This window comes from Saccopteryx leptura, chromosome 2, assembly GCF_036850995.1.
Source record: "Saccopteryx leptura isolate mSacLep1 chromosome 2, mSacLep1_pri_phased_curated, whole genome shotgun sequence".
In the NCBI taxonomy this organism is placed as follows: domain Eukaryota; kingdom Metazoa; phylum Chordata; class Mammalia; order Chiroptera; family Emballonuridae; genus Saccopteryx; species Saccopteryx leptura.
The window spans coordinates 199,967,614-200,111,792 of NC_089504.1; positions in this window are offsets into that span (position 1 = coordinate 199,967,614).

Below are 144,179 nucleotides of genomic sequence, written 5' to 3' on the forward strand. Positions count from 1 at the left end.
TTGGAGAGGCTGTGGAGAAAAAGGAACCCTCATCCACTGTTGGTGGGAATGTAAAGTAGTACAACCATTATGGAAGAATGTATGGTGGTTCCTCAAAAAACTGGAAATAGAACTACCTTATGACCCAGCAATCCCTCTATTGGGTATATACCCCCAAAACTCAGAAACATTGATATGTAAAGACACATGCAGCCCCATGTTTATTGCAGCATTGTTCACAGTGGCCAGGACATGGAAACAACCAAAAAGCCCATCAATAGATGACTGGATAAAGAAGATGTGGCACATATACACTATGGAATACTACTCAGTCATAAGAAATGATGACATCGGAACATTTACAGCAAAATGGTGGGATCTTGATAACATGATACGAAGCGAAATTAGTAAATCAGAAAAAACCAGTAACTGCATTATTCCATACGTAGGTGGGACATAAAAATGAATCTAAGAGACATTGATAGGAGTGTGGTGGTTACACGGGGGAGGAGGGAAAGGGAGAGGGAAAGGGGGAGGGGGAGGGGCACAAAGAAAACTAGATAGAAGGTGACAGAGGACAATCTGACTTTGGGTGATGGGTATGCAACATAATTGAATGGCAAGATAACCTGGACTTGTTATCTTTGAATATATGTATCCTGATTTATTGATGTCACCCCATTAAAAAAATAAAATTATTAAAAAAATAATAATACAGTAATTAATAAATTAAAAAAAGAAAATATTTGTAAATAATATATCTGATAATGTTCTAGTAGCTAGAATATATGGGGGAAAACTTACAGCTCAACAACAAAAAGACAAAGAGAAAAATTTGAAGATGATCCAAGAATTTCAAAAGGCTATTCTCCAAAGAAGATATACACATGTCCCATAGGCACATGAAGAGATGCCCAACATCAACAGTCATTAGGAAGATGCAAATCCAAACCACAATGAGATATCACTTTACACCCTTTAGGGTGGCTATAATTTTTTAAAAAGTGAAAATAAATATTTATGCAAGTGTGAAGAATGAACCATCATTATTGCTGGGGATATAAAATGATACAGCTATTGTAGACAATAGTTTAGCAGTTTTTCAAAATGTTTTATATAAAATTAAGCCTAAAAAAATTCTACTCCTATGTATATATCCAAGAAAACTGAAAACATATATTCAAAAATAAACAATGTATGTAGATATTCATAAAAGTGCTATATATAATATATAATAATTGGAAACAACACAAATGCTCATTAAGTGATGCATAGATAAACTGTGATCTGTCTATACAATGAAATATTTAACTATATAAGGAAATAAAATAAGAAAAAAAAACTAAGAGTCTAACAAAATGTAATGAATAAACAAGATATCAATAGGTATTCATACCAGAGAATAAATTTTAAAAATGGTACAACATGAATAAACTTTGAAAACATTGTACAAGTTCAATAAATCAAACATGAAAAGCTAAATGTTGTACAATTCCATTTATGTGAAATGTTCAGAATAGGCAAATCTATAGAGACAGAAAGATCAGTGGTTGTCAGGGGTAAGGTAAGGGAACTGGGAGTGGTTCATGAAATTATTTGTAGGTGACGAAATTATATTGGGGATTTAGATAGTGGCAATGGTTGTACAACAATGCTACTGAATTGCATACTTTTTGCTAAAAAAATAAGTAAATAAAGAATTCGGGTAATTTAATTAAGCTTTCAGTGATTCCCTCCTCTATAAAATGGGCAACAGTATCATCTAAAGGAGTAAAAGTTATGTTAGAGATTAACACTTAGCCAAAATAAGGACTTAATTAACAAACAGGAATCCCTTCCTGCTCCCTTCTCCTACACTAACTACAGGGCCCTTCTAGTTCTTCCTATTTCTTTCATCTTCATCCTAAGTCAACAGTCACCCCAAAATCACACAGCCTTTCAAGGAAGCCGTGTTCTTAGGATTTCTCTACAAAACTATATTCCTGAGAAAAGCCATCAGCCACGGAACAGTTAAGGGAAAGGGCACAGACTCTCCATTTACTGGAAGAACATTGCAGCATGGCAGGGAGCCACATTTTTTATTTACTCTGTGTTGTCTTATTTGTGGCCAATTTTGGATTTCTTTTTAAGGGAAGTCCCACTTACAACATCCAGACTGAAAGGGATTTTCATGACATTTAAGAAACAAGTGCATTTAAAATGTTTGAGGCTTTGCTGACCTGTGGTGGCGCAGTGGATAAAGCGTCGACTTGGAAATGCTGAGGTCGCCGGTTCAAAACCCTGGGCTTGCCTGGTCAAGGCACATATGGGAGTTGATGCTTCCAGCTCCTCCCCCCTTCTCTCTCTCCCTCTCTCCTCTCTCTCTCTCTCTCTCTCTCTCTGTCTCTCCCTCTCCTCTCTAAAATGAATAAATAAAAAAAAAAATATATAATAAATTTAAAATGTTTGAGGCTTTTACAATAGCCCATTTTTGCTTATATTTAAGAAATTCCATTGTATTAGAAAGTCTATTAGTGCTCCATGAGACTATAGCATACTCATTATTAATAATAAGAGAAGTTGGTATTTATGTAATCCAACCACTAGAATATCATGTTTTAAAATATCAGCCTTACTGTACATTTTTACTCAGTGCCATAGATGTGCCCATCTAAGAATATAAATATTATCAAAGCAATTATCATATCTAAGAACATAAATCATTACAGGTACAAAAGAATATTAGCTAATCATATAGGGAAAAAAAGTGCTAACAATCTAGTGAGGACTGGCTGGACTATTCAAAATCACCATGAGCTCTTCTTGTTCCTTGCTCCATATATTTCTGGGGAGAAGGGTGTGTGTGTGTGTGTGTGTGTGTGTGTGTGTGTGTGTGTGTGTGTGTGTGTGTGAAATTTACTCAGTATAGAATTTAAAACTTAAATTTTTATTGTTGGTCTTATTATATTTTTAAAAGTTTAGGCAATTCTACTCACCCAAAACAACTTAAGCCCCTGATTTCTATAAAATTGTGAAAAATACTGAGTTTAAAACATTTAACTCAGATAAAAGTAAATTATTTATTATAAATCATATCAATAATTAAGCTAATTATTTAATTATATAATCTTGAGATAGTTGTTTCTTATTCCACATACCATCTTGCTCTTGGAGGCCGTGGAACCTGGCAGGCTAGGAATGGTGCTCATCAGGAAGGAAGGGAAGAGATGCTGGAGGGAAAGAGCCCAAGGCATTTCTCCTCTGAGAGGAAGGTTAAATCAGAAAAATATTTAAGATATCTAGTTTGGTAAACTAGAGGCATGAACCATTCCAGCAACACCCCTTCATAGTTGTGGGAATCTTTGTGCCGCCTCCTACTAACTTCTCCAGGAAAAAAGTACAACTCCTCCTGCTTTGGTAATAGGCATCTCTTTGGTAAGAAGAACCAATGGCCATTTGCTTGATGATGCATGATTCATTGGTGAACTTTACAGAAATAATCTGAAAGGAAAAAGGTTGCTGACTGGCCTTTCAGTAAGTCAACAACCAATAAATCGGTTGCCGTAGAAATCATTCAGAGATTTTGTCACTTTTGGGTTCAACTTGGTTTCGAGTCAGATGGGAGTGGAGATCTCAGCAGTGTGGAAATGGGAAATGACATGGACACAAGGGTTTAAAGGATTTCTCTAGCATCTCTTTTCTCTTCTATTTAAATTGCTAATTTAATCCCCTATAAGGGGACCCAATACAGTGTCCTTGCCCACTGAGACAAGATACTTTCTGAGCAATGAAAGGAGATTCTATATAGAATTAATTAGAGTTATATATCGGACTTCACGGTCCTCACCCAGAGACTATACTTACAGAAACAGTGTTAAGCAACTTTCTGAAGAAACATTAACCAAACTGACCAAAGAGGAGGATTCTGTCTGAGAGTACTATAATTCAGCTATCACAGCATCATCTTGGTGTTGTAAGGGATTTCAGGGTAGCACGGGAGTATGCTGAACTACATACAATTGCATAGTTTTTCCTTTCTTACCAAAGATGGGAGGGATTTAGTGATCTGTATTCAGCTTGCTTCTGAATTGATAAAATGGAGATAATAACAGCATTCTTTCTAGGCTGCTATGAGAATTAAGAATAATGTACATAAAATTTATATCAAAATGCTAGCACATAGAGTTACGATAAACTGTAGCTATTACATTGGTGGTCACAGATGTCCCAACAAAAGTCATTCAGAGATTTCAGCCATTTTTCTTCTCTCTTACCTTTCCTGCTAAATGCATAGGCTCTATGCTAATATTTGGGTTTCTGTTATTGCCTTGTACTTAACTTTTATCTTTCTGACCATCTGAAGAATAATTGGGCTCCATTGATTGTTTTCTTATTCCAGTTTCACTTCTCAATGCTATAAATTATATCTCTCCTGATTCCATGATCTGTATCCAGTGGCCAAGTTCCACCCAATTTCTACATCCAGTTCAGAAGTGGGCAGTCAGGAAATATAGGTGAAGAGTTTATGGATGAACTAGGGTATGGGCTATGCATTAAAGACAGGCACGATTGAAATTAAGAAGAACTGTGTGTTTACCTTTCAGTATTCCATAGAGACCATCAATTTTGTTTTGCATTTGCTGTTATAATGCCATTCTACCTTAATTTAATATTGTGGCACAGCATTTCAGTGTTCCAAGAACAGATGATATCATTGTCAGGGACAAAAGAAGTTGGCTTAATTTTTATTGATAACTAGTTTTTCTTGATGATATGGTAGCACCTTGATTTTATTATTAGATTCAGAGAATCCTGTGCTGGTAAGATCTTATGCAAAGTTGCTTTCAAATTGTGATTTGTGAAGCCCTGAGTTCCAAGGAGATATCCCAGACCTCCCCTGGAGAATTTGGGAGGTGAGGCCATATTTGGATGCATGCTGCTTGGCTCCAACCCAGGCATTCCCGTTCTATTACTTCATACTCAGTCCTAGATAAGATTTCATTTACGAAATAAAAAAAATTATTACAATTTGCAAAAAAGCCTTGGAGATAATTTCACCTGTGAGGACACATAATCTAGTCAATTAGAATGCTCAACAATATGCATTTATAGCTTTAAACCATGTGAGTATTTAACTCAGTGTGTGGTAAGGTGCTCAGGCTTGACAATAATACAAGGAGACAGCTCCTGCCCTTAAAGAGAAGACAATACAGGCTAGCAGTGATTGTGGCTGTCTACTCAATATCCCTCCTTTCTTTTTTTCTAGCAGAAGAACAGGATAAAGGCAAGGGTCAATGTACCTAGTTAAAAGATAACATTTCTCAGTCATACCTGTAGTCAGGTGTAGCCAATAAAAAGTAAGCTGTTGGTGAAATGTTAGAAGAGAAATAGACAGAAAACAAATGCTCTATCTATTGCTTTCTCTTCCTTCTTGCTGTCTGATATGCACATGTGATGGCTGGAGTTCTCCTGGATATGTGGCAATCTTAAGATAGAACCATGTTTGAACTACATCATTTCAGAAAAACAGAAGGGTCCTAGGAACCGGCTGATCTTGAAATGACCACGCCAGCCCAGAACTGTGCACCTCTGGATTCCTTTACATATGGTAAAAAGCCTCCAACTTTTTAAATTCACTGTTATCATTATTATTTTAAATTTTTTTCCATTGATTTGAGAAGGAGAGAGGCATCAACTTATTATTCTAATTAGTTGTTCCATTTAGTTCTATTCTCATTGATTGCTTATCATACATATCTTCTCTGACCAGGGATCAAACCTGTGACTTCAGTGTGCAGGTTGATACTTTATCCACTGACCCACCCAGCCAGGGCTATTACTATTTTTTAAATATTAGACCAAAGCTAATCCTAATGGATACAGACAGGTAAAGAAGCAAATTCAGGAGGATGAAAATTAAAGTGATGCTAGAATTTTGAGAAAGGTATGAGCCTCAAAGTAAGGCACTAAGGTTGGGAAAGTTTTCTCAAGAGTGATGTCTAAACTGGATCTTACACTATGAATTGGAATTGGCCAAGCAGAGAGTATGGGAATGAGTATCAGAGATGTGGAGTAGTGTGTGCAGAAACCAAGGTAGGGGTGGGGTGCAGGGAGATGGCCCAGTGCATTCTGAGAATTTAAAGTATTTCAATGAAGTTAGAGCAGAGAGTGCATGGACAGGGGGAGTGGTAAGGCATGAGAAGGTGTCATAAAGTGCCTTGTTTGACTGGAAAGGGAGACCACTAAAGGATTTTAGGCAGAAAAGTAACAGAATACTATTTGAATTTAGACATATCATTCTAAATTGATGTGATGGAAACCCAGTTAGGAGGCTATTAAAATATTACTCAAAAAAAGTTGAGAAAAAAAATTAGGGAAAAATGTTATTGGCCCAATTGGATGGATAAAATGGGTCTGTGAGAAAGAGAGAATAATCAAGGTTGATAACTGAGTCCCAGGGTGGACAATTTCGTTTGCTGGTATAAGGATTCCAGGAAGAGGAGCAGGCTTGCTGCCTTCAAAGGTTACCAAAAGTTGACATAGATGCCAATCATCAAAGGTAAGCCTTCTGAGCCTGCTAGCTCATTCTTCCCATGATTTAGCTTATTTCTTCTTATTTCATCCTAATTTGCATTGTCTATCCACTCGTCTATTATGAAAATCATAATGGATGATTTTCTAAATCTGAATATGTTCCATCCTTTAACATAAAACATATGTTCAAATTTGTCTAATATAAAAAGCATATGATACAACTGAACAAAACATGTTTCAATAATAATCTCTTCCCTGTCACGAACTTTTTTCTTTTTCTTCTAGTTGGAGATCAGAAAATGCAAAGACTTGTTATAACAGGGACATATTTGTCTAATTGTCCAAACCTCATACCAGATCTTGTGCTCAACTATTTGCACACTTGCTCTGAAACATATATTTATATTTAAAAGTGCATGTTAGAAGACTTGGTTTAACTCTAGTCATTGTAATGAGATTGGATTGAAGGAGAAAGTTCTAGTGGAGTCTGTATTGCTACGGTGGAATGATACAAGATTACTTTGGATGGATGCAGAATGAGTAATAAAGATGGTCACTAACTAACAGTAGTGACAACCAAATAACTTGCATATCTACAGTTTGGAACCTAAGGAAAGCAGATAATGAAGCAGTAAATACAGAGTAATCATCATATACATATTTTGGGGGTTTTAAAATTAATTTCTTCTTTTTTAAAATAAATTTTTATTAATGTTAATGGGATGACATTAATAAATCAGGGTACATATATTCAAAGAAAACATGTCCAGGTTATCTTGTCATTAAATTATGTTGCATACCCCTCGCCCAGAGACAGATTGTCCTCTGTCACCCTCTATCTAGTTTTCTCTGTGCCCCTCCCCCTCCCACTAACTCTCTCTCTCTCTCCCTCCTGCATCCTCCCTCCCCCCACCCCTGGTAACCACCACACTCTTGTCCATGTCTCTTAGTCTCGTTTTTATGTTCCACCAATGTATGCAATCATGTAGTTCTTGTTTTTTTCTGATTTACTTATTTTACTCCGTATAATGTTATCAAGATACCACCATTTTGCTGTAAATGATATGATGTCATCATTTCTTATGGCTGAGTAGTATTCCATAGTGTATATGTGCCACATCTTCTTTATCCAGTCTTCTATTGAAGGGCTTTTTGGTTGTTTCCATGTCTTGGCCACTGTGAACAGTGCTACAATGAACATGAGGCTACATGTGTCTTTACGTATCAATGTTTCTGAGGTTTTGGGGTATATACCCAGTAGAGGGATTGCTGGGTCATAAGGTAGTTCTATTTGCAGTTTTTTGAGGAACCACCATATTTTCTTACATAATGGTTGTACTACTTTACAGTTCCACCAACAGTGGATGAGAGTTCCCTTTTCTCCGCAGCTTCTCCAACATTTGCTATTACCCGTCTTGTTGATAATAGCTAATCTAACAGGGGTGAGGTGGTATCTCATTGTAGTTTTGATTTACATTTCTCTAATAACTAATGAAGCTGAGCATCTTTTCATATATCTGTTGGTCATTTGTATTTCTTCCTGGGAGAAATGTCTGTTCATGTCCTCTTCCCATTTTTTTATTGGATTGTTTGTTTGTTTGTTGTTGAGTTTTATGAGTTCTTTGTAAATTTTGGATATTAGGCCCTTATCTGAGCTGTTGTTTGAAAATATCATTTCCCATTTAGTTGGCTGTCTGTTTATTTTGATATCAGTTTCTCTTGCTGAGCAAAAACTTTTTATTCTGATGTAGTCCCATTCATTTATCTTTGCCTTCACTTCTCTTGCCATTGGAGTCAGGTTCATAAAATGTTCTTTAAAATCCAGGTCCATGAGTTTAGTACCTATGTCTTCTTCTATGTACTTTATTGTTTCAGGTCATATATTTAGGTCTTTGATCCATTTTGAATTAATTTTAGTACAAGGGGACAGGCTGTAGTCGAGTTTCATTCTTTTGCATGTGGCTTTCCAGTTTTCCCAACACCATTTGTTGAAGAGGCTTTCTTTTCTCCATTGTGTGTTGTTGGCCCCTTTATCAAAAATTATTTGACCATATATATGTGGTTTTATTTCTGGGCTTTCTATTCTGTTCCATTGATCTGAGTGTCTATTTTTCTGCCAATACCATGCTGTTTTGATTATTGTGGCCCTATAATATAGTTTAATGTCAGGTATTGTAATGCCCCCAGCTTCATTCTTTTTCTTTAGGATTGCTTTGGCTATTCGGGGTTTTTTATAGTTCCATATAAATCTGATGATTTTTTGTTCCATTTCTTTAAAAAATGTCATAGGAATTTTTATGGGAATTGCATTAAATTTATATATTGCTTTGGGTAATATGACCATTTTAATTATATTTACTCTTCCTATCCAAGAACAAGGAATATTTTTCCATCTCATTGTGTCTTTTTCTATTTCTCTTAATAATGCCTTGTAGTTTTTGTTATATAGGTCCTTTACATTCTTTGTTATGTTTATTCCTAGGTATTTTATTTTTTTTGTTGCAATCGTGAAGGGGATTATTTTTTTGAGTTCGTTTTCTAATATTTCATTGTTGGCATATAGAAAGGCTATAGACTTTTGTATGTTAATTTTGTATCCTGTGACCTTACTGTATTGGTTTATTGTTTCTAGTAATCTTTTTGTGGAGTCCTTCGGGTTTTCGATGTATAGGATCATATCATCAGCAAAAAGTGATAGCTTTACTTCTTCCTTTCCCATATGGATGCATTTTATTTCTTTGTCTTGTCTGATTGCTCTGGCCAGAACTTCTAGCACCACGTTAAATAAGAGTGGAGGGAGTGTACAACCCTGTCTTGTTCCTGATTTAAGGTGGAAAGTTTTCAGTTTTATGCCATTTAATATGATGTTGGTTGATGGTTTATCATATATGGCCTTTATCATGTTGAGATATTTTCCTTCTATACCCATTTTGTTGAGAGTCTTAAACATAAAATTGAGTTGTATTTTATCAAAAGCCTTTTCTGCGTCTATTGATAAGATCATGTGGTTTTTGTTTTTTGTTTTGTTGATATGGTGTATTATATTAACCGTTTTGCGTATGTTGAACCATCCTTGAGATTCTGGGATGAATCCCACTTGATCATGATGTATTATTTTTTTAATATGTTGTTGTATTCGATTTGCCAGTATTTTGTTTAGTATTTTAGCATCAGTATTCATTAGAGATATTGGTCTGTAGTTTTCTTTCTTTGTGCCATCCTTGCCAGGTTTTGGTAGGAGGGTTATGTTGGCGTCATAAAATGTGTTTGGAAGTATTGCTTCTTCTTCAATTTTTTGAAGACTTTGAGTAGAATAGGAACCAAATCTTCTTTGAATGTTTGATAGAATTCACTAGTATAACCATCTGGGCCTCGACTTTTATTTTTGGGGAGGTTTTTAATAGTTTTTTCTATTTCCTCCCTGATGATTGGTCTGTTTAGGCTTTCTGCTTCTTCATGACTCAGTTTAGGAAGGTTCTATTGTTCTAGGAATTTATCCATGTCTTCTAGATTGTTGTATTTGGTGGCATATAGTTTTTCATAGTATTCTACAATAATTCTTTGTATATCTATGGTGTCCGTGGTGATCTCTCCTCTTTCATTTTGGATTTTATTTATTTGAGTCCTGTGCCTTTTTTCCTTGGTGAGTCTTGCCAAGGGTTTGTCAATTCTGTTGATCTTTTCAAAGAACCAGCTCCTTGTTTTATTGATTTTTTGTATAGTTTTTTTGTTCTCTATTTTGTTTATTTCTGCTCTGATTTTTATTATCTCTTTTCTTCGGCTGGTTTTGGGTTGTCTTTGTTCTTCTTTTTCTAGTTCCTTAAGGTGTGAAGTTAAGTGCTTTACTCTTGTTTGGGCTCTCTTTTGTTTGTTCAAATAGGCCTGAAGTGATATGAACTTCCCTCTTATTACTGCTTTTGCTGCATCCCAAGATTCTGGTATGGCGTATTGGCATTTTCATTTGTCTGTATATATCTTTTGATCTCTGCACTTATTTCTTCTTTGACCCATTCATTTTTTAGAAGTATGTTGTTTAGTTTCCACAATTTTGTGGGTTTTCCCCCTCTTTTTACAGTTGAATTCTAGTTTCAAGGCTTTATGATCAGAAAATATGCTTGGTACAATTTCAATTTTTCTAAATTTGCTGATATTGTCTTTGTGGCCCAACATATGGTCAATTCTTGAGAATGATCCATGTACACTAGAGAAAAATGTATACCCTGTCACTTTGGGATGAAGTGTCCTGTAGATGTCTATCATATCCAGGTGTTCTAGTATTTCGTTTAAGGCCACTATATCTTTATTGATTCTCTGTTTGGATGACCGATCTAGAGTCGTCAGCAGTGTATTGAGGTCTCCAAGTATGATTGTATTTTTGTCAGTTTTTGTTTTAAGGTCAATAAGTAGCTGTCTTATATATTTTGGTGGTCCTTGGTTTGGTGCATATATATTAAGGATTGTTATGTCTTCTTGATTCAGTGTCCCCTTAATCATTATGAAATGACCATTTTTGTCTCTAAGTACATTTTCTGTCTTGTAGTCAGCATCATTAGATATGAATATTGCTACACCTGCTTTTTTTTTGGGTGTTGTTTGCTTGGAGTATTGTTTTCCAGCCTTTCACTTTGAATTTGTTTTTATCCTTGTTGCTTAGATGTGTTTCTTGTAGGCAGCATATAGTTGGATTTTCTTTTTTAATCCATTCTGCTACTCTGTGTCTTTTTATTGGTAAGTTTAATCCATTTACATTTAGTGTAATTATTGACACTTGTGGGTTCCCTATTGCCATTTTATAAATTGTTTTCTGTTAGTTTTGTATCTTGTTTGATTCTTCTCTTTTGTTTTTCCTTCATTTGTTTTTGTTTGTTTGTATTCCATACTTCTTTCCTCTGCTGCTACCTTTTTTAAGTCAAGTGTTTTTGTGGTAGTTTTTTCAAGGGTGGTTACCATTAAGTAATGAAAAGGTTACCTACCATATTCATTGTAGTACCCTATCTTATGAGTATTTCTGTGCTTCATCGTCCTTTCCTACTGTTAATCTTCATTCTTTCCTCCCTTTTTTTCTTTTGTTGTCACAGTTTAAATTTGGTTTTATTGTTTTCTTGGTGGAGCTGTTACTTGTGGTGTTGTTTTCTTTTGTTCTTTGAATCTGGTTGGAAAATCCCCTATAGTATTTCCTGTTGTGGGGGCTTTCTGATGATAAATTCTCTCATCTTTTCTGTATTTGTGAATGTTTTTATATCTCCTTCGTACTTGAAGGATAGCTTTGATGGGTATCGTATTCTTGGCTGAAAGTTCCTCTCTTTCAGGGCTTTAAATATTGGGGTCCACTCTCTTCTAGCTTGTAGAGTTTCTGCTGAGAAATCTGATGATAATGTAATAGGCTTTCCTTTATATGTTGTACTCTTCTTTTCCCTGGCTGCCTTGAGAATTTTTTCTTTGTCATTGGTTTGTGTCATCTTCATTATGATGTGCCTTGAAGTGGTTTTTTTGGGGTTAAGAAAACTCGGTGTTCTGTTTGCTTCTTGAATTTGAGGCTTTAGTTCTTTCCACAGGCTTGGGAAGTTCTCATCTATTATTTTTTTGAGTATGTTCTTCATTTCATTTTCTTGCTCTTCTCCCTCTGATATACCTATTATTCTTATGTTATTCTTTCTGATGGAGTCAGACAATTCCTGTAGGGCTTTCTCATTTTTTATTATTTTTGAGTCTCTTTCTTCTTCTCTCTGTTGTGCCTCAAGTTGCTTGTCTTCTATTTCACTAATCCTACCTTCTATCTGGCCTGTTCTATTAGCTAAGCTTGTTACCTCGTTTTCCAGCTTGTGAATTCAGTTTTTCAATTCGGTTTGATTTGTTTTTATAGTTTCAATTTCCTTGGTAATATATTCTTTGTGATCGTTGAGTTGTTTTCTGATCTCCCTAAATTGCCTTTCTGTGTTTTCTTGTATATCTCTGAGTATTTTTAAGATTTTTATTTTAAATTCTCTGTCATTTGGCTCCAAGGCTTCCAATATGTTAAATCGTTTCTCCATAGATTTTTCCACATCTATTTGAGTTACCTCTCTGTCTTTTGTATCCATAATATTTGATTTCCTTTTTCTCATTGGCTTCTGAGGGTGGTCTTGTTGATAGTATTAATTAGAATTAATAAAGAATAAAAAGGAAAAAAAAAAAAGGAAAACATCCCACCAAAAAAATACAGTAATAATTTATTTTTTTCCCCTTTTTTCTTTCTTCTCTTCCCTCCCTCTCCCCTCCTTAGGGAAATATCGTGATGACCTGTGAATTATATTATGCTAAATGGAACAAAAACTGTCTATAGCAGAGGGCCTGATTTGGCATGAAGAGTTCAAGGGGCAGAAAAGTGAGTAGGGAAAGAAGAAAAAAATAAAAATAATAAGTAAAAATCTGTTGTATTAAGTGGAGCGAAGACTAACTACAACGGAGACCTTGGGTTGGGAGGAATGCTGGTGAGTTAAAAAGCAATGTAAAAAGTACCCAAAATGCCACAAAAACAAACAAAGGAAAAACAAAAACAAAAGCAAAAAAAAAAAAAAGAAAACCAAAAAAAACCTTGAGTCCCAAATTAAATAATTTGTTCATGATTGAGGATTGAATGGGAGGAAAAGTAAAAGGAGAAAAGAAGAAATGAATAGAAAGGAAAAAATAAGAAAAAGAGAGAAACGAAGGAAGAAAAAAAGGAAGAGAAAAAAAGACAAAAGGGGAGAGAGTGAGAGTTAAGGGTTTTGGGGTGTAACCCTAAAGGAGAGTAAGGATGAAGAAAAGAAATAAAATGTAACACTCATGGGTAGTGTAGTTCAAGAAAAGGGAAGCATAAGATGGGCAGAGAATAAAAGGACCGAAGTGAGGAAATAGAAATAATAATAAAGGCAATATGATAGAAGAAAGAAACAACAACAACAAAGAATTAGTGGAACAAGTTATAAAGTCTGTGGATTTTTCTTGATTTTGAGAGGTTAACTTCTTCCTTTTTCTTTTCTCTCCCTCTTCCTGGTCGGCGACTCTGTACCCCAGGCTCTGCCCCTGTGTCATGCTTAGGTAGGGATTTGCAGTTGATGGGATTCTATGGCAATGTCATATAATTGGCTTTAGTCTTGCTGGTAGTCAAGTCTTGTTGGCGTTTGCAGGGTCTAACAATGAGAGAGTTTGTTTTCCTGGAGTCTCTCTCCTAGTCTCCCCTTCCTGAATTAGCAGCCTGGTGATCCAGCTATGAGGCTGCCACTGCTTCTGTCTGGGGAGTAAGAGGCTCAAAGAGCTGGGAAATCCCCACTCTATCCCCATTCAGCGCAAGGCTCTGGGTAAGGCTCTGGCAGTCAGAGCCTCCAGCATAATCAGGTGGGGCTGGGAGTCAATTGTTGTAAAGGTGACTGTTCAGCACCTAGCATTCAGTTGGACCACTCAACCCAGGCTTTCCACACTTTGTAACCTATTTTGGCTGGGAAGAAGAGGCACTAGCCGCTGCTTGTTATATAGATCTTAATATCTGCCAAGTCCCTCTTGTTAGCGTATATCCCTGAATATGGAGGCTCTGTCAATCAGAAGTTGCCCCCGCCCCTTTAGCGAGAGGCACTGAAAAATATCACGCCTCTTGTCTTGGATCATTGAACTGAGAGAGATCCTATCAATTAGAGCCCCGTGGGTGCACAGAGTTCGTGGGTTAAGCTGATTTCAATGATTGGATCCACAGCTGTGCTCCAGAAAGTATTTCAGGCTGCCAGCGCGCCCCTCCCCCAACGCTTGATTGTTAGCTTGAATTGCTGGGTGAGGTGCCCCGCCCACAGAGAGAATTTCAGGAATGGGGAAGACAGCCTTGGAGCCCCTCCCGTACCATGGCACGGGGCACGCATGCGGTATCTCAGGGCACGCCGGTGGCTGGGGACTCTCCGGACCATGGCACGGGGCGCGCGCATGGTTTCTCAGGGCACGCCGTTGGCTGAGGACTCTCTGGACCGTGGCATGGGGTGCGCGTGTGGTTTCTCAGGGCACACCGGTGGCTGGGTACTCCCCGGACCTTGGCACGGGGCGCACATGCGGTTTCTCAGGGCACACCGGCGGCTGCCAGCGCCCAGGCTGCCGCTCTGAGTGTGGGCAAGCGTGGGCTGACTCACCACAGGCGTACTCCCTCCTCGGCTTGAATGAACGACCGTGCGGTAGTTAGCTTCCTTCACACTGTCAGTTCTGATCCGTCTCTTAGATTCAAGTGATAACAGTCCTTTCACTTTCAGTGTGTGTGGAACTCCGGAATGCTCTGAGGATAAATTTTTCTGTTTCTAGTTGATAAACTTGTTGAGATTTTGGGGAGATCTGTCGGACGCGCTGCTCACGGCACCATTTCCGTGACATCACTCCCTAGTTTCTTCAACAATTTTGTGTTAAGCACCTATTGTATTATCAGGAAGCTGAGAATCTAGCAACTTAGACATGCACATGAATAAATATGAAATTACAAATTAAAGCAAGTATTCTGAAAGAAATGTCAAGTGTAATAAAAGACTTTAAGAGGGGAGCATGATTTAGGTTGAGGAGGGGCCACCACATAAGCTCTGGGGTTTAGCTGCATGTAGCAGAATTTACATTAGTCAGAAAGGTATTCACTGCAGAGTATTAAATGGCTTTCTGAATGAGTGGTAAAGCCATGGACCCTAGAATAAGCTGCCGTGAACAATTCCCCATGCTACACCGTAGAAATGGACCACCAAAGGAGTTACTCTGGCCAGAGTCAGAGAGCTGCTGTTCTTGCTGAGGACCCTGGGGTCTCATACCCTCTGTTCAGATCTGCACCTTTGAAAGGAGACCTCCCACCCTGCTTTTCTCTCCAGTCAACTCAGTTCTCAAGACTTTTCATGAGAGCTATTATTTGGTAAACAAAAATAATCACATTCAGAACATGAGAAGCAAGGGATTGTAGGTAGGTAATGCAATTTTGAGCTTTTCAGTTCCTCAGGTCAGGAGGCCACACCAGAGGCTGAAAGTGGCAAGGAGCAAGAGAACCACACTATCTGCCACCGATGTAAGGGAAGGCCTTCCGAGGGAACAGGTGAGACTTGAGGGAAGAGTATTTGGCCAGGTGAAGAGAGGAAAAAAAGAAGGAAATTGCAGATAGAGAGAGCAGCATACATGTAGGCCATGAGGTAGGAAGTACTTGACCCATCTAGACCTTAAAAGAAGCCAGTGAGTCTAGAGGTCAGTGAGGGATGAGGTGTCAAGAGAAAACCATGGAAGCTGACCAAGAGCAGGTCATGCAGGACCTCATCGACCATGTTAACTATTTTAATAATTTAAAATATAAATTTAACAATTTAAGTTTTCTCCAAAGTAACATTAAAAGCCATTTCCAGGTTATAAAATGAAGTTTACTGTGATTACATTATATATATATATATATATATATATACTGTATATATATATTTTCATGTTTTTAAATACAAGTTTGTTTTTTTATTGAGGTAACATTGGTTAATAAATTATTATATTATGTTTTTTAAGCTAACTCTGGCTACCGTGTGTTAAGTGAATTTTAGGGAGGTCGAGGTTAAAAATGGAAAAGGCTGTAAAGAGGCTTCTGCTGCAGTTCCCACAAATGGAAATGGGATGAAGTGAATCACCTAAAGGGAGAGAAGCAGCAGGACTTAGAGTAAATAGGGAGAAAGCAGACAATGTACTAGGATTAACTATAGATAAAAATGAAGAGTTACTACTGTACAATACAATACAAAAGCTTCCCCCTCCTCCCCAAATGGTAATTCTTGCATCAGCATTGCTAAAAAAGGATGGAAGTATATATAAACATAGCTCATTTATTCATTACTTGGCTAGATTCCCAGTGCATGCCATTTGTTTAACAGGTGCTATCAACCCTGTGGTCTTGTTTCTTCAGTTCACCTTGCGTTGTACTTTTTTTGATATGTGTCTTTACTACAAACAACTAAATTACTGTATTCTATGCAATATCCTTTACACTCAGAAGAACTACTCTAGGCCTCCTGTCTTATTATGTTACGTAGGTGAAAGAAGAAAGAAAGAAAGAAAGAAAGAAAGAAAGAAAGAAAGAAAGAAAGAAAGAAAGAAAGAAAGGGAGAAAGGAAGGAAGGAAGGAAGGAAGGAAGGAAGGAAAGAAGGAAGGAAGGAAGGAAGGAAGGAAGGAAGGAAGGAAGGAAAGAAGGAAGGAAAGAAAGAAGAATGAAAAGGAAAGAACAAAAACAGTGGGGTAAAGTGTTAAAGATGAATGAAAGACTGCAGGTCATAGAGAAAACAGCAAACTGGAAGATCAACAGGAAACAGATAGAAAATATAAAGCTTTAAAAAGGTAAGGCTCAGCTTCAACAAGGGAAGCAAAGTAAAATTTAATTGAGTATATTTCACGCACCAGTGAAACGTATTTCTATTCAAGACCTGTGTGTTCGTATTTTTAACCATCATAAGAAGCATTTCCTATGACTGAACACTACTTTATGAGGAGTGGTATAGGTCATTTAGTGCAATGTGAACAAGAAAATAAGGAATCAGATGTCATACCACAAAGTGCCATCGCTAAGGTGAGGAAGGAGAGGAGACTAATATTAAAATATAGAAAATGCAGGCAAGAAATAAGAAAACTGAAGCAAAGTGAAGGAGCTAGTGGAATAACAGGAAAGTAAAAATAGTCTCACCGTTTCCAAATTCATTTTCTCTACCACTTCTTTAATTATATTTTACTTAAAATCCTACACTCTGGCTTCTCTCCACTTTTCTGAAACTGTTTTAGACTCTGGTGACCTTGTACGTCCTTAATATAAAAGTCTTTTTCATAATTATTTTCCATCTATTCCTCTTAAAATGAAGTTACATAGATGTATCTCTTTTTCTCTAAGTTTAAATACTTCACTATTTTAAGTGTTACAAAGTAATAAATAGTATTTGTAAAAAAAATCAGATAATATAAAGGAGAAATAATAATAAGTCCCAATTCCACAGTTCAGGACACAAAACCTGAAAACTATTAAATAAATGTGTTTCCCGACATTTTTCCTTTTGTGGACATAGACGCACACATAGAGCAGTACAGGTATATGCAATTTTGTGTAAACACTGTTCTTTCTGTTTTTCTAACCCACTTCTTTTTACTCAACTATATCAGTAAAGATGTGCATCATTGACTTTATGATAGTGTAGCTTTTATTTGTTTCTTTTGATAAACATTTTGTTTATCTCTTCTTTTTTACTAGAATGTTTCAGAACATAAAGAAAAGAGGATATCTGAATTTTCTAAGATATCAGAAAACTGATCTCAAAGTCCACAGAGCACATCAGTCAAATCACACACCCTTCTCATTTATAAGTGTGGATGTACTTGTAGAATTATTTTCTTGGTTTTATCCATAGTAGTTGGATCAATATACTAAAATGATTTGTTTTACATTTTGATAAATATTTTAATGCTGTTAGAAAAGTTGCTCAAATGAATATTTCAACTAAGAGATTTCCTTGTTTCCCAAAACCTTATAAATACTGTTTTGTCTTGTGTTTCACTCTTCACAGTACTCATTGCTATTTTCATTTCTTTGAAGACTGATTATATCCTTTCAAATGTTCACTGGTCATTTATACATTTTTTATTTGAAATGCTTTTCAATTCCGTTGCCCTTTTTCCTATCATGCTTTGTCTATTTTAAATTTTTACTCTATTAAAATTAGTGAAATTAACTCTCCATCTGTTATATATTTTGTAAAAGTTATTCCTAGTTCTTTTTTTTTTTCTTTTTACAGAGACAAAGAGAGTCAGAGAGAGGAATAGATAGGGGCAGACAGACAGGAACAGAGAGAGATGAGAAGCATCAATCATCAGTTTTTTGTTGCGACACCTTAGTTGTTTATTGATTGCTTTCTCATATGTGCCTTGACCGTGGGGCTACAGCAGACCGAGTGACCCCTTGCTCGAGCCAGTGACCTTGGGTGCAAGCTGGAGAGCTTTGCTCAAACCAGATGAGCCTGCGTTCAAGCTGGCGACCAGGGGTCTTGAACCTGGGTCCTCTGCATCCCAGTCCGATGATCTATGCACTGCACCATGGCCTGGTCAGGCTATTCCTAGTTCTTTAGGTTATACACAAACTCATTTGTTGTAATTATACACGGAAAAAGTTCTATGCTCTTATTTGGTCATGTTCTAGTCATCCTTTCTTTTATGTTTCCTTTTTTTCTTTTTCTATTTTGTGCAATATAGTTGAAAGTTCAGAAAAAAACTTCAACAAGGTACCACACAGTTTTTGACTTACTCATTTTTCTAATAATTTCAGGATTAAATTTTCTACAAAGAATCAATCTATAATTAGTTTTGAATATTTTCTTTTTTAATTTTTAAATTTTATTTAGAAAACTAACTTTAACAGGGTGACATTGATCCATAAGAGTACATAGGTTTCAGGTGAACGTTTCTGTAGCATTTGAACTGTTGATCACGTTGTATACCCATTACCCAAAGTCAGATCATTTTCTGTCACCTTATATTTGATCCTTCCCCCCTCCCCAACCCTCCCCCCATTCACTCAAGTCCCCTTCCATCTCCCCCACATTCCCTTCCCAATGGTAATCATTTCACTTTTATCTCTGTTCATAAGTCTCAGTTCTATATCCCACCTATGTGTGAAATCATACAGTTCTTAGCTTTTTCTGATTTACTTATTTCACTCAGTATAATGTTCTCATGGTCCATACATGTTCTCGTAAATGTCACTATGTCATTGTTTCTTATGGCTGAGTAGTATTTCATAGTATATATGTACCACATCTTTATCCAATCCTCTATCGAGGGCACTTTGGTTCTTTCCATGTCATGGCCACTGTGAATAATGCTGCAAGGAATATGAGGATGCATGTGTTTTTACTTACCAGTGTTTTTGAGTTTTGGGGGTAGATACCCAGTAGAGGATTGCTGGGTTACATGGGAATTCTATTGTATTCTTAATATTTTGAGTAACCACCATACTTTCTTCTATAATAGTAATAATTTGCATTCCCACCAGCAGTAAATGAGGGTTCCATTTTCTCCACAACCTCTGCAACACTTGTAATTACTTGTCTTGTTGATAATAAACAATCTAAATGGTAGGTGGTATTTCATTGTAGTTTTCATTTGCAATTCTCGAATAGCTAGTGAAGATGAGCATCTTTTCATATATCCGTTGACCATTTATTTGTATATGCTCTTGGAATAAGTGTCTGTTCAGGTCACTTCTTCATTTTTTAATTGGATTGTTTGCTTGTTTGTTGCTGAGTCTTGTGAGCTCTTTATATATTTTGGATATTAACCCCTTATCGGAGCTGTTGTTGGAGAATATCATCTCAGTTAGTTGGCTACCTATTTGTTTTGTTTTCAGTTTCCTTTGCTGTGCAGAGCTTTTTAGTTTGAAATAGTCCCACTCATTTATTTTTGCCTTTATTTCCCTTGACTTTGGGATCAAATTCATAATTGTTCTTTACGGCCATGGTCCATGAGTTTAGTACCTCTGTTTTCTTCTATGTAATTTATAGCTTCAGGTCTTAAATTTAGATCTTTGATCCATTTTAAATTAATTTTTGTGCAGGGAAACAAACTGCAGGCATGTGTCATTCTTCTGCATCTGGTTTTCCAATTTTCCCAGCAACATTTATTAAAGAGACATCCTTTTCTCCATTGTGTGTTTTGGCTCTTTTGTCAAAGATGATTTGTCCATATATATGTGGTTGTATTTCTGTGCTCTCAATTCTATTTTATTGGTTGATATGTCTGTTTTTCTGCCAATACCATGCTCTTTTGATTATCGTGGCTCTACAGTATAATTTGAAGTCGGGTAGTGTGTTACATCTGGCTTCATTCTTTTTCCTCAGGATTGTTTTGACTATTCGAAGTTTTCATGGTTCCATACAAACCTGATAATACTTTATTCTATTTCTTTTAAAATGATGTTGGGATTCTGATGGGGATTACATTAAATTTGTATATTGCTTTGGGTAATATGGCCATTTTAACTATGTGGATTCTTCCAATCTATGTACATGGATTATTTTTTCCATTTCATTGTATCTTTTTCAATTTCTTTCAATAATGTTTTGTAGTTTTTAGTATATAGGTCCTTAACATTCTTTGTTAAGTTTATTCCTAGGTACTCTATTTTTTTGTATTGTTGCAATTGTAAAAGGAATTTTTTTTTTAAGTTCATTTTCTGATATTTCACTATTGGCATATAGGAAAGCAGTAGGCTCTTGTATATTGATATTGTATCCTATGACTTTACTGTTTTGGTTTGTGATTTCTAATAGTTTTTTGGTAGTGTCTTTGGGGTTTTCTATATACAAGATCATGTCATCTGCAAAAAGTGAGACCTTTATTTCTTCTTTCCTGACATGGATACCTTTTATTTCTTTCTCTTGCTTGTTGCTCTGGCTAAAACTTCCAGAACTATGTTGAATACAAGTAGAGAAAATGGGCAGCCTTGTCTCGTTCTTGATTTTAGAGAAAAAGCCTTCATTTTCTTCACCATTTAGTATAATATTACCTGATGGTTTGTCATATTGCCTTTATTATGTTGAGACACTTTCCTTCTATTGCAATTTTATTGAGTGTTTTAAAGATAAAGAGGTGTTGTATTTTATCAAAAGCCTTCTCTGTATATATTAATAGGATAATATAATTTTTGTTCTTTGTTTTATTGATGTGGTGTATTACATTGATTGACTTCCATATGTTGAGTCATCCTTGTGCTCCTGAAATGAATCCCACTTGATTGTGATTTTTTAAATGTGTTATTGTATTCGATTTGCTAGTATTTTGTGTAGAATTCTTGTATCTGTATTCATGAGAGATATTGGTCTGTAGCTTTCTTTTTTGTGCGTTGTCCATGCTAGGTTTTGGTATGAGGGTTATGTTGGCCTCATAAAATGTGTTGAGGAGTATTGCTTCTTATTCTATGTTTTGGAAAACTTTGAGAAGAATAGGTTCCAAATCTTTCTTGAATGTTTGGTAGAATTCACTAATGTACCCATCTGGTCTGGACTTTTGTTTTGAGGGAGGTTTTATTTTGTTTTTATTTTTTTATTTTTCCGAAGTGAGAATCAGGAAGGCAGAAAGACAGACTCCTGCATGTGCCTGACTGAGATCCACCCAGTAAGCCCACTGGGGGGGCCCTACCCATCTGGAGAATTGCTCTGTTGTAGCCGGAGCCATTCTAGTGCCTGAGGCAGAGGCCATCCTCAGTGCCCGGGTCAACTTTGCTCCAATGGAGCCTTGGCTGCAGGCGGGGAAGAGAGACAGAGAGAAAGGAGAGGGGGAAGGGTAGAAAAGCAGATGAGCACTTCTCCTGTGTGCCCTGGCTGGGAATCAAACCCTGGAAATCTACACACCAGGCTGACACTCTACCACTGAGCCAACCGGTCAGGGCCTTGGGGAGGTTTTTGATAGTTGTTTTTATTTCCTCCCTGCTTATAGGTCTATTTAGGTTTTCCACTTCTTCATGATTCAGTCTAGGAAGATTGTATAGTTGTAGGAATTTATCCATTTCTTCTAAGTTGTTGAATTTGGTGGCATATAATCTTTCATAAGATTCTACTATGATATTTTGTATAGCTATGATGTCTATGGTAATTTTTTCTCTTTCATTTTGGATTTTGTTTATATGAGTTTTTCCTCTTTTTTCCTTAGTGAGACTAGCCAGTGGTTTGCCAATTTTATTAATCTTTTCAAAGAACCAGCTCTTTGTTACATTAATTTTTTCTGTAGTTTTATTTCTTTTGTGCTCTTTATCATTTAGTTCTGCTCTGATTTTTCCTATTTTCTTTCTTCTGCTGTCTTTGGGTAGCCTTTGTTCTTCTTTTTCTAGTTCCTTAAGGTGTGATGTTATGTTGTTTACTTGGGATTTCTCTTGTTTTTTGATATAAGCCAGTAATGATATAAACTTCCCTTTTATTACTGCTTTAGTTGCATCTCAGAAATTTTGATATGTTGTGTTGTCACTTTCATTTATCTATATATATCTTTTTATCTCTGTTTTTCTTTCTTCTTTGACCCAGTCATTTTTAAAAGTATGTTATTTACTTTTCATATTTTTGTGGGTTTCTTTACTTTCATTTTAGAGTTGAATTCTAATTTTTAAGCCTTATGATCAGAAAATATGCTTGGTATAATTTCAGTTTTCCTAAATTTATTAATGTTAGTTTTGTGGTCCAACATATGGCCTATCCTTGAGAATGTTCCATACACACTGGAGCAGAATGTATAATTTGATGTTATGGGATGTAATATCTTATAAATTTCTATTATGTCCATTAGGTTCAGAGTGTCATTTAAGGCCAATATTTCTTTATTGATTTTCTGTTTGTATGATCTATCTAAAGCCATCAATGGTGTGTTAAAATCTCCAAGTATGATTGTGTTTTTGTCTGGTTCTATTTTTAGATCAGTTAGTAGATGTCTTATATATTTTGGTGCTCCCTAAGTTAGTGTATATATAAATATATTAAGAAATATTATGTCTTCTTGATACAATGTCCTTTTCATCATTATGAAATGTCCATCTTTGTCTCTTGTTACCTTTGTTGTCTTGAAATCAGCATTGTCAGATAGGAGTATGGCTACACCTGCTTTTTTTATATATATATCATTTGCTTGGAGAATCATTTTCCAGCCTTTCACTTTGAATCTACTTCTTTCCTTGCTGCTTAAAAGTGTCTCTTGAAAGTAGCATATGGTTGGGTTTTGTTTTTTGATCCAGTCTTCTACTCTGTACCTCTTTATTGGTGAGTTCAGTCCATTTACATTTAAGGTAATTAGTGACACTTGAGGATTTCTTATAGCCATTTTATGTTTTGTTTTCTATTAGCTCTCTGTCTTGATGGTTCTCTTTTTTGTTTCTGTCAGTTTTGTTTGTTTGGTGATATTCCATACTTTTCCTCCCTGTTTCTTCTTTTTTAAGCTGGGTGTTTCAGTAGTGGTTTTTTTTTGTGGGTAGTTATCATTCGGTTAAGAAAAAAATGTTCATCTGTACAAGAGTCCTTTGTCATGAGCGCTTCTGCACTTCATCCTCCTTTGCTACTACAGATCTTTATCCTCTCCCCTTTTATGTTATTGTCATCACAGATTATTCTTGTTTTTATTGTGACCTTGTTGGCACTTATACTTGTAGTTTTGATTTGTTTTGTTCTTTGTGTCTAGTAAAAAAAAAAAAAACCCTTGAGTATTTCCTGCAGTGGGAGTTTTCTGGTGATTAATTCCTTTAGCATCTGTATGTCAGTAAAAGTTTTTACTTCTCCTTTATATTTGAAGGATAACTTTGATAAATATAGTATTCTTGGCTGGTAATTCCTCTCTTTCAGTACTTTGAATGTTAGGGTCCACTCTCTTCTGACTTGTAGAGTTCCTGCTGAGAAGTTAGATAATAACTTAATGGGCTTTCCTATATGTTATGGTCTTCTTTTTCCTAGCTGCCTTGAGGACTTTTTTTATTTTCATCAATTTTTGACAATTCTATTATGATGTGCCTTGGAGTTGGTCTATTTGGGTTGCAGTAAATCAGCATTCTGTGCTTCTTGGATTCGAGGTTCTAACTCTTTCCATAGGTTTGGGAAATTCTTAACAATTATTTGTTTGAATAGGCTCTCCATTCCCTTCTCCCTCTCTTCTTCTTCTGATATGCCCATTATGGTTATATTGTTCTTTCTGATTGAGTCAGACAATTCTTGTAGAGCTCTTTTAGTCTTTATAATTTGTAAGTCTCTCTCCTCTTCTCTCTGTAGCTTCTCCAGTTACTTATCTTCAATGTCATTGATTCTTTTCTCTATCTGGTTTGTTCTATTAACTAAAATTGCTATCTCAGTCTTCAATTTATGTATTGAGTTCTTTATCTCTGTTTTTAAAGTTTCAGTCTCCTTGGTGAGGTATTCATTTTGTTCATTAATTTGTTTTCTGAGCTCATTAAGTTGCCTATTGATATCATCTCACATCTCATTGAGTATTTTCAGAACTTCAATTTTGAATTCTGTATCATTTAACTCCAAGGCTTCCATGTAATTGAGATGTTTTTCTGGAGATTTTTATTATTTTTCTGAAATACCTCTCTGTTTTGTGTAGTCATGGTATTTCATTTCTTATTCTTTGATGGCACTTCAGAGTGATATTGTTAAAAACCCTAACAAAAACAGACAACTAAAAAATTTAAAAAATTTTAAAAATACAATAAAAATTATAAAAAATTAAAAAATTATTACAAGAAGAAAACACTACAGGAGAAAAAATCAAAAGCCAACAAAAAAGTGAAAAACAAAACACCCACAGAAATAGAAATAAAAATATAAAAAATTTTAAAAATAAAATTCAAAAATAAAAAATAGAAAAAGAAGAAGTAGAAAAAGAAAAAAAAGGGGGGGGGAATAAAAATAAATTTTGGTTTTGAATAGTTTCTTCCAGAAGGTGTCACTGTATTACAACTTTTAGCTTTGTGAAGTTCATGAGCTGTCTGCTAAGATATTGCTGTTGTCACAATGTTGTAGGTAGGGCTACAGTCATGTTGATGGGTAGGGTGTGGTGTAAGGGTTTTGTCTTACATCTCTGGCTTTACAGCTTCAGCTCTTTGAATTTATAGCTGTTACAATTGCAATCTCAGGCTTCAGGGCACTCCCTCCCACATCTCAACATTCCTGGGGTTCAGACGTGGAGCACCTTTGTTCTTTAGGGGAGAGAGCCACTCTGGAGAGCTAGCTGTGAGGTTTGTCTCTGCCACTCTCAATATCACAAGATGAGGAAGGTGGGATCTGGGAGTCTGGAAGGGGGGCACACTTTCACCTTTCTCTCTCTTTGCAAAGTGCAAGCTATAGGCAAATCATGGGAACACTGGCCATGACCCCAAGCTGTGGCTTCTTTGGTTTATCTCCCTCTCTGCTCCTTTCAGCAGAAAGAGACCCAGTCACTCCAAGTGTCCCTCTTCATATTCCTCAGACAAAATCCAGAGAATCCAAGCCTCCCTCCTCCTTGTAGTCCAGCAGAGAAAAAAACCCAGTCACTCCAGGTTTGTCTCCTCTCCTCTCCAAAGCCAACCACATTTTATCTTCTGCTCCTCTTTTCACCTCATCCCACCTTTAGTCCATTCATATGCGAATCCCTCAAGCTCATTTGCAAGCCCAGCTGGGGTTCCTTTGCTGTGTTATAGTTGTTCAATTTGTTGAAATTTCAAGGGGAGAGATCAAGAGTATCTTTCATGTTATTATTACTCTCTATTTTATTTTTCTAAATGGCTACTCAGTTATCATATCACTTTTTTTGCATAATAAATCTGCTCCTCCTGACTTCAGATCTCATAGTTTTCACACTAAATTCTCACACATATGGACTTATTTCATGATATCTCTGATCTTTTCTATTAATATCTTTCTATTTCTACAGCATACAGTTAGTTATTTTTGTAGCTGCTGTTTTATAATATATATATATAAACATGTATCTTATTACTTCTATTTTTTATTAGTTTTTTCTTGGATAATTTCCCACATTTATACTTCCAGGTAAAGTTTAGAATCTTTTTAAAAATATGATTAAGATAAAATTCAGTTTCCTTTTTAATTGGGATTTAACACATTGATAAATTGTTTTAGAAAAAAATTGACATTTAAAAATATTTAATGTTGCCTGACCAGGTGGTGGTACAGTGTATAGAGCATTGGACTGAAATGCGGAGGACCCATGTTCAAAATCCCGAGGTTACCAGCTTGAGCACAGGTTCACTAGCTTGAGCACAAGGTCACTGGCTTGAGTATGGGATTATAGACATGACCCCATGGTCACTAGCTTGAACCTAAAGGTTGCTGGTTTGAAGCCCAAAGTCACTGGTTTGAGCCCAAGGTCACTGGCTTGAGCAAGGGGTCACTTATTCTGATGTAGCCGCCTGGTCAAGGCACATATGAGAAAGTAATCAATGAACAATTAAGATAAGATGTTGGAATGAAGACATGATGCTTCTCATCTCTCTGCCTTTCTGTCTCTCTGTCCCTATCTGTCCCTCCTTGATTCTGTCAAAAAAAATTGTTAACTTTAAGACTAAGAACTATTTTTTTACTTGTCATCTATCATTTTTCTTGATAGTTTTAGAGTTTTCCTCATACTAGGCCTACAGATATTTTTAAGTTTATCATTATCTAGATATGTTAATATTTTGATTTCTTAATATTGTGAATTATATCTTATATTAATTTTTTAATTACTATTTATAAAGGAAGCTATATTTTTGTATGTTAATTTTTTATTGGCCACCTCTATAAAGTCTTATTTTACTTCATATTTTTCAATGTTTTTTTGAAAATCCACACATATAATATTACCTACAAAGATTATAATTTTACCCTTTATTTTTAATATCAAGTATTTTAGTACAGAAATTTAAAACTGATAGTGAGAGAAAGTCTTCCAATATATATTAATATATATGTTGAGAAAAAAGATATCAGATTTATTAGATTATCCATTAACTAAAATTTAAAAAGTTTGTTTTATACAGTGTCTCAGAATTGTTATTGGTTTTTGTTATTTTTCACATTTTATAAACTTTTAAGGACATTTTTAATAGAGAAATTCCAAGTTTATTTGACCATTTCCAGAGTTTACCTTCTTGGATATAGTTAAGCCCAACATAGATTTTTAGTTTTATGTAAAGAGTATATATCATGAGTGTGTGAGTGTGTGCTACAATTTTTATATAACCCCTTTTTGAATTTCTTTGTTTTTATTTTTTTAAGATTTTATTTATTCATTTTAGATAGAGAAGAGAGAGGTGGGGTGTGGGGAGTGGGAAGCATCAACTTCAAGAAAGATATATTTTCTATTCAGAGACTCATGGAGCATTTACGTAAATTATCTATGTATTAGAAATGAAAGAAAATGTCAACAAATTCTAACATACAGTGGTACCTTGAGATACAAACAGACCAACATACAAAATTTTAAAGATACGAGCTGCGACTTGGTCCATATTTTTGTATAAGATCCCAGTGAAATTCAGAGATACCAGTCGTGATTCAGGAAGCTGCTGATAGTTTGCACGTTGGCGCAAGGGTCCAGTATTAGCAGTTTGATATATGAGTTGACTGACTTACGAGCTTGGTTACAGAACAAATTAAATTCATATCTCAAGGTACCACTGTATAAAAATAGTAAAAACAAATTTCTTTAGCATTTTACAGTAAAACTAGAAGTCAATTTGAAAATTAAAATGAATACCCCAAACTTGGAAATTTCAGAAGTATTTTATATGTAATTCTTAGGTCAAAAGAATCACAAAATTACAATGTAAAAAGAAACTTGGTCTTCTTTATATTTTTACTTACTTTTTTTTAGTCAATGAAAATTTTTTATGTGTTTGAGTTCTTCCTATGGTGTATTTCTCTTTGTTTTTCATTATATTTTATGTTGTTATTTATTTTTTATTTTATATACAGGAGATTCTTGGGTTATGATACAGGTTCCATTTCTATGACAGTGACATAACCTGAATTTTGGTGTAAGCCAAAACACACCCTAGCCTAAGTCACTTAACTATCCCAACATAGTTGTAAAATCATAATGTAGAACATAAAAACACAACTAAGCTGCAGAAAAAGAATACTGCATATTTTGCCACCATGCACAACCAAACTAGTTTACCCATGTAGTCTGTAAGTACAGCACTAATGGCAAAAGCCAAAGCACTCCTGTTTCAAATTTTTAAGATTTTATGGGAGTGAGCATCATAAACTCAAAATGTCTTATGTCAAGACTGCTGTAACCCAAGGACCCCCTGTTCCTCAATTAGATTTCATCCATTCTTTTCTCTCTTAATAAATGATACTTTAAATCCAACTACTCAAACCCAAAATTAGCAGTTTCTTCATCCAATCCAACAGTAAGTTTTGTTAACTCTACCTCCACACAAATTTCAAATCTATCTACTTCCCACTTCTTCCACTAATACTATCCTAGTCCAAGCCAGTTATGTCTTGCCTGGCTACTAGTCCAAGTAGTTATGACTACTGACATCAACTGTGAACTGATCTCATTCCACTCTTGATTTTCACATAGAAGTCAGAATGAACTGCCCTGTTGCCTTGCTTAAAAATCTCCCAACAGTTTTCATTCCAACTCCACTTAAAATATACTGCTTAGAAAAATTAGAAGATATTTCAAAATGAATATGAAGCATTTAATTTTTTTTATTAAACAAGAACATCAGAAAAGCAAATGACAAGTCAAAGAAAGTTGTTTGACTATGTAAATGAGATGCAAACTCAATTATTATGATTGAGTAGTGAGTGACGTATTGGTGGGTGTGAACAGAAGCATGTCAAACTGGATGAGAGTGCCAGACATTGTTCGGTAGGGTGTATAGTCACTCAAGACTGCCAAAACACTGACAGGGGTAGAGAATGGACAGGATCAGATTGTTCAGCAGTTCTTACGGGATCCTCTGCCACTCTTGCTCCAGGGCAACTTCCAGCTCAAGACCTGTTGTGGGAGGCATTGGATGGTTTGCAAGATGCCTTCTCAGTGCATCCCAAGCCTGTTCAATGAGATTCAGGTCTGGAGAACCTGTTTGATTCCTACCTTCTGAAGCATGTTGTTGATGCAATGTGCATGATGGGGCCTTGCATTATTGTCCATGAAGAGAAAATTATTTCCAACTGCTCTAGCATAGGGTGCCACTATAGCTGCAGGACCTCATGTCAATATCTGACAGCAGTCAGTGATCCATTTCTGATTACATGGAGGTTGCTATGAGCACGAATGCTGATGCCAGCCAACACTATGATTCCACCACCACGGAAGGAGTCCCTTTTTCACATAAAACATGGATTTGCCCGTGTTCCTCATTCACACCAAATCAGGATACGATGATTGTCAGGCTGCAGACTGAACCGTGACTCATCAGAGAAGAGGATGGTTGACCACTCATCATGGGTCCAATGATGATGCTCATCAGCCCACCTTCTATGGGTTCTACAGTAATCAGGAGATAATGAAATGCATACCATTGGTCTCTGGGCATGCAGTCCAAAACAACGGAGCTGATTTCACATGGTCTGGGTGCATATCCATGATCTAGTGGCAGCAACAAACTGTCCCCGCAGCTCTGTTGCATTGCTACACCTGTTTCTTCTTGCTCATAAGGTCAAGTAGTGGTTATCTCTTGGTGTTGTGGCAGATGGATGACCCTGCTTTTGTCTTCTTCATACTGTGCCAGTCTCTTGAAAGCTATTTCACAGTCTGCTAATCACACTTTGGGATGTTCCAAGTGCTGTTGCCACTGTCATCTGGTTTAACCAGCTTCAAGACATCCTGTGGCTCTCCAGGCTTCTCATTTGGGCAAATCATGTTGCAGGGGCATTGCAAGGGCTGGGAAATTGCATGAGGTGCACTTTCAAGATCAGGGAATGTGCAGATAGATACTCCAGTACTTTCAGCCTTTTGTATAGTGCATTTTCACCAATAAAATAAAAGTTGGGTTTGCATCTTATTTGCATAATCAAACAACTTACTTTGACTTGTCATTTGCTTTTCTGAGGTTCCTGTTTAATAAAAAAAATCAAGTGTTTCTTTTTTATGGCTTTATATTCATTTTGAAATATCTCCTAATTTTTGTGAGCAGTGTAAATCCACACTTTTATATAGAGTATATAGATTGGGCTTGAGCCTGTTAGTTACCTTAGCCTTTCCTTTCCTCCAGCCACACTGATTTTCTCTCTCTTCCTCTTACAAGAGAAGCTTATTCACAGAATAGAGTGTCTGTGCTAGCTATTCCCAATTTTCCAGAATGATCTTTCTGTTTTGTTCATGGAGGTTTCCTTCTTGTTATTTAGATCTTAGCTGAAATAACAATGTCCCAGAAATCTCTGATCTGACAGACAATTATTATATCACCTTACTTCTCTTTATAGCGTTATTTGTCATTTTATTTTGGGGTTTTATTTTATTAATATCTTTCTGTATTCCATTGGAAGTTTTTTGAGAGCAGAAATATTGGCTCTTTCTTTAAACTGCCCTGTAATAAAAAAGTATTGAGTACTGGCACATGGTACTTTTCCACAAAATCAAAATTTGTGGAGGAATAAAAGAATAAATTATGTGCAAAAAAATAGCAATTATATTTTTATTGTGGATATTAATGATAATCAATAAAAATAACTTCATTTTAATGCTTTTTGCCTCAAATTCAAGTTTGTCTGATTGTAACATGAAAACATTAGCTTCTGCACAGAATAGAATAAAAGGAATAAAGATTTGTCTTTCATATGTTACAATAAGAAAGCCATATAAAATATATGAAACAATAGTTTTTAGAAATTGAACAACAGACAACACAGGACAGTAATTTGTAAGAGAAGAAGGGCAACAAGTGAATTTGACCTAGCTTAGAGAAAGTTTCTGGATAGTACCAGAAAAATGAAGCAGTGCCCAGCTGTCCTGCTGAGTTGAAGAAACAGCATTTCAAGTTCAAGAAAGCCAAGGTGAATAGAATTTTCAAAGTTGAGCCAGAGAGAAAAATATGCACAGAAAGAGTCTGGGAGATCTGCTGAGGGATCCCCTCAAGGTTTTAGCTCAGTGTTGATTTGCCCTGTGTATACAGAAACAGCACTAGATGTATTAGTGCTGTTTAGATGTATTAGGAAAGAATCACTGGAAAATAATAAGCAGAATGACCCATGGAGATCACACAGGGTCAACCTTAGCTGTGTTCTCAGCAGCTAGAGTAGAAATACCTCCTCACACACAGAGCATTCATCAGTTCTCACAAGAGCATTGTCTCAGTGGTGAGGCCAAATTATCCCTGGACTAAAAGGCTGCTCTAACAAATCTTAAAAACAAGATTTGAAAGAATAAAATTGTTTCCAAATAGCTTATTGAGTCCCAGAAAAAGAGCTGCAAAGTAATTAAAGAAAAGCAAAATGATAATAAAATCCTAAAATGATGTAAAAACTTGAGATTTAGCACAAGAAATTAAAAAATATTCCAATATTTAGCATCCAATCAAAACTTTAACAAGTATACAAAGATGCAAAAACATATGTCCCATAATCAGGAGAGGGAAAAACTAAAAACAAGACCCCCAAATGACACAAATGATAAAATTAAATAAGAGCATAAAAAAGATATTTTTAAAATTTCCCATACATTCAAGAAGGTGGAGAAAAGCATGAACATAATGAAGAGAGAAGTGAATGATGAAAATGACACAAATTAAAAATGTAAATATGGAAAACATACTGTGATTAGAGATTAGACACCGAAGAAAGCAAGTTGGGGAACTTAAAGACTCAGTATTAGAAACTACCAAAATGAAACAGAGAGAAAAGAGACTGGTCAAAAATGGATACCTCAGTGATCTGTGGGTCACAATTATACAGAATAACATATATACATATTTAGTCCTGGGGAAAAAAGAAATAAAATAAAATACTTGATAAAATAATAACAAATTTATTTTTTAATTTGATGAAAACTGCAAATCCAAGATTCAAGCAACCCAATGAGCAAGCAGAAGAAAGAAACATGACATCAGGCATATCATAAGCAAATTCTTGAATTTAGCATGATTTCTATTAGTTTTCCATTTGCTTTTTTAGGACCATTCTTTTATTTCAAACTTTCTGAAACTTATTTTTGATATCTTCTCTGTAGATGCATATAATTAAATTTAATTTTTTGAATAAAAATTACTTTGTTTTAAAAGATATTTTATTTTAAATTATTAATAAATAGGCATGTTTAGTTTCACATTCTTTATCTTATTTTAGTTACCTTTGTTTTCTGTAGTTTTCTATATAATTTTTAGAGTATTTTTTGTTATAGATTTATCATTTTTTCTTTAAGTTAAATTTATTGGGGTGACTCTGGTTAACAAAATTATATAGGTTTCAGGTGCTCAATTCTACACACATTTCTGTACCCAATATTTTGTTCATTGCACCCCCCCCCAATCAAATCTTTGTTTATCACCATTTATCTCCTCTGTACTCTCCTTCACCTTCCTGTCAACACCCACTCCTGGCAATCACCACACTGTTGATTATGTCCATAAGTTTTTTTTTCTCTTTTTATGTTCTTCTTTATTCAATTCCTCCACTCTCCTTACCCAGTCTCTCCCAAAGCTGCTCTCTATCTATGAGTCTGTCTCTATTTTGTTTGTTGGTTCATTTTGTTCATTAGATTGCACATATGAGTAAAAACATATGGTATCTGTCTATATCCGACGGCTTATTTCTCTAGCATAGTAATCTTCAGGTATATTCATGCTGTCGCAAAGGGTGATTTCCTTCTTTTTTAAGGCTGAGTAGCATTCCATTGTGTAAATAAATGTACCACTGCTTTTTCATCCACTCATCTACTTCTAGGTATTTATGCTGCTTTCAAATCTTGGTTATTGTAAATAATGCTGCAATTGACATAGGGGTATATATATTCTTTCAAATTAGTGTTTAGGGTTTCTTTGGATAAATTTCCAACAGTGGAATTGCTGGGTCATAAGGCAGTTTTATTTTTAATTTTTTGAAGTAACTCCATACTACTTTCCACAGTAGCTTTACCAGTCTTCACTCCCACCAATGGTACATACTAGTTCCCTTTCACCAATACTTGTTCATTGATATATTGATGGGTATACAGCATACTGGTTTTACAAAGTGTTCCTACTGATATTTCCAGTACCCAACTGGCACCATATGTAGTTATTACAATAATATTGACTATATTTCCTATGCTGTACTTTACATAGCCATAACTATTTTGTAACTACCAATCTATAGTTCTCAATCCTTTTATCTTTTTCACCCAGTCTCTCAACTCCCCTCCTATCTGACAACCATCAGTTTGTTCTTTGCATCTCTGCAATTTTTTTGTTTTGTTTGTTAATTTATATTGTTCTTTGGATTTCACATATAAGTGGAATTATATGGTATTTGTCTTTCTTTGACTGACTTATTTTACTTGGAATAAATTCATCTAGGTCCATCAGTGCTGTCATAAATGGTAAAATTTCTTTCTTTTTTATGGTTGAGTAATATTCCAAGTGTATATATACCATAGTTTTTTTATCTTCTCATCTATTGATGGGTACTTGGATAGTTTTCATAGCCTGACTATTGAAAATAATGCTGCAATGAATATAAGGGTGCATATATTCTTAAGCACAGGAAACAAAAGAAAAAATAAACAAATGGGACTATATCAAATTAAAAAAATTTTGCACAACAAAGGAAAGCATCAACAAAATGAAAAGACAACACACTGAACACATTCACTGATAATACATCTGATAAAGGTTTAATATCCAAAATTTATAAAGAACTTGTAAAACTCAACATTAAAAAACCCCACAAAAATCCAATTAAACAATTGACAAAAAACCTGAATAGACATATTTCTAAAGAGCACATACAGATGCCCAAAAGACATATGAAAAAATGTTCAATGTCACTAATTATTAGAGAAATAAAAATAAAAACCACATGAGATATCACCTCATACCTGTAGAAAAGGCTACCATCAACAAACAATGAGCAAGTGTTGGTGAAGATGTGAAGAGAAGGGAACCTTCGTGCACAGTTGGTGGGAATGCAGATGGTGGAGCCACTGTGGAAAATAGTATAAAGGTACCTCTACAAATTAAAAATGGAGCTGTCTTATCACCCAGCAATCCAGTTCTATTTATATGTTTGAAGAAACCCAAAACACTAATAGGAGACAGCTTTGTGATTCCCTTTAGATTTCCTCTTTGCAAACAAGATGAAATTTTAAGTGTTGCTGGCACATTCATTGTTCTGAAAACCAAAGAAAGGAAGGTGAAGAATTAGGCAGTGTGATCAAAGAGATTTCTCCTGCTAGTTCTCTTAAAATTTGTTGGAAGTCCAGCCTTCATTCCAGCAAGTCAGGTTGAGGGCCCAGTTGGTGCCACAAAAACATGTACAGTGTTACTGGGCATTGGTTTATTCATCCTGTGTCAGTGTGTTCACCCTTGGATGAAAAATCAATTAGAGTACATTTTATACTTTTGTTTTTAAGTCCTTGAGTGTTTGGTTATCTCTTGTTTGAAGTTTGTTTCACAGAAGACCTACTTCCAAATTTACACCTCCCAAGTAAGAAGCTGCTTGGCTTAGAGCTTTCTCTTAAATTCTGGCTGAGCTGCAATTGAGAAATTGGTCCAAGATAGAATATTTCTATTCTTCCCCATAGTCCATTTACACTGATAACTCTAGCTGTGAATTTATTGGGGTGGGGGCTTCATATTTGTTTGTTCTTATAATGTACCTGTAATGTTCTTATAATTTATTTCCTTTAATTACTAATTATTCTTGTTGCACTGTGTTGAGAAACTAGTGTCCTATGTAAATTAGATTGAACTTGTGTTTTGATAATAATCATTAGATTTGTAGTACAAGTTTAAGAACTTTCTGAAGGCAAGCATAGATCATTTTTGTTTGTTTTATTTTGATTTTAGTACTTTTGCCTAGATTTACTGATAACAAGGAGGAAAACCCTTATAGATACAACCTATGCCTACAGATTTCCCACATGTGTTTGAAAGAATAAATGGTTTGTAGAGAATTTAGCTATTGTAAATAATTAAAAAGAATGAGACCATGGTCCCCAAATATGTGATTAAAGAATAAAGAAGAAAATAATAAAGTTAGGCACAAGAGTTGTTTTTGAATGAATCAGTTCAGATTTTCTGTTTGTGAGTGTGAGATAAAAATAGAACATTAAAATAGAAATTTTTTTGGCATACACCTTCAAATATGGACTTGCACTTGAGCTCCAAGGCTAGCTTCAATGAAAATGGGATAAACAGAGGAAACTGAGGGAGCAATAGAAAATCTTATAAGATGGTTACAGAGGAGAAAGAGGAGTTGAATTCAGCAGAAGAGATAGAAATATAACTGATGGAATTTTGTACAGTGCTGTTTCTTTTGAAGCTTTTATTTTTATTGAGCTCAAAATTCAAAAAATTGTTATCTCAAATATAGATCTCTCTTTTTATTACTCGTATTTCTTCATTTTCTACTTTGTATGTGCTTTATCTTTCCCAATCAATTTAGGTACACTTTATTATAAAATAATATATTCATAAGTGGCAATTCCAAAAGGTATTCTTGTCAGATCAAACTTAAATGTTATGTAATATAAAATCTCCATCATGGAGTCAATGTGAACAAACATTTTCATGGAAAATATTCTTTTATTATAGACAAATTTATGCTCAGTGTTTAGTGCAGGAATCTCACTCCTAAAATAAAAGACATTTTCATGCTATTTCCCACTTGATGACTAGATTCCTTTCATGCTGTTAATTCTCTATTGGTAGCGATAGTTACAGCCAAAGTTTGCTTGTCACAGATGGACTCCCCTACTCTCACACCTTCATTCATATAATCAAAACCTAAATTAACACAGTTTGCCAGGGGCTGAAAATGATTTAAAGATAATATCAAGAGTCTCTGTCTTCAAGGAGATTACTATTTAGGGATTATTAATAGTCATTAAAATCAACTTCTTTTTTAAAAGTTTTTCTTTTTATTAAAGTCTTTTGGTACCTCTAAAAGCTATGTAGTGATGCAGAAATAACCATCACTTTCAAGTGGGAAAACCTATCTTATTTAAAGGGAAAAAGAAGCATGAATTTAAGAATCAGGGAAACAAAATTCTTGCCTTTTAAATTAAATATCTTTTCTTAGAACCTATATCTGGCTTTAATGGAATAATCTTTGATGAATATTAAGCCAGAGTCAGTATGTCCTTTTATAATTGAGAATAATTTTTAACTATTATAATTATTGATTTGTTTTTAAGTGAATAAATAACACTGACCCTTCTTTTGTCCATATGGTATTAGATAAGAAAAAAATTTTAAAGTAGTTTTGACATAAATTGAGAACAAGAAGTAACATAAAAAAATAACTTTAAATGCAGTATACAATACTCAATAGTTTACAAAGCGTAGCCATGAACTTTAACGTATATGTCAAGTAATTATAAGGTAGTGGATTATATGCCGTTCTTTCTGTTGAACTGGCATAAATATATACAATAGAACAGATAATCGGGACTGACAAAATAGGGTGGATTAAAATGTGACAAAGGACAAAGATGGGAAAAACCAATATGGACTAGAGTAGTAGGGAACATTTCCTTAAAATGCAATGTATTTTTCCCTATTTACTTTATATTTTTAAATCCTGTTTTCCCAGGGTGAATCTTTAGGTTCATTATGTAGATTTGAATGGACAGTTAAGAGAGAAGACATTATTAAAGGCAGGCAGATGGGAAACAAAGTAAAATTCTCATAAAAATCACCATTGAAAAGTCATTTTACAAGGGAGGTATGAGTATGAGAAATTTTTTAGAGCCACTTTTTCATTGTTACTTAAGCCATTGCTTGGATTCCTTTCCACACTCAGCATGTTGTGGGCAAAGGCTAATTTCTCATGAATGTTGCGTTCTGGTTACTACTTCTGTCAGAAATGAAGGGAAGTGTTGTTTTGAGCAACCCAGACAACAATTTTGTGCTCTGTGCACATATTTAACTAGAACTGTGATCAGAAGTGACACTTTGCTGCAGAATGGCTAATTTGGATATGATGAGTGAGCATTCCCTTGGTCTTTTTAATCCTCTTTGGGTCAAACAAAACAACCAAACACACATGCATACTCAGCTGAAGTGCTTTCAAATGCCTCAGCTTTTGTATGTTTTTATTATTTTTCAAGGGCAGCCCGAGTGAACCATTGTATTATCACAGTGTGGTTGTCGTTACTAAAATGATGAGGTGTCCGAGTTCATGAGGGGTATCTCTCAAGCCCCTTTCTTCTTCTTCTCCCTCTGCATGTCTGTGCGGTGTTTCAGACCTCATGTGTGCAGGTCACAGGTGCAGGTCAAAGATCACCACTTGGAAATAAGAGAAGGATGAAAGAAATCTTATCATTTCTCAGCTCATGTATGTAGAAACACTTCACACTTCTTCAGTAAAGGGCATATATGGGTCTGTCTATGCCCTTTTATTTGAACTTGATTTTGAAAAGTGACAAGAAAGGGAATTTATTAGAATATATGCATCTTTTTTTTAACACATACCTACAATAAGAATGCATTTAAAACTTAGAATTAGCATATAAACAAGGCATAGTAGTGTCCTATTGCACTTTGGTTAGAAAAAACAACCAATAAGAAAGACCCTGATAACAAATACAAATTTTGTGATAATTTATTGCTAAATTGTGAATTAAAGCATAGTAAATAATATTATAATTTTTTTCTCTCCTATGTAAATATTTTAAAAAGTACTTTTGTTGGAATGGCTATTAAACAAACACAGATTATTTCGATCTTCTAAAATGAGAATCATTCAAATTTTACATACAGGATTTAGCTGTAAGTGCTAGAAAAATAGCAAATTCAAATCTAAGATGAACATACTTGGTTAACCAGCACTTTTCTACATTGTTGCCTTTTGGTTGTTATTTTGGCTGATTTGGTTCAGACAATTGACATTCAACATCTTAAAATTTCTAAACTCCTTTCAGAGTCTCTGAGTTGAAATAGAAAAATAAAGAGGTGATTCAAAAAATTCAAATAATGCAAATAAAAAATTCTGCAGGAGAATTATAAATACATCTCTTATAAACCAAGAAAACAAAGCAAAAGGCAAGAGGGTATGGTGAAACCAGCAAGACAAATTTGAAGTAGAAGAAAAAATAAAAGATATTATGTTGTTACAAAAAATATAAATAAAATAAAATAAATGACATATGGAAATCAAAGGTTAAGAGAAAATTCTAGTAAGAGGTGTGCTCTGTGATCAGGAAAGAGTGGCATAAGAAACAGAAGATATGGGTTCCAGACTAACATTGCTAGCTGGTTGTGTGACATTCTGTAAGATACTGAGTCTTGCTGTTTTTTTAGGACTAATTTTCTGTAACTATTCAAAATTCCCCTGAAGGTGTGTGACACACTAATAACACTAAGAATGCCTGATTGTGAATTGTTATCCAAGAAATAATAAATATTTCTTTAATTATCTCTGACTAAAATGAAAGTAGGAAAAGGGAGTAAAATTCATTTGTCTGTGATAATTGAAGATCAAATTGAATTGAAGGCTATATTTCTACAAGAAAAAAAGAAATTGTTGTCTCAGTGTTTTATAAATGTATTGCATTTACTTCACTTTCAAGTATTTCATTTAGTGTTTCCATTTTAATTATAATTCATGACCAAAGTGAGATAATCCATCTAAAGTGCTTATTGAACATGCCTGGTACATGGTAAATGTTCAATAATAAAAGTTTATTATTATTAACATGAAAGTGTGTTGATATTTCACAGCTTTTACTTTCCATATAAAATGAAGATTTAACAAAGAAACATTTACTTATTAGTAGTAAAAGTAGAAAACATTAGAATAATAAGGCAGCAGGCTTGAGAAAAAGAGACATGGCTGTAGAAATTATTATTATTTAAAAAAATTTTTTTAAGATTTTTATTTATTCATTTTTAGAGAGAGGGGAGAGAGAGAAAAGGGGGGAGGAGCAGGAAGCATCAACTCCCACATGTGCCTTGACTGGGCAAGCCCAGGGTTCTGACCCGGCGACCTCAGTGTTCCAGGTCGACGCTTTATCCACTGCGCCACCACAGGTCAGGCCATCAACAAAAATTAATATTATTAAAAAGAAGTTTTGCCATGATTTGTTCTTCTCCCTGCTCTGTCATTGATTAGTGTTCACACACACACACACACACACACACACACACACACACACACTTTGTGAACAGAAAGTAGGTATCTGACAAGATCTAGCTGTAAATATATATATAATGACAGAATACATGAAGCCCTTAAATGAATATGAACTTTCCATCAAACAGGAGAATTTGGTGGAGTGAAAATCACACTTGCAAGGAAAATCTTGTTCTGACTGGAAAAAGAAGAGCATGACACTTTAGGATGGTTTGATAAAAGTTAAGTGTCCTGATCTTTATTTATAAATTTTGGTCACAGAAAAGAAGAAGAAAAAGTAGGAGGAGGAGGAGGAGGAGGAGGAGGAGAAGAAAGAGCAGGAGAAGAAAAAGTGATAACTAAGTCAGGTGAGCATGACCCATAGTAATTTCTTAGATTAATAGAAAGTTAGAGTTACAAAAAGGCACCTCTGCATATACAACGGTACCAATAAGTATTGCCCAACTTGAGCATTTCAAAGGCAAGAACACTAAGAAGCCCTCAGCGCCATCTCAGTGAGGGACTAGTTTAGAGAAAGATAGGCTATTATAAACTCAAAATACTTAAAATATTACTAAACCCTACCTCTAGGAAACTATGAACAAACCAAATTATAATGCTCTGCAATACAAAAAGTCAGTATATGAAAGATAAAGTTCAGTCTTAAATTAGAATGATGAAGCCCAAAGATGGACTAATCCATGCTTGATATAGCTGAGCATGGGTATGAGAAAAGAGCCACATACTACTTTTTAATATGTATTTAAAGATTATTATAAAGTTTACTGATTTGGTTTATAGTTGTAAGTCTTATATATGACAGGCATCATGTTGGGTTATAAGAAAATATTAGGTGACTTGTAATTTCCTATCGAAACAGAGCTCAAAGTTATATGGATTTAAAATAAAAAGAGAAGTGACGTCACGGAAATGGCACCGTGAGCAGCGCGTCCGACAGATCTCCCCAAAATCACAACAAATTTATCAACTAGAAACAGAAAAATTTATCCTTGGAGCATTCCGGAGTTCCACACAAACTGAAAGTGAAAGGACTGTTATCACTTGAATCTGAGAGACGAGGGTGTGGAGAAAGCTAACTACCGCAGGGACATTCATTCAAGCCGCGGAGGGAGTTCGCCTGTGTGCTATCAACAAGACCACCCTCAGATGCCAATAAGAAAGAGGAAATCGAATATTATGGATACAAAAGAAAGAGAGGTAACACAAATAGATGTGGAAAAATTTATGGAGAAAAGACTTAACATATTGGAAGCCTTGGAGCTAAATGACAGAGAATTTAAAATAGAAATCTTAAAAATACTCAGAGATATAAAAGAAAACACAGAAAGGCAATTTAGGGAGATCAGAAAACAACTCAATGAACACAAAGAATATATTACCAAGGAAATTGAAACTATAAAAACAAATCAAACAGAAATGAAAAACTCAATTCACGAGCTGAAAAACGAAGTAACAAGCTTAGCTAACAGAACAGCCCAGATAGAAGATAGGATTAGTGAAATAGAAGACAAACAACTTGAGGCACAACAGAGAGAAGAAGAAAGAGACTCAAAAATAATAAAAAACGAGAAAGCCCTACAGGAATTGTCTGACTCCATCAGAAAGAATAACATAAGAATAATAGGTACATCAGAGGGAGAAGAGAAAGAAAATGGAATGGAGAATATACTCAAACAAATAATAGACGAGAACTTCCCAAGCCTGTGGAAAGAACTAAAACCTCAAATTCAAGAAGCAAACAGAACACCAAGTTTTCTTAACCCCAACAAACCCACTCCAAGGCACATCATAATAAAGATGACACAAACCAATGACAAAGAAAAAATTCTCAAGGCAGCCAGGGAAAAGAAGAGTACAACATATAAAGGAAGACCTATTAGATTATCATCAGATTTCTCAGCAGAAACTCTACAAGCTAGAAGAGAGTGGACCCCAATATTCAAAGCCCTGAAAGAGAGGAACTTTCAGCCAAGAATACTATACCCATCAAAGCTATCCTTCAAGCACGAAGGAGATATAAAAACATTCACAAATACAGAAAAGATGAGAGAATTTATCAGCAGAAAGCCCCCACTCCAGGAAATACTAAAGGGGGTTTTCCAACCAGATTCAAAGAACAAAAGAAAACAACACCACAAGTAACAGCTCCACCAAGAAAACAATAAAACCAAACTTAAACTGTGACAACAAAGGAAAAAAAGGGGGGAGAGGATAGAGATTAATAGTAGCAAAGGACGATGAAGTGCAGAAATACTCATAAGATAGGGTACTACAATGAATATGGTAGGTACCCTTTTCATTACTTAATGGTAACCACCCTTGAAAAAACCACCACAAAAGCACTTGACTTAAAAAAGGTAGCAACAGAGGAAAGAAATATGGAACACAAACAAACAAAAACAAATGATAGAAAAACAAAAGAGAAGAATCAAACAAGATACAAAATTAACAGAAAGCAATTTATAAAATGGCAGTAGGGAACCCACAAGTGTCAATAATTACACTAAATGTAAATGGATTAAACTTACCAATAAAAAGACACAGAGTAGCGGAATGGATTAAAAAAGAAAATCCAACTATATGCTGCCTACAAGAAACACATCTAAGCAACAAGGATAAAAACAAATTCAAAGTGAAAGGCTGGAAAACAATACTCCAAGCAAACAACACCCAAAAAAAAGGAGGTGTAGCAATACTCATATCTAATAATGCTGACTACAAGACAGAAAAAGTACTCAGAGACAAAAATGGTCATTTCATAATGATTAAGGGGAAGTTGAATCAAGAAGACATAACAATCCTTAATATATATGCACCAAACCAAGGAGCACCAAAATATATAAGACAGCTACTTATTAACCTTAAAACAAAAACTAACAAAAATACAATCATACTTGGAGACCTCAATACACCTCTGACGGCTCTAGATTGGTCATACAAACAGAGAATCAATAAAGATATAGTGGCCTTAAACGAAATACTAGAACACCTGGATATGATAGACATCTACAGGACACTTCATCCCAAAGCGACAGAGTATACATTTTTCTCTAGTTTATATGGAACATTCTCAAGAATTGACCATATGTTGGGCCACAAAAACAACATCAGCAAATTCAGAAAAATTGAAATTGTACCAAGCATATTTTCTGATCATAAAGCCTTGAAACTAGAATTCAACTGCAAAAAAGAGGGGGAAAAACCCACAAAAATGTGGAAACTAAACAACATACTTCTAAAAAATGAATGGGTCAAAGAAGAAATAAGTGCAGAGATCAAAAGATATATACAGACAAATGAAAATGAAAATACGACATATCAGAATCTCTGGGATGCAGCAAAAGCAGTGATAAGAGGGAAGTTCATATCACTTCAGGCCTATATGAACAAACAAGAGAGAGCCGAAGTAAACCACTTAACTTCACACCTTAAGGAACTAGAAAAAGAAGAACAAAGACAACCCAAAACCAGCTGAAGAAAGGAGATAATAAAAATAAGAGCAGAAATAAATGAAATAGAGAACAGAAAAACTATAGAAAAAATCAATAAAAACAAGGAGCTGGTTCTTTGAAAAGATCAACAAAATTGACAAACCCTTGGCAAGACTCACCAAGAAAAAAGGCACAGGACTCAAATAAATAAAATCCAAAATGAAAGAGGAGAGATCACCACAGACATCATAGATATACAAAGAATTATTGTAGAATACTATGAAAAATTATATGCCACCAAATACAACAATCTAGAAGAAATGGATAAATTCCTAGAACAATACAACCTTCCTAGACTGAGTCATGACGAAGCGGAAAGCCTAAACAGACCAATCAGCAGGGAGGAAATAGAAAAAACTATTAAAAAGCTCCCCAAAAATAAAAGTCCAGGCCCAGACGGTTATACTAGTGAATTCTATCAAACATTCAAAGAAGACTTGGTTCCTATTCTACTCAAAGTCTTCCAAAAAATTGAAGAAGAAGCAATACTTCCAAACACATTTTATGAGGCCAACATAACCCTAATACCGAAACCAGGCAAGGATGGCACAAAGAAAGAAAACTACAGACCAATATCTCTAATAAATACAGATGCTAAAATACTAAACAAAATACTGGCAAACCGAATACAACAACATATTAAAAAAATAATACATCATGATCAAGTGGGATTCATCCCAGAATCTCAAGGATGGTTCAACATACGCAAAACGGTTAACGTAATACACCATATCAACAAAACAAAGAACAAAAACCACATGATCTTATCAATAGATGCAGAAAAGGCTTTTGATAAAATACAACACAATTTTATGTTTAAGACTCTCAGCAAAATGGGTATAGAAGGAAAATATCTCAACATGATAAAGGCCATATATGATAAACCATCAGCCAACATCATATTAAATGGCATAAAATTGAGGACTTTCTACCTTAAATCAGGAACAAGTCAGGGTTGTCCACTCTCTCCACTCTTATTTAACGTGGTGCTAGAAGTTCTGGCCAGAGCAATCAGACAAGACAAAGAAATAAAAGGCATCCATATCGGAAAAGAAGAAGTAAAGGTATCACTTTTTGCTGATGATATGATCCTATACATCGGAAAGCCGAAGGACTCCATGAAAAGATTACTAGAAACAATAAACCAATACAGTAAGGTCGCAGGATACAAAATTAACATACAAAAGTCCATAGCCTTTCTATATGCTAACAATGAAATATTATAAAACGAACTAAAAAAAATAATCCCCTTCACGATTGCAACAAAAAAAATAAAGTACCTAGGAATAAACATAACAAAGAATGTAAAGGACCTATATAACGAAAAATACAAGGCATTGCTAAGAGAAATAGAAAAAGACACAATGAGATGGAAAAATATTCCTTGTTCTTGGATAAGAAGAATAAATATAATTAAAATGGCCATATTACCCAAAGCAATATATAAATTTAATGCAATTCCCGTCAAAATTCCTATGAGATTTTTTAAAGAAATGGAACAAAAAATCATCAGATTTATATGGAAGTATAAAAAACCCCGAATAGCCAAAACAATCCTAAGGAAAAAGAATGAAGCTGGGGGCATTACAATACCTGACTTTAAACTATATTATAGGGCCACGATAATCAAAACAGCATGGTATTGGCAGAAAAATAGACACTCAGACCAATGGAACAGAATAGAAAGTCCAGAAATAAAACCACATATATATGGTCAAATAATCTTTGATAAAGGGGCCAACAACACACAATGGAGAAAAGAAAGCCTCTTCAACAAATGGTGTTGGGAAAACTGGAAAGCCACATGCAAAAGAATGAAACTCGACTATAGCCTGTCCCCTTGTACTAAAATTAATTCAAAATGGATCAAAGATCTAAAAATAAGATCTGAAACAATAAAGTACATAGAAGAAGACATAGGCACTAAACTCATGGACCTGGGTTTTAAAGAACATTTTATGAACCTGACTCCAATGGCAAGAGAAGTGAAGGAAAGATAAATGAATGTGACTACATCAGAATAAAAAGTTTTTGCTCAGCAAGAGAAACTGATATTAAAATAAACAGAAAGCCAACTAAATGGGAAATGATATTTTCAAACAACAGCTCAGATAAGGGCCTAATATCCAAAATTTACAAAGAACTCATGAAACTCAACAACAAACAAACAAACAATCCAATAAAAAAATGGGAAGAGGACATGAACAGACACTTCTCCCAGGAAGAAATACAAATGGCCAACAGATATATGAAAAGATGCTCAGCTTCATTAGTTATTAGAGAAATGCAAATCAAAACTACAATGAGATACCACCTCACCCCTGTTAGATTAGCTATTATCAACAAGAAGGGTAATAGCAAATGTTGGAGAGGCTGCGGAGAAAAAGGAACTCTCATCCACTGTTGATGGGACTGTAAATTAGTACAACCATTATGGAGGAAAATATGGTGGTTCCTCAAAAAACTGAAAATAGAACTACCTTATGACCCAGCAATCCCTCTACTGGGTATATACCCCAAAACCTCAGAAACATTGATACGTAAAGACATATGTAGCCCCATGTTCATTGCAGCACTGTTCACAGTGGCCAAGACATGGAAACAACCAAAAAGCCCTTCAATAGAAGACTGGATAAAGAAGATGTGGCACATATACACTATGGAATACTACTCAGCCATAAGAAATGATGACATCAGATCATTTACAGCAAAATGGTGGGATCTTGATAACATTATACGGAGTGAAATAAGTAAATCAGAAAAAAACAAGAACTACATGATTCCATACATTGGTGGAATATAAAAACGAGACTAAGAGACATGGACAAGAGTGTGGTGTTTACCAGGGGTGGGTGGAGGGAGGACATGGGAGGGAGGGAGGGAGAGAGTTAGGGGGAGGGCAGGGGCACAGAGAACTAGATAGAGGGAGGCGGAGGACAATCTGACTCTGGGCGAGGGGTATGCAACATAATTTCATGACAAAATAACCTAGACATGTTTTCTTTGAATATATGTACCCTGATTTATTAATGTCATCCCATTATCATTAATAAAAATTTATTAAAAAAAATAATAAAAATATAACTTCGTCTACACAGAAAAAAAATAAAATAAAATAAAAAGGGAAAGAAATTACTATAGTACTAGTGATGGGTTTGCCTATATCCAAAGTAAGTACAGAATACAGTACAGGGAGCAGCCCACACTGCATAGGAAAGGGGAGAAAGCATCTCAAGCAGGTGAGATCTTAGATGGGCTTGAAAAGTGAGTTTTCTAGTCAGAGAAGAGGGAATAGAGAGGGTATTCCACACAGAATAAACAGCACTGACAAAATACCAAATTAAAAAATGGCAGAGACTATTTGGGGAAAAGTACAGGGTCTAGAGCAGTGATCTCCAGCCTCTTTTGGGCCACGGACCAGTTTAATGTCAAAAAATATTTTCACGGACTGGCCTTTAGGGTAGGACGGATAAATGCACAAAATAAAATATGCGACTGGCATAAAATCTGTGGTATTTTTAAATATAATTGTTAAACTTACAAGACAAGCATCAAGAGTGAGTCTTAGACAGATGTAACAGAGGGAATCTGGTCATTTTTAAAAAATAAAACATCATTCAGACTTAAATATAAATAAAATGGAAATAATGTAAGTTATTTATTCTTTCTCTGCAGACTGGTACCAAATGGCCCACGGACTGGTACCGGTTCACGGCCCGGGGGTTGGGGACCACTGGTCTAGAGCAAAGGACCTTCTGGGAACATTGTGATGTGATCTCAGCCAGCAGATGAGGCTGCTTGCAGGATCAGATTGTGGAAGCTTTATGGGTCCTGCTGATGAGTTTACTACACCCTGTAGGTAATGGGGATGAGTCGCAGAGAAGAATGTGTCTTGAGAGATGGCACTAGTGACAATGTAGACAGTAGATAACAAAGATTACAAAGAGAGCAGTCAGTTGAGAATATTTTTTAATCATGTAAGTGAGAAATGATAAGCACTTTGATTAAAGCAGTGTCAAGGAAGTAGAGATAACAGAGGGACCTTATTGGGGGTCTGAATGATAAAACTTCATGTATAAGGTAAAGGAGAAAGAGCTTCACGATGACCTTGGTTTCTATCTTGAAGAATGATGCTGCATCATGAAGGGGATAAGGAGGAGGGAGAGGGGCAAGTAATGGGTTCCAGTAGGGTCACATAGGGCTAGTAGCACCAGTAGGAAATCCTGATGATTTCTTTAGGAAGAAAAAAAAATCCAGACTGGAGATATAGATAAGTGGTTTAATAGTTTATCAGTGTTATTTCAAAGTTATGAGAATGAATGAGATAACCAATGAAGCACATGTTAGAAAATGATTGATAGGAAAAGGCCATGAAGAGAATTCTGGGGAACACTGGAGACACCAGCAATGGAACCAAAGATGACCAAACCATGCCAGAAGCAGTTCTCGATGGGGTGGGAGGGAAACTAAGAGAATTATATTTTGGCTGAAACATCATGTATGAAATTGTATCGTGTGTTACTATGTACTATTATGTATACAAACATGGTGGGCATATCTAATCTGTGGACCTACAAAGTCATAAGTAGATACCCCTACTCATGTAGAAATAACCAAAATTGCAAGCACAATAACTATAAGAAAATAAAAGTTTTCTAGATCTAGATAAGCAATGCAAAATCAATGAAGTGAAAGTAATTCCTGCACAATATCAAATATTGACTGAATCTAGATCTGGATTGATTTTAAAAATTCATGAAACAAAAAATAAGTTTATAGTGAGCATGAAGGATTAATAAAGGTATAGTTGCTTAGTCCAAAAACAAAAATCTGCCAATAAACATGTATAAAAAGATCTAAATTAGTGATGTGACACTTGTTTTTCTTGCCACAAATACTGCATGGTATAGATGTTACTATATCCTTCCCGTCCTTCACAACATATACATGCACATGTGTCTACATGCACAAACACATATGTAATGCTTTAGACTCAGTTAAGAACATCCAGATAACTATTTAGTCAGTAAAACTTAAATAAGGCCTTTCCTAATTCTATTTGCAAAGGAAAATATCATTGCATCATACAAACGGCATGTGTTTTCTCCATCAGTAAATATATGTCATATGTCAAAAATAAACTGACCAAGAAAGTATAAATAATTGATTAAATAAAACCCATTCCCAGTACTGGAAAGAACTCAGAGTGTAACATTCAGAAACTTCTACAGTCTGTGAGTCAGGATCACCAGTTTTTATGTAATGGTGGTAATCTGGTTGTTCAGAGGTAGCTCAGAGAAGAAATAGATGAACCAGTACACTATGAGGAGAGAACATTCTCTCCTCCAGCAGGGAAGAGAACAAAGAGTAAGTGTTGTCAGTTAAAGAGGCAGGGGCTCAGTTGGGAAGAGGCCTTTGCTTCAGCCATGGTACACAGGAAATGCCATTCCCTTAGCTGACCAAGGTCATGTTTCTAAGAATCTTCCCATTAAATGCTGGGTTTATCTTGGTGACATTTCCAGTCATTTTCTGAATATAGCTCCTCTGAGTTCATTAGGTCATAGGAAGTGGTCAGTAAATAACAGAGTGCCTGGTATATAGCAGATATTCAGAAAACTGTTGAATAACTATTTAAATTTTTCTCTCAAACTGGCCACATAATACACCATAGGCTATCATTAATAAGGTGACCAACAACTGCCATAATGTCATTCTTGACTGAGCTCAAGCAAGGGCAGTAAAAGCACTGTCAATATTGTTAAGAACAACTACCACCAACATCTTGATATTGCCAGACACTGTTCCAGGTTCTTCATATGTATTAACTCATTTATTCCTCACTAATAATCCTATACATAGCTATTCTTATTATAGTAATTTTGAAGAAATTATCCCTGGTTTCACAAAGGAGCTATATGGCCACCAAAATGATAGCAATTTAAGTTTTCTGTATAGATGTCAGACTTAATAATTATGTTCTAAGTACTATGACCTTTGGACACTAACTTATTTGATGGAGAAAAAATTACCAATATCTTGTCAAGCTAACAACTCCTCACTTCTGGGAACTGGTATTACAGCTTGTGGGGTGGGTGCAAGATGAATTTAAAATTTACAGAGACAGGATAAGATTAAGTAAACATTGACTGGTACAAGCAAATTTAAACATTTTAAGTTATGCATTTAATCCCATTTGGAGTTTGAGAATTTTTGATTACTTGGACTAAGATGTGTACAGTGAAACTTCTAATGCATCATTGAAATTCAGGTCAATTTTTCAAGTGACATATGAGATTATTCAATTCAATTCAAATATATTCTCTCTACCATGAACTCCTTCTCAAGTCAATGAGTTTTCTTTATATCTAGGAAAGAGCAAGAGTAATTAATGAATTATAGTGCTATTGATCTAATAAGTAATATCTAATAAACAATTTAAGTACAGGATAGGGTAAGGAAACTTCCCCAACCCAGAAATTAGCCAAAATTTTATTTTCTAAGAGTGTGATGTTACATCAGGAGGAGAAGATGATGCTTTAACCTTCTAAGTTACATGGAATCTGTGTGTGAATCTTCTGAGACTAAGCAGTGGTTTGTGTGCATGTGCTTTTTTATGGAAAGCTTATCTTTACCTTTTCTCGAATGACTGAAGCAGTCAGAAACCCAGAAAAGATAAAGAGTCACAGTATTAAGATAATCATTTAGAATGAAGAAAATTTCTATAATTTACTCTACTTACTAAACCTTCCATGATGGGACACCCTAACGCATTTCATTTAAGAGGTTAAACTGATCTTGTGCTCTACCCTTAATATTATATATATATATATTATATATATATTATATATATATATATATTTATATATATATATAATATATATATATATTCATGTTTTAGTAGAATGCATACTGATAACTGGATGAGAGCCTGGTACTTACATTGGATCCTTAGATTCTAATTCCAGACCTACTTATTTCTAGTTATATCAACTGGGAGAAGTTACCTAACATTTCTTTTTCTCAGTCTTCTTATAAATGAGACGAATAATCTAAGGCTAGCATCTTTCTCCTGCTGTTGAGAAGATTACATTTTCTATAAAGCTTTTATCAAAGCACCTGGTACATAAGAAATGTAAGCTATTGTGGTTATGACTGTATGTAGTGTTACGTTTAAAAAAATAATTTTTCCCAATCTGCAAGGATTTTTTTGAGAGAGTCAGCTGTCAGTCATGAAGGACCTGGACTTCATCTTTATTTACTTTATTGTCCTTTTGATTATTTTATTAGATACCAAGAAATTTACCATTCGTACGCTGCTTTTGTTTTCCAATTTTGACATGTTACCAGGTTTTTGCCAAGTTTCCTCAAATATGAATAGTAATTTAATTTTAAGCTAAACTTGAAACTCTTGGCACCGACACACCCTTACTTACATTTGGCAAAATAGAACTTCCTATTAAGACAGAAGGCTCAAAGAGCTCTTTTGAGTTTTTACAAAACAACATGTGTGTAAGAAATTAGGTAAACCAAAAATACATAATTAAATTTCTTTAAGATCCTTTGTTTTTGATTAGAGGAGAAATATTTCCTAAACATTGAGTTAGTTTTCTGAATTTTTCAGGGTATGATGCATCAAGAAAATAAAAAGACAAAACATCCAAAGTTCTCTTGAAAGTGAATTATGGTTTATTTAAGGATTTATCTACAGAGAAAGGGAAGAGCATGTATTGGTTCACTCACTGCTGAAGAGCTGTTTGCCTTAAAATGTCCATAGAGACACAGAGAAAACCATGTGAAGATGGAGGCAGAGAGACTGGAGTTATTAAAAAATTGATGTGCAATTTTTGGTGAAACTTACTTGTTTTTATACTGCCATTAACTCAGCCTCCAAAATGTTTGCACTTGTTTATATTCTTTTATATTTTGTGAAAATGCCTTTGTACTTGAAAGGTAAGCTGAGGACATCTGGATTGGAAAGAAACAATCATTGTAGTAATTAAGGGTTTTTTCCCCCCAAAACGACTGATAACAAGTGCAAAACTACATTTGTCTTGTTATAGAAACATACTAAACTGAGAGGGCAATGAATTATAAAAAAGCTATTTTTAGGTCTATTCAGCATAAATAAAATATGATCATTTGATCAGTTAGCTTTTGATCATTTCTGATGTAAAAGATTCCAGATTCCCCCAAATCAGATTCACTGATCCATTGGGTTAGAAGAATTTACTAGTAAACCTTTAGTAGTCAACTTTTAGTCTATCTCCCAGTTCCTAAGATGAAAAACTTTCTTAGCTACTCAAAATTACAAGTATTCTTCCCAAAATATAATTTTAGAGCTTTGTTTAATAACACATTCTAGGAAATAAAATAGTAATATATATCATGATTTGCTCTTATCTTGCCATCTAAAAAGTATCAACAATGAACTATCTTAAAAAGCTTTTAAGTGAATGTCTTTGATATTTTCTCCCAGGCCTTCCAATACCAATGTCAAACTATTTATTGAGTGAAATACGCACATTTCTGTGCACAAATGACCTGTCATTACAAAAATACTATTTTCTAACCAAAGCAATTAATTATTCTAATAGTCCAGGAGTGATCTGCTGCTCTATTTACAGAGTTAGATAAGACTAACATTTCTAATAGTGCCAACATCCTTTTTAGCCTCCTTTAAATTTAACTTGAACTAGCACTTATTAAATGCTTGCTATGTATAAAGCACCCTACTTTCTGCTTTCACACTCACTAAAAATATATAAACTGTCTTGAATGAGATTACTTTATATAATAAAACTATATACTGCATCTTTATGAATGACATCAATGCACAAGGAAATTATAGGCTTATGTGAAAATTTACATGAGATGTCCAAAAACCCTAATCACCATGACTTTTCAAATACAAATGATACAAAAACATGTTCAGAAATGTTTACTGCAATTAAAATTAATTCATGTTCAATAAAAAGAGATTTTCAGAGCAATTTGCAAAAAATCTCTGATAATGACATCTGGCAGTTTAATAAGTATATCCAAAGACTAAGATACAAATTATGAAAGTAAGCTAGTCTATGACCAGAGACAGAACATTGAATAACGTATGTTTATAATTGAGGAGACAAGTTAGACAAATCCCCTTTGATTGTTTAAACATTCAGACTAAAAAAATACTGAGAGGGATTGTGATAATTACACAGAGACCTTGAAACTAAGCTCACATGTTAGAAATTATTACACCGTCCCACATAAAATAATAAATTTTTAAATCACAAAAAACTTAAATGTAAATGTTTCCATCTACTAAACCATGTAGGTGAAAAGTAAAAAAAGAAGTCATTGTATAGTTTAGGAGAATAAAGCATCAATACTTTTTCAAATGTCCTGGTATTCAAGCCATCAAACATTTGACCATCTCTTCTCTCATCTCTCAACTTATCCTCTTGGCCATCACTAGACAGCTACAGAATGCCCAGCATTATGGCCCCATCCTGATATCTCTCCAGTACTAATCCAAAACCTGCTCCATGTTTCTACCTGGATAACCTGTTTATACTTCAAGCTCCATAGGCATGAGATTGACTATATTTCATTCCTTGGACACATGCTCCTTCTCATGTACATCTTAATTTGGTTTATGACACTACAAGAATGATCAATATTCACATTCAAATTGGATGTCAAATTGTACTAATTCTGGAACTGGTAGAGTAGAATACATACCCGTTCCTCTAATTTCACTCTCACCATCATACTCCAAGCCCTCCTTGTCTTCAAAAGTCTTTACTACTGTAGTTGCTTCCTACTTTCTACTGCTTTTTCTTCTGTGTACTATTAAGTCCCTCACTGGACATTTACAGTTGCCATCTACCTTTACAGCCCTACATCTTAGGCTATTGTCTAATGAACACTGGTGTTATAAAATAATCTCTTTTCACATTCTGAAGTGAGCATACCACTTCCTTTCTGAATCTTACAGCGAATGCTCCTACTATATTCCAATCATGTGCTTTGACTGAGAACTATTATGCGCTAATGAACTTTGCCCTCTTCTGTCTCTAATTCAAGTTTTAGTTGTATTTTCTGCAATTTGCAAGCAAATGCGACTCTGATACATAGGCTAAACTCCAGTTAGAATAACATATTTCATTTACAGCTCAGCTCAATGCCATCTTGTCCAGAAAGGGTCCCTGAATCTCTCAGTTTTATCTAAGTAATCTGCTCAGGTGTAATAGTTTATTTACATCTCTCTTGTGGCACTCTCCTGTGTTTTTCTAAATTCTATAGTAATATTTGTATGGGTTTATAGCTTTCTTTCTTAAGTTTTTTGGCAGTAAGACCTTTTCTATAATAAACACCCAGTAAATATGTATTGAATAAATAACTGATTGGCGGGATAAAGAAAACAATTTTTGCAAAGAATTCTTTAAGGCATTTTGCTTTTCACTCAGATGTTTGGCACGGTAGAAGCACTTCCAAAGAGGAAATAAATTAATTGATAATAAACAATGTTTTCTCTCAGCTTCTATTCAAATCCTTGTGAACCAATTCATATCACCACAATGTTCCAGCTGCATGTTTGTGCTTCCTCAACTTTCATAGCCAAACACCTATAGCTGACCAAGCACACATACCAAACTTTTTGTAACATGACTCAAATTGATCAGGGAGTTGACAACGTCTCAACCTTCAGCTCAAAACCAAACTAAATGTCAGTATTTTCACAGAGATTTTTTAACAACATGGGAAGACCTGAGAGTGCTGGTCTCTTATTAAACAGTGTACTGGCCTAAGTAAACCTGACTATACCTCTCCACTGTATTGACAACATGCAGATCTCTGTGTGGACACATTCAAAAGATCTGGGAAGTCTTGAAGTTTTTATTTTCAAATGTTGTACATTAAGGTTTCTGACCTATTATTGTGCCAGACCATTAGTCTAAAAGAAAATTCAACTGATCCTTAGCTTCTAAAGTCTCCTCACAAACTCTTTTACTATTTCAATCAATGATTTCAACTGGAAAATACTAATAAAATTCTTTTTTCCTTTATAGTGGCAGTAATACCAGCCACACTACTATCTACTCCTTTTAAACTGGACTCCCTGACTTTCAAAATTCAGGTTAAATAGTTCTGTGCTCAAGACAAAAAAAATATTTCTTCAATTAACTTTATATTTTAGAACACTGTAAGCTAGCTTTATATTCTTCAAGATTACTTTTGTAAAATCAATAATACATGGCCAAATTTATATCCTATATAACTAACACTATTTTATAAAGTTTGAAGTTCTTTTCTTTTTTCTTTTCTTTTTTTTTGGTGAGCAGACAGAATAGTATTTCATTTCAGATTTTGAATCCTTTAAAAATAAGTATAAGGAATTCATTGTATTATTCTTTCTAAATCAATGAATATATTTAAAATGTAGTGGAACAGTAAAAAGAAAAAATTATTTTGATCTAAAATATATACATATATATATATACATATTTCTCTACTGAGCAAAATTCAAAACCATATATAGCATTGCTTATTAAAGGTTTGCATATAAGCAAAATCCACACCAAAATCTACTTTCTAAGGCATTAAATACCTACTATATACATACCATCTCAGTAGATTAAGCAGAATCATATGGTTGTCTTGTATTTTTCTAGATGCTAGTTGCATATTTAGAAGTTGTGTAAAAATAACCATCATTGTTTATCCTCAACAAGTTTTTTAAAATGTATTTCCTGAAGCTGCCCTTAAAACCAAAAGGTGAAAACTGTATGAAAATGAAACCAGAAAATGATCTACATTCATGAGGCTTATCATCATTCAGCTGAATAAGTAAAGACAAGGATTGAATCTTTATGGGCACTTATTCAGGTGGCCAGTGATCTGAGAAGATGGGGGTCTGTACCCCCCAAAAACCTGTCTTCACACCTTGTCTTAGCCAACCTGTCTTAGAAGGGGAAAAAGGGGGAGATAAGGGGTTTGTGATTTAGGGAAAAGCTAACTAGATAACAGTTACACTCTAGGGATTCTTCTAGGGTTTTTTTCATTTGCTTTATAGTAATTCTTTATCAGCATCCTTGTCGGTGGGCATCCCATCCTTGGAGTGTTGGAGTTTAGATACCATTTTGTTCGTGGATCTCCTGGGCCTGGGGGACAAAGTGGAATATTTGTAACCTCATGGAGTTGGGCAGGCCCATTCATGTATCCAGCCAGCTCCTGGAACAAAGTTTTTTACTTGCATTAATCATTAAGCCTATTGATTATAAATAAAAGGTACTATTACTATAGCTGAACTTCTAAATCTTTAGTTCCCTTATCAAAAATATTCTATATTACTTGATTTAGGTATTATACATTGACTTTATCTAAGGCCACCCCTACTTAAGGGTGGTACTGATGTGATATGTTTTATCCTAGTCCCCAGTCTATGATCTACCACCTGATAAGATTTAAAATTCCTGCTATTGATGACGTCAGAGTAATGGTGGGTAGGAAGCGATACCGATAAATCTTCCCCAAAACTCAACAAGATCTTCAACCAGAAACAGAAAAACCTATACTTGGAGCCTCCAGATGCTTTGCAATACACCTGAAGGTATGGTCGAGTGAAAAATTGGCTAAATATATAACGAAACTGCAAAGGAATTAGGGAGTAAGAAATTCTCCGCCTTCCTCACTAACCTGAACAGGGCGGCTTTCTCTGGTAACTGTGAATATAGAAACTGAGGCGGGCAAAGGGGGTGAATAGATCCAGGCCACGGCACAAACGGCCGAACCAGGCTGTGACAAGGAGATCCAAGCTGAGGAAAAACTGATCCTGTGGCAACCCGGGCAATACAAGCTAACACTCGCACCAAATCCAAACAAAGAAAGAAAAGCGGGGCAGCCATTTTACCCGATATCCTGGTCGGTGCACAGTTAGTGGGTGAGAGATTTCTTCCTAAGCCCCGGGAGTGGGTGCCCGTGTTACCCCACAGAGAGGCAGAGTCAGAGGCCTTTCTGTGGGCCGAAAGCAGAATCTCTGGGCAGCCCCAGCACCCTGGGAAAGCCGCGTATGGGAGGGAGCGAGAACTAATTCCAACGGTGGAAATTTTCCGTGCTGGTGGGGGTTGCACTCAGAGGGAAACGCGGCCGGCCTCATATCCTGGTCTGCGCGTGCAGATAGTGAGTGAGAGATTCCTCCGACTGCCTCAGCAGTGCACACCCGTGCTATTGCATAGAGGGGCAGAGTCAGGGGCCTTTGTGTGGGCCGAAGCGGAATCTCGGGCCGCCCCAGCGCCTTGCAAAAGCTGTGCACGGGGACGGAGCGAGAACCAATTCCAATACTGCAACTTTTCCATGCGGTTGGGGGTTTCACTCAGAGCGTGAGACTGCTGGCCGGATATCCTGGTCTGCACACACAGATAGTGAGCAAGAGTTTCTCCAAGCGCCCCGGAAGTGGGCACCCGCCTGTGTTACCGGACAGAGTGGCAGAGCCAGAGGTCTTTGAGTAGGTGGAAAGCCCGTCTGATTATGCTAGCAGCTCTGACTGACTAAGCCTTACCCAGAGCGTTGTGCTGAGTGGAAATAGAGTGGGGAGTTGCCAGCTCTTTGAGCCTCTTACTATCCAGGCAGAGGCAGCAGCAACCCCATAGCTGGATTATCAGGCTACTAATTGAGGAAGGAAAGACTAGGAGAAAGGCTCCAGGAACACGGACTCTCTCAAAGTCGGAGCCTATAAATGCTAATGAGCCTTGACTGCCAACGAGACTAAAGCACAATATATGACATTGGCATAGAGACTTATCAACTGCAAACCTCTACCTAAGCGTGCCAAAGGGGCAGAACCCAGGGTACAGAGTCACCGACCAAGAAGAGGGAGAGAAAAGAAAAAGCAAGAAGATAACCTCTCAAAATCAAGAATAATCTGCAGACTTTATAACCTATCCCATTTTATTATATTTGTTCGTTTGTTTCTCTTATCTTCATTCTTGATTTTTTTTTCTTTTTTTCCTCCTCCAATTTGGTCGTTTAACTCTCTGCCAGTCTTACTCTCTCCTCTCCTTGAACTACACTACCCATAAGTGTAACATCTCCCATTATCTTTTTTCTCCTCTTCCTTTCTCTCTATGAGGGTTGCACTCTAAAACCCTTAACTCTCTCTCTCTCTCCTTTCTTTTTTCTTCTTTTAGTGTTTCCCTCTTTTTTTTCTCTCTCTCTCTTTCTTTTCTCCCTCTATATTAGTTTCTTCCTTTCTCCTTTACATCTCCTCTCATTCAAATCTCAATAACAAACAAATTATCTTATCTGGGACTCAAACTTATGTTTGGGGCATTTTGGGGGGTTTTTACTTCACCTTTTTAACTCACTAGCAGTGCTCCCATCCCTGGCTCTCCATTTTATCTAGTTCTTGTTCCACTAAATACAATAGTAATTTTTTAATTTGTCCCCCCACTTTTCTGTTTTCCTCTTATTCCTCTCATAATAACTCTTAGACAACCAACACCTAAAAGCAAATCATTTTATTCTTGACCCAAATTTTTCCTTATTTGCTTTTTGTTGGTCCATACCTCCTTTTTTTACTCTTCTTTTCTTTTTTTTGCCCCTTTATTACTTTTCCTCAATTCAGGCCATCCATCACAGCCATTGTTTGTTATAATTCACAGTTCACCACAAGATTTTCTCAAGAAAGAGGGGAGAGGAAAGGAGAGGAAAAAAGGAGGGGGGGGGAATAATTTCCTTTTGTAAAAATCTTTATTTTATTTTATTTTTCTTTATTTCATTATTAATTTTTTTAAAAGAAACAACTCTTTTCGATTTTTTATTTTTTTTAACTTTTTATTCTTTATTAAATCTCATTAATACTATCAACAAAACCACCCTCAGATGCCATTAAGGAAGAGAAAATCGAATATCATGGATGCAAATGAAAGAGAAGTAACACAGCTAGATGAGGAAAAAAATCTGTGGAGAAAAAATTTAATATATTGGAAACCTTGGAGCTAAATGACAGAGAATTCAAGATAGAAATCCTAAAAATCCTCCGAGATATACAAGAAAACACAGAAAGACAATTTTGGGAGCTCAGAAAACAACTCAATGAACACAAAGAATATATGTCCCAGGAAATTGAAACCATAAAAACAAATCAATCAGAGATGAAAAACTCAATTCATGAGCTGAAAAACAAATTAACAAGCTTAGCTAATAGAACAGGTCAGATAGAAGAGAGGATTAGTGAAATAGAAAACAAGCAACTTGAGGCACAACAGAGAGAAGAAGAAAGAGACTCAAAAATTAAAAAAAATGAGATAGTCCTACAAGAATTATCTGACTCCATCAATAATAACATAAGAATAATAGGTATATCAGAGGGAGAAGAGAGAAAAAATGGAATGGAGAACATACTCAAACAAATAATAGATGAGAACTTCCCAAGCCTGTGGAAAGAACTAAAGCCTCAAATTCAAGAAGCAAACAGAACTCCGAGTTTTCTTAACCCCAACAAACCTACTCCAAGGCATATCATAATGAAATTGACACAAATCAACAGCAAAGAAAAAATTCTCAAGCCAGCCAGGGAAAAGAAGAATACAACATATAAAGGAAGGCCCATTAGATTATCATCAGATTTCTCAGCAGAAACTCTACAAGCTAGAAGAGAGTGGACCCCAATATTTAAAGTCCTGAAAGAGAGGAACTTTCAGCCATGAATACTATACACATCAAAGCTATCCTTCAAATATGAAGGAGAAATAAAAACATTCACAGATACAGAAAAGATGAGGGAATTTATCATCAGAAAACCCCCACTCCAGGAATTACTAAAGCTGGTTCTCCAATCAGATACAAAGAACAAAATAAAAAACAGAGCCACAAGTAACAGCTCCACCAAGAACACAATAAAACCAAATTTAAAATGTGACAACCACAAAAAAAAAAGGGGGAGAAGATGGAGATTAACAGTAGCAAAGGACGATGGAGTGTAAAAGTACTCACAAAATAGTTCGCTACAATGAACAGGGTAGGGACCCTTTACATTACGGAAAGGTAACCACCATTGAAAAAAACACCAAAAAGCACATGAGATAAAAAAGATAGCAACAGAGGAAAGATGTATGGAGTACAACCAAATAAAAACAAAAGATAGAAAAATGAAAGAGAAGGATCAAACAAGACACAAAACTAACAGAAAGCAAGATATAAAATGCTAATAGGGAACTCACAAGCGTCAATAATTACACTAAATGTAAACAGATTAAACTCACCAATAAAAAGGCACAGAGTAGCAGAATGGATTAAAAAAGAAAATCCAACTGTATGCTGCGTACAGGAAACTCATCTAAGTAACAAAGATAAAAACAAATTCAAAATGAAAGCCTGGAAAACAATACTCCATGCAAATAACATTCAAAAAAAAGCAGGTGTAGCAATACTCATATTGGATAATGCTGATTAAAAGACAGGAAAAGTACTCAGAGACAAAAATGGCCATTTCATAATGGCTAAAGGGACACTGAATCAAGAAGACATAACAATTCTTCATATATATGCACCAAACCAAGGAGCACCAAAATATATAAGACAGCTACTTATTGACCTTAAAACAAAAACTGACAAAAATACAATCATACTTGGAGACCTCAATACACTGCTGACGGCTCTAGATCGGTCATCGAAACAGAGAATCAACAAAGACATAGTGGCCTTAAACAAAACACTAGAGCACCTGCATATGATAGACATCTACAGGACAGTTCATCCCAAAGTGATTGAGTACATTTTTCTCCAGTGTTCATGGATCATTCTCAAGAATTGACCATATGTTGGGCCACAAAAACAACATCAGCAAATTCAGAAAAATTGAAGTTGTACCAAGCATATTTTCTGATCATAAAGCCTTGAAACTAGAATTTAACTGCAAAAAAGAGGAAAAAAATCTTACAGAAATGTGGAAACTAAACAACGTACTTTTAAAAAATGAATGGGTCAAAGAAGAAATAAGTGCAGAGATCAAAATATATATACAGACAAATGAAAATGACAACACGACATATCAGAACCTATGGGATGCAGCAAAAGCAGTGATAAGAGGGAAGTTCATATCAATTCAGGCATATATGAACAAACAAGAGACAGCACAAGTGAACCACTTAACTTCACACCTTAAGGAACTAGAAAAAGAAGAAGAAAGACAACCCAAAACCATCCGAAGAAAGGAGATAATAAAAATCAGAGAAGAAATAAATGAAATAGAGAACAGAAAAACTATAGAAAAAATTAATAGGACCAGGAGCTGGTTCTTTGAAAAGATCAACAAAATTGACAAACCCTTGGCAAGACTTACCAAGGAAAAAAGAAAAAGAACTCATATAAACAAAATCAAAAATGAAAGAGGAGTAATCACCACAACACCGTAGATATACAAAGAATTATTGTAGAATACTATGAAAAACTTTATGCCAATAAATTCAACAACCTAGAAGAAATGGATAAATTCCTAGAACAATACAACCTTCCTAGACTGAGTCAAGAAGAAGCAGAAAGCCTAAACAGACCTATCAGTAGAGAAGAAATAGAAAAAACCATTAAAAACCTCCCCAAAAATAAAAGTCCAGGCCCTGACAGCTATACCAGCGAATTTTATCAAACATTCAAAGTAGACTTGGTTCCTATTCTACTCAAAGTCTTCCAAAAAATTGAAGAAGAAGCAATACTTCCAAACACATTTTATGAGGCCAACATAACCCTCATACCAAAACCAGGCAAGGATGGCACAAAAAAAGAAAACTACAGACCAATATCTCTAATGAATACAGATGCTAAAATACTAAACAAAATACTAGAAAATCGAATACAACAACATATTAAAAAAGTAATACATCATGATCAAGTGGGATTCATCCCAGAATCTCAAGGATGGTTCAACATACGTAAAACGGTTAATGTAATACACCATATCAACAAAACAAAGAACAAAAACCACATGATCTTATCAATAGACGCAGAAAAGGCTTTTGATAAAATACAACTCAATTTTATGTTTAAGACTCTCAACAAAATGGGTATAGAAGGAAAATATCTCAACATGATAAAGGCCATATATGATAAACCATCAGCTAACATCATATTAAATGGCACTAAACTGAAGGCTTTGCCCCTTAAATCAGGAACAAGACAGGGTTGTCCACTCTCTCCACTCTTATTTAATATGATACTAGAGGTTCTAGCCAGAGCAATCAGACAGAACAAAGAAATAAAAGGCATCCATATCGGAAAAGAAGAAGTAAAGGTATCACTTTTTGCAGATGATATGATCCTATACATCGAAAACCCCAAAGAATCCACAAAAAGACTACTAAAAACAATAAGCCAATACAGTAAGGTTGCAGGATACAAAATTAACATACAGAAGTCAAAAGCCTTTTTATATGCCAACAATGAAACAATTGAGAACGAACTCAAAAGAATAATCCCCTTCACGATTGCAACAAAAAAAATAAAATACTTAGGAATAAACATAACAAAGAATGTAAAGGACTTATATAATGAAAACTAAAAACCATTGTTAAGGGAAATCGAAAAAGATATAATGAGATGGAAGAATATTCCTTGTTCTTGGCTAGGAAGAATAAATATAATCAAGATGGCTATATTACCGAAAGCAATATACAAATGTAATGCAATTCCCATCAAACTTCCAATGACGTTTTTTAAAGAAATAGAGCAAAAAATCATCAGATTTATATGGAAGTATAAAAAACCCAGAATAGCCAAAGCAATCCTAAAGACAAAGAATGAAGCTGGGGGCATTACAATACCTGACTTCAAACTCTATTATAGGGCCACGACAATCAAAACAGCATGGTATTGGCAGAAAAATAGACACTCAGACCAATGGAACAGAATAGAAAGTCCAGAAATAAAACCACATATATATAGTCAAATAATTTTTGACAAAGGGGCCAACAACACACAATGGAGAAAAGAAAGCCTCTTCAATAAATGGTGCTGGGAATACTGGAAAGCCACATGCAAAAAAATGAAACTGGACTACAGTCTCTCCCCCTGTACAAAAATTAACTCAAAATGGATCAAAGATCTAAACATAAGATCTGAAACAATTAAGTACATAGAAAAAGACGTAGGTACTCATTTCATGGACCTGGGTTTTAAAAAGCATTTTATGAATTTGACTCCACAGGCAAGAGAAGTGAAGGCAAAGATAAATGAATGGGACTACATCAGACTAAGAAGTTTTTGCTCAGCAAGAGAAACTGATAACAAAATAAACAGAAAGCCAACTAAATGGGAAATGATATTTTCAAACAACAGCTCAGATAATGGCGTAATATCCAAAATATACAAAGAACTCATAAAACTCAACAACAAATAAACAACCAATCCAATAAAAAAATGGGAAGAGGATATGAACAGACACTTCTTCCAGGAAGAAATACAATTGGCCAACAGATATATGAAAAGATGCTCATCTTCTTTAGCTATTAGAGAAATGCAAATCAAAACTGCAATGAGATACCACCTCACACCTGTTAGATTAGCCATTATTAGCAAGACAGGTAATAGCAAATGTTGGAGAGTCTGTGGAGAAAAAGGAACCCTCATACACTGTTGGTGGAAATGTAATGTAATAAAACCATTATGGAAGAGAGTATGGTGGTTCCTCAAAAAACTGAAAATAGAACTACCTTATGACCCAGCAATCCCTCTACTGCGTATATACCCCCAAAACTCAGAAACATTGATACGTAAAGACACATGTAGCCCCATGTTTATTGCAGCATTGTTCACAGTGGCCAGGACATGGAAACAACCAAAAAGCCCATCAATAGATGATTGAATAAAGAAGATGTGGCACATATACACTATGGAATACTACTCAGCCATAAGAAATGATGACATCGGAACATTTACAGCAAAATGATGGGATCTTCATAACATGATACAAAGCGAAATAAGTAAATCAGAAAAAACCAGGAACTGCATTATTCCATACGTAGGTGGGACATAAAAGTGAAACTAAGAGACATTGATAAGAGTGTGTTGGTTACGGGGGAGGGGGAATGGGAAAGGGAAAGGGGAAGGGGGAGGGGCACAAAGAAAACAAGATAGAAGGTGACAGAGGACAATCTGACTTTGGGTGATGGGTATGCAACATAATTGAATGACAAGATAACCTGGACTTACTATCTTTGAATATATGTATCCTGATTTATTGATGTCACCCCATTAAAAAATAAAATTATTAAAAAAAAATAATTCCTGCTATTGGAGATGACATCAGAGTAATGGCACGGTAGGAAGCGATACCGGTAAATCTCCCCCAAAACTCAACAAGATCTTCAAGCAGAAACAGAGAAACCTATCCTTGGAGCCTCCAGATGTTTCGCAATACACCCTAAGGTATGGTGGAGCGAAAATTGGCTAAATATATAATCAAATCCTGAAAAAAATAGGGAGTAAGAAATGCTCCACCTTCCTCACTAACCTAAATAGGGCTGCTTTCACTGGGAACTGAGAATATAAAAACTAAGGTGGACAAGGGGGTGAATAGTGCCAGGCCACAGCACAAACGGCCAAACCAGGCTATGGCACAGAGATCCAAGCCTAGGCAAAACTGTGCCTGTGGCATCCCCAATCAATACAAGCTAACAGTCGCGGCCAACCCAGACAAAGAAAGACAATTGGGGCAGCGATTTTCCCTGATCTCCTGGTCGGCACGCATAGATTGTGGGCGAGAGATTCCTTCAAAAGCCCCGGGAGTGGTCGCCCGTGTTATCCCACAGAGGGGCAGAGTCAGAGGCCTTTGTGTGAACCAGAAGCGGAATCTCCAGGCCGCCCCAGCGCCCTGAAAAAGCCACGTACAGGGAGGGAGTGAGAACTAATTCCAACTCTGGAATTTTTCCATGCAGACAGGGGTTTCACTCAGAGGGTAAGAGACGGCCGGCCTGATATCCTGGTCTGCGTGCATGGAGAGTGGGCAAGAGATTCTTCCAAGCACCTCAGGAGTGCGACCCGTGTTACTCCACAGAGGGGCACAGTCAGGGGCATTTGTGTGGGCCAAAAGCAGAATCTCGGGCTGCCCCAGCACCCTGACAAAGTCGCGCAATTTTCAGGGTGGGGGTTTCACTCAGAGGGTGAGACTGCTGGCCTGATATCCTGGTCTGCGCACCCATATAGTGAGCAAGAGTTTCCTCCAAGCGCCCCAGGAATGGGTGCCTGCCCGTTTTACTGGGCAGAGTGGCAGCCCACCAGGAAGCGATGCTCTGTCCACCAGGGGGCGATGCTCTGCCCCTCCAAGGTGTCGCTCTGTTGCGACCAGAGCCACTCTAGCGCCTGGGGCACAGGCCAAGGAGCTATCCCCAGCACACGGGCCATCTTTGCTCCAATGAAGTCTTGCTGTGGAAGGGGAAGAGAGAGACAGAGAGGAAGGAGAGGGGGAGGGGTGGAGAAGCAGATGGGTGCTTCTCCTGTGTGCCCTGGCTGGGAATCAAACCCAGGACTTCTGCACGCCAGGCCAAGGCTCTAACAATGAGCCAACCGGCCAGGGTGAGCCAGAGGTCTTTGAGTGGGCGGAAGCCCTGCCTGATTATGCTAGCAGCTCTGACTGACTGAGTCTTACCCAGAGCCCAGTGCTTACTGGGAGTAGAGTGGGGTGTTGGCAGCTCTTTGAGCCTCTTACAATCCAGACAGAGGCAGCAGCAACCCCATAGCTGGATTATCAGGCTACTAATTGAGGAAGGAAACACTAGTAGAGGGGCTCCAGGAACTGGAACACTCTCACTGTCGGAGCCTATAAATGCTAATGAGCCTCGACTGCCAACGAGACTGAAGCACAATTCATGACATTGCCATAGAGACTTATCAACTGCAAACCTCTACCTGAGCATGCCAAAGGGGCAGCACCCGGGGTACAGAGTCACCGACCAAGAAGAGGGAGAGAAAAGAAAAAGCAAGAAGATAACCTCTCAAAACCAAGGATAATCCGCAGACTTTATAACCTATCCCATTTTATTATATTTGTTCGTTTGTTTCTCTTATCTTCATTCTTGATTTTTTTTTCTTCTTTTCCTCCTCCAATTTGGTCATTTAACTCTCTGCCGGTCTTACTCTCTCCTCTCCTTGAACTACACTACCCATAAGTGTTACATCTCCTATTATCTTTTCTTTCCACTTCCTTTCTCTCTATGAGGTTTGCACTCCAAAACCCTTAACTATCTCTCTATCTCTCTATCCTCTTTTTTCTTCCTTTACTGGTACCCTTTTTTTCTCTCTCTCTATCTCTTTCTTTTCTCCCTCTATATTAGCTTCTTCCTTTCACCTTTACGTCTCCTCTCATTCAAATCTCAATAATGAACAAATTATCTTATCTGGGACTCAAACTTATGTTTGTGGCATTTTGGGGGTGTTTTACTTCACCTTTTCAACTCACTAACAGTGCTCCTGTCCCTGGCTCTCCATTTTATCTACTTCTTGTTCCACTAAGTACAATAGTAATTTTTAAATTTTCCCCACATTTTCCTGTTTCCCTCTTATTCCTCTCATCATAACTCTTAGTCAACCAACACCTAAAAGCAAATCATTTTACTCTTGACCCAAATTTTTTCCTTATTTGCTTTTTGTGGGTCCATACCACCCCCTCCCCCTTTTTTTGCCCCTTTATTACTTCTCTCCAATTCAAGCCCTCCATTACAGGCATTGTTTGTTCTATTTAGTACAATATAATTCACAGCTTACCACAAGATTTTCTCAAGAAAGAGAGGAGAGAAGAGGAGAAGAAAAAAGAAGGGGGGGATAATTTCCTTTTTTAATTTTAATTTTTTTTCTTTTTCTTTATTTCATTATTAATTTTTTTTTAAAAAAACGCTTTTTGATTTTTTATTTTTTTAACTTTTTATTCATTAAATCTCATTAATACTATCAACAAACCACCCTCAGATGCCATTAAGAAAGAGAAAATCGAACATCATGGATACAAAAGAAAGAGAGGTAACACAGATAAATGAGGAAAAATCTATGGAGAAAAAATTTAATATATTGGAAACCTTGGAGTTAAACAACAGAAAATTTAAAATAGAAATCCTAAAAATACTCAGAGATATATAAGAAAACACAGAAAGGCAATTTAGGGATCTCAGAAAACAACTCAATGAACACAAAGAATACATTTCCAAGAAAATTAAAACTATAAATACAAATCAAACAGAGATGAAAAACTCAATTCACAAGCTGAAATATGAGGTAACAAGCTTAGCTAATAAAACAGGCCAGATAGAAGGTAGGATTAATGAAAAGGAAGACAAGCAACATGAGGGACAATGGAGAGAAGAAGAAAGAGACTCAAAAATTTTAAAAAATGAGATAGCCCTACAGGAATTATCTGACTCCATCAAAAAAAAAAAAATAACATAAGAATAATAGGTATATCGGAGGGAGAAGAGAGAGAAAATGGAATGGAGAACATATTCAAACAAATAATAGATGAGAACTTCCCAAGCCTGTGGAAAGAACTAAAGCCTCAAATTCAAGACGCAAACAGAACTTTGAGTTTTCTTAAACCCAACAAACCTACTCCAAGGTACATCATAATGAAATTGGCACAAACCATTGACAAAGAAAAAATTCTCAAGGCAGCCAGGGAAAAGAAAAATACAACATATAAAGGAAGGCCCATTAGATTATAATCTGATCTCTCAACAGAAACTCTACAAGCTAAAAGAGAGGTGACTCCAATATTTAAAGCCTTGAAAGAGGACCTTTCAGCCACGAATACTATACACATTGAAGCTATCCTTCAAATATGAAGGAGAAATAAAAACATTCACAGATACAGAAAAGATGAGGAAATTTATCATCAGAAAACACCCACTCCAGGAATTACTAAAGGGGGTTCTCTAATCAGATACAAAGAACAAAATAAAACAAAGCCAGAAGTAAAAGCTCCAAGAACACAATAAAACCAAATTTAAACTGTGACAACAACAATAAGAAAGGGGAAGGAGAGGATGGAGATTAACAGTAGCAAAGGACGATGGAGTGCAAAAGTACTCACAAAATAGTGCACTACAATGAACAGAGTAGGAACCCTTTTCATTACTTAAAGGTAACCATCATTGAAAAAAACCACCACAGAAGCACATGATTTAAAAAAGATAGCAACAGAGGAAAGATGTATGGAATACAACCAAATAAAACAAAAGATAAATAAATGAAAGAGAAGGATCAAACAAGACAGAAAACTAACAGAAAGAAATATATAAAATGGCAATAGGGAACTCACAAGTGTCAATAATTACACTAAATGTAAACAGATTAAACTCACCAATAAAAAGGCACAGAGTAGCAGAATGGATTAAGAAAGAAAATCCAACTGTATGCTGCCTACAGGAAACTCATCTAAGTAACAAGGATAAAAACAAATTCAACGTGAAAGACTGGAAAACAATACTCCAAGCAAATAACCTCCAAAAAAAAGCAGGTATAGCAATACTCATATCTCATAATGCTGACTACAAGACAGAAAAAGTACTCAGAGACAAAAATGGCCATTTCATAATGGCTAAGGGGACACTGAATCAAGAAGACTTAACAATTCTTAATATATATGCACCAAACAAAGGAGCACCAAAATATATAAGACAGCTACTTATTGACCTTAAAACAAAAACTGAAAAAAATACAATCATACTTGAAGACCTCAATACACCGCTGACAGCTCTAGATCGGTCATCCAAACAGAGAATCAACAAAGACATAGTAACCTTAAACAAAACACTAGAGCACCTGGATATGATAGACATCTACAGGACATTTTATCCCAAAGTAATTGAGTATACATTTTTCTCCAGTGTACATGGATCATTCTCAAGAATGGACCATATGTTGGGCCACAAAAACAACATCAGCAAATTCAGAAAAATAAAAGTTGTACCAAGCATATTTTCTGATCATAAAGCCTTAAAACAAGAATTCAACTGCAAAAAAGAGGAAAAAAATTCCACAAAAGTGTGGAAACTAAACAACGTACTTTTAAAAAATGAATGGGTCAAAGAAGAAATAAGTCCAGAGATCAAAAGATATATACAGACAAATGAAAATGACAATACGACATATCAGAATCTATGGGATGCAGCAAAAGCAGTGATAAGAGGAAAGTTCATATCACTTCATGCATATATGAACAAACAAGAGAGAGCCCAAGTGAACCACTTAACTTCACACCTTATGGAACTAGAAAAAGAAGAACAAAGACAACCCAAAACCATCCGAAGAAAGGAGATAATAAACATCAGAGAAGAAATAAATAAAATAGAGTACAGAAAAACTATAGAAAAAATAAATAGAACAAGGAGCTGGTTCTTTGAAAAGATCAACAAAATTGACAAACCCTTGGCAGGACTTACCAAGAGAAAAGGAGAAAGAACTCATATAAACAAATTCCAAAATGAAAGAGGAGAAATCACCACGGACACCATAGATATACAAAGAATTATTGTAGAATACTATGAAAATCGTTATGCCACTAAATTCAACAACCTAGAAGAAATGGACAATTTCCTAGAACAATACAACCTTCCTAGACTGAGTCAAGAAGAAGCAGAAAGCCTAAACACACCTATTAGTAGAGAAGAAATAGAAAAAAACCATTAAAAACCTCCCCAAAAATAAAAGTCCAGGCCTTGACGGCTATACCGGAGAATTTTATCAAACATTCAACGAAGACTTGGTTCTTATTCTACTGAAAGTCTTCCAAAAAATTGAAGAAGAAACAATAATTCTAAAAACATCTTATGAGGCCAACATAACCCTCATACCAAAAAACAGGCAAGGATGGCAAAAAAAAGAGAAAACTACAGACCAATATCTCTAATGAATACAGATGCTAAAATACTAAACAAAATACTAGCAAATCGAGTACAACAATATATTAAAAAAATAATACATCATGATCAAGTGGGATTCATCTCAGAATCTCAAGGATGGTTCAACATACGCAAAACGGTTAACATAATACACCATATCAACAAAACAAAAAACAAAAACCACATGATCTTATCAATAGATGCAGAAAAAGCTTTCGATAAAATACAACACAATTTTATGTTTAAGACTCTCAACAAAATGGGTATAGAAGGAAAATATCTCAACATGATAAAGGCCATATATGATAAATCATCAGCTAACATCATATTAAATGGCACAAAACTGAATGCTTTTCACCTTAAATCAGGAACAAGACAGGGTTGTCCACTGTCTCCACTCTTATTTAATGTGGTACTAGAGGTTCTAGCCAGAGTAATCAGACAAGACAAAGAAATAAAAGGCATCCATATCGGAAAAAAGAAGTAAAGGTATCATTTTTGCAGGTAATATGATCCTATACATCGAAAACCCCAAAGAATCCACAAAAAGACTACTAGAAACAATAAGCCAATATAGTAAGGTCACAGGATACAAAATTAACATACAGAAGTCTATAGTCTTTCTATATGCCAACAATGAAACATTTGAGAACGAACTAAAAAAAAAAATTCCCTTCACGATTGCAACAACAACAACAAAAAAAATACTTAGAAATAAACATAACAAAGAATGTAAAGGACTTATATAATAAAAACTATAAACCAGTGTTTCCCAACCTTTTTTGTGCCATGCCCCACATTAACCTTTCTAAAATTTTTTTTGTCCCTGCCTATATAACATACATAATTTTTAACATTAAAAAATTGATTTGTGCCCTGGCCGGTTGGCTCAGCGGTAGAGCATCGGCCTAGCGTGCGGAGGACCCGGGTTCGATTCCCGGCCAGGGCACACAGGAGAAGCGCCCATTTGCTTCTCCACCCCTCCGCCGCGCTTTCCTCTCTGTCTCTCTCATCCCCTCCTGCAGCCAAGGCTCCATTGGAGCAAAAGATGGCCCGGGCGCTGGGCATGGCTCTGTGGCCTCTGCCTCAGGCGCTAGAGTGGCTCTGGTCGCAACATGGCGACGCCCAGGATGGGCAGAGCATCGCCTCCCTGGTGGGCAGAGCATCGCCCCTGGTGGGCGTGCCGGGTGGATCCCGGTCGGGCGCATGCGGGAGTCTGTCTGACAGTCTCTCCCTGTTTCCAGCTTCAGAAAAATGAAAAAAAAAAAAAATTGATTTGTTTACTTAATAAACATAAATGATAGGTTCTAGGAAGAAATCACTATGAAATTGTTAACAAAACACAGTAAGTAAAATTTCAAAACATATAATGAAAAACAGAAATTTAAATTCCAAATAATTTTAATACAGATTTTTCTATATTAATTTATTATTTTAATTTAGTGTGATCCTTGCGCTTGATGCTTGCTGCACAGAGATTTTACATTAGGTTCCAATTTGGTTAGCTTTAGTCTCAAGTCTCCACGTTGTGTTATATCCAGCCAATTTCTTTTTTTTTTACCAGTAAATCATTTACAGCACTAAATCCACATTCAGCTAAAAATGAAGATGGAAACGGTAGCAATAGTTTTCTTGCACATTTGGTTGAATTTGGGTATTTGATTTCTGTGTCCTCACAAAGCCATGCCATCGCTCCTTTGATATTAAATAAAGCTTTAACTGACTCATCATTTTGCAATTCTGCGAGTTCTTCTTGATACTGCATATTTGATATATTAGACAAATCCACTAACATTGGCTGCATCATCCATGTTGGGAAATCAATTTGTTTTAAATCAGAAAATCTTTCTTTTAAATCAGCCGATAGAATAGTCAAATGATTGACAATAACAAGTAAAGCGGTATCAGTTACTTCACATTTTTGGAGCCAATGAAACTGTTTAAAGTTTTTGTTGTTAATATGTTTCTGACATAACTCAATATTGGTAGTGAAACCAAATATCTTTGCTTTTGCATCGACAAGAGTTTTATTTGTTCCTTGAAGTTGCTTATTTAATATATTTAGTTTTTCAAAGATATCAGCTAAATAACTCACAAATGCTTTACCATCTATTGTTAACAGATACTTCATTTCAGGTTTGCCGCTTAAAAAATCACTAAGAGTATCAAACAGTTCCATAAATCTTTGAAACAGTTTCCTTTAGGTAGCCATCTTACTTCAGTATGAAGTAAAAGTCTCACATGGTCTTTATTTTGTTCTTCACAAAATAGCTTGAAAAGATGCTCACATTTGGCAGTAGCTTTAATAGCATTAACACACTTTATTACTGTATGTAATACTTCATTCAGAACAGGCGTGATGTTTTTAGCTACCAAGTTTTCCCTATGAATAACACAATGCACAAGAATCATTTCTGGATTCGCATCTTTCATCAATTTTAAGCAGCCATTTTTCTTGCCCACCATATTGGGAGCACCATCTGCAGCACAAGATTTTATATTTTTCATTGGTATACCATTGACATCTAAGTAGTTTTTTAGCTTATTATATATATCTTTGGAGGTAGTGGTGCTTTCTAATCTTTTACAGAACAACATTTCTTCAGCAAAATGTCCTTTATCAATATATCTTACGTAAGTTATCAATACTGCCTCACTGTCTCTCAAAGTTGATTCATCCATTTGCAAGGAGAATTTTCTTGTTTTCAGCTTTTCAATAAGTTGTTTTTCAATATCCTCACTCATTTCGTCTATTCTTCTGCTAACAGAATTGTTACTGAGTGGCATAGCATTTACATCTTTGTCATCTTTTTCAAGAACCATTTTAAGAAATGCTGATATTGACAGTTTTATTAAATTCTCTCCTATAGTGTGATTTTCTCTAGTTTTAGCGATGAATAAAGAAATTTGATAACTAGCCTCAAGAACACGATTATTAGTTGAAGTATGAGCAGTAAATAGAGACTTTAATGTTGTTCTTTTTTCAAAATTTTTCTTTAAAGTTTTAAAGTAACTCAAGTCTGAATTAATATGAGCACTATGTTTCGCCTTCAAATGCACCTCAAGACAACCTCGTTTCATTGACTCGTTGGTCAAGCATTGCTGGCATAAAAGACAAAAAGGAATCCGCTCACCGTGAACAGTGGGTATGAACCCAAATTTTAAATATTCCTCCGAATATTGACGAGTTTTTTTCTTGCTTGCACCACTTATTTTACTATGGGCTATAATAAAAATAAGATCAATTAAAAACTGATATTAAAGTATGTGTTAAAATATATTCAATGTGACATAGAGTAAACATATACTAAAAATTCATATTTATTTAAATGTATATAACACATTTACTACACTACCACCGCAAATCAAAAGGTATCTATATTTTTTCCACTTGACAAAATTTTCTGGAAAGTTATGCTTCTAAAATTAAAATTGTCATGCATGCACTATTATAGCCCCAATAATATTTATAAAATATTATTGCTTTCTAGCCCCGATGCAAGAAGTACTTAATAAAAAGTTTAATATTGATAAAAATAAAATCAAATACTTACCAATTATATCTATACAATATATACATATATTTATTAAATCAACGAGCTTTTACAACAGTTTTGACTGACACTTATTTCAAATTAACACCAACTGAATAATGTGAAACACTACTGAAGTTGCGATGGGCCAATTAGGTGAGAATAACTGCATTGTTTAGCGAGTTTTTAAAACGTCCGGGGTTCCCCATGGCAGATGGTACACTCAGCGGTGAACCCAGGATGAAGTTTACTTGACAACGCCAATCACCCAGTTGATATTTTGGTCTCGTCAAACAAAATTATACTTAATAATTATTTACCGCAATTATTTAAGAATTGCATTTTTTGTTAAATTTGGCACCGATATCCAGCATTGCATTTAAATGGCCCAGGGCAAAAGAGTTAAAGTCATGTCGAGTCCATTTTTAAATTGCCCCCCTTAACTATTGAATTGCCCCCCTGTGGGGCATGGGACCCATGTTGGGAAACACCGCTATAAACCATTGTTAAGGGAAATCAAAAAAGATATAATGAGATGGAAGAATATACCTTGTTCTTGGTTAGGAAGAATAAATAATCAAGATGGCCGTATTACCCAAAGCAATATACAAATTTAATGCAATTCCCATCAAAATTCCAATGATATTTTTTAAAGAAGTGGAGCAAAAAATCATCAGATTTATATGGAAGTATAAATAACCTCAAATAGCCAAAGCAATCCTAAGGAAAAAGAATGAAGCTGAAGGCATTATAATACCTGACTTCAAACTATATTATAGGGCCATGACAATCAAAACAGCATGGTATTGGCAGAAAAATTGACACTCAGACCAATGGAACAGAATAGGAAACGCAGAAATAAAACCACATATATATAGTCCAATAATTTTTGATAAAGAGGCCAACAACACACAATGGAGTAAAGAAAGCCTCTTCAATAAATAGTGCTGGGAAAACTGGAAAGCCACATGCAAAAGACTGAAACTGGACTATAGTTTGTCCCCCTGTACTAAAATTAACTCAAAATGGATCAAAGATCTAAACATAAGACCTGAAACAATAAAGTATATAGAAGAAGACATAGGTACTAAACTCATGGACCTGGGTTTTAAAGAGCATTTTATGAATTTGATTCCAAAGGCAAGAGAAGTGAAGGCAAAAATTAATGAATGGGACTACATCAGACTAAGAAGTTTTTTCTCAGCAAGAGAAACTGATAACAAAAGAAACAGACAGCCAACTAAATGGGAAATGATATTTTCAAACAGCAGCTCAGATAAGGACCTAATATCCAAAATATACAAAGAACTTGTAAAACTCAACAACAAACAAACAAACAATCCAATAAAAAAATGGGAAGAGGACATGAACAGACACTTCTTCCAGGAAGAAATACAAATGGCCAACAGATATATGAAAAGATGCTCATCTTCATTAATTATTAGAGAAATGCAAATCAAAATGGCAATGAGATACCACCTCACACCTGTTAGATTAGCTATTATTAACAAGACAGGTAATAGCAAATATGGGAGACGCTGTGGAGAAAAAGGAACCCTCATCCACTGTTGGTGGAACTGTAAAGTAGTAAAACCATTATGGAGGAAAGTATGGTGGTTCCTCAAAAAACTGAAAATGGAACTACCTTATGACCCAGCAATTCCTCTACTAGGTATATACCCCAAATACTCAGAAACATTGATATGTAAAGACACATGCAGCCCCATGTTTATTGCAGCATTGTTCACAGTGGCCAGGACATGGAAACAACCAAAAAACTCGTCAATAGATGACTGCAGAAAGAAGATGTGGCACATATACACTATGAAATACTACTCAGTCATAAGAAATGATGACATCGGATCATTTACAGCAAAATGGTGGGATCTTGATAACATTATATGAAGTGAAATAAGTAAATCAGAAAAAAACAGGAACTGCATTATTCCATACGTAGGTGGGACATAAAAGTGGAACTAAGAGACATTGATAAGAGTGTGGTAGTTACGGGGGAGGGGGGAGAGGGAGAGGGAAAGGGGGAGGGGGAGGGGCACAAAGAAAACTAGATAGAAGATGACAGAGGACAATCTGACTTTGGGTGATGGGTATGCAACATAACTGAATGACAAGATAACCTGGACTTGTTATCTTTGAATATATATGTATCCTGATTTATTGATGTCGCCCCATTAAAAAATCAAATTATTAAAATAAATAAATAAATTAAATTCCTGCTATTGTTATTATTCTAAGTTAATTTTTTTCAGAGGATAAGTAAATTTTACAAACTGAGTATAAAGGAAGAAATGCAGAAACGTGGAGTTTACTTGTAAGTGATCTTCCAGCTATAGAACGGCAGATTGCTCTCTAATCGTCCATTCCTGGGATTGCTTAACAGGTTTTGCTTACCTCTCTTTCTGGATTATTTTTTGTAATATACCAGTTACTATTTTTCTCTAATTTTGATATTGTATTCAAGAGGAAGATCCTCACAAGATGTATGAGAAGGATTCAGACTACTTTGAACTCTTCTAACAACAACAAAAAAACAACAGTGTTATTTTGCTTAGAAATCTTTTTTTCTTCTCCCTGGGATCCCATACAGCATGGCACAGGCTGAGTTTCCCGGGGAGTGAGTGGCTCTCTGCAGGTACTTTTGCTCATCCTCAAACACAGCTTTGTGCTGCTACTGGCTGAAATTAGCCAGGCAGATGGAAGCCACCCTTTCCTCAACTCCCAGGCAAAAATAAGATAAAATTGGCAGTCAAGCTGTCACTACAATTTAGTTTCATAGCATTTAACTTAATATGCATGTATCAAAAGCATTATGATGTTCAAGACACTGAACATGTCCTCAAGGACTCACACATTGAGGTTAGGCAGAATCTTTCAGAAACATACATTTCACATTTTTAAATATTTGTCTGTAGGGGAAAGAAGCTGGGAAGTGAATTCCTGGCTAGACTTAATTTGGTTTTAAGAGATGAGAACCAGGTCATTATAGCTTTGAAAGAAAATATAAAAGACCTAAAAAAATAAGCTCCAATTTTTAAGGCCTTAAATTGGAGTTATTACTATTTATTATTACTATTATTTTATAATTTCTACTATTACTTTCTACTTATTTTATTATTACTATTACTTTCTAAAAAAACACCATTTCTTTTCTCCTTGTGGCAACTTGAGAGATCAGACAACTAACATGAATTGGGCAACTAGTCCACATCAAGCACTATACTGTGGATAAAATAGACATCTTTCTGCTTAGAGCAGTGCTAAGACTGATCCTGTGTGTATATTATGTATCACTGAGTCAGCCTGGTGACTATATGAATGAGTGATGCCCGCAACGCCTTGTCCTCATAAGCCCTGCTAAGCTCCTATAGCGCATGCCTAACTCCTCTTTTATAGTCAATCCATCTCACCTTTGGTCTTCCTCTTTTCCTCCTTCCTTCTATTTTTCCTGCATGATTGTCTTTTCCAAAGAGCCTTGCCTTCTCATGATGTGTCGAAAGAAACCCAGCTTTAGTTTTGTCATTTTTGCTTCCAAAAATCATTTAGGCTTCATTTATTCTGAAATTCACTTGTTCATTTTTTAAAATATTAATAAAAAAATGGATCTTGTTTTAATTCCTTTAGATCTTTATGAAGTAGCACCTAGCTTTGAAACAAATTTCTAGACCATTAAACACACTCATCTTCAAACTTAAAGGAACTTTAAGTTTGATGAAATCTGAATTATCAGCTGTTTGAAAATCACTCTATCATCACTGTTGGGCAGAGCCATGTGGGAGATAAGGCCAAAAGAAATGTATCTATGTGTATATATATATACATACATCCTCCCAAATTTGAAACAACTGGAAAAAGTTAATAGTTTTACAATAAAAAATTGTCAACCATCATAGGCCACCTAGCTGGGGACTATGGGATGACAAGCAGCAACTGTAATAATTCAGAACAGTAAAGCAAACAAGCAACAGCTCGTCGTTATTGAAAATGTCATTCTATTCATTATGGATTTGGGGATGTTAATTTATTTTTAAAATATTGCATTAAAATATTATTTTAATTATAGAGAATTTTGGTTCACCCTTAAATTTTGTTCCAAGGTAAATGACACTAGTCTCAGCCCAGCCTTATCCATTATTATAATTTATATAAGGTTGATTTTAGTTTCAAAGTTTCTTTTTTTATCCAGGCTGTTCATCAACCAAACCTTCTTCCTTTTTCAGAGGAACTGCCAAGTGACTAAAAAGTTGAAGAATGACTAGAAAAAGGACTTTAAAATAAACAAGATAATGTCAAACAAAACAAAACAAAACAAATAATCAGTGTACTAATAATTAAAAGTTAACTGTATTTCTCTAATAGTTTTTCACTTGTGGTATTTTAAATTGTTTAATCTTATTTTAATCAGAATTTCCTATTTCATATTTTCAGAAATACTTTTATAATCATTTGTTTAAAGCCCAGCTATGTATTTTAGATCCCTACTGTAGATTTAAAGGGAATATATTTTTTAAGAAAATATTAAAGCACTGAAAATTTAAAAATTAATAATTTTTTGGTGGCGTTTTATGACTGTATAAACAGATCCCATGAGTAATACTGGGACCCTAGTTAACTTCACTTCTAGCTTCTTGAGTGATGAACTGAATGCATTTTGCTTAAGTTGCCTGGATCAATTGTAGAGTAGTATAAAAAAGGTTGCTTTACAGTGAATGTTTCTTTCTTTTTCTAAAAAGCTGATTATTTACATACAAAATAAGTTCACTCAAAGACAGAAAAACATCTTTCTACAATATATTTGGCCTAAATCTCAGTGTGCAACAACCACCCATAAGAAAAACTAACTGACTGAATGAATTCCTCTAGTTCTTTAGATAGCAGACCAGACATTTGTAATTGCAAAGGGTATGACCTGGGTACATCTTCACATTGATCAATAAACTCAGAATACTTATTTCATGCATTCATTTTCCACAGCTAACAAAAATAATGTCCTGAAATCAAACCTTGGGTCTGATTTATTAGACACTATTAAAGGTTCTAACACTCACTGTTTATAATTAAAAGTTCTAAGACTTTACAAACCAAGAGTCTAAGGCCCTGGCTGTTTGGCTCAGTGGTAGAGCATTGGCCCTGCATATAGATGTCCCAGGTTTTATTTCCGGCCAGAGCACACAGAAGAAGCACCAATATGCTTCTCCACCCTTCCTTCTCTCTTTTCCTTCTATCTTTCTCTTCCCCTCCTGCAACCAAGGCTCCTTTGGAGCAAAGGTGGCCCAGATGCTGAGGATGGCTCTATGGCCCCTGCCTCAGATGCCAGAATGGCTCCAGTTGCAATGGACCAACAGCCCAGATGAGCAGAGCATCACCCCTTAGTGGGCATGCCGGGTGGATCCCAGTTGAGCATCTGTGGGAGTCTGTCTCTCTGCCTCCCTGCTTTTTACTTCAGAAAAATACAAAATGATAATAATAATAATAATAAATAAAAACCAAAAGTCTATGTTCTCTTGAATTTTTAAACTTCTTTTTGTAGTCTGAAGTACCATTGCATTTGAACACTACATTTTCATTAAGAAACAAATTATTGCTTTTATTTTGTCACAAATATACAGCTTGTTGTACACAGTTGACTCCATCTTTCATTGCAGCAATTGTTTTTGATCTTCTACATTTAGCTTTCTTACATGTTTCCTCTTTTTGCTTCATAAAAGAGTAGATCCCTTTCTACCTTAACATACTTAGTAAATCACAATTAATTTTGGGTCTCCAAGAAAACATTTAAGGAATGTCTTTATAACTTTGTTTTCTGATAAAATAACTCACTACTGGTTTTAGAGTCAAACTTCATTTGAACCCCAACTTCAACACAGACAACTCAAGTGACATTTTTTAAGCAAATTTTATTAACCTGCTTATCTTTTTGACCAGCTTTCTGTGAATAGTAGTGTCTAAGTAAAGAATTGTAGGGATCAAAGAAAAAAACATATCTACCAATTACCAGCAATTTCAAATGGTTCAGCTCATCAGATGCTACCTGCCAGTCTTTCCTGGGAAGAGGTTGGCCAGGCAGGAACTTCCACAGCAATTGGCTTGCCTGAGATGAAATGCAATTTATCTCAAAGTCTATAGAAAACAAGGTGGACAACAAGTGTAGGATACTAACCTTTGTGGCTATCAAAGATGATTTGTTTTGTCTTTTTTGACTTTTGTTAGTTTGGGTTGAAATTCAACCAAAAACTGGCTTTGTTTATCTTATAGAACTTTCCTTGAGGGATATAAAATTATTTTCTTTCCATTTCTTTGGTCATTTTCCAGTTCTCTAAGAGTTACATTTACTAATATATGCAGTAACATTTTTCCTTTTTCCTCCTTATCAAAGTCCAGGATGGAATCTTAATTTCTTAAACACTGAGTGTTTTGTTAAATTCTTGTCACAAGTTTTCACTGCCATGATAAGAAAAGACTTTCAGAATTGAACACAAAGACCACAGGACCCTACTGCTCACAGATGCTACTGCTTCTGAAAGGCAACTGAATAAAAATGGCTAACTTCAAACATTGCTTTGGTTTCAGTTTCTACATCAAATAACAAAGGTATCTTAAAAAGTTTTATTTTTTTATTTCAACTTCTAGACAAACTTTTTTGCTTTCTTTAATAAAATGTAACTTTCTTTTTTTTACTCATATTTTCAGTGAGGCAAATCCTCATTCTGTTCCTAAAACCCATTTGTTCCCAGCCTCAGGGCAAAGCATCATTGACATTAATGGGAACTCCAAATCTGACTCAGAAATGTGGGGACAAGACACAAGGACAAGACCATAAACCGGGTCATGAAATTTAATATTTATAACTTCATATTTATTTCTTATGATGTTCAAGTAGAAGGATGAAAATATATCAGGATTTCAGCAAAACTCTTGTTATTTTGCTAGTTTTATCATTAATTTATTTAGAAAGATGATGTCAGAGATGGGAAGGAGAAGACTAAAGAAACTTGAACTTGAGTTATAGATTTTTTCAGTTATTCTCTAGAGGACTTAGTCTAAGTTTTTCTACATATTTTGTTTTTATGGGTTTTTCAAGCTTTTCTCATCATGCTCAACTACCATATATATCATACTTTTGCCAATTCAATACATTTTTGTGAAGCTCTGATCACCTTTTCTGAATCAAAACAAAATTCTTTCAGAGTATTAATGAATTAGTAAGTTACATTAACTCTCAGAAATGTCCTTTAATCATAGGTAACCTTGGTTAAATCCATGTTCTTCTTATAGTTAAAATTCAGGAGTGATAATTATTAATTGTTCAACTATCAAAGATTTTGGCCTACACTGGTTGTATTTAATTTAATATTTAACTAGTTATAACCAGGGGGAATTATCATAATTCCCCTTCAACATCTTGAAATGAAAATTTGTCTGTGGCCATCTCATAATTTCTACTTACCAAAATATTAACGATAAATACTGCTAGATCAATATAAATGATTTTCCTCTTCTTTCTTTTTATAAAACTCTTTAGTCTCTGTATTTTAAAAATTTTATATAATAAGCATATAGTCTTTTAGTAAAATTTGAAATATTTTAATCTAAGGCGATATAAGCTAACTTTCCCCTAAATTCCTCACAATTCTGAGGAGGAGGTGTGTTTTGAACAGAATTCGGAATGGTGGTAGTGTTGTCAGTTGGCAGAAAGGAAAAGAGGAGCCATGTTCAGAGAACAACAACAAACAAGAATTCCTTCACAGGAAACACCATCTGTGTGCTCAGAACTTATGGAAATTTGTATTCATTGTAATTTTCCCAGTAAAGATTATTCAAAAGCAAGTTTGTATTTTATAATGATGATTTCTACATCAATGTTTTCACAATGTAATACTTTATTGATATGTTCTCTTTGGCTGCTTGCTGATCACTTCTCTTTCTAGTTCATTGGCTTTCAAACTTTTCTGTTCATAACCCACTGTAAGAAATATATCACATATGACAGCTAAGTATACACATGAACATACCTGTGCACACACAGTCACATCATATACTTAAATCAACTTTAATACCTAGATCTATATTAGAACTCATATCTATAACTACATAAAAGAAAATTTTTGTGTTCTAATACTTAGTTTTGCAACTATTCTATTCTATTCTATTCTATTCTATTCTATTCTATTCTATTCTATTGCATTCCAGTTTTTAAAGAATAAATACTGGTGATGATTTACTAAATCAATTCTGTAATGTATATGTGAATAGTTGTTTGTGGTTGAAAAACCACTAGTTTAGCACATTCTTAGGTGACAAAGTCCTCACTGCCTGAAAGAAGAAATTTAACAAATATATTATTGCAAAAGTCTTAAGTTAATATGAAAATACCTAAGCTTGTGAAAATATAAAAGATTAATAATGTTCTGGAAACAGAATTATCGAGACTTACTTAACTTATTGATGGAGTCAAGAAAGAACTGAAGACGACTCTACTGTTTTGTACCTGAAGGATGACCTGAGACCAGTCACCGTATGGACAATGTTGGAAACTCCAGAAATAGATAATGATGTGGGTAAGATGTGGCCTTTTATTTGTTCTTAGAGACCAAAATTTTTAGCCATTGCAAAATGATAAAGGTCTCAATTTGTCTTTTGACCTGTTTTACTTTTTATGACTTTTATGTCTTAATTCCCTTTTAATTTATAACCATTATAAAGGGAATTACTGAGATTTCTACTTCTTTCTTTAAGAGTATGATATTCCGCCAGGATATATGTGCCAGACATGTTAAAAATGAACTAATTTACTGAACGATGCTTCTTAAGAAGTTGCATATGTATAATTTTTTCCTTCTTATTCTTAAGCTCTTAGTGACAAAAGGTATATTCTCTACTTGAAAGAGAGAAGGGTCTGACCTAAGACAGAACTTAGTTCAAATCTCAACTCTTGACACTTAATAGTCTTGTAACCTTGTAGAAGGGTGTAATTTCTTGATCAGTCAGAATGTTTTTGGTGACAAATAACAGAATGCCAAATCAACCTGGTTCTAGCAAAAAGGAAAATTATTGGCTCACATGACTGAGTAATCTTATAAATTTTGATTCCAGGAATCTCTGTCTTTTGCTGCCAGTCCTCTTTTCCCCTCCATTGTCTCTATTCTCAATTTCACAATATCTCTCTTTGTAGTAGGATAAAAGATCTTTAACCATTCCAAACTTACATTCTAGAACTTAATAAGGGAAAGAGAATTGCTTTCTTAATTATTCCAAAAAAATGTCCTAAGGCTGATTTGTTCTAATTTACCTGAGTTGAGTCATATGCCCATTTCTGAACTAGTCTGTAACAAAGAGGCCCTGACTGCCGTCATGCTAAGCCTGGAATAGAGACCCACCCCTGGACCCAGAAGGGTCCCAACAATCTGAACCATATGGATAGAGAGTAAGGGTTCTCCAAAAGAAAATCAGGATATGCTTATAATGAGAAGGGGAAAGTAATAACAGATGTTCACTTTATTTCTTTATCTCTTAAACCCTTAGGTATCCTATATCTAAAATATGGATGATATTGCACAAGGTTAAGGTAAAGATTAGAAGTAACAAGTAGGTAAAGACCATGAAAATGAATAGGTACTTAACAAGAGAACAAATAACAAATGAGAAAATAAATGAGGTAGAATGGTAACAATAAGTGGATATAAGTAAAAGAATACACTCGTGTCTCTTTTAATATTTTAATTTTTTCTACTTTTTAAAGTTTGAAATTATTTCAATAGCAAAAGTTTTTTTTAAATAGGTATTCTGTAATTATATTAATACTTCTCCTAAGTGAGACCCAACAAAATTTGTGATTATGATACCTTTAAAGTAATGACATTGATTATAGTCCTCCTAAATAAGTTAGAATCTTACACTATTAATAAAGGCAATTTAATACATATAGTTGGATGTCAGTGTAGTTAAACAAGCAATTTTTTTTACAGGGACAGAGAGAGAATCAGAGAGAGGGATAGCTAGGGACAGACAGACAGAAACGAAGAGAGATGAGAAGCATCAATCATCAGTTTTTCATTGTGACACCTTAGTTGTTCATTGATTGCTTTCTCATATGTGCCTTAACCACAGGCCTTCAGCCGACCGAGTAACCCGTTGCTCGAGCTGATGCCCTTGGGTCCAAGCTAGTGAGCTTTTTGCTCAAACCAGATGAGCCCGCGCTCAAGCTGGCGACCTCAGGGTCTCAAACCTGGGTCCTCCGCATCCTAGTCCAGTGCTCTATCCACTGCACCATTGCCTGGTCAGGCCAACCAAGCAATTTTTAAAAATTCACTGAAACTATGTAAAGCTAAAGTTACCATTGCATTCGTAATTTGTTATCAAGTATTACAAGTATTATAACATATCAATTTGGGAAAATTCTAGTGATCACGAGAGGTTCCCAGAACTCCCTTGGAAAATGATATTACTCTAGATATCCAGCTTCTGGTATTCGGTGTAGAAACCTAATCAGTTAGTTGGTGATAGGAGAGTAAATGAGAAATAAAGGCCTGAAGTGTTATTTTAAGAGTAAAGGAGCAGGGGGTTGACAGTCTTTCTCAAGACAGAAAATAAAGAATAAAAAAAATGTCTGGGAACAACCAGAACCCACTTAGTAATTTTTAAAAATCACTTATATATGAATATGAAAGAAAGAAAAATTTCTGTGTACCACAGAAAGATAAATATAATACTGTGTCGAATCATGATGCCTTTGCAGCCAAAATAATTTATGGTGTTATCACAAAATGAGATGTGGTTTGCGTTTTGTGATGTGAACAGCTTTGGCATTCTCTTTCCCACTGAGGAATTAATGACTGCACTCTCAGAGCGGAGAGGGGCAGGCTGTCCAAATCTTGAGATCATCAGATTCACCAGCTTATACTCAGTCCTTTGTCTCATAGTTGAAAGCCAAACCATCATTACAGGGCCTAGAAAATATGGCTGCATTCACAGTGAAATTTGAGCAACGTGAATAATAGTGAGACACAGGGTACTATGTTTGTATTCTCAAGACTTACTATCCTAAAAAAGTGTCAGTTCACTTTTTACATTATTTAGTTTACTAAGGGGGAGAAGGGAAATGTGGAATTGGTCATAAAGAATGTGAAGGGGAAAAAACTACAGTGAAAGGAAAAGAGGCGTAAACAATAGAGTTAAAAGTTAACTATTTTCACTTTTTTCCCCTTGGGCCAACTGACTAAAATCTAAGGTTTCTGAAAGTAAAACAAAGACATGTATATCTGAATATCATAAGTATTTAGTCAAAAAGAGAGCATTTAGTTTATGGATCTAGCTCTTGCTTTTTAAGTGGGAAATTGAGGCTTAGAAATGTTAAGTAATGTGGCTATGTGTTGGTCAAATAAGTTTGTAAATGTGATTTTTATGGTTGCTTGATTATAGTTTGCATTGGAGCTGGGGAGAGCCCCAGGTATATGTCTGTGAAATTGCAAATTACCTTCCTGCTTGAGAAAGGCCATTGTTTTGTTCATGTTTGCTGGAGGAGAGATTTTCATGCCAGAAAGTTTTGAAAAAAGGATAGAAGGAGAAGGAGAGGAGGCAGAGGGAGAAGCCATGTTCTGCAGGGAGAGCAGAAGAAATGCATAGGGCTGAAGAAGAATACAAGTGCAGAGAGAGAGAAGGTGTGCAGATGGGGAGTCAGAGGGGAGGAGCTTTGGTGACCTCCACTGAGACTGATGGGCCTTTGATTCTAGGAGAAACCAAAGAAGATTCTCCTGGTTGTGGAACTGGAAAATATGTCAGTGACTTTGGGAGCCTTGTGTGTTTGCTTGTCAGCCAGTACGGGATGTTAATAAAGGAATGGCTCATGATTTCTTGGCTCTACTGTTTCTTTACTGTCTGCCTGAATCTAATGAGAACCTGCATGTGCATGGCCATGACAACAGCCTTGACTACTGGTCATACACTATCGTAGTGACTACAAGAATGAGAACTCTAAGGCAAGGAATTCACTTTTCTGGATAATAAGATGTAAGGCCAGTAGCCACGGTCACCATCATAGCTGCCTGGTCCATGTAGGTTTGCATTTAATTTGGACAGATTGTAAAGAAACTGTGGAGCTAAAAACTGGTGCACCATTTTCCTTATTCTAGACTCGTACCGGCCAATGAGTGAAAAACAAACACATGGGGCACCAAAACCCACTCACATGTCTTCCTGTTTCACAACCAGGAAAATCTTTCTGGTTTTTTTCTAGAATCAAAGACCCTCTCTAGTCTTATTCACCTCCCCCAACACACATTGGCATAACCAAGCCCCATCCCAATCATGAAAGGCAATTAGCTGTATCATGTGAGAGCATCACCACATGACAGCAGAGGCCATCTTTCACAATAAGAGTGAGAAAAAAACAGAAAATACAGATTTTACAACTCATTTTTCCAACACAAGAGAAAAAGAAAAAGTATTTATTTAGAAAAAAATTATCATTCAGTGCAGATTTTTAAAAAATGAACTCTTAGATGACAACAGAGCAAAAGTGTTGATTGCTTAAGAACTCTGTGGCTTACCCATTCTTTATTTACCTTATTTACTATGACATATCAACAGTGAGTTTGTGGGCATTTATTTCCATAGTCTTCCTGATTGAAGGCCAGGGATAAATAAGAGGAGATGGGTAGCAGAAGGGATGATCCTTCTGGAGAAAATTCAAAGTAAGAATTTTCCTTTTAAGTTCCAGAACCTAGACATTGAGGAAAAGAAAAGTTTGCCACCCCTACAATATGACTTTTTGGCATAGTAATTATTTTAAGCTGGTTATTGTTTAAGAAAACAAGACTCAAGAGCATTTGAATCTCCCCTTTTACCTGTCTAAAGGAATTCAAAGAGAAAAGCTTGCTGAAAGGAAGGGAGCTATTAACATCCATAAATGAACTAAGTGTAACAGGCAGAGAGGAACCTGCAAAGTCTATTAGACTTCCCTCTGTGTCCCATTGCTTCTGGTGGCCCAGCAAGAATTTGTTCACCAAATATTTGCTCTAGAGGGTGAATGGCTTACTTTCTGTTTGAAGTGCCAGACCCTCTCTCTCCTCTCCTTAGTACAGAACAGCATATAAACCTCAACTGTCTACTTTGCCTGTGGATTCCATTTTCTGAGGGTACCTCCCAAATGTACGTATGTAAAAAACGTGGTTATTTTCTCATGTTAATCTATTTCATGTCAATTGGATTATTATACCAGCCAGAAAAACTTAGAAGGGTAAAATTAAAATTATTTTCCCCCACTATAACACTATACTATTTGTGTAGTATTGCCATGTATAGTGGATATTTGTTGGGCTTTGGTTGTCTGTGTTTCTTTCTCTTGATTTGGGGACACATTCTCATCCCTATGAGTAAATTTCCATTTCATCTATGTGTATGCCATGATCATCTTTCCAAGTATTTCTAGTCAAGTAGTTAATCAACTAAATTATCTCTTGAAAAACTGTAAATCATGAGTCAAAATTCAAAGACCTAGAGGTATTTAACTTTAGGATGAAAAAGACTGTCCACAGTTTCCTGGGACCACACCAGTTTTGATGTATATAAAACCACACACTTGGATTTCGAATTCTTTTATTTTTGTGAGTCTACACCTTTCACTTTTGTTCAGTAGAGCTGACCAATATTTTAATTGATGTATTTTTTGTTTATCAGTTCTTAGATTTCTCAGAGTTTAAAAGGAGTAAGATACTGTACCTCAAGACCTACCACATTGTCTGCACCAAGAAGACATTCAATAAATATCTTTTGGAATGACTGTTGTAATCAAGGTCAATGTTGGCTAAAATGGAAGCACATAGGCTAATCATCTTACATGGTTATGAAGTATATGTAGGGAAGACTTACTAGAGGAACATGGCTGAATGTCATCTACTTACTTCTCACAGAACTTTAAACAGAGCACATGCTCAATAAATGTATTTGAATCAAAAGTATAAAATCCTAGTCCTGACTGATTGGCTCAGCAGTAGAGTGTTGGTCCAGCGTGTGAAAGTCCTGGGTTTAATTCCTGGTCAGGGCACACAGGAGAAGTGCTCATCTACTTCTCCACCCTTCCCCCTCTCCTTTCTCTCTATCTTTTTCTTCTTCTCCCACAGCCAAGGATCTATTGGAGCAAAGTTGGCCCGGGTACTGAGGACAGCTCTATGACCTCCACCTCAGGCACTAGAATGGTTCTGGTTGCAACAAAGCAATGCCCCAGATGGGCAGAGCACCGCCCCCTGGTGGGCTTGCTGGGTGGATCTTGGTTGGGCACATGTGGGAGTCTGTTTCTCTGCCTCCCTGCTTCTCACTTAAGAAAAATACAAAAAAAAAAAAAAGGTATAGAATCCTATAAAAATATATTTCAATTAAACTGAAATTGATACAACTCAATTAATCTTATTTTACAACCTTTTAAGATTTGTTTTGTAGTACAGAATATACCAAAAAAGATAGAAAAAAATTAAATCTTATCCAAGTTGGTAATTTTCATCTCCCTTTCACTTTTGCCATCGAGTAATGTTACCATCCCTTGAGAGCAACAGAGCCAAGTTCTTTCTTCTCCATGTCTAAGAAATAACAAACAGTTTGCCTTTCTTTGAGTGCCAAAGCCAGTACAGGAAAAGCTAGAGAGAATTCTCAGGAGGAAATGTTAATTTGACCCCTCTCCACAAAATGTTGACATTTGACAGCACTTTGTTTTCAGAATCTGAGACCAAATTATTATCAGAGTAAAGGAGGTTTTTTGAGTTACAAACAAGGCTTGACTCTCTGGAGAAAGTCTACCTGGGTCCTGGAAACTGAAAATGTTTCCTGGGCCTATGTAAGATTTGGAAAACTCTGACAATGTGTTTGTTTTTTTTCCCCCATAACCTTTGCCCATAGTCTTTGTTTCTGGGCCTAAAATAACATATTTTTTTTTATTACCAAAGGTAAAAAATCATTGGGAAAACTATGTATTGATTAAAAATATATCAAGAAAAACTTAAGGGTATGTCAACCATCTGCCACTTTAAAATTGTGCAAATAGATTAGAATTGTTTCCTGAACCCAAGAAAAAACTATCAGAAATATTTCTATTCTATTTAGATTTCTGGATGTTACAAGCAATGACAACAAGAGTACCAAAGTGTTCAAAGGAAATTGCAGGTAGTTTAATTTTGTCAAGTCTTGAAATTTTGTCATTTGAGACAAATGACATCATAGCTTGTGTCATTTCTAGGACCAAAGGGATGAACAACAGTCAGAAGATGTGAGCTTGAGTTGCATGCTGTTTTTCATTTACAAACAAACAAACAAACAAACAAAAGTTTAATCTTTGAGTTTTGGTTTCTTTCTCTTTAAAATGACAATGGTAATTTTTGTGGGGTTCTTGTGAGGATTAAATAGAAGAATATACATGAAAGCATGTTGTCCATTGTAAAGAATTATACAGCAGATGATGATGATGATGATTATGATGATGATGATAATGAAAAAGAACAAAATGCACCCACCCCCAAAAAATCACTTCAAAGCAAGCATGTCTTACATATAAGGCAAAAAAAAAATCTAACCCATACGAGAGTCTCCAGAGAACTCTGCCATCTTTACAGAGAATCTTCACTGTGCTCTTTATTGCCCAAATTGGTGTTTTTTTCTATTCTATCTTTTGCTTATCTTCTTACAACTTCTAGGTAAGGGTTTCAAGCTCAAGTTCAGGAAAAGAAAATGATGAATGAGAGAACTTAGAGAGGGTGTGTGGTTTTACATCAAAACTGGCATGGTCCCAGGAAAACTGCCTTCTGAATATGACAGACTCTGGTCTCGGAAGGGAGGAGAAAAACTGAAATGAGGCCCTGGGCTCCTCATGAATTTGTAGTCAGCAATGGTTCTGCAGCTTCTTAACTATCTTCTGACTCCACACATTTTGGTCTATTCCAGAACCTTCAAGTGCCATCTTGGATCCTCTCCTCAGGAAGGTGGTGATGACAAGGCTTAAGAGTTTATTATTGAGAAGTTGAAGAGGTAGGTCAGATAAGCTTTATCTTTCCTTTCTAGGTCCAACACCAGAAATCTAACCCTTTTCACTCTTTGGGGAATCTGTGACCTTTAAATTGCATAGCTCCCAAATGCCCCAGATGCTGCCAGTGACCATGCTCAAGGATTTTACAATAGTTTCTGATAGTCTCTTCACATTTCTCTTCCTCAGTCCTTTATGCCCTCTCTCGTTCCCCTTACATGTTCTGCTAGGTCTGTAGAAATACACAATACATAGTGTGTTGATTTTCATCCTGCCCAATAGCCTCATAAAAAAAAGAAAAAAGAATGAATCATAAAAACATTCATATGCATCATTTAAAAAACTCATAATTTTCTATTTGCTCTACATGATTATTAAAATTTAAAAGTCCAATAATTTCTGTCAACCAGTCATTTGTTTTGTCAACAATCACAAAACAAATGTTTGTAGAGGACAAAGCATTTGACTAAATGAGGAAGATTATTAAAAATGATTAGTCCACTCCTTCAAATATTTTAAAAGTAACCAAAGGACTTACAATAATTAAAATTCACATTAGACTTCAATTTTCAAAGGGAATTTTATAAAACTACTGGGTCATTCATGTTAATTTTAAAATACATTTTTCATTGAGATTATAAATTGATAAGCTCAGTACAAAAAAAATGTTGCCTTATATACAGATAAATATAAAGGCTGCCTATACTCTTACCGCTAAAAGCTAACTGCTCAAATAAATTTGATGTATTTCTCTCCTTCTGTGTATATTAGCTTTTAGAGCTATGCCTGTTATATTCATAATTTTATAATCTGCTTTTCTCGTTTATATTATGAGCACTTCTCATTCATTAAAGAGCGTTTACATATAGAGCTCTAATGAACGCCTGTTCAATAAGTAGCAAATGATGGTATATTAGTAAATAAAGTAATAGATAGTCACTAAATCTCTGTTCGTGAAAATATCTCTGATTAACTATATATAATGTATATGACTTTAATATAATATTTTAGTACATTATGATACTAATACCATGTGAAAGGTAGCCTTTTCCTCTTCTAAGTAATTGATGTGACAAATATTTCTTTGCCTGAGTCTGTCTGACTTTGGGATTATTTCCTTAAGATAGATTTCCCAAATGAAAATATTACACCAAATTATTAAAATTATTTCTGTGTTATAATTATTTGGGGATTTTGATACATAGCACATTTTAAATCCTAGGCCAATTTCACATCAGTTTTCACTGAGGCAATGAAAGAGTGAGAATTCTTTTCAATAATGGATAATGTTATTTAGCATTTTACATTTGCTCTTCTAAATCCATCACATGATGGGCCCCACCTACATCCTCCCAACAATCCTGATAGGCACTATTAATCACCCAGTTTAACAGAATAGTATAGAGAGACCCAGAGAGTAGAAATAATTGGACCAAAGTTGCAGCTACGGACGGTCAGAGTCTGGATTTGAGCCTGTCCCACCTGACTTCAGGACTTTCATGCCTGCTAATAATAAATAAACATTCTTTAGCTCTCAAGGCAGAAAAGTAACAAAATGTTCACCTGCAAAATATTAACTGACTATTATCCTGTTTCCATCTTTTAAAGATATTCTAACTTGTATGCAGGACAAAATTAAAGCAATTTCAGAATCTACTGGCCAGAGAGGCTGAGGTAGGATGTTACTGAAAAGAGAGAATGTTCATGAGAAGAATACTTCAGGTGAAAATCACAGAAGGGTGTGACAAAGGAAAGTCCAGAGTCCTCAGAAAAGGAATGGGTTTGTAGAAAGATAAAGGATCTTCAGAAAGAGTGAGTCAAAGTTGAAGTCGTGCACAGATTGAAAGAAACAAGGACCTAAATATAAGACCTAAGACCTATTTTCCTCTTTCAGAGATGTAAGAAAGAAAGAATGGGCTGAAATTTGGTAAATTATTACATGAAAATCAGGAGTTAATAGAATTTCCTACCCTGCACTTGAATCCAATATTTTAACACCAAAAAAGGGTTTAATTATGTTTATGAATTTTAATATTTTAATAAAATTATGCTAACATTTAAAATTTTTTTAAAGAAATGTTTCTTGAGCAAATTGTTACCAAAATAGAAGGGAAGGGACTGGCAACAAGTTAAAAAAAAGGCCAAGGAAAGAAAAATAGAACTTCAAGGATGCTTAAGCCAAGGCAGGCCTAGAATCCTAAAGAAATGTTATGCATGTGGATATCTAACCTTTTTGATTTGTGCCATTTTAATATATTACACTGGGTGTGATCATTACAGCTTGACATTTTTGGCTATATCACTTGATATCCTAATATCATCTGCTGTTGGTAGCTATAGCTTCCATGCTGTTATTGCCCACAGATCTTAGTATAGTACCATGTATCACTTAACTTTAAATAATGCTGATTGGTTATTACAATAAAGATAATGATGACTTTTTTCCAGATGCTTATCTCCCAATCACTTCAAGGTTAATTTTAAAATATTTGATAATTGTATATGTGTGCTCTTCTCAGAGTTTAAATAATTATTTCAAATCTTGCTGTAGTTACTGGGGGCTGTGTTAAAGAATGTTTAAGAATATAGTCTTTAATACCTGGATTCCAGTCCCAGATTTGCCACTTACAGGCTGTGGCACCTTAAGGTAAGCTAACTGAGCTTAAGAGTTCTCACTTAAAAATGGGGATAATAGGCCCTGGTAGGTTGGCTCAGTGGTAGAATGTTGGCCAAGTGTGTGGATATCCTGGGTGAAATTCCCAGTCAGGTCACAGAGGAGAAGAGACCATCTGCTTCTCCACCCCTCCCCCCTTCTCTGTCACCTTCTTTCTCTTTCCCTCTCACAGCCATGACTCGATTGGTTCCAATGAGTTGGCCTTGGACCCTGAGGTTGGTTCTGTATCCTCTGCCTTCAGGCTCCAAAAAATGTCTCAGTTGCTCAAGGTCTAGATTGGTAGAGCGTTGTCCCCTACTGAGCTTTCCTGGTGGATCCCAACAAAGGTGCATGTGAGAGTCTGTCTCTCTGCCTCTGTGTCTCTCACTAAAAAAATTTTTTTTAATTGGGGTTAATAATAGCTATTTAATACAGTTGTCATAAGACACAAGCCGCATGATATACGTAAAGTGCTTAACAGTATCTGGTACTTGGTGGGCAACAAATAAATAGTAACTGCTCCTGACCCTAATTCAACTCTATGGAATTTGCAAAGTTTATTGTAATTATTGCAAGGACAGGATTCCTCATGAGACTTCCTTAACTTCCTGGATATGAGAGACCAGAAATTCTCTGGGAACTGTCGAATGCTAGCTTCCAGATCTGGTGAATTCCAGGGCTTGTGAAACATGCAGAAATAAAAACCATTAACTAACATCTGAAAAAATCATTACATATGAATGGGTAAAAATTTGAGATCACTTCTCATTGGACCCCAACCATATTTCAGTTTTATTTGTGCCATTTCTACATTTATTTTGTACGTTTGCTTTGAGTTTTGTTCAGATTTTTTATTAACATCAGTAACTTCCTTTATGGCAGCGGTTCTCAACCTGTGGGTCGCAACCCCGGCGGGGTCGCCTAAAGCCATTGGAAAATACATAATGCATATCAGGTATTTACATTCCAAATCATAACTGTAGCAAAATTACAGTTATGAAGTAGCCACCAAAATTATTTTTTGGTTTGGGGTCACCGCAACATGAGGAATTGTATTGCGGGGTCACGGCATTAGAAAGGTTGAGAACCACTGCTTTATGGCCTCATGAACAACATTGTTCTCCTGTCTTGTCCATAAGTTGACATACATGTCCAGACAAAGGTATTCCCTAAAGGGACAGAGTTCTTTTTAAGTTTCAAAATTTTGAAACTGAATGACAGAACTTTCAATATTCTGCTAGTGGTAAAATAAAGCTCAGAATATTTCCTATTCTTTCAAGATCTACATCATTTTATACTGTTTTCAGTATAAGAATTTTCTATCAAGCCTAGAAAAGCATTGGCTTTTTTTATATTTTTGAAAGCAGGTATTTAAAAACAAAAGGTAATACCCCTTTGGTGGGGTAAGTGGAGATGTATAGAACTTTGAGGGTTACCAGGGGGTGCTCCTGTTACTTTATATGGGAAACAAGGGTACTATATGTCCTGCTATAAGTGGAACAGTCCAACACAATAAAAAATAATGTACCCAATATAACAATAGTGCTTCTGTGAAACTTAGGCCCTGGAGCAGAAGTCATTAATTGAAATGTTACACAGAGACTTATGATGTCAAATGAATAAGAGCAAAAATCCCTCTAACTGAAATGTCATTTTGGTGGCATGCCCATAAAAATCAAAAAGAAAACAAGGAGGCTCCCTGTCACCAATTATTTAATGTTGTTTTGAAAATTCTGACTATGCACAAGGACAGGAAATAGAAGAAAAAAGAATTCCTTAAAAATGGTTAGAAAACAATAACTTTATGAACTGCCTAGACACAGAACTTAATTAACAGTAGCCTTACATGCTAATAATAATACAAAAACAAATGACAGTGAATTCACAATAACAATAAAAATACAAAATATCTAAGAATAGCTTTGATTAGCAATGTAGGATATATTTGAAAAAAATAACTGAAAGAAATTTGCCAGACAATTTATTATAGTTATTGCAGTAATTACAGTTCCAACCTATATTTATTTTTTATTATTATTTTACTTTTAAAAATTATTGTTGCCTATATCTTAAAGAATAAGTAGTAAATATAATGAAGAATTTACCTGATCTTTGTGTGTGGTTTCTGGGACAAAGTCGTTATTTAAGTCCTTGACATTACCTGAATGATAGAAATCTTTGTTATTTATGGTGGGCCTATGGATCACACTTGAGCTGTGTTGATGAGGTGACTCATTGAGAGTCCCCTAGTTAACTTTTGTATGGGAGTTGGTTATGCCAGAAAGACAAACCCTGTGAATAGAAGGTTGAAGCTTTGAGCCACATAATATCAAGTTGATTTTCTGACCTCTGAAAAGGGGAGGAGTGACTAATACAGTGGTTCTCAAAGTGTGGGCCATGGCACACTGGTGCACCCTAGAACATTTCCACGTGCATCTGATGGTATTCCAGAGAAATATGTGCCTGTTGGGGACCAAAATACCAACAGGGGCTTGACCAGGTGGTGGCGCAGTCGATAGAGCATCGGACTGGGATGCGGAGGACCCAGGTTCGAGATCCCAAGGTCGCCAGCTTGAGCGTGGGCTCATCTGGCTTGAGCAAAAAAGCTCACCAGCTTGGACCCAAGGTTGCTGGCTTGAGCAAGGGGTCACTTGGTCTGCTGTAGCCCCACAGTCAAGGCATATGAGAAAGCAATCAATGAACAGCTAAGGTGTCACAAAGAAAAGGTGATGATTGATGCTTCTCATCTCTCTTCATTCCTGTCTGTCTGTCCCTATCTATCCCTCTCTCTGACTCTCTCTCTGTCTCTGAAATAAAACAAAAAAAAAACAAAACAAAACAAAAAAATAGCAACAGGGTTTTTGGAGTGTAGATTTTTGGGGGACAGAATTTTTGGGGGACAGAGTTATGGGCAATTGGCTGTAAGCTGACAGTCTTCCCAACCCCCCACTTCACTTGCCTGATTAGGTTGCAAAAGACTGTAAGCTGTGGTGCTGAATTGTTTATCCTATCCCCCCATGTTCCCCAGAAAGACTGGAGGCAAGTTTCTTCTATCCTTTGTTCGGTGTAAAGTTAAGATGATGTGTATGGTAGGGGTTTTCTGCACTTGGTAAAATTCTTGGGTTGCCTTAGAAACGTGATCAAAGACCATTGATTTGCTGATGGCCTCACTTTGCCCTATAAATTAAGCAAGATGCGGTTTTGGGGTGTACTTTGTTCTTGCCAGCAGCAATTACAGGGCCCTCCTGACCCTGTGTTTTTTTAATTCTGCATATTTTCTTAATTCCCCACCGTTCCCACTTGGGACCTGGAATTACTAGCTGTGCTGGTTTGCAGCACGTGCCCAGATATAAAAATAAATATAGTTACTCTATTATATCATTTCATTATGGAAAAACCACTCTTTTGTTAACACATCATTATTATTTTTATTATTAACACATCACTATATTATTTTTAGATAAGTACTCCCAAATAAAATGGATAGATTTCTCAAAAAGAAGCATGATATTGAAGAATCCAATTCTGGAAGTGAACAAAAGTTAAGTGTAACTAAAATAAGACTTGAAGGCTGATGGGCAGAATTTAATTTATAGCATTTCCCATCACTTAACACTGAACAATACGATTGGCTTGGAAACCCATTCATGGAAGCTTCAAGTGATTTTGGTTAACATTAACAGAAGAAGAAGAACTGGCAGCTATATCCACTGATTGTGGATTGATGATTAAACATAAAGAATTGTCTCTTGAAGCCTTTTGAATTTCTATAAAAGAAGAATATGTGGCAATATCTAAAAAAGCTTTGAATATTTTACTATAATTTTCAACATCCTATTTACGTGAATTAGGATTTTCTACCCTCAGCATAATTAAGAGTAAAAAGAGAGTAATTCTTCAACGTATTGACAAGGAAATGAGAGTTTGCCTTTCAAATATATGCCCAAACATTGCAGAAATCACTGGGAGACATCAGGGTCATGTTTCTCATAAACACAAGAATGAAAAACTTAATACATTTGCACCAGGACCTGCTGAATTTACTAAATCTTACTAAGAATGTATCTACATATAAAAAAGGTAACTTTTTTGTCATTTTTTTATTTTTTAACCCCTTTTTACAAATTCTAAAAAGCATAACAAAAAATTTAATATAAAAATTTATTTAATGTCAGAATAAATTTAATTTTGTAGTATTTATTTTATTTAATTACCATAAAAGCACACTTGGACTTTATATATTTTTCTTTAATATTTGATTTAATTATTATAACATATTACTCAGAAATTTGTATATAGTGCACCTACAGTCATTTGTAGGATTTTAAATGCACCCCGACTTCAAAAAGTTTGTGAACCACTGGGCTAATGACTTGATAAACCATTCCTATCTAATGAAACCCCAATAAAAACTCTGGACACCTAAAGCTTGGATGAGCTCCTCTGGTTGATGAGCTTTCCTTGTTGATCATCAAACATTGATGTGCCAAAAGTGGGGCATGTCTCAAAGAAATGAAAGTTTCATGTTTAGGATCCTTCCAGACCTTGCCTATTTCTTCCTTTGGCTGGTCCTTATTTATAGCCATTATAATAAAATTTAAATTATAAATGTAATACTTTCTTGAGTTTTGTGAGTCATTCCATTGAATTATTGAACTTGAGTATATCATAAGAACCCACAGATTTGTAGCTGGGCAGAAATATGGGTGGCCTGAGAGCCCAGAATCTATGACTGGTATCTGGGGTGGAGTTTTATGGAAAACTGTGCCCTTTACCTGTGAAATTTGTGCTACTTCTAGGTAGTCACTGTTAGAATCGCACTGCAAAACACTAACAAATAAGATTTTTAGTTCAGGCAGTAAAAAGTCAAGTATATCCTTATATAAGGAAGAATCTGTATTTATGCCATTGATTTGTCTATTTATCTTGTAAGATTTTATTTCAAAGGAGAAATTCTGAACCAGTACTTTTTGTGTGGAAGATGATTACCCATAGATCTTTAGTGATTCTCCACATCTGTTGAGCAAAGATTGCCTTGGTCCTGAACTATCACGGATATTTGTTTAGCAAACAACCTTCAAAAATAGAGATAGTGTTTCTCAGCAGAGTAAAAAGCAGGCATGCTTATTGCTCATTATAAGTTTCTCTAAATTCAAGGCTTCTCCCTGATGATGCAACCCACTATACATACAGGTGTCACTTGACCCTTTTCATGTTATCTTATGGGAATTGAGGCTCAGAGAGTTTTTGCATAATAATTTTGATACTATGGCTACTGATAATGTTATGAGTAATAAACAATTTTTTCTCAAACTCAGGACTTATGAATCCCACTAGTATCCATGAAACTGTGACAGACTAATTTTTTAGTTTTCAGGTAAGGTAAAATCTCTGACACCCTAGTCTTTTTTGCCTGTCTTAACAGAGGATTTCTGGCAAAGCAATATAGCTACTCCAGCTCTATCTCCCACCTCAAGAACAAATATAAATACCATCTCAGGTTTCTCTAAATATGCAAGATAAGACCAAGAATGACAATAAAAAGTATTATATATAATTAAGAATGGAAATTCGGATAGTCTGAGAGCTATAAAAGAAGATGGTAATAGAGACTAGAATAACTTGGAAGAAAAGACTTTTTGGGAAAACCAAGATGACAAGTAGGCTTTAAACTTCTAATGGAATTTGAAGGATGAGGGACACAGGAATTGAAAATGGAGGTGAAGTTATAGAGAAGGGAAGGAGAACAAACAGAACTAAGAAGGGGACCAGAATGCCTGGATTTGAGAAGACATTTAAATAGCAGTGGGTCAATCATTTAAATCCATAGAATGAGCCTTAAAATTTAAGCACAGGACATTATGTTTAGTATGGTAAGAATTAAGAAAACAACCATAGACTATAGAATAGAGATGAAGTTTTAAAAAACTTTTCAATTTAGACTTCTTTGTCCAGAAAAATATTTGTCAAAACAAAGGTAAAATAAAGACTTTTTTCAAATAAATAAAATCTAGAAGAGTTTACCACTAGTAGACTTTTTATTCTAAGAATATTAACTAAAATCTTCTAAACAAAAAGAAAATGACACTAAATAAAATATGGGTTCATGCAAAGAATGAAAAACACCAGAAATAGTAATTACATATGTAATTAGAAAGACTTTATATTATTACTTAAATAACTGTCTTTAAAAGATAATAGATTGAGGATAAAATAATACTAATGAACTGAAAGAATCTATAATATATATATAATGTATATTTTATTATACATTTTACTTCTAATATATATAAATATATATTTATATTTTAAGTAAAATGTATAATAAAAATATCACAAGTCCAGGAAGGGAGATATAGAAGTATACTATTGTGAGGTTTTATATATTACACTTGAAGTGTTATATTGTTCAGGGAAAACTGTGATAAGTTAAACATGTATACTTTAACTCTAAAGCAATCAAACAACCTTAATCATACATAGCCTACACACACACACACACACACACACAAACACACACCAGTAATAAAAACTAATAAAACAGGTAAAAGAAAATAATAAAAAATACATAATCCAAATAAGATAGAAATAAACAGTAAAGAACAAAGAACATATAGAAAAATAAAAAACAAATAAAAAGATGGTAGACTTGAACTCAACTATTATCAATAATCATTTTAGTTATCAATCTAAATACTCAAATGAGAAAGAAAAATTGTTTTTTAAAAAAGCAAGGTCCAAATATGTGTTGATTTAAAGAAATCCGCTTTAAATATGAAAACACAAATAGGCCAAAAATCAAAGAATAAAAAAAATATATATATATATATCACACTAATATTAATCACTAATGTTCTTATTAGAGAACAGATTTTATTATTATTATTTTTTTTTTGCATTTTTCTGAAGCTGGAAACGGGGAGAGACAGTCAGACAGACTCCCGCATGCACTCAACCGGGATCCACCCCGCACGCTCACCAGGGGCGATGCTCTGCCCACCAGGGGGCGATGCTCTGCCCCTCCGGGGAGTCGCTCTGTTGTGACCAGAGCCACTCTAGCACCTGGGGCAGAGGCCAAGGAGCCATCCCCATCGCCCGGGCCATCTTTGCTCCAATGGAGCTTCGGCTGCGGGAGGGGAAGAGAGAGACAGAGAGGAAGGAGAGGGGAAGGGGTGGAGAAGCAGATGGGCGCTTCTCCTATGTGCCCTGGCCGGGAGTCGAACCTGGGAATTCTGCACGTCAGGCCGACGCTCTACCACTGAGCCAAACGGCCAGGGCCGAGAACAGATTTTAGAGCAACAAATATAACCGAGAATAAAAAGGCCCATTTAAGAAATGATAAAGGACTCAATTCTTTAAAGAACACAGAATTCTAAATGGTTTTATACCTCATCTAGAGCTTCAAATTGCATGAAGCAAAAACTGATAAATCTGCAAAGAATAATAGACAAATACATAATCAATTATAGTTATAGATTTTAAGACATCATTATTAATAATTAATAGAACAAGTAGAACAAAATCAATAAGAATTTAGGACACTTAAATAACACTATCAACCAACTTGATCTAAGTGAAAATTACAGAACATTCTACCTAGAAACAACAAAGTACATATTTTTTTCAAGTGCTCATTAAATATTTACAAAAACAATCATATTCAGGGCCTTAAGATATTAAACCTGAAGGTATTGATGTCATACAAAATATGTTTATAATTACTGTGGGATTAAATTAGACTAAATAATAAAAAGCTATTTGAAAAATTGCAAATATTTGGAAATCAAATAACATACTTCTAAATAACCCAGGAGTTAAGAAAAATTTTAGAAGTTATAAAATATTTTGACTAAATAAAAATATGGACTGTAGCTAAAGCAATATTTAGGAGAAAATTATAGCAGCAATGGGTATGTTTGAAAAAAATTCTAAATTAATAACCAATTTATAAATTAAAAAACTATAATATAAAGCAAATTAATTAAATGTAAGCAGACAAAAGAAAAGAAATAAAAATCAGTAAAATACAGAAATAATAGTGAAAAATCAGTGAAATCAAAAGCTGGTTCTTTATGAAGATTAATAGAACTTGATAAACCTCTAGCCAGGCTGACTGAACAAAAAAACAAAGCAAAACAAAATGGAGACATATTTTGCCAATATCAGAAATGAGAGAGGCAATTATCACTACACACCCTATAGATACTAAAAAGATAATAAAGCAATGTTATGAACAACATTGTGCCAATAAAATTAATTTAGATGAAAGAGGAAAAAATAATTGAATGCCTACCAAATATAACTCAAAGAGATTAGCCAATGTCTACTAAAAATTAATTAAAAATCTTCCAAAGGTAATCTATCAAGTAGCAAAGGAGAAGTAGTGCTAACCCTAAATAAAACCTATGAGAAAATTGAGAAGAAATACTTCCAAACTCAGTCTATGATGCTCTAAAACCAAAATCTGAAAACATTCCCCCAAAAAACTTCATCCCTCACGAAACATTATACATGCAAAATTTTCATGCTATCTGAGGCCCTAGCTTTTTCCTGCGAGGCTACAAAGCAGTTGTCTTTATGTTCCCCTTACAGGCACATTGGTTTACATACTAGCCTCATTTCTGCTTTTAGAATTTGTATATGAATACATTTTTCAGATGTGAAGTCATTTTTGTTAACTTGTTAATGAATTTAGTGAACATAGAGAAAACTATCTTTTTATAGATCACAGCTCAGTAAATATACCCATGTAATAATCAAATCCAAATTAACAGACTGAACATCACCAACACCAGAAGCCATATATATATATATATAATGTATACATTTATTATAGTATATATAATATATGTATTGTATTTAAGTCACATAGTTATGTAGGCTTGGTAAATCCAAACTCGACATGATAGTCCTTGAGGCTGGAAACCTAGGGAGTGCTGCAAGTAGAGTCAAAGGACATCAGCTAGCAGAATTCCCTTTTCTTCAATAGGATTGATGGGGTCTTTACTAGCCTCTGTTCTATTAAAGACTGACTGATTGAATGAGGCCTATTCAGTTTATTGAAAGTAATCTACTTTACTGAAAGTCCACTTATTTAAATGTTAATCTAATCCAAAAAAGACCTTCACAGAAACATGCAGAATAGTGTTTAACCAAATATCTAGCATCCTGACCCAGCCAACTAGATACCTAAAATTAACCATCACAGGGTAGAACTCATCCTTCTGGCAAGAAGGCCCCCATGTTCTGATGTCCTGATCAAGTGAGGGCTCCTGGGCCAGTCGAGGTTCAAAAGTTAATAAAGGATATCTTTATTTTTTATATTTCAATATGATGCATAATATGTATATAAATATAATAACATTTTTAAAAAAATTTTAGTCCCTCAAATTCTAATTTTTAGAAAAATTATTTTGAGACATAATTGACACATACCATTTTATTAGCTTTAGGAGTGCAACATAATGATTTGAAATATGTATACCTGTGTATTGTAAAATGATTACCACAGTAAGTGTAGTTCACACCCATCACCAAATAGTGTTACAAATTTTTTTTTCTGGTGATGATAACCTTTAAGATTTACTCCCTTAGCAACTTACAAATGTACAACCCAGCATTGTTAACTATAGTATCATGTTGTATATTATATCTCCAGGATTTACTTATCTTATAACTGAAAGTTTGTACCTTTTGAGCACTAAATATTTTTAAAATATAAATAAAATTTGTAATTTTACCTTCCAGCAAAGATGAACTGTCTTTCAATATCCTATTTTGTTGTTTTTCTTTTTTTCTAAATAATGCAGGGATTTTTGAAAAGCAGCAATGATATATGTGAATAAGGTGTGTCTAAATTTAAACAATTTGATAAAATAAGATTTTGGGGTTTTTATTTACATCATCATTTCAAATTTTTGTTTTCTCTTCATTTATTTTTTCATCTTTACTTGGTGACCATTATCTACACTTTGCTTTCATGTTTCTCAGAACCCAACAGCTCAATCAAACAATGATCTGGAAAGCCATTCGACTCATGACTCATGAAAAGTTCATTCTCTATGAAATATAACTGCATCCTTTCATGACATATAAAATTTTCTATTAAGTATTTTATGCATTATATTTCTTAATAAAGGTCTTCAGAGAAGTCTAAGATTCATTTACATTTGACCAATGTATATTTTTATGTAGTGTATTTTGGGTAAGGAAGAATTTACCATTTACTTTCTCTAACAAGAGAAATTTATCTACTTTAGACAATTGGCTTTTAAGAAACTCAGTTCTATTTTTATTAGAATTTCTTTCTGAAAAATAGCTGGTGTTGTCACTTGCTTTGTCCTCAGTGGTGATTCAATTTTACCTTTATGTGTATATACAATAGTGGTGAAACTGGACAGTTTTGGTTTACATTTGATCTAAAATTTTATTGTAATAGTTTTGTTTGGCATCTGAAGTCTATGTAAGTCCCAGTTTATATTTCCCCTTCAATTGAGTAATTGCTAGTCACCACATTTCCATAGACCTTGCCAACATTTTTTCCTTTCATTGGTACTGGAAAGTAATTTCTGTTCTGATTATCTTTGTTTGCCAAGGGCATTTGTTATTAATACTTGATAAAGATTCTGACTGGGCCATATTTTCTTCAGCTAGTTTCACTCATACTCAAGACCTTGACCAAATCTGTTGGTTTGTTTATTTGAATTCAGAGTTGTACCTTTTCCCCACCACCATCATGTGCTTTGATGATCTGGAAAGTTTGAGAGGACTCTTTTTTTAATCAACTATGGGACATTTTGAAAACCAGAAGTATAGCCAAAATAACTTCACTTTTGAGGAGTATAACATATGTTAAAAACTCAGACTTGAGACTCTTGGGCCATGTGAATGGGTTTGTGTCCTGACCCCACAATTCACTAACTTCTTTGTGCCCTTGTTGCCTACAATTATAAATGGGAAGCCTTTCAAGTTATGTAGCTATTAGCAATAACTATTATTCATTGCATTGAGTAACGCCTTGCACAAGATAAGTGCTATTTGTTATAAAGAGCTAGATACAATCTATTTTGGGATTAAGTAGTTCCATAAATTAAACTGCTAAAATATTTAGTAAACTCTGTTATAAGCTGGTTGAATTAGTCAATGGGATGCTGCAGTCCCCATACATATACTTCTGTAAGTTCAATGAATTTAATTTAAATGCATTAAATAAGCTTAGTGCTTCTCCTAGGAATAAATATTAATTATTATTAATTTATAAATCACAAATTTACATTTCTCTAAATTATTCAGATATAATAACAGCTTACTCTTAAAAGTTATTAGTTCAAAATTATCATATTTCATCAATTTAAAGACACTTTGTTCACATTTTAGCTTCTCTGATGTCAGGATGCATTTTACAATCCGTGATTATAAGTACAAACATAGTCAACTCGGCCTTACCTAAACATCCTAGAGCTCAGTCCTACCTTTCATGTTTTCATCTCTTCAGTTTTGTTAAATGCCTGGCTAATAGTACATGCATTGAGTTTAGTTGCCATTTTAAATGTCTTCTAAAAAACCACAGTATAACTCAGCATTAAAAGAAAAATGCTGTGTCTCCTACAGGAAAACTGGAAACAGAGCGGTTGGGCATAACTTTAATGCTAAACAAGCACCTATTCCTCCTTCCACATGATCTTGCAAAGCAACAATCAAGTGCTTTATAAGACCTAAGAAAAGATGATACAATATGATTTGTTTCTAAAATGCATGAAACTATACACTGACACTTTTTAGTAAGGTCAGTAGTGTGGGGGGAAAACCCTGAAATTATACTGGAGAAAGCATTTTAAAAAATACCATGCCCTCAAAAAAAAAATACCATGCCCTCAAAAACTTTGATAAATGTGTTAGAAACTTAGTATTGGGCAACATTGTATGGAAGAACACAGATATAAACAACATTAACTTGAAGAGTTAGAAATGTTGGACTCTGAACATGAATTTTAAGTAATACCTTCATTAATTCATTGCATTAATATTTTCTTATTTATACCTAAACACAGTGATCTATGATTTTCTTAAATTATGTGAAAGCTTAAAGGAGTTCTTTAAGTAAATATAAAATAAAAATTAAAAGAACTATACAAACAGTATGTTTAGCTTCATTGTCAACATTTTCCTCCTTTGTGTTATAGTAAATAATAGAATTATTAAATTCATGGAATCTTATATTTGATGAAATATAATAAGTAACATTGCTTCTCAAAACCATCTGTGTTGTTTTAGTTTCTAATCTGTCACAGATATTTTGTAAAGCACAAGAAAATGAAATTAAAAGACAAAAATATAAGGTAAATTACATACAATAAAGGTAAAACTACTGTACCAAATTGATCAAAAAATTTCCCAGTGCTACTCTCGTTTTCTAAACTTATTTTGCTCCAACTAGTACTAGTTCACAGACCAGCACTGTCTGTGAGTCACACTTGGAGCAGTACTGATCTTTGCTACTCTCGAAGCATTTTAATCATTGAACTGTCAAATATTCTCAGTGATACTAAATAAAGTTAGAAAAAAAAATGTACTTTAAGTTTTCTTTTTTAAATACACCAATATCACCTTTTATATTTGAATTTTACAATTTTAAAATGTTACACCAATGAAGCATTCCAGTCAAGTTGGCTGCATAAATTCAGGCCTCTTTAAACCAAACACCTACATATAGAGAAATTAAAAAGCATAGTCCATCTCAAAAAACAAATCAGCACTTTTATTGGGCAGAAATGCAAAGCAAAGAGTAGGGACAAAGCCAGAAGCACTCAACAGCAGCCAACAGTTTAGCCAAAGCAGAGTGAAGGGGCCAAACAGTGCCCCAGGCAAGGAGGCAACAGAAATATTTGTTCTTCAAAGCCAGAGGCTGGAATGTGGCACTGGACTCTTGAAAGGTTGACAAAATCGACTTCTGACTCAAATTCTAAAAGAAGCTGTGAGATTGAGGAGGGTAGGGTGCAAAGACTTCTTGTTGTGACCAGGCTCTGGACCATGCCTCTTGCTGGTTTGAGTAGAAATGCAATATTCTCACCTATCAAAGTACTCTTATGGGCCTCAGCTCAAGTCACCCTCTCAATTAGCCAATAGGGAAATTGGGTGTGTATTTTTATTCTTCTTTTACAAATAAGAAAAATGAGGATCAGATTTGTTACCTAGTAACATGAAGCATTCAAGCAAATATCAAAATCACCCCTGAGACTACTGGCCTTGAGCTATGCCCAATCTACTGTGTATCTGAAAAACACAGTTTGAGATATATAGTATAGATATAATTTTTTATAATGTTAGTAAAAAACTTGTTCTTTACTTGAAATTTTGAGGGTTTTAAAATTACAACTGAATAGGCACTATAATTTGTGATTTATGTAATACTTTTCTCCCTCATAGCAAGGGATGTCAGTTTTTCAATAATATAATTGTACTGGAGGGGAAGTGGGTAGACATTGAAATTTAGTATATTGGTTCCCATGTGATATTATCAAACTTGAAGTGCAGAAAGACAATCTTCAAGAAAGAAAAGAGAAGATCTTCATATTGTATTGATGGGGAAAAACTAAAAACAACCTGATCTATAGTCTGGACAAGAATTTTAAAAGGGTTGAGAAAATAATTGAAAAATATATTCCTGAGTACATTCTGAAATTTTTTTTTTACTTTTAATAATTTTATTTTTTAATGGGATGACATCAATAAATCAGGATACATATATTCAAAGATAACATGTCCAGGTTATCTTGTTGTTCAGTTATGTTGCATACCCATCACCCAAAGTCAGATTGTCCTCTGTCACCTTCTATCTAGTTTTCTTTGTGCCCCTCCCCCTCCCCCTTTCCCTCTCCCTCTCCCCCCTGCCCCCGTAACCACCACACTCTTAACAATGTCTCTTAGTTTCACTTTTATGTCCCACCAACATATGGAATAATGCAGTTCCTAGTTTTTTCTGATTTACTTATTTCACTTCGTATAATGTTATCAAGATCCCACCATTTTGCTGTAAATGATCTGATGTCATCATTTCTTATGGCTGAGTAGTATTCCATAGTGTATATGTGCCACATCTTCTTTATCCAGTCATCTATTGATGGGCTTTTTGGTTCTTTCCTTAATCTGGTCACTTTGAACAATGCTGCAATGAACATGGGGCTGCATGTGTCTTTACGTATCAATGTTTCTGAGTTTTGGGGGTATATATACAGTAGAGGGATTGCTGGGTCATAAGGTAGTTAGTTCTATTTTCAGTTCTTTGAGGGACCACCATACTTTCTTCCATAATGTTGTACTACTTTAAATTCCAACCAACAGTGGATGAGGTTTCCTTTTTCTCCACAGCCTCTCCAACAATTGCTACTACCTGTCTTGTTAATAATAGCTAATCTAACAGGTGTGAGGTGGTATCTCATTGCTGTTTGATTTGCATTTCTCTAATAACTAATGAAGATGAGCATCTTTTCATATACCTGTTGGCCATTTGTATTTCTTCCTGGAAGAAGTGTCTGTTCATGTCCTCTTCCCATTTTTTTATTGAATTGTTTGATTGTTTGTTGTTGAGTTTTATGAGTTCTTTGTATATTTTGGATATTAGGTCCTTATCTGAGCTGTTGTTTGAAAATATCATGTCCCATTTAGTTGCCTGTCTGTTTATTTTATTATCAGTTTCTCTTGCTGAGCAAAAACTTCTTAGTCTGATGTAGTCCCATTCATTAATTTTTGCCTTCACTTCCCTTGCCTTTGGAATCAAATTCATAAAATGTTCTTTAAAACCCAGGTCCATGAGTTGAGTACCTATGTCTTCTTCTATGTACTTAATTGTTTCAAGTCTTATTTTAGATCTTTGATCCATTTTGAGTTAATTTTAGTACAGGGGGACAAACTATAGTCCAGTTTTATTCTTTTGCATGTGGCTTTCCAGTTTTCCCAGCACCATTTATTGAAGAGGCTTTCTTTTCTCCATTGTGTGTTGTTGGCCCCTTTATCAAAAATTATTTGACTATATATATGTGGTTTTATTTCTGGACTTTCTATTCTGTTCCATTGGTCTGAGTGTCTATTTTTCTGCCAATACCATGCTGTTTTGATTGTCGTGGCCCTATAATAGAGTTTGAAGTCAGGTATTGTAATGCCCCCAGCTTCATTCTTTTTCCTTAGGATTGCTTTGGCTATTTGGGGTTATTTATAGTTCCATATAAATCTGATGATTTTTTGTTCCATTTCTTTAAAAAATGTCATTGGAATTTTGATGGGAATTGCATTAAATTTGTATATTGCTTTGGGTAATATGGCCATCTTGATTATATTTATTCTTCCTAACCAAGAACAAGGAATATTCTTCCATCTCATTATATCTTTTTTGATTTCCCTTAGCACTGGTTTATAGTTTTCATTATATAAGTCCTTTACATTCTTACTTATGTTTATTCCTAGGTATTTTATTTTTTTTGTTGCAATCGTGAAGGGGATTATTTTTTTGAGTTCATTCTCAAATGTTTTATTGTTGGCATATAAAAAGGCTATTGACTTCTGTATGTTAATTTTGTATCCTGCAACCTTACTATATTGGCTTATTGTTTCTAGTAGTCTTTTGGTGGATTCTTTGGGGTTTTTGATGTATAGGATCATATCATCTGCAAAAAGTGTATAGCTTTACTTCTTCTTTTCTGATATGGATGCCTTTTATTTCTTTGTCTTGTCTGATTGCTCTGTCTAGAACCTCTACTACCACATTCAATAAGAGTGGAGACAGAGGATAACCCTGTCTTGTTCCTGATTTAAGGGGGAAAGCATTCAGTTTTGTGCCATTTAATATGATGTTAGCTGATGGTTTATCATATATGGCCTTTATTATGTTGAGACATTTTCCTTCTATACCCATTTTGTTGAGAGTCTTAAACATAAAATTGTGTTGTATTTTATCAAAAGCCTTTTCTGCATCTATTGATAAGATCATGTGGTTTTTGTTCTTTGTTTTGTTGATATGGTGTATTACGTTAACCGTTTTACGTATGTTGAACCATCCTTGAGATTCTGGGATGAATCCCACTTAATCATGATGTATTATTTTTTTAATATGCTGTTGTATTTAATTTGCTAGTATTTTGTTTAGTATTTCAGCATCTGTATTCATTAGAGATATTGGTCTGTAGTTTTCTTTTTTTGTGCCATCCTTGCCTGGTTTTGGTATGAGGGTTATGTTGGCCTCATAAAATGTGTTTGGAAGTATTGCTTCTATTCAATTTTTTGGAAGACTTTCAGTAGAATAGGAACCAAGTGTTCTTTAAATGTTTGATAAAATTCACTGGTATAGCCATCTGGGCCTGGACTTTTATTTTTGGGGAGGTTTTTAATAATTTTTTCTATTTCTTCTCTAATAATAGGTCTGTTTATGATTTCTGCTTCTTCTTGACTCAGTCTAGGAAGGTTGTATTGTTCTAGGAATTTATCCATTTCTTCTAGGTTGTTGAATTTAGTGGCATAAAGTTCTTCATAGTATTCTAAAATAATTCTTTTTATATCTATGGTGTCCGTGATGATTTCTCCTCTTTTATTTTGGATTTTGTTTATATGAGTTCTTTCTCTTTTTTCCTTGGTAAGTCTTGCCAAGGGTTTGTCAATTTTGTTGATCTTTTCAAAGAACCAGCTCCTGGTCCTATTAATTTTTTCTATAGTTTTTCTGTTCTCTATTTCATTTATTTCTGCTCTGATTTTTATTATCTTCTTTCTTTGGCTGGTTTTGGGTTGTCTTTGTTCTTTTTTTTCTAGTTCCTTAAAGTGTGAAGTTCAGTGGTTCACTTGGGCTCTCTCTTGTTTGTTTATATATGCCTGAAGTGATATGAACTTCCCTCTTATCACTGCTTTTGCTGCATCCCATAGATTCTGATATGTTGTATTGTCATTTTCATTGTCTATATATATCTTTTGATATCTGCACTTATTTCTTCTTTGACCCATTCATTTTTTAAAAGTATGTTGTTTAGTTTCCACATTTTTGTGGGATTTTTTTCCCTTTTTTGCAGTTGAATTCTAGTTTTAAGGCTTTATGATCAGAAAATATGCTTGGTACAACTTTGATTTTTCTGAATTTGCTGATGTTGTTTTTGTGGCCCAACATGTGGTCCATTCTTGAGAATGATCCATGTACACTGGAGAAAAATGTATACTCAGTCACTTTGGGATGAAATGTCCTATTGATGTCTATCATAACCAGGTGCTCTAGTGTTTTGTTTAAGGCCACTAAAACTTTGTGGGTTCTCTGTTTGGATGACCGATCTAGAGTCGTCAGCGGTGTATTGAGGTCTCCAAGTATGACTGTATTTTTGTCAGTTTTTGTTTTAAGGTCAAAAAGTAGCTGTCTTATATATTTTGGTGCTCCTTGGTTTGGTGCATATATATTAAGAATTGTTATGTCTTCTTGATTCAGTGTCCCCGTAGACATTGTGAAATGGCTACTTTTGTCTCTGAGTACTTTTGCTATCTTGTAATCAGCATTATCAGATATGAGTATTGCTACGCCTGCTTGTTTTGGGATGTTATTTGCTTGGAGTATTGTTTTCCAGTCTTTCACTTTGAATTTGTTTTTATCCTTGTTACTTAGATGAGTTTCTTGTAGGCAGCTACAGTTGGATTTTCTTTTTTAATCCATTCTACTACTCTGTGCTTTTTTATTGGTGAATTTCATCTGTTTACATTTAGTGTAATTATTGACACTTGTGAGTTCCCTATTGCCATTTTCGGTTAGTTTTGTGTCTTGTTTGATCCTTGTCTTTCGTTTTTCTCTCTTTGTTTTTATTTTGTTGTATTCCATACATCTTTCCTCTGTTGCTATCTTTTAAATCATGTGCTTCTGTGGTGGATTTTCAATGGTGGTTACCTTTAAGTAATGAAAAGGGTTCCTACTCTGTTCATTGTAGTGCACTATTTTGTGAGTACTTTTGCACTCCATTGTCCTTTGCTACTGTTAATCTCCATCCTTTCTCCCCCCCTTTTTTTTTGTTGTTGTCACAGTTTAAATTTGGTTTTATTGTGTTCTTCTTGGAGCTTTTACTTGTGGCTCTGTTTTTTTTTGTTCTTTGTATCTGATTGGAGAACCCCCTTTAGTAATTCCTGGAGTGGGGGTTTTCTGATGATAAATTCCCTCATCTTTTCTGTATCTGTGAATGTTTTTATTTCTCCTTCATATTTGAAGGATAGCTTTGATGGGTATAGTATTCGTGGCTGAAAGTTTCTCTCTTTCAGGACTTTAAATATTGGGGTCCACTCTCTTCTAGCTTGTAGAGTTTCTGCTGAGAAATCTGATGATAATCTAATGGGCCTTCCTTTATATGTTGTATTCTTCTTTTCCCTGGCTGCCTTGAGAATTTTTTCTTTGTCATTGGTTTGTGCCAATTTCATTATGATGTGCCTTGGTGTAGGTTTGTTGGGGTTAAGAAAACTCTAAGTTCTGTTTGCTTCTTGAATTAGAGGCTTTAGTTCTTTCCACAGGCTTGGGAAGTTCTCATATATATTATTTGTTTGAATATGTTCTGCATTCCATTTCCTCTCTCTTCTCCCTCTGATATACCTATTATTCTTATGTTATTTTTTTTTGATGGAGTCAGATAATTCCCTGTAGGGCTATTTCATTTTTTTAATTTTTGAGTCTCTTTCTTCTTCTCTCCATTGTGCCTCAAGTTGCCTGTCTTTATTTCACTAATTCTACCTTCTATCTGGCATGTTCTATTAGCTAAGCTTGTTACCTCATTTTTCAGCTCGTGTATTGAGTTTTTCATCTCTGTCTGATTTGTTTTTATAGTTTAAATTTCCTTGGAAATATATTCTTTGTGTTCATTGAGTTGTTTTCTGAGCTCCCTAAATTGCCTTTCTGTGTTTTCTTGTATATCTCGGAGGATTTTTAGGATTTCTATCTTGAATTCTCTATCATTTAGCTCCAAGGTTTCCAATATATTAAATTTTTTCTCCATAGATTTTTCCTCATCTAGCTGTGTTACCTCTCTTTCTTTTTTATCCATGATATTCGATTTTCTCTTCCTTAATGGCTTCTGAGGGTGGTTTTTTTGATAGTATTAATGAGATTTAATAAAGAATAAAAAGTTAAAAAAATAAAAATAAAAAATTGAAGAGTTTTTTTTAAAAAAATAGTTAAATAAAGAAAATAAAATAAAATAAAAAATTTAAAAAAAAAAGGAAAATATTTCCCCCCTTCTTTTTTCCTCTCCTCTCCTCTTCCCTTCCCTCTTTCTTGAGAAAATCTTGTGGTGAACTGTGAATTATATTGTACTAAATAGAACAAGCAATGCCTTTACTGGTGGGCCTGAATTGGGGAGAAGTAATAAAGGGAAAAAAAACAACAGAAAAATAAGGGGGTATGGACCCACAGAAAGTAAATAAGGAAAAAATTTGGGTCAAGAATAAAATGATTTGCTTTTAGGTGTTGGTTGACTAAGAGTTATGATGAGAGGAACAAGAGGAAAACAGGAAAATGGGGGGATAAAGTAAGAAATTACTATTGTATTTAGTGGAACAAGAACTAGATAAAATGGAGAGCCAGGGATGGGAGCACTGCTAGTGAGTTAAAAAGGTGACGTAAAAACCCCCCCAAATCCACAAACATAAATTTGAGTCCCAGATAAGATAATTTGTTCGTTATTGAGGTTTGAATGAGAGGAGACATAAAGGAAAAAGGAAGAAAATAATATAGAGGGAGAAAAGAGAGAGAGAGAGAGAGAAAAGAGGGAACCACTAAAAGAAGAAAAAAGAAAAAAGAGGAGAGAGAGAGAGAGAGTTAAGGGTTTTGGAGTGCAACCCTCATAGAGAGAAAGGAAGAGGAAAGAAAAGATAATGGGAGATGTAACACTTATGCGTAGTGTAGTTCAAGGAGAGGAGAGAGTAAGACCAGCAGAGAGTTAAACCACCAAATTGGAGGAGGGAAAAAAAATCGAGAATGAATATAATAGAAACAAATGAACAAATATAATAAAATGGGATAGGTTATAAAGTCTGCGGATTATTCTTGATTTTGAGAGGTTATCTTCTTGCTTTTTCTTTTCTCTCCCTCTTGCTGTTTGGTGACTCTGTACACCGGGTTCTGCCCCTTTGGCATGCTGAGGTAGAAGTTTGCAGTTGATAAATCTCTATGGTGATGTCATGTGTTGTGCTTCAGTCTTGTTTTCAGTCGAGGCTCATTAGCATTTATAGGCTCCGACAGTGAGAGTGTCCATGTTCCTGGAGCCTCTCTCCTAGTCTTTCCTTCCTCAATTAGTAGCCTGATAATCCAGCTATGGGGTTGCTGCTGCCTCTGCCTGGATAGTAAGAGTCTCAAAGAGCTGGCCACTCCCCACTCTATTTCCACTCAGCACAGGGCTCTGGGTAAGACTCAGTCAGTCAGAGCTGCTAGCATAATTAGGTGGGGCTTCTGCCCACTCAAAGACCTCTGGCTCTGCCACTCTGTCCGGTAACACAGGTGGGCACCCACTCCTGGGGCACTTGAATGAAACTCTCACTCACTTTCTGTGCGCAAACCAGGATGTCAGGCCGAAAGTCTTCCACTCTAAGTGAAACCCCCGCCCACACGGAAAAGTTCCAGCGTTGGAATTGGCTCTTGGTCCCTCCCCGTGCACAGCATTTTCAGCGCTGGGGCGGCCTGGAGATTCTGCTTTTTGACCACACAAAGGCCTCTGATTCTGCCCCTCTGTGGGATAATATGGGCGTGCAGTGCCGAGGTACTTGGTGGAAACTCTCGCTTACTATCTGCACGCGCAGACCAGGATATCAGGCCGGAATTCTCACACTCTGAGTGAAACCCCTGCCCACACGGAAAAGTTGCAGCATTGGAATTGGTTCTCACTCCCTCCCCATGCACGGCTTTTTCAGGGTGCTGGGGCGGCCCAAGATTCCGCTTTTGGCCCACACAAAGGCACCTGATTCTGCCCCTCTATAGGATAATATGGGCTCCCACTCCTGAGGTGCTGGGAGGAATCTCTTGCCCACTCTTTGTGCATGCCGACCAGGTTATCAGGCCAGCCACCTCACCCTCTGAGTGAAACCCCCGCCTGCACGTTGGAATTGGCTCTCACTCCCTCCCCGTGCGTGGTGTTTTTAGGGCGCTGGGGCAGCCCAAGATTCTGCTTTTGGCCCACACAAAGGCCCCTGACTCTGCCCCTCTGTAGGATAACACGTGCTTCCACTCCTGAGGCACTTGGATGAATCTCTCGCCCACTATTTGTGTGCGCCGACCAGGATATCGGGGAAAATGTCTGCCCCACTTGTCTTTCTTTGTCTGGGTTTGGTGCGAGTGTTAGCTTGTATTGACTGGGTTGCCACAGGCACAGTTTTTCCTTGGCTTAGATCTCCATGCCACAGCCTGGTTCGGCTGTTTGTGCCATGGCCTGGATCTATTCACCCCCTTTGCCTGCCTCAATTTCTATATTCTCAGTTCCCAGTGAAAGCAGCCCTGTTTAGGTTACTGAGGAAAGTGGAGCATTTCTTAGTCCCTATTTCCTTCGGTGTTTGATTATATATTTAGCCAATTTTTCACTCGACCATACCTTTGGGGGTATTGCAAAACATCTGGAGGCTCCAAGGATAGGTTTTTCTGTTTCTGGTTGAAGATCTTGTTGAGTTTTGGGGGAGATTTATTGGTTTCTCTTCCTACCATGCCATTAAGCTGACATCATCTCTCTTTGAAATTTTTTAAGTCTCAATTTTGTATAACTTTATTTTGTCTACTTAACATTGCTCATGAGATTATGAATAAATGTGATTTAATTCTAATGCACTATATAAATTAAGTCATAAAGTAGAAAATAAACCATTTGTCATATCTTTCAACTTGATATTTATGTATCTTTTAAATCAGAAACACTAAGCTGCATTTGAGAGAGAATCTCTGAAACCAAACTACCAACCAGGGGGTTTGTTGGTCAGCCTTAGGAGATACAGAAATAAGTACAGAAAACACAGTCATAATATCGACATAAGACTCCACTTGAAGAAAGCCATGGCCCCTTGCCAAAGTTTCTAATAAAGCTCCCTTTTAATTAATCTTATGCCTAGCACCTGTCTGTTTATTTGCTGGCAAATAATGAAGGTTTTGGTCCTCTAGAGTCCCCTTCTCTAACCTTGCCAATTGTCTTGTTGACCAAGTAACACAGTGCAGTAAAGAATATATTATAATATCCTAAGTTCCTTAAAATTATGTGAAGTTTATTAGAAATTATAGATAATATGATTATCATTTTTAATTCAAAAAGTAAATATATTTGTTTTTGTTTTATTTGAATTGCTCATGAGATTATGAATGATTCTTCATTAAAAGCCATATTACAATGTTAAGCTTTAGCTGTGTTTATATGTACACACTTCTTGAATACATGTTCTATTTCACTTGGCCCTAATCATCATTTAGTGTATAATTGTTTGTTTGCATACTGAGGATAAGAAAAGTTATTTGATCATTTGAATGCATACCCTGGGAGGTTTGGAAATGATCACATCTTGATTCTATATTTTCTGCGTAAGGTGCTAGGCATGCTTTTTCCATCTTCTTCAAAAGCAATCTGTAACATTGCCCTTAACCCTGAAACCCATTAAGAAAAGGATTCCATACACACTACCTCACTTACAAAGGGTTCATGCTATAACACAGTCTGTTTTTTTCAAGATAGGGTAAATAATGAAGATATTATTGAAATGTTTACATCTTAGCAATTAAGAATATTCAAAAACAAAGCATAAAATGCTAATGATTTACATGTTTAGTCAAGCCTTTCTAAAACTAAGTTGTTTCCTCTTAATCTCTAAATGAGAATTCGCTACCTCATTTAAGAGAGAGAAAAGTGTTTATTTTAATCTACTTTATTTTGTTGTTCCACAAATTGTGTGGCTTTTCACGGCATCTTTGTAAGTGGAACTCATTTTCAATTCCATTTTGTTAGTGTCCTTACAGTTCAGATTCTGGAGGGGAAGGGGGTAGGATTAGGCCAGTTATGACACAAGCTTATACCCAAATAATGGTTGAAATTAATGTGTTTCTAACTAAGTATCAAAGTGATGCTTAAAATCTCTCTTCACATAAAAGAGAAACTTGCCAGAACTCACTCAATGCTAGTCATTTCCTGATTGAAAATGATGTCTACATTCCTGTAGAGATTATCCAGCTTCAAATAAACTATTCAAAGCAGTATGCAGATGTTTCTTGATATTTGGTAGTTGGCATTTGTGTCTGGATTCAGGACTCCTACCACTTTAAGAAACACTTAGCAGTGTCTGTCAGCTGACATTTTTATAGATATATCATTATTATTTCATAAATTTTAAACAGAAAATCAAGAAATCTTTTTCAGACCTTTTCACCTAATTGTTTTTAAAATTCAGAAGCTCTAAGATACGTCTGAGAAACAGTACCTGAATCATGTCTATGAATTCATGAATTGAGGCATTTCTTTAGTAAGCACTATTGAATACCTTATATGTCAAATACTGTTTTAGGTGCAAGTAATAAGACTGATAAGACATAATTCATACTCCCAAGATATATACAATATAGAAGAAAGAAAGGGACACAAAAATAGGCACTAACCCAGAGAGTGAACATATCTGTTGAGAAGAGCTCCCAGTGGCTATCTAGGCTCAAATTTATAAACAGAGCATGCACTAAACTGGCTGCCAGTTCTGAAGCAATAAGCCCGTACTTGCACTGTATTCTTGCTTCATAAAGGAGTTCCTAGAATCATGTTTCAACCAATAGGACTGAGACTTTTCCCATCCAATTGGAGCTGTGCAGCTATATCCTCATTATTGACTAATCAGAATGGCTTCATTCCGACCAATCAGGACAGTGCTTTTTGGATAATTGGCATAAAGATGGACCAATCAGGGATCAGGGACAGGAACTTTTCTTTATATCGTTTGTCTTCCCTCTGGCTAGGGGAGCACACTTTCAGTTTCTAACAAAGATTATGTTACCAGACTGGAGCTATGCTACGGGCTGAGTTGCAAGACAGGAGTAAAGCTGTCTCACTGGACTGGAGCTAGAACACCTGAGCCATAACATGGGACTTCCTCTCTGGAGCCACATCATAGCTAAGCTGCTTGACAATCAAAACTATTTGCACTGAATAAAGTCTTTCTCCCTTCACCACACTCAATATTGGAACTCCTATTAGTATTGAATTAGAAACAACGACCTTCTGTTAACATAAGTAAATGCAATAAAGCATTGTAGGTGCTATGGTAGAAATCTATGTGGAGTAAAACAGGTTTATAAATGAGGGAGGGACTGACAATTGGATGGGACAGCAGGGAGTTAGGATCCTGGTCAATGGAGAAGATGAGTCCTGAGGTAAACCTAGAGAATATGCTGGTATTCATTAGGAAGTAAAAGTTGTGCAGACCCTCAAAGGGGAGCCACATGAGTCAAGGCACAGTGGTGGAAAGCAGCAAATGGAACATTAGAAGAACTTGAGTTACTTCATTGTTATATGAGTACAAGATATATGAAGAGCTGGCCTCAGTAAGTTATTAAAGCTAATGAGGAGAGCATGAACCAGAGCAGGAGCCTTGTATATAAGGTTGAAGTTCAACAAAATCCTGTGACTCATAGAAACAGAGTAGAATGGTGGTTTCCAGGTCTGAGGAAATGGGGGAATGAGGAGATGTTGGTCAAAGAGTACAAACTTCCAGTTATAAAATAAATATATTCTGGGAATCTATGTACAGCATATTTACTCCAGTTAACAATACTGTGTTGTATGCTTTGTAAGAGAGTAAATCTTAAATGTTATCATTATACTACACTAATTAGGTGCGGTGATGGAGGCACCAAGTAATCTTATTGTAGTAATTATTTTACAATATTACTTGTATCAAACTGTACACCTCAAACTTACACAATGTTGTATTTTAATTATATCTCAATAAAGTTAAGAAAATCTTATCAATAAAAGTCAACATTTGCTAAAGTCTGAAGAATTAGAAAACCATCAGATATGAATTTTACAGCTAAAGGTCTCTGGCACTGTGAAAACAAACTGGAAGGAATTAGATAAGAGACAGACTACATAGGAAAGTCTAAGTGAAATGTGGTGAAAATCTGATTTAAGGTAGTAATGATTGGAGTGGAGGAGGCAACAGAGGAGATATATTAAGGGGACAGACCATAAAGAATGTGACCACATATTGAAAGAGTCATTGAATGGATGGATACATGCATACATGCATGGTGAATGGATCAGTGCTTTGCTGATCCATTCTCTATGCCTTATTATCAATAATATTAATTTATAAAACACCTGACTTTGAAAGTGAATACCTACAGGAAAGGGTGATATTTTTAATATTTAACAACCAGTTTTAATAGCCCAGGCAATCAATCTGGTTTTCAACACTGCAGTTAGGCCAGAGGTGTCCTTGCTGCTCCATAACTTTTGTTGTTGGATCTTTGGGGGTCTAGGAGATTCCATGGGAAAAGCCGAGCTGGCAGTGGCAGTGACTGTGGTGATCAGGGGACTAGGGGCCTCCAGGCCAGGAACTGTTTACTAAATGAGAATGAGGCCTTACAGCATTTTAACAACTGATATGGTTGAATATTAGCTCTGGCTATGGTGAAGGGCAAAATAGCAAACCCCAAGAGAAATATTCTCCATTTATAAACAAACCAATTACTACACAAATCCATAGGAACCCTTGTCTGTGCATCACCAAACACTTTCTACCAGCTCAAGATATGGTGAAAAGGAAAAAATATTGAGAGCAGAGGGACCTAATGGCATTCTGGCTCTGCCTTTTAATATTCTATGACTTCAGGCAAATATTTAACACATCTGAACTTCATTGTTTTCCTTTTTAAAATGGAACTAATAGCATTTACCCTTCTACCTCCCAAGGATGAAGTTTGGATCAAGTAACAAAATATACACAAGAGAGCTTTGTAAATTGTGATGTTCTCTATAAAAGTTGGTTATTGTCACAATATTAGTGCTGTAACCTGAGTTTCCCTAGGTGACCTCAGGCTGTGGAAGACTTAATGACATAGGAATGACATTAATTTAAGTTGCTAAAAACAGACCTTATTTTCATCTACCTGCTCACTCAAGGTCTTGGCCCTGAATTATTCCTCTGAGGACTTAGCAGAACTCTTCAGCCAGTCAGCCCTCATCCTCTGCTGCACAGCTTCTGCCAACACCATCTAGGACAGCGTGGCCATTGCTTCTCCTGATCCAAACTGACATTTTCCCAGAGCACTGCAGTCATGTGCAACCAGGTACACCTCTCCTTCTGCACTGTCCCTCTGGGTACAATGGCCACCTGCTGGGGACTTCCATTGCAGCCCACACAAGGATAGAGGTGCTACCCCCAGACGTAGAGTAGCAATTCTTACCTCTGGCTGTATACTAAGTTCTGAAAAGATTTTGAAATATCAGTGCCTAGTTCCTCCCCCACCACTAATTGAAACCAAATCCCGGGTTGGAACTCAGGCGTCAGTATTTTTAAAATCACAGAAGTAATTCTGATGGGAGTGGGTGTTGAGGGCCATCTCCCTCTCCAGAGCCCTGTTTCACCTGTTAAAAAGGCCACAAAAGCTGCTGCATGTACACAGCTGCCTTAGAGAGGCTCCTCAGAGGGGTAGCAGAAACCACTGCATTAAACTTCTCTTTATTTTCCAGTCTGTGACGATTGTATCCACTAATTTAGGCATAAGAAAACATGATATTTTTACATTGTACTTTTACATTATTTCACTTTATTTCATAATGTGATATAAGTAATTGTGCATGTTCAAAATATTTCACTTATAAGGCATGGGAATCAATACTTTGTAGAAGACTGTTATCCCTGTGGTATTAATGACATTATATAGTTTCTTAATGTAAAATTGACAATTTTTTCTAATCTGAAAATGTTTCTACAACTCATTCATTAAGTGATCTCATATATAAGCTATTTTATTATTATAATTTTATTTTTTTAATGGGGTGACATCAATAAATCAGGGTTCATATATTCAAAGATAACATGTCCAGGTTATCTTGTCATTCAATTATGTTGCATACCCATCACCCAAAGTCAGATTGTCCTCTGTCACCTTCTATCTAGTTTTCTTTTTGCCCCTCCCCCTCCCCCTTTCCCTCTCCCGTTCCCCTCTCCCCCCGTAACCACCACACTCTTATCAATGTTTCTTAGTCTCACTTTTATGTCCCACATATGTATGGAATAATGCAGTTCCTGTTTTTTTCTGATTTACTTATTTCACTCTGTATAATGTTATCAAGATCCCACCATTTTGTTTAAATAATCCGATGTCATCATTTCTTATGGCTGAGTAGTATTCCATAATGTATATGCGCTACATCTTCTTTATCCAGTCACCTATTGATGGGCTTTTTGGTTCTTTCCATAATATGGCCACTGTGAACAATGCTGCAATGAACATGGGGCTGCATGTGTCTTAACGTATCAATGTTTCTGAGTTTTTGGGGTATACCCAGAAGAGGGATTGCTGGGTCATAAGGTAGTTCTATTTTCAGTTTTTTGAGGAACCACCATACTTTCTTCCATAATGGTTGTACTACTTTAAATTCCCAACAACAGTGGATGAGGGATCCTTTTTCTCCACAGCCTATCCAACATTTGCTATTACCTGTCTTGTTAATAATAGCTAATCTAACAGGTGTGAGGTGGTATCTCATTGCCATTTTGATTTTCATTTCTCTAATAACTAAAGAAGATGAGCATCTTTTCATATATCTGTTGGCCATTTGTATTTCTTCCTGGGAGAAGTGTCTGTTCATGTCCTCTTCCCATTTTTTTATTGGATTGTTTGTTTGTTTGTTGTTGAGTTTTACGAGTTCTTTGTATATTTTGGATATTAGGTCCTTATCTGAGCTGCTGTTTGAAAATATCATTTCCCATTTAGTTGGCTGTCTGTTTATTTTGTTATCAGTTTCTCTTGCTGAGCAAAAACTTAGTCTGATGTAGTCCCATTCATTAATTTTTGCCTTCAATTCTCTTGCCTATGGAGTCAAATTCATAAAATGCTCTTTAAAACTCAGATCCATGAGTTTATTACCTATGTCTTCTTCTATATACTTAATTGTTTCAGGTCTTATGTTTAGATCTTTGATCCATTTTGAGTTAATTTTAGTACAGGGGACAAACTGTAGTCCAGTTTCATTCTTTTGCATGTGGCTTTCCAGTTTTCCCAGCACCATTTATTGAAGAGGCTTTCTTTTCTCCATTGTGTGTTGTTGGCCCCTTTATCAAAAATTATTTGACCATATATATGTGGTTTTATTTCTGGACTTTCTATTCTGTTCCATTGGTCTGAGTGTCTATTTTTCTGCCAATACCACTCTGTTTTGATTGTTGTGGCCCTATAATATAGTTTGAAGTCAGGTATTGTAATGCCCCCAGCTTCATTCTTTTTCCTTAGGATTGCTTTGGCTATTTGGGGTTTTTTATAGTTCCATATAAATCTGATGATTTTTTGTTCCATTTCTTTAAAAAATGTCATTGGAATTTTGATGGGAATTGCATTAAATGTGTATATTGCTTTAGGTAATATGGCCATCTTGATTATATTTATTCTTCCTAACCAAGAACAAGGAATATTCTTCCATCTCATTATATCTTTTTCGATTTTCCTTAGCAATGGTTTATAGTTTTCATTATATAAGTCCTTTACATTCTTTGTTATGTTTATTCCTAGGTATTTTATTTTTTTTGTTGCAATCGTGAAGGGGATTATTCTTTTGAGTTTGTTCTCAAATGTTTCATTGTTGGCATATGGAAAGGCTATTGACTTCTGTATGTTAATTTTGTATCCTGCAACCTTACTGTATTGGCTTATTGTTTCTAGTAGTCTTTTTGTGAATTCTTTGGGGTTTTCGATGTATAGGATCATATCATCTGCAAAAAGTGATAGCTTTACTTCTTCTTTTCCAATATGGATGCCCTTTATTTCTTTGTCTTCTCTGATTGCTCTGGCTAGAACCTCTAGTACCACATTAAATAAGAGTGGAGACAGTGGACAACCCTGTCTTGTTCCTGATTTAAGGGGGAAAGCCTTCAGTTTTGTGCCATTTAATATGATTTTAGTTGATGGTTTATCATATATGGCCTTTATCATGTTGAGATATTTTCCTTCTATACCCATTTTGTTGAGAGTCTTAAACATAAAATTGTGTTGTATTTTATCAAAAGCCTTTTCTGCATTTATTGATAAGATCATGTGGTTTTTGTTCTTTGTTTTGTTGATATGGTGTATTACATTAACTGTTTTAGGTAGGTTGAACCATCCTTGAGGTTCTGGGATGAATCCCACTCGATCATGATGTATTATCTTTTTAATATGCTGTTGTATTCGATTTGCTAGTATTTGTTTAGTATTTTAGCATCTGTATTCATTAGAAATATTGGTCTGTAGTTTTCTTTTTTTGTGCCATTCTTTCCTGGTTTTAGTATGAGGGTTATGTTGGCCTCATAAAATGTTTTTGGAAGTATTGCTTCTTCTTCAATTTTTTGGAAGACTTTGAGTAGAATAGGAACCAAGTCTTCTTTGAATGTTTGATAAAATTCACTGGTATAGCTGTCAGGGCCTGGACTTTTATTTTTGGGGAGGATTTTAATGGTTTTTTCTATTTCTTCTTTACTAATAGGTCTGTTTATGCTTTCTGTATCTTCTTGACTCAGTCTAGGAAGGTTGTATTGTTCTAGGAATTTACCCATTTCTTCTAGGTTGTTGAATTTAGTGGCATAAAGTTTTTCATAGTATTCTACAATAATTCTTTTTATATCTACGATATCCTTGATGATTTCTCCTCTTTCATTTTGGATTTTGTTTATATGAGTTCTTTCTCTTTTTTCCTAGGTAAGTCTTGCCAAGGGTTTGTCAATTTTGTTGATCTTTTCAAAGAACCAGCTCCTTGTTCTATTAATTTTTTCTATAGTTTTTCTGTTCTCTATTTCATTTATTTCTGCTCTAATTTTTATTATCTCCTTTCTTTGGCTGGTTTTGGTTTTCTTTGTTATTCTTTTTCCAGTTCCTTAAGGTGTGAAGTTAAGTGGTTTACTTAGGCTCTCTCTTGTTTGTTCATATATGCCTGAAGTGATATGAACTTCTTTCTTATCACTGCTTTTCCTCCATCCCATAGATTCTGATATGTTGTATTGTCATTTTCATTTGTCTTTATATATCTTTTGATATGTGCACTTATTTCTTCTTTGACCCATTCATTTTTTAAAAGTATGTTGTTTAGTTTCCACATTTTTGTGGGATATTTTTCCTCTTTTTTTGCAGTTGAATTCTAGTTTCAAGGCTTTATGATCAGAAAATATGCTTGGTACAACTTTGATTTTTCTGAATTTGCTGATGTTGTTTTTGTGGCCCAACATGTGGTCTATTCTTGAGAATGATCCATGTACACTGGAGAAAAATGTATACTCAGTCACTTTGGGATGAAATGTCCTGTAGATGTCTATCGTATCTAGGTGCTCTAGTGTTTTGTTTAAGGCCACTATATCTTTGTGGGTTCTCTGTTTGGATGACCGATCTAGAGCCGTCAGCGCTGTATTGTGGTCTCCAAGTATGACTGTATTTTTGTCAGTTTTTGTTTTAAGGTCAATAAGTAGTTGTCTTATATATTTTGGTGCTCCTTGGTTTGGTGCATATATATTAAGAATTGTTATGTCTTCTTGATTCAGTGTCCCCTTAGACATTATGAAATGGCCATTTTTGTCTCTGAGAACTTTTGCTATCTTGTAATCAGCATTATCAGATTTGAGTATTGCTACACCTGCTTGTTTTGGGATGTTATTTGCTTAGAGTATTGTTTTCCAACCTTTCACTTTGAATTTGTTTTTATCCTTGTTACTTAGATGAGTTTCCTGTAGGCAGCATACAGTTGGATTTTCTTTCTTAATCCATTCTACTACTCTGTGCCTTTTTATTGGTGAGTTTAATCTGTTTACATTTAGTGTAATTATTGACACTTGTGAGTTCCCTATTGCCATTTTATATATTGCTTTCTGTTAATTTTGTGTCTTGTTTGATCCTTGTCTTTCATCTTTTTATCTTTTGTTTTTATTTGGTTGTATTCCATACATCTTTCCTCTGTTGCTATCTTTTTAAAATCATGTGCTTCTGTGGTGGTTTTTTCAATGGTGGTTACCTTTAAGTAATGAAAAGTGTTCCTACCCTGTTCATTGTAGTGCACTGTTTTGTGAGTACTTTTGCACTCCATTGTCCTTTGCTACTGTTAATCTCCATCCTCTCCTCCCCCTTTCTTTTTGTTGTTGTCACAGTTTAAATTTGGTTTTATTGTGTTTTTCTTGGAGCTTTTACTTCTGGCTTTGTTTTCTTTTGTTCTTTGTATCTGATTGGAGAACCCCTTGTAGTAATTCCTGGAGGGGGGGTTTTCTGATGATAAATTCTCTCATCTTTTGTGTATCTGTGAATGTTTTTATTTCTCCTTCATATTTGAAGGATAGTTTTGATGGGTATAGTATTCGTGGCTGAAAGTACCTCCCTTTCAGAATTTTAAATATTGGGGTCCACTCTCTTCTAGATTGTAGAGTTTCTGTTGAGAAATCAGATAATAATCTAATGTGCCTTCCTTTATATGTTGTATTCTTCTTTTCCCTGGCTGCCTTGAGAATTTTTTCTTTGCCGTTGGTTTGTGCCAATTTTATTATGATGTGCCTTGGAGTAGGTTTGTTGGGGTTAATAAAACTCTAAGTTCTGTTAGCTTCATGAATTTGAGGCTTCAGTTCTTTCCACAGGCTTGGGAAGTTCTCATCTATTATTTGTTTGAGTATGTTCTCCATTCCATTTTCTCTCTCTTCTCCCTCTGATATACCTATTATTCTTATGTTATTTTTTTTTTGATGGAGTTAGATAATTCTTGTAGGGCTATTTCATTTTTTTTAATTTTTGAGTCTTTTCTTCTTCTCTCTTTTGGGGCTCAAGTTGCTTGTCTTCTATTTCACTAATCCTACATTCTATCTGGTATGTTCTATTAGCTAAGCTTGTTACCTCGTTTTTCAGCTCTTGTATTGAGTTTTTCATCTCTGTCTGATTTGTTTTTATAGTTTAAATTTCCTTGGAAATATATTCTTTGTGTTCATTGAGTTGTTTTCTGAGCTCCCTAAATTGCCTTTCTGTGTTTTCTTGTATATCTCTGAATATTTTTATGATTTATATTTTAAAATCTCTGTCATTTAACTCCAAGGTTTCCAATATATTAAATTTTTTCTCCATAGATTTTTCCTCATTTATCTGTGTTACCTCTTTTTCTTTTGTATCCATGATATTTGATTTTCTCTTCCTTAATGACATCTGAGGGTGGTTTTTTTGATAGTATTAATGAGATTTAATAAAAAATAAAAAGTTAAAAAAATAAAAATAAAAAATTGAAGAGTTTTTTTAAAAAAAATAGTTAAATAAAGAAAATAAAATAAAGTAAAAAATTTAAAAAAAAAGGAAATTATTTCCCCCCTCCTTTTTTCCTCTCCTCTCCTCTCCCCTCTTTCTTGAGAAAATCTTGTGGTGAACTGTGAGTTATATTGTACTAAATAGAACAAACAATTCCTGTACTGGAGGGCCTGAATTGGGGAGAAGTAATAAAGGGGGCAAAAAAAAAAACAAAAAAAAACCCCAGAAATTAAAGGGGGTATGGACCCACAAAAAGCAAATAAGGAAAAAATTTGGGTCAAGAATAAAATGATTTGCTTTTAGGTGTTGGTTGACTAAGAGTTATGATGAGAGAAATAAGAGGGAAACAGGAAAATGGTGGGACAAAGTAAGAAATTACTATTGTATTTAGTGGAACAAGAACTAGATAAAATGGAGAGCCAGGGATGGGAGCACTGCTAGTGAGTTTAAAAGGTGAAGTAAAAACCCCCCAAAATTCCCCAAACATAAGTTTGAGTCCCAGATAAGATAATTTGTTTGTTATTGAGGTTTGAATGAGAGGAGATGTAAATGAGAAAGGAAGAAGCTAATATAGAGGGAGAAAAGAAAGTGAGAGAGAAATAAAAAAGAAGAGGGTACCACTAAAGGAAGAAAAAAGAGGATAGAGAGATAGAGAGAGAGTTAAGGGTTTTGGAGTGCAACCCTCATAGAGAGAAAGGAAGAGGAAAGAAAAGATAATGGGAGATGTAACACTTATGGGTAGTGTAGTTAAGGAGAGGAGAGAGTAAGACCGGCAGAGAGTTAAACGACCAAATTAGAGCAGGAAAAAAAGAAAAAAAAATCAAGAATGAAGATAAGAGAAACAAACGAACAAATATAATAAAATGTGATAGGTTATAAAGTCTGCGGATTATTCTTGGTTTTGAGAGGTTATCTTCTTGCCTTTTCTTTTCTGTCCCTCTTCCTGGTCAGTGACTCTGTACCCCGGGTTCTGCCTTTTTGGCACACTCAGGTATAGGTTTGCAGTTGATAAGTCTCTATGGTGATGTCATGTATTGTGCTTCTGTCTCGTTGGCAGTCGTGGCTCATTAGCATTTATAGGCTCCGACAGTGAGAGAGTCCGTGTTCCTGGAGCCTCTCTCCTAGTCTTTCCTTCCTCAATTAGTAGCCTGATAATCCAGCTATGGGGTTGCTGCTGCCTCTGCCTGGATAGTAAGAGGCTCAAAGTTCTGGCCACTCCCCACTCTATTCCCACTCAGCACAGAGCTCTGCATAAGGCTCAGTCAGTCAGAGCTGCTAGCATAATCAGGCGGGGCTTCTGCCCACACAAAGGCCCCTGCCTCTGCCCCTCTTTGGGATAACACGAGCGCACACTGCCGAGGCACTCAGAGAAATCTCTCGCTCACTATCTGTGCGCAGACCAGGATATCAGGCCAGCTGCCTCACCCTCTGAGTGAAACCCCTCCCGCATAGAAAAGTTCCAGCATTGGAATTGGCTCTCACTCCCTCCCCATGCGCGGCTCCCTCAGGGCACTGGGGCAGCCCGGTGATTCTGCTTTTGGCCCACACAAAGGCCTCTGACTCTGCCTCTCTGTGGGATAACACGAGTGCCCACTGCTGAGGCAGTCGGAGGAATCTCCCGCCCACTATCTGCGCACGCCAACCAGGAGATCGGGAAAAATGGCTGCCCCACTTGTCTTTCTTTGTCTGGGTTTGGCTCGAGTCGTAGCTTGTATTGACTGGGTTGCCACAAGCACAGTTTTTTCTCTGCTTGGATCTCTGTTCTACATCCTGGTTCGGCCGTTTGTGCCACGGCCTGGATCTATTCTCCCCCGTTACCCGCCTCAGTTTGTATATTCTCAGTTCCCAGTGAAAGCCGCCCTGCTAAGGTTAGTGAGGAAAGCGGAGCATTTCTTACTCCCTATTTCCTTCAGGGTTTGATTATATATTTAGCCAATTTTTTGCTCCACCATACCTTCGGGTGTATTGCGGAACATCTGGAGGCTCCAAGGATAGGTTTTTCTGTTTCTGGTTGAAGATCTTGTTGAGTTTTGGGGGAGATTTATCGGTATCGCTTCCTACCACGTCATTACGCTGACATCATTCTCATATATAAGCTATTAAAACCTTTAAAGGGGTTGATCTTCCTCAAAACTAAAAATACTTGTGAAAGCCACAAGCTTAAAAGGGAGTTTTTTGTTTGTTTGTTTGTTTGTTGTTTTTTGTCAAACTGGTCTCCTGATTCCAAGACCATGGGTATCTTAAAAATGTATACTTAAATATTACTACATTTAGAAAATAAAGAAAATTTTGCCCGTAAAATAAAGGTCACTTTAAAATTATAGCAAAAGACTTTGTGATATGTTTTCCAATATGTTAGTAAAATACAAATATGTGTTTTGGCTAAGTGAAAGGCCTCAACCACAGGACTTTTTTTCCTTTTAGTAAAAGTTTGTAAACAGCACACTCCTTAATTAAGCAACATCAAAATACACATCGAAGTGACTCATTGCTACTACAGTACATTGCTGAGGGATTGAAAAAAGGCCATACCCTGGCTGGTTGGCTCAGTGGTAGAGCGTTGGCCTGGCATGCGGGAGTACCAGGTTCAATTCCCGGCCAGGGCACACAGGAGAAATGCCCATCTGCTTCTCCACCCCTCTCCCTCTCCTTTCTCTCTGTCTCTCTCTTCCCCTCCCGCAGCCGAGGCTCCATTGGAGCAAAGTTGGCCCAGGCACTGAGAATGGCTCTGTGGTCTCTGCCTCAGGCACTAGAATGGCTCTGATTGTGGCAGAGCAACACCCTAAGATGGGCAGAGCATCGCCCCCTGGTGGGCATGCCAGGTGGATCCTGGTAGGGTGCATGCGGGAGTCTGTCTTACTGCCTCCCCGTTTCCAACTTCAGGAAAAGAAAAAAAAGAAAAAAGGCCATAATTACTAATATAAGTTTCCCACAAAGAGTTTTACCTACACACGCACACACACATCCCTTTCATCCTACATTGTGAATTATTTAACTTATACAAAATAAGTTAGTAAAGCAAAACTGCTGTAAGCCAGAGTGATCTTATAAAACCTTTGAATTTTATTGAAAGATGAAAAAAAAATACTTCCTGTGATTCTCAAATCAAAACTCCCTTGGTAGCCCTGGCCGGTTGGCTCAGTGGTAGAGCGTCAGCCTGGCATGCAGAAGTCCCGGGTTTGATTCCCAGCCAGGGCACACAGGAGAAGCGCCCATCTGCTTCTCCACCCCTCCCTCTCTCCTTCCTCTCTGTCTCTCTCTTCCTCCCCTGCAGCCAAGGCTCCATTGGAGCAAATATGGCCCGGGCGCTGGGGATGGCTATGTGGCCTCTGCCTCAGGCGCTAGAGTAGCTCTGGTTGCAACAGAGTGACAACAGAGCAATGCCGCGGATGGGCAGAGCATAGCCCCCTGGTGGGCTTGCCAGGTGGATCCTGGTTGGGCGCATGAGGGAGTCTGTCTGACTGCCTCCCCATTTCCAGCTTCAGAAAAATACAAAAAAAAAAAGAATATAAAATAAACCCCTAAAATAGAATAAAGGCATTTAAAAAAAAAAAACTGCCTTGGTTCAGAGGACCTTTCAAAAACGGAGGACCTTTCAAAAACAGCCCTCTACACCCAGAGGGGAAACTGCCCATGTCAGAGCCTCAGCACCGCTTTATTTGGGAAGTGATGACTGCAGTTTGATCCATTGGTTCACATAGCCAAAAAATGCTCTGCCAGCTTAAGTTTATTTTGAATTTCCTTAATAAATTTGGTGTGTTTTAGTTCAAAGATATGGAAACCTAGTAGTAGCTTTGGAAACATTTAGCAAATTACATTAAGATAACCTTCAGGTCCTTCATTTATACCCTATAAGAATTCCAGCTGTTTCTCTTTAGTCTATTTTTCTAGAAAATACATTTCTTACATTAAATTCTATTTCACAGGGATAATAATTTTTTGTAAAATGTGTTCATTAATTTTCTTTTTCTAAATATCTACTCAAGGAAAGTTAGTTATCTAAACCCTTCAAGCAGCTCCTTATAATGTCAAGTTCCTTTCTAGATTTAGCTAATGGGTCAGGAATATAAACTTAATTTTGGTTGCTAAAACTTATTTGTTTTAGCTCTTTCCAATCTCATGATTTCATTCTAAGTTTTTTCTTCTCACCTTAGTCTAACCTGGTCACCTTAAAGGCTGGACTATTTGTTAAATTCTTCGTGTTTATTGATTACTTATAGGAGATATTTTATTTCAGTTTATAATCACCACGGCTAACAAGTCACTCCAAGTCTCCCTCTTGTATGTACCCCCCTTTGATGAGAAAATATAACAAACAAAAAGCATCAAAGATTGTGCTTTCATTTGGCAGATTAAAGTAAGCTACTACCTAATGAAGAAGATAGTTGTAAAAAAATTTTAGTTATTTATATATCTTGTTTCAGTCTATCCCTATTTTTAAACAGACAAATTTTTTTCAGGGATTAGTCACATATTTACCACTATTTAGTAAGTCCAATGAAAAAATAGGACAGTGATTTTCTCAAGGCCAGCCTAAGAATTGTTAACTTTCTTCACTGAATCTATTTCCTGATTTTCTTAACATTTAAGTAATAACATTACGGGAGGTAAGCCCAATGGAAAGATAGAGGAAGGTATAACTCACAAAATATCGCAAAGACATAATGATGTTCAATATTAAATAACCTGAAATAGTTAATAACTGAGCAAAAATGGCAAGAGTAGGCTAAGATAAAAGAAAGAAAGATGAAAGAAGAAAAAACATCTTGTAACAGTTAAGTCTAAATAGTAGAAAGGAAAGCAAAGTGACAAGCTTTGCAAATGTCCTATTATTCATTGGGCAATTAGTCTGTAGGAAAAAAAATACTTTAAGCTATAATTTTATATTTTTACTGAACCTTTTGTTACATGGAGACCATTATATAACAATATATAATCTTGAAAACTCATGGAAGTCGTGCATATTAAAAATAAAAAAAATTCTAAGCAAATCATTTTTAAAGAGAAGAATTATCAAAATACACAGTAGGCTATTGCAAAAGATATATTGAGCCTGACTAGGTGGGGGCACAGTGGATAGAGCATCAGACTGGGATGCAAAAGACCCAGGTTCAAAACCCCGAGGTCATTAGTGATTGTGGGCTCATCCAGCTTGAGTGCAGGCTAACCAGCTTGAGTGTGGGGTTGCTGGCTTGAGATTGGGATCATAGATATGACCTCATGGTCACTGGCTTGAGCCCAAGGTCGCTGGTTGAGCAAGGAATCACTCATTCTGCTGTATTCCCCTGGTGAAGGCACATATGAGAAAGCAATCAATAAACAACTAAGGTGCAGCAACGAAAAATTGATGTTTCTCATCTCTCTCCTTTCCTGTCTGTCTGTCCCTATGTATCCCTCTCTCTGTCTCTGTCAAAAAAAAAAGATATATTGAACACTTTTTATTAAATAAATAAACAAGCTAAGTAATATCCAAAAGTAGTTCTAAAACTGTCTTAATGGTTATTTAATTTAGTTAAGAGTTAGATATTAACTCAATGTGCACTTGATAAATTTAAAATAAAGGAGATATTTTATCCATTGTTTCAATAGATAAATGAATAACAAGAAGCAAAAGGCACAAACTCAGGGCTGATTTGTGCTACAGAGAACAACTAAGACAATTCCATAGCCATCTACAAATATTTGAAGGGAAATGGTGACAAATTACTTTTAACTGTTGTTATAATGAATCCGTTGCCTTATGTTAGATTTAGCTTCAAGCAGAGGGGGAAAGAAAAATAATTTTTCTTGAACATCTACTATGTTCTGCTACCTCAATTTAATCTCAAAACAACTTTGCAAGCTAAGGGCTGTTATCTCCATTTAACAAATAAAGAAAATAGGGTTCAGATGAGAAAACATCATGTCCAGAGTACACGCTAGGAAGCAAACAAGAGCTCTGAATCCAAACTCTCTGGTTCAAATGTCACTTTTGGGGTTTTGAATTTTATTAGAGAAACTCATGGATCCTCCAGAATGCTGGAGGGCAAGAAGGAGAGGTCTAAGGGGCTTGGGTCTTAGATCACTGTTTCCTCTTTAAACAAAATAGTTCTATTTATCACTATTTTGTAACAAGTAACCAGAGTGAAATCTCAGGCACAGATTTTGATGTGTGTGCGATTTCAGGAAAAAACAAAACTCTCCTGAAAAGGCTTAAAAACAATCTATTACAAGATGTTGCCTTTCAGCTTAGTTTTTAAAAGTTCTGGACTTAACAAAACTCATGCAAGATGAAAATGTCCAATTTAACCCTTTCTCTGAATATGTTAAAGATAAAAATAGTTTATTGTGTTTTGAGAATAGAGTATAGTCCCTTTTCTTCCTCAGTGTACAAGAATATAAGAGATTATTTCTCAGATATATTCTAGAATAAGAATGACAAAATTAAGAGCACCCAAACCCTTGGCTATTGTGGCTTTTCAGACACTGTGTCAAACCAGAGTCTAAGAATGTTTTTCAACAGAATCTTACCAGCAGTCCAATCAGTCAGTCATAGATACATAAAACATTGGATTTTATTTGTACACTATCCTTTTCCATAAAAAACAAATTAAGAGGCTTGATTCTCTCTAAAAGAAATAGATTAATTTAAAAAAAACTATAAATGAAAAAATAATACATACTGAAGAAATTTACTTTTCCCCAGAATCAATGTGTTGTTATAATTTTAAAGGCTTCAACCTGAATTTTCAGAATAAAAATATCTCAGCTCTGCCACTGGGGCCAGTACAAACTATTAAATGGCAGACTTGGTATTGTTTTACCCTTCCTCATTTACTATCTTTGACCCATAATCTTACTCTTTTTCCCTTCTGTTCCCATGTTTTCATTGGTCTCTGTTGGGCCACTCAGCTCAAGCTAAATGGAAAGAATGGAAGAAAGAAGTTTTCTTTAGCTCTCCTGTCAATTTATAGATGTTGAACCCCGTTGGAATCACAAAACCTATAGGTTATTGCACTCCAAATCTCATAAATATAATCAGAAGTGTTAGTGTGAGTGCCAATTCTAGGAGCAGTTATAAAAATAATCAGGACATGGTTTATGCTGGAAGTAGAAAATGTTAGGGAAACATAGTTGTGTCCCCATCCATTTCCATTTTAATTTTATTTCCACCTTCTCCAGGATGAGGACATGTCAGAAATCAAGATCAAGCCAACAGTGACAGAGAGAAAAAGAAAGACTGAAGGTAAGAAGGCTGGGGATCAGAAAAAGCTGACATATATTATTCTCTGCCTTTTTTTGCAAAATATATATTTTTTAATTATATATATATGTGTGTAGGCTCAGAGTTTGGTTTTGGCTTGAGTTACCCACAAAAGCCACCAAGACCGCTTCACAGGCAAGGTTTTATTCACATGTCCTGTGAGAAACCCAGGAGCTTGTAGCAGGTGGGCATGTATGAACAGTACTTGAACTGTTTATATATATAAACAAGTTGGAGTATTAGGTTAAAAGAAAGAATTTTTTAAAATAAAAAGAAATTTGGTGGGGTATGGGAGCAAAAATTTTTTATTGTACCTTTTTAGAGTGAAGTTTGGCTGATGGAAATCTGTCTACAACATTTTCAAGCTTTGGGGAGATTTTTGGGCCTGTGGAGGGGGGCAGAAGGGAAGGTGGGAAGCTTTTGTGTGCTTTAAAATTATCTGTAGAAGGTGGAGATTGAAACTCTAGATACTGGCATGAGAGATGTTGGAGTCTTCAGGTTTTCTTGCTTGTGTGGACATTTTAATGATGTTAATTTTTTCATCTACAAACACAGTATATGTTCCCACTTATTTGTATTATCTTCAATTTCTTTCTTCAATGTCTTATAATTTTCTGATTACAGATCTTTTACATAATTTATTAGTTAATTCTTAGGTATTTTATTATTTTTGTAGCAACTGTGAAAGGGGTTGTTTTTAAGTTCTTCTTTCTCATAGTTTATTATTGGTGTATAAAAATGAACCATCAAAATATTAGATTCAAAATCATAAAAATCCTAGAAGAAAATATTGGCAATAAAATTTTAGACATTTCTCATCACAATATCTTATCACCTCAGGCAAGGGAAAAAAATTAATAAATGAAACTACATCAAGTGAAAAAAATATTTTTTTTGACCATGATAGAGAGAGTCAGAGAGAAGGACAGATAGGGACAGACAGACAGGAAGTGAGAGAGATGAGAAGCATCAGTTCTTTGTTGCACCACCTTAATTGTTCATTGATTGCTTTCTCATATGTGCCTTGACCAGGGGACTACAGCAGAGTGAGTGACTCCTTGCTCAAACCAGCAAACCAGTCACTGGCTCAAGCCAGTGACTTTAGGCTCAAGCTAGCAACTATAGAGTCATGTCTATGATCCCATGCTTAAGTCAGCAACCTCGCATTGTGAGCCTATGTTCAAGCTGGATGAGCTTGCGCTCAAGGTGGCAACCTCAGGATTTCAAATCTGGATCCTCTGGGTCCCAGTCCAGTGCTCTATCCACTGTGCCACTGCCTGTTCAGGTGAAAAAAAATGTTTTTGTACAGCAAAAGAAACCATCAAGTAAATAAAAAAACAACCCATTGAATGAGCTTCCTCCAATAGGAGAAAAATACAATAAAAGATAAATAAACTACTCTTTCCTCTTTCTAACAGTCACACAGTTTTCAACTGTATTATAACAGTTGGTTAAAGAAAAACAAGGTCTTTATTGTTCTGAACAAATGTCAGTCCTATCTTTCCACGTCTTTAAGAAAATGATATTATTACCTGACCAGGTGGTGGCAAAGTGGGTAGAGTGTTGGACTGGGATGCAGAAGACCTGGGTTTGAAACCCCAAGGTTGCCAGCTTGAGCACAGGTTCATCCAGCTTAAGCATGAACTCACCAGCTTGAGCACAGGGTCATTGGCTTGACAGCAAGGTCATTGGCTTGAGCATGGGATCGTAGATATGACCATGTGTTCGTTGGCTTGAGCCCAGAGGTCATTGGTTTGAAGCCCAAGGTCGCTGGCTTGAACTTAAGGTTGTTGCTTGAGCAAGGGGTCACTTACTCTGCTGGAGTCCCCCTACCCCGAGTCAAGGCACATATAAGAAAGCAATCAATGAACAACAAAGGAGCTACAACAAAGAATTGGTGCTTCTCATCTCTTTCCCTTCCTGTCTGTCTAGCCCTATCTGTCCCTCTCTCTTTCTCTGCCACAAAAACAAAGAAAAGAACATGATATTATTGTTATTATTCCCAAAGACTTGAGGAAAAATGCTTCATACAAAACATCAAATAATCAGATTTAGCTTATATGTAGTGACTTAATCAGTAATAGCATACATACCAAATATCTGGCATGTCACATTTGGGAACTTCTGAAGCCACTGATCTCTATACTATCAAATTACTAGTTTCAGGGCAATCTAACTTTTCTTTGAACCAGGAAAGAATTCAGCTTGGTATTAAGTTTTATGATAAATTTGCTTTTGGACAGTACTTCAAAGAGAAAAAAACAAACTTTCATTTCAAAAGAAGTGGAGGCTTTGTTAATACATCTACGGTCATAAAAGACATATTGGTTAAAGTTATTCATTATTGCTTTGTCTATGTTCTAATTGTTTTTGTTCTATTGTGAGAATAAATTAGGTAGCCTGAGATGTCAACTGGAGTTGTTCAGTTGCAAGTAACAAAAATACAGCTCCAAAATACAGCTACAAAAACATGACCTGAAAAGGAATATATTGAAGGGATCTCAGGTGCTCACAGAATGAAAGAAAAGCCTTCACTAGGCCTGGAAAACAGCAGGAATTAGGGCACCAGAAACTTGCCCAGAGTGCAGAGAAATTAGCCACCATAGGATGAGGACCTCCAACCAATATTATAGGATTTGCATAATTCTGCTGACCAGTCAGCACCCTGGAAGAGATGTTGAATGGCTGAGTTTAAGTAACATTTCTATGCCCAACTAGGAAGGGGCGAGATACCTTCATTTATTGTTCAATTACACTTCAACAGAGTGGAGGAAAGATAATTTTATAAAAAGAACTTGGGTTGGTTTTATCAAATCAACATAATTTAGCATAATAAATGCCAAATTACAAAAGTTTCTGTTAGACTTGGATATACAGTATTCCTGAGAGCTTTAGTTTTTTTTTGTTTTGTGTTTTTTTAAGAGTTTTAGTTTTTCAGGAAAGCCCACAAATTTCCTCAAAACTTTTAAAACACTGAAATTTCAGTTTTATTTCCCTCAGATTGTGTGTGTGTGCGCACGTGCAATTATCCATGTTTATGTATAGTTGAGCAAAATTCAAGACTTATTAAAAGAATAAAACCAACATAATAATAGCCAATCAGGAAGCAATTAGCTCTACACTATAAAATCCTTCAGAATTTAGGGTGGTAGAAGGACATGAATGACTCCAGTTTAACTCTCAGGTATAAAAACATAAAAAGACAATACACAATCGTAATAGCAAATAGTGTGCTGATGCTGAGAAACAAATTGTTTACTGCTAAAAGTGGGAAGTCAGATTTGCAGCAGAGACATGGGATAATGCCAGGAGTCTGAAACTGCCATGTAGGCAATGAGATACCAGTAAAGTCTATTTAAATGTGACATGATATGATCAGATTTGTGATTGTATGTTTATTTGTTTAACCACTGGTGGAAATGTGTGGGATGGATTAAAGAAATGACCACTGAAAGTAGAAAGCCTGATTAGGCAACTGGCAATAGTTCAGGCAAAACAGAGTTGTGGGGAGGTGACCTGAGACAATGACAGTGGAGCTGGAAAAAAAGAAACTGTATTAATTACTTTTTTGTATAACAAACCACCCCAAAACTAGAGGCATAAAGCAACTACCATTTTTTAGCTGTTGGTTTTTAACTGGAGAATGAGGACAGTTTTGTCCCTGCAACCACCATCAGGGGACATTCAGCAGTGGGTGGAGATAGTTTAGTTGTTGCACTAGGGAGCAGTGCTACCAGCATCAGTAAGTAGAGGCCAGGAAAGTTGCTCAACACCCAACAATACACAAGACAATCCCCTAAGAATTACCCAGTTCAAAATAGCAATGGTGCTGAGGTTGAGAAACCCTGAATTAGCTATGATTTTGCAAGTCATCAGTTTTCTCTGAGCTTAGCTGAAAGTGTACTTATCCAGTTCAGGTTCAACCAATCTCAGCTTTCTGGTTCCTGCATTTATGGTCAGCTCATTGGTCATCTGTACGCTGGCTAATCACTAGTGGCTCCACTATGACAGCTGCTCTATGATCCCTGTCATTTCTTAATCCAGCAAGTTGACAAAGAACTGTTCATGTGGTGGAGGCAAGGTTCCAAGAGACCAAGAAGAAATGTGCAAACCTTATTGAGGCCTGGTCTCAGGATGCATACACTGTTTCATTAGCCTCATTCTATGAATCAGAGCAAGTGACAAGGTCAGCCCAGATCCAAAGAATAGAAAAATAGTTTTTCTTGATGTGAAGGCTACAAATAACTGTGGTCATTTTTGCAATATAAGAGCTGAGGGAAGAACGACACTGATATTACAATTATATTGACCATATTGACCAGAGGTCCATAAATAACTGAATCCTGTTTTTGGCTACCTACCTTTCCCAACTGTTTACAGAAGAAAATATATACATAGAGTACAAAGCAAGGTAAAAAATGACCCTTTTTATTTCTATCTGAGGATTTTGGCTTAAAGGCCCAATAGAGAGGTCTTGTGAATTGTTTGTTTTCAAGAGGAGTTTCTTTTACTAAACAAATTCAACTTTAAAATTCTACAGTGAAAACAGAACAAAAGATTTCTGCTAGTTCATATAAAAATGTGAGGCTTTCTCCAACATGGAGGCCACACCAGTGAAGAAAGAAGGGGGTGAAGGGAAAAAAGAAAAGAGTAGAAGGGAAGGACAGGAGAGGAGACCCATGGCTGATGTAGCAGAACTCCTAGGGAGCCTTCACTAGGATCTTCAAGGGAAAATCATATGCCAAAGACACCACCACCATGTGCACTCTCCTCAGCAGGGCAAGGTCAGCATAATGCTCCTGTTCTTGATCAGTCTCTGCCAGTATCTTCCACCAGGTACTGCAGAACATTGCTCTTCACCTCAATCCACCCTTATGGAGAAAACAGGGAGAAGAAAGCTATGCAGTTTAACCTCCATACCCTAGTAGGTTGGAATCTATTTCACAGAAGACAGAGAAAGGAAAAAGTCAAGATAATGCCCAAATCCAGACTGGGCAATGTTTTAATTGGACTGTACATAGATATGAGAGTCCTTCCACATAGCTAGTAAAGGATGTTGTGTGAATGAAGGAATTACCCTTGGAAAGTATATAAAGTAAGAAGAGAAATAAAGCCAAGAGTAGAACTTTAGAAAGTATCTACATTTAAGGAGCAAGTGAATAAAGAGAGGCACGGAGAGTAGGCTTAACAGACTGGCTAAAGATACAAGTGAAAAATCATGAAGGGACAAGGTGGGGGTGGGGTGGAATAATCAGAAAGTTAAAAAAATGGCTGTGGCCAACAGTCAAATGCACCAGAGAGAAAAAGTAAGATGAAAGACTCAAATTAACATTGGTTTTGGCAATGAGCATGAATGATCCAATCTTTTAGAGGTAAATGAAAAACAAGATTAAGATAGCAAGTAATTGTTATTATTTTATTGAATAGAGTGGAGGAAGAGCAGAGATGTGAGAACACTTGTAATCAAGAGAGCTTTTATTTAACAGAATTTAAGAATATTTACATGTTGAGGGGAAGGAATCAATGGAATGGTTGAAGATATAGAAAAGAAGAAAAACATGAGTACACCAATCACTCAAAGGCTGCAGAATCAATAAAATGTAGAAGAGCACTTTGAAGAGGAATCTCTTATAGAGAAAGAATGATGAGGTCCTAGTAAGTAAAGGAGGCTAGGAGTTGTGGGTTTTCATGATGGTAGCTGTTCTTTCTTCCAAGCAGGGAGCAGCCATCAGTTACCTGTTATAAATGAGAGAGGGATGAGGAATGGGGTCTGGCAGACAGTGATGTCTATAATGTCATACTCTAATCCTGCAGTTCCCATTTTATAGATATTGTGAGGAACTCAAAGTAAAAAAAATAGTAATGACAAAATATTAACAAAAAGTTAAAGGTTTTGAAATGGAAAATGTTCTAGCCATGTTTATCTTCAAATATAGGAAATGAACAATTCAGGAAACATACAGAAGCCACACTAAAACACACTTATTCTACATGTATTGAATGGCTATGCCAGGTCCTCAAAAAATAAAAGGCCCTTCATTGCAGTCACTGAAGAGCTCATGACTTAGTGAGGGAGCAAAATAAACAAAACATTGGAAGAGAAGCTAAGCTCATGGCACTTGGGATGCAAAGAAGGAAGCACAAGGGAAGGAAAAGAATCAGGTCAGAGAAGAATTCTGGAAACAAACAGTGTTTCACATTAAACGTCAAAGTAGCAAGGAGTTCATTCATCAAGAATCTGAAGTGGAGGTCAGAAAGGGCATCTGAGAACTGAATGAATGTCAGAGGAATAAAGAGGGTCTCAAGAAGAATCAAGTCCAACAAGCATGGTTACTCAAGCAATTTCTTTTCCATTTTAAAGCTCACAACCTCTCCCATACACTCTGGGTTTTTTTAAAAAATCAGGCAAAAAAGTCAGGGCTTGTCCCTCCTCCATTATTTTCATAAATAAAATACTTGCCAATATAATCCCCCAGCCCAGAGTTCTTGGCTAAGTAGTCTGGTCAATACATTGCCACAGAGGAGTAATAGATTTCATCCTTGTGCTGCATTTAGCCCCTTATATGGGTACTTGCATTCTATTTTCTACTTCTAGACACAGAGCCTTAGAAAACTTGGGGGCCCTGGGGGGAGAGAAGGATGAAGGGACTGGAAAGGGGTGTCTCTCTGCATCTCTCCTCAAATCATTTGTCACATCATTTACTCTGCTGACACTTTGATGCTGGCCTTGAATAACTGAAAAGGTTGCATTGTGTTTTGAATTTTAAAAAGTAATACAATATATATTCCACTCACTCATTAATTCAAGTGCAACATTGGACAGATTGCTTAGAACAAATCCTAGCTGCTAAGCAGGGTTAACTGGAAATGCCCCATCTTCCATGAAGAGAACTCCGGGGAATGTGGGGCATTTCGAATTTTAAAAGGAATTCAAATGTGTAAAAGAAAGATAGAACAAGAAATATAGTTTTTAAATAGGTTAAAAATGCTATCTGAGTTCAATTTAAAGTGTTATTCTAGTTTTCTATTAAAAGATAAAACATAAAATATTATATGCTTTTCTAACTTCAGTTTATGTATACAAATGTAATTTATTTTTAAAAAACACAAACACTACTACAATTCTTGAAAATATACTTTTGAGATGAAAATGAAAACTTTGAAGTCCTCATAGTTAAAAACAAACCAGGTTGGGAGAACAGCCTAGGATGCAAAGAAGCATAGATAAATGCATTTTTGAGTGATTACCTATTTCATAATGCCCTCACATATGTTTTGCAGAGCTAGCAACAGATGACACTAGTTTTATTGCTAGTCCCACTTATAAAGGTGAGACAGCCTCAGACAGGATTTTAAAATCCAGAGTCACATTTTTCTCAAACTTTGAAAGAGAAGGTTAAATATATCAGATGACCTATGGTGATACTAAGTGATACATGAAATGATAGTAAATGATAAATAAAATAAGGGTAATACCTTTCATTTTATTTACTCATAAAGGCCAAGATGGGATGAAGATCTAAAGGAAAGGAACACCAAGATCCTGGGGCAATGAGGGTGTTCAAACCCATGGACACATATGGACCATTTTGTTATCTCAAATTATCAGAATCTCTTTCTCTCTTTCATGAGAGTACTTCTGATTTTTAAGCCCATAGTGTATTAAATTTCTTATTTTTAGTGCTAATATTACTAAATTATTTCTAGCCAAAAAGTAAATAATATTTCTTCAGAACCCAGAGCTCTTATTGGGAAGGCCCAATCGAGATGGGCCTTCAATTATTCCTTATAATTAACATCTCCATTAAAAAGGAAAAAAACACAACACACACACACACATAAATATATTTTTTAAAGACACTTAACAGAATAAATGAGCTTCATAAGGAAAAACCTTTTGACAAAGGTTTTAATTTTCTTGATAAAAGATATGAGTATATGAAAATCTCATTAATGCAGATGACATTAAATTGGAATTTGTGATCACTCAGGAAAGGACTGAATCAAAGTATATCTAATTATGTGAATTTATTAAAAACTGGTATCCTTAAGCATGTAAATCACTTTGGGGCATTTCATCTATAGGGACAGGTAAAGTTATAGGAAACCTTCAGGCAGCACTGCTCCAACACCACCTCCACTCTCCCACTCAGCTTCCTTCCCACTCGTTGGCTCCAATTTCCTTAGGGAATTGTCTTAGAAGCACCTTAGATGAACAATCACGGCCTCTTACTTTTAAAGATCCTTTGCAAAAGCCACCTCCTCTTGGAACATTTTCATGACAGAGTCCCACAGTCCCCTACCTTTTTCTTTAGTACACATGCCCATCCTTCCAGAACACGCTACCAGTGTTTCCCAACCTTTTTTGTGCCATGCCCCACATTAACCTTTCTAAAATTTTTATGTCCCCCCCTATGTAACATACATAATTTTTAACATTAAAAAATTGATTTGTTCACTTAATAAACATAAATGATAGGTTCTAGGAAGAAATCACTATGAAATTGTTAACAAAACACAGTAAGTAAAATTTCAAAACATATAATGAAAAACAGAAATTTAAATTCCAAATAATTTTAATACAGATTTTTCTATATTAATTTATCATTTTAATTTAGTGTGATCTTTGCACTTGATGCTTACTGCACAGAGATTTTACATTAGGTTCCAATTTGGTTAGCTTTAGTCTCAAGTCTCCACGTTGTGTTATATCCAGCCGATTTCTTTTTTTTTTTTTTACCAGTAAATCATTTACAGCACTAAATCCACATTCAGCTAAAAATGAAGATGGAAACGGTAGCAATAGTTTTCTTGCACATTTGGTTGAATTTGGGTATTTGATTTCTGTGTCCTCACAAAGCCATGCTATCGCTCCTTTGATATTAAATAAAGCTTTAACTGACTCATCATTTTGCAATTCTGCGAGTTCTTCTTGATACTGCATATTTGATATATTAGACAAATCCACTAACATTGGCTGCATCATCCATGTTGGGAAATCAATTTGTTTTAAATCAGAAAATCTTTCTTTTAAATCAGCCGATAGAATAGTCAAATGATTGACAATAACAAGTAAAGCGGTATCAGTTACTTCACATTTTTGGAGCCAATGAAACTGTTTAAAGTTTTTGTTGTTAATATGTTTCTGACATAACTCAATATTGGTAGTGAAACCAAATATCTTTGCTTTTGCATCGACAAGAGTTTTATTTGTTCCTTGAAGTTGCTTATTTAATATATTTAGTTTTTCAAAGATATCGGCTAAATAACTCACAAATGCTTTACCATCTATTTTTTTTTATAAATTTTTATTAATGTTGATGGGATGACATTAATAATTCAGGGTACATATATTCAAAGAAAAAATGTTTAGGTTATCTTGTCATTAAATTATGTTGCATACCCCTCACCCAGAGTCAGATTGTCCTCTGTCACCCTCTGTCTAGTTTTCTCTGTGCCCCTCCCCCTCCCCCTAACTCTCTCCCTCCCTTCCTCCAGCATCCTCCCTCCCCCCACTCCTGGTAACCACCACTCTATTGTCCATGTCTCTTAGTCTCGTTTTTATGTTCCACCAATGTATGGAATCATGTAGTTCTTGTTTTTTTCTGATTTACTTATTTCACTCTGTATAATGTTATCAAGATCCCACCATTTTGATGTAAATGATCTGATGTCATCATTTCTTATGGCTGAGTAGTATTCCATAGTGTATATGTGCCAAACTTATTTATCCAGTCTTCTATTGAAGGGTTTTTTGGTTGTTTCCATGTCTTGGCCACTGTGAACAGTGCTGCAATGAACATGGGGCTACATGTGTCTTTACGTATCAATGATTCTGAGGTTTTGGGGTATATACCCAGTAGAGGGATTGCTGGGTCATAAGGTAGTTCTATTTGCAGTTTTTTGAGGAACCACCATACTTTCCTCCATAATGGTTGTACTACTTTACATTCCCACCAACAGTGGATGAGGGTTCCTTTTTCTCCACAGCCTCTCCAACATTTGCTATTACCCGTCTTGTTGATAATAGCTAATCTAACAGGGGTGAGGTGGTATCTCATTGTAGTTTTGATTTGCATTTCTCTAATAACTAATGAAGCTGAGCATCTTTTCATATATCTGTTGGCCATTTGTATTTCTTCCTGGGAGAAGTGTTTGTTCATGTCCTCTTCCCATTTTTTTATTGGATTGTTTGTTTGTTTGTTGTTGAGTTTTATGAGTTCTTTGTAAATTTTGGATATTAGGCCCTTATCTGAGCTGTTGCTTGAAAATATCAGTTCCCATTTAGTTGGCTTTCTGTTTATTTTGATATCAGTTTCTCTTGCTGAGCAAAAACTTTTTATTCTGATGTAGTCCCATTCATTTATCTTTGCCTTCACTTCTCTTGCCTGTGGAGTCAAGTTCATAAAATGTTCTTTAAAACCCAGGTCCATGAGTTTAGTGCCTATGTATTCTTCTATGTACTTTATTGTTTCAGATCTTATATTTAGGTCTTTGATCCATTTTGAATTAATTTTAATACACGGGGACAGGCTGTAGTCAAGTTTCATTCTTTTGCATGTGGCTTTCCAGTTTTCCCAACACCATTTGTTGAAGAGGCTTTCTTTTCTCCATTGTGTGTTGTTGGCCCCTTTATCAAAGATTATTTGACCATATATATGTGGTTTTATTTCTGGACTTTCTATTCTGTTCCATTGGTCTAAGTGTCTATTTTTCTGCCAATACCATACAGTTTTGATTATTGTGGCCCTATAATATAGTTTAAAGTCAGGTACTGTAATGCCCCCAGCTTCATTCTTTTTCCTTAGGATTGTTTTGGCTATTCGGGGTTTTTTATACTTCCATATAAATCTGATGATTTTTTGTTCCATTTCTTTAAAAAATGTCATAGGAATTTTGATGGGAATTGCATTAAATTTATATATTACTTTGGATAATATGGCCATTTTAATTATATTTATTCTTCCTATCCAAGAACAAGGAATATTTTTCCATCTCATTGTGTCTTTTTTTATTTCTCTTAGCAATGCCTTGTATTTTTCATTATATAGGTCCTTTACATTCTTTGTTATGTTTATTCCTAGGTATTTTATTTTTTTTTGTTGCAATCGTGAAGGGGATTATTTTTTTGAGTTCGTTTTCTAATATTTCATTGTTGGCATATAGAAAGGCTATGGACTTTTGTATGTTAATTTTGTATCCTGCGACCTTACTGTATTGGTTTATTGTTTCTAGTAATCTTTTTGTGGAGTCCTTCGGGTTTTCGATGTATAGGATCATATCATCAGCAAAAAGTGATACCTTTACTTCTTCTTTTCCGATATGGATGCCTTTTATTTCTTTGTCTTGTCTGATTTCTCTGGCCAGAACTTCTAGCACCACGTTAAATAAGAGTGGAGAGAGTGGACAACCCTGTTGTGTTCCTGATTTAAGGTGGAAAGTCTTCAGTTTTATGCCATTTAATATGATGTTGATTGATGGTTTATCATATATGGCCTTTATCATGTTGAGATATTTTCCTTCTATACCCATTTTGTTGAGAGTCTTAAACATAAAATTGTGTTGTATTTTATCGAAAGCCTTTTCTGCGTCTATTGACAAGATCATGTGGTTTTTGTTCTTTGTTTTGTTGATATGGTGTATTACGTTAACCGTTTTACGTATGTTGAACCATCCTTGAGATTCTGGGATGAATCCCACTTGATCATGATGTATTATTTTTTTAATATGTTGTTGTAATCGATTTGCCAGTATTTTGTTTAGTATTTTAGCATCTGTATTATTTAGAGATATTGGTCTGTAGTTTTCTTTCTTTGTGCCATCCTTGCTTGGTTTTGGTATGAGGATTATGTTGGCCTCATAAAATGTGTTTGGAAGTATTGCTTCTTCTTCAATTTTTTGGAAGACTTTGAGTAGAATAGGAACCAAGTCTTCTTTGAATGTTCGATAGAATTCACTAGTATAACCATCTGGGCCTGGACTTTTATTTTGGGGGAGGTTTTTAATAGTTTTTTCTATTTCTTCCCTGCTGATTGGTCTGTTTAGTCTTTCTGCTTCTTCATGACTCAGTTTAGGAAGGTTGTATTGTTCTAGGAATTTATCCATTTCTTCTAGATTGTTGTATTTGGTGGCATATAGTTTTTCATAGTATTCTACAATAATTCTTTGTATATCTATGATGTCTGTGGTGATTTCTCCTCTTTCATTTTGGATTTTATTTATTTGAGTCCTCTGTCTTTTTTCCTTGGTGAGTCTTGCCAAGGGTTTGTCGATTTTGTTGATCTTTTCAAAGAACCAGCTCCTTGTTTTATTGATTTTTTCTATAGTTTTTCTGTTCTCTATTTTGTTTATTTCTGCTCTGATTTTTATTATCTCCTTTCTTCTGCTGGTTTTGGGTTGTCTTTGTTTTTCTTTTTCTAGCTCCTTAAGGTGTGAAGTTAAGTGGTTTACTTCGGCTCTCTCTTGTTTGTTCATATAGGCCTGAAGTGATATGAACTTTCCTCTTATCACTGCTTTTGCTGCATCCCAGAGATTCTGATATGTCGAATTTTCATTTTCATTTGTCTGTATATATCTTTTGATCTCTGCACTTATTTCTTCTTTAACCCATTCATTTTTTAGAAGTATGTTGTTTAGTTTCCACAATTTTGTGGGTTTTCCCCCTCTTTTATACAGTTGAATTCTAGTTTCAAGGCTTTATGATCAGAGAATATACTTGGTACAATTTCAATTTTTCTAAATTTGCTGATATTGTCTTTGTGGCCCAACATATGGTGAATTCTTGAGAATGTTCCATGTACACTAGAGAAAAATGTATACTCTGTCGCTTTGGGATGAAGTGTCCTGGAGATGTCTATCATATCCATGTGTTCCAATATTTCGTTTAAGGCCACTATATCTTTATTGATTCTCTGTTTGGATGACCGATCTAGAGCCGTCAGCAGTGTATTGAGGTCTCCAAGTATGATTGTATTTTTGTCAGTTTTTGTTATAAGGTCAATAAGTAGCTGTCTTATATATTTTGGTGCTCCTTGATTTGGTGCATATATATTAAGGATTGTTATGTCTTCTTGATTCAGTGTCCCCTTAACATTATGAAATGGCCATTTTTGTCTCTGAGGACTTTTTCTGTCTTGTAGTCAGCATTATCAGATATGAGTATTGCTACACCTGCTTTTTTTGGGGGTGTTGTTTGCTTGGAGTATTGTTTTCCAGCCTTTCACTTTGAATTTGTTTTTATCCTTGATGCTTAGATGAGTTTCTTGTAGGAAGCATACAGTTGGATTTTCTTTTTTAATCCATTCTGCTATTCTGTGTCTTTTTATTGGTAAGTTTAATCCATTTACATTTAGTGTAATTATTGACACTTGTGTGTTCCCTATTGCCATTTTATAAATTGCTTTCTGTTAGTTTTGTATCTTGTTTGATTCTTCTCTTTTTTTTTTCTATTGTTTGTTTTTGTTTGTTTGTATTCCATACTTCTTTCTTCTGTTGCTACCTTTTTTAAGTCAAGTGTTTTTGTGGTGGTTTTTTCAAGGGTGGTTACCATTAAGTAATGAAAAGAGTATCTACCATATTCATTGCAGTACCCTTTTTTATGAGTATTTCTATGCTTCATCGTCCTTTGCTACTGTTAATCTTCATCTTTTCTCCCCTTTCT